The sequence below is a fragment of the Oryza glaberrima genome, chromosome 5, assembly GCF_000147395.1.
Source record: "Oryza glaberrima chromosome 5, OglaRS2, whole genome shotgun sequence".
NCBI lineage: Eukaryota > Viridiplantae > Streptophyta > Magnoliopsida > Poales > Poaceae > Oryza > Oryza glaberrima.
The window spans coordinates 19,034,981-19,173,391 of record NC_068330.1 but is presented as its reverse complement, the minus strand read 5'-3'; the positions used below and the strand labels follow the sequence as shown (position 1 = coordinate 19,173,391).

The 138,411-nt window shown below is 42.9% G+C and overlaps 10 protein-coding genes, 1 long non-coding RNA gene and 1 pseudogene across 22 annotated transcripts; 10 read left to right on the top strand and 2 right to left on the bottom strand.

Moving 5' to 3' along the window:
* Positions 1-8,755: 8,755 nt before the first annotated feature.
* On the top strand, positions 8,756-10,424 carry LOC127775037 (uncharacterized). The gene is made up of 3 exons (XM_052301346.1): positions 8,756-8,840; positions 8,941-9,324; positions 9,420-10,424. Exons 2-3 carry the CDS (start codon positions 8,973-8,975, stop codon positions 10,001-10,003), a joined length of 936 nt encoding a protein of 311 aa, XP_052157306.1. The 5' UTR covers positions 8,756-8,840; positions 8,941-8,972; the 3' UTR covers positions 10,004-10,424.
* An 8,736-nt stretch (positions 10,425-19,160) lies between these two features.
* Positions 19,161-21,342, top strand: LOC127774535 (uncharacterized). Its single transcript, XM_052300795.1, has 2 exons — positions 19,161-20,503; positions 20,616-21,342. The coding sequence occupies exons 1-2, from the start codon at positions 19,275-19,277 to the stop codon at positions 20,839-20,841; spliced, it is 1,455 nt and encodes a 484-aa protein (XP_052156755.1). The 5' UTR covers positions 19,161-19,274; the 3' UTR covers positions 20,842-21,342.
* Positions 21,343-25,956: 4,614 nt separating this feature from the next.
* Positions 25,957-42,106, top strand: LOC127772626 (mediator of RNA polymerase II transcription subunit 13). Of its 4 annotated transcripts, none has more exons than XM_052298576.1 (23): positions 25,957-26,096; positions 27,271-27,329; positions 28,655-28,728; positions 28,829-28,968; positions 29,064-29,150; positions 29,239-29,326; positions 29,416-29,499; positions 30,044-30,121; positions 30,206-30,285; positions 31,112-31,190; positions 31,334-31,642; positions 31,716-31,802; positions 32,552-32,783; positions 33,678-33,884; positions 35,039-36,346; positions 36,441-36,702; positions 36,793-36,877; positions 36,966-37,053; positions 37,292-37,370; positions 38,300-38,595; positions 39,147-40,203; positions 40,287-40,664; positions 41,193-42,106. In XM_052298576.1, the coding sequence occupies exons 2-23, from the start codon at positions 27,306-27,308 to the stop codon at positions 41,807-41,809; spliced, it is 5,739 nt and encodes a 1,912-aa protein (XP_052154536.1). In that variant the 5' UTR covers positions 25,957-26,096; positions 27,271-27,305; the 3' UTR covers positions 41,810-42,106. The 4 variants fall into 4 exon arrangements, with proteins under 4 accessions (XP_052154536.1, XP_052154534.1, XP_052154535.1 ...); XM_052298574.1 differs by having other exon boundaries at positions 27,223-27,329; XM_052298575.1 differs by having other exon boundaries at positions 25,957-26,302.
* Positions 42,107-56,616: 14,510 nt separating this feature from the next.
* LOC127774129 (auxin transporter-like protein 2) lies at positions 56,617-61,776 on the top strand. 2 transcript variants are annotated; one of them, XM_052300412.1, is made up of 8 exons: positions 56,618-57,054; positions 57,147-57,360; positions 57,424-57,609; positions 57,977-58,089; positions 58,187-58,370; positions 58,556-58,653; positions 60,048-60,513; positions 61,222-61,776. In XM_052300412.1, exons 2-8 carry the CDS (start codon positions 57,187-57,189, stop codon positions 61,447-61,449), a joined length of 1,449 nt encoding a protein of 482 aa, XP_052156372.1. In that variant the 5' UTR covers positions 56,618-57,054; positions 57,147-57,186; the 3' UTR covers positions 61,450-61,776. The 2 variants fall into 2 exon arrangements, with proteins under 2 accessions (XP_052156371.1, XP_052156372.1); XM_052300411.1 differs by having other exon boundaries at positions 56,617-57,054; positions 57,147-57,609.
* A 5,851-nt stretch (positions 61,777-67,627) lies between these two features.
* Positions 67,628-68,525, top strand: LOC127773058 (pleckstrin homology domain-containing protein 1-like). Its single transcript, XM_052299069.1, has one exon. The coding sequence runs from the start codon at positions 67,805-67,807 to the stop codon at positions 68,321-68,323; it is 519 nt and encodes a 172-aa protein (XP_052155029.1). The 5' UTR covers positions 67,628-67,804; the 3' UTR covers positions 68,324-68,525.
* Positions 68,526-71,162: 2,637 nt separating this feature from the next.
* LOC127772815 (uncharacterized) lies at positions 71,163-73,715 on the top strand. 3 transcript variants are annotated; one of them, XM_052298795.1, is made up of 5 exons: positions 71,163-71,728; positions 71,803-71,908; positions 71,976-72,136; positions 72,212-72,625; positions 73,221-73,494. In XM_052298795.1, the coding sequence occupies exons 1-5, from the start codon at positions 71,510-71,512 to the stop codon at positions 73,341-73,343; spliced, it is 1,023 nt and encodes a 340-aa protein (XP_052154755.1). In that variant the 5' UTR covers positions 71,163-71,509; the 3' UTR covers positions 73,344-73,494. The 3 variants fall into 3 exon arrangements, with proteins under 3 accessions (XP_052154755.1, XP_052154753.1, XP_052154754.1); XM_052298793.1 differs by having other exon boundaries at positions 71,188-71,728; positions 73,211-73,715; XM_052298794.1 differs by having other exon boundaries at positions 71,192-71,728; positions 71,803-71,866; positions 73,211-73,715.
* A 7,448-nt stretch (positions 73,716-81,163) lies between these two features.
* Positions 81,164-89,272, top strand: LOC127773649 (arginyl-tRNA--protein transferase 2). Its single transcript, XM_052299785.1, has 6 exons — positions 81,164-81,499; positions 83,170-83,208; positions 85,984-86,134; positions 86,249-87,406; positions 88,165-88,480; positions 88,840-89,272. Exons 1-6 carry the CDS (start codon positions 81,352-81,354, stop codon positions 88,960-88,962), a joined length of 1,935 nt encoding a protein of 644 aa, XP_052155745.1. The 5' UTR covers positions 81,164-81,351; the 3' UTR covers positions 88,963-89,272.
* Positions 89,273-95,426: 6,154 nt separating this feature from the next.
* LOC127775200 (protein ROS1C-like) lies at positions 95,427-106,555 on the top strand. Of its 2 annotated transcripts, XM_052301526.1 has the most exons (20): positions 95,428-95,767; positions 95,897-96,320; positions 96,418-98,553; positions 99,255-99,345; positions 99,453-100,357; positions 100,446-100,843; positions 101,188-101,267; positions 101,605-101,689; positions 101,763-101,854; positions 101,956-102,024; positions 102,214-102,250; positions 102,353-102,435; positions 102,976-103,410; positions 103,558-103,594; positions 103,672-103,735; positions 103,815-103,954; positions 104,885-104,950; positions 105,055-105,169; positions 105,248-105,286; positions 105,903-106,555. In XM_052301526.1, exons 2-20 carry the CDS (start codon positions 95,915-95,917, stop codon positions 106,028-106,030), a joined length of 5,406 nt encoding a protein of 1,801 aa, XP_052157486.1. In that variant the 5' UTR covers positions 95,428-95,767; positions 95,897-95,914; the 3' UTR covers positions 106,031-106,555. The 2 variants fall into 2 exon arrangements, with proteins under 2 accessions (XP_052157487.1, XP_052157486.1); XM_052301527.1 differs by lacking the exons at positions 103,815-103,954; positions 105,248-105,286; positions 105,903-106,555 and having other exon boundaries at positions 95,427-95,767.
* Positions 106,556-106,852: 297 nt separating this feature from the next.
* On the bottom strand, positions 106,853-110,494 carry LOC127775201 (uncharacterized; annotated as a pseudogene).
* A 3,372-nt stretch (positions 110,495-113,866) lies between these two features.
* On the bottom strand, positions 113,867-116,383 carry LOC127775202 (protein BUD31 homolog 2). Of its 2 annotated transcripts, none has more exons than XM_052301529.1 (4): positions 116,209-116,383; positions 115,939-116,067; positions 115,612-115,799; positions 113,867-114,374 (listed from the first exon to the last, which is right to left on the bottom strand). In XM_052301529.1, exons 2-4 carry the CDS (start codon positions 116,030-116,032, stop codon positions 114,219-114,221), a joined length of 438 nt encoding a protein of 145 aa, XP_052157489.1. In that variant the 5' UTR covers positions 116,033-116,067; positions 116,209-116,383; the 3' UTR covers positions 113,867-114,218. The 2 variants fall into 2 exon arrangements, with proteins under 2 accessions (XP_052157489.1, XP_052157488.1); XM_052301528.1 differs by having other exon boundaries at positions 115,939-116,059.
* A 1,636-nt stretch (positions 116,384-118,019) lies between these two features.
* Positions 118,020-119,259, top strand: LOC127775204 (uncharacterized). The gene is made up of 3 exons (XR_008017899.1): positions 118,020-118,361; positions 118,471-118,713; positions 118,806-119,259. It is a non-coding gene; the product is annotated as an uncharacterized LOC127775204 (long non-coding RNA).
* A 5,776-nt stretch (positions 119,260-125,035) lies between these two features.
* Positions 125,036-138,156, top strand: LOC127775199 (protein ROS1C). Of its 4 annotated transcripts, none has more exons than XM_052301523.1 (20): positions 125,044-125,402; positions 125,528-125,966; positions 126,068-128,206; positions 128,908-128,998; positions 129,106-130,007; positions 131,582-131,979; positions 132,300-132,379; positions 132,714-132,798; positions 132,872-132,963; positions 133,067-133,135; positions 133,352-133,388; positions 133,490-133,572; positions 134,285-134,722; positions 134,870-134,906; positions 134,984-135,047; positions 135,127-135,266; positions 136,338-136,403; positions 136,508-136,622; positions 136,703-136,741; positions 137,573-138,156. In XM_052301523.1, the coding sequence occupies exons 2-20, from the start codon at positions 125,546-125,548 to the stop codon at positions 137,698-137,700; spliced, it is 5,424 nt and encodes a 1,807-aa protein (XP_052157483.1). In that variant the 5' UTR covers positions 125,044-125,402; positions 125,528-125,545; the 3' UTR covers positions 137,701-138,156. The 4 variants fall into 4 exon arrangements, with proteins under 4 accessions (XP_052157485.1, XP_052157484.1, XP_052157483.1 ...); XM_052301522.1 differs by having other exon boundaries at positions 126,065-128,206; XM_052301525.1 differs by lacking the exons at positions 135,127-135,266; positions 136,703-136,741; positions 137,573-138,156 and having other exon boundaries at positions 125,036-125,402; positions 126,065-128,206.
* Positions 138,157-138,411: the final 255 nt, after the last annotated feature.

Here is a 138,411-nt window from a genome sequence, read left to right as displayed (position 1 = left end):
CATACTTTTGGTGGATGAGAAATGGGTCCCATATTTTTTTATTTCTAATGCCTCCTGAGCGCCACGTCAACGCCACGTGGAAAGAAGACCGAGTCAATACCGTCACGTAGACGCCACGTCAGCAAAACTGCCATCCAAAACCGTCCAGGGAGTCAAATTGCTCCGGTTTTAAGAGTTAGGGGTCGAGATATCCGGTCTTGTGGTTTAGGGTCACGGATTAGATTTTAATCACTTTTGAGGGTTCACGAAGTAAACTTATTCTTTGTGGATTTGAAAGATTAGTGGGCCATCGCGCTCGGCTGCATGCCTGCATCTCTTCATCTCTTGGTGCAACGGTGCAATCACGATTCACGCGGCAAGGGTCTCATCGAGACTGTGATCAGAGAGAAACTTTAATCAATTCCCCGCCCGCCCGTCTCACTTTGCTCTGTATCCAACCCACAAACCTTAGCGTCGATGTGTCGGAATCCAAAATTCTCATCGAATCGAACAAATTTGATGGTTTTGTACCGCGGTTGTTCTAACCTTTCATGGTAGATTGATGGCAAGGACGTCACGAAACTAGAGTACCTAGTGCTTCATAGCTTCAAGAAAAGGTGGGGAAAGCTTAGCGGTGCTCACTCCACGTAGGGATATACACTATCCAAATATTTCAATCGAGCTTGACATAGCGAAAAGGAAGAGAGCACCCTATAAAGACAAGATAGGGCACGAACTTTCTTCGGAAGTTCGGTTGCTCTGCCTTGCATATACATCGACCTCTTGGATCTTTTGCAATGACGATGACATCCCAAATTTGAGAAGATATGAATACGTATGTTGTCCTGCTTGGGCGACTTGCCACTGCCAGTGCCACACAAGCAGGATTGACATGCTAACGCTGACACGGCAGGCCGATCAGGAACGTGGAACAGCCAAACAACAGCTGAGGTGGAAAAGGAACGCACAGTGCTACGAGCAGCTCGCTATCTATCTGTTCGCTTCTCTCCTGATCCGTTGCGTAGAGTAGCTCTGGATAACGCGGCGCACGCGCGACACACGTATAAGAACATGTGCTCGACAACTTGTACGCCCTCCTCCTTGACTCCCCTTCTCCCATCACGTCATGCAACAGGCACGCCAAGGAAAAAAGAAGCGAGTTCATCCGAGCGCGCATGAGCTGCGATCCTTGTAGTGCGTTTCGTAAGCAAGCTAGCACACTAATTAATGGCCTGTTTGGTTGATACCCTGAGTACCGTGCCTGAGAAAATTGCATGCCTGTTAGGCATAGAAGAAGTTAATGAAGATGGCCTGGTCAGACAGCCTGACATTTTACTTGTTTGGTTGTGTACCTTTGCCTGAGAGGAAGAAACATGATTAGGATCTGGATGAGAACCACTAAGTCAGGTACTAATTATAATTAGAAAAAAAACACAAGGAAAAAAACCCCTAAATCCACGCATCTAGCAAAATCTGCAACAATTTCTTTCAGCTGGTTGCCAATTGATTCAATCAAACAAACCATGAAAGCCTTCACGGTATCAGATCTGGAATGGCTGCAGTACCTGTTTCCTTCCCGTGCTTCACGCGAACGGCGGATACAAGTACAACAAAGCGAAGCAGCAGGATGCAGAGGGATCCGGCGAGTCAGCCTCTTCCTCGGTGAATCCAGCAAGGGTGGAGGTGGCTGATTCACATGACGGCGATGGAGAAAACAACTGCAGCAGCTCCGCGTGACGATGGCGACGGCGGCGGCGGCGGGGGCACGCGTGTGGCTGTTGAAATCTTATCGTTCTCTCCAGACAGAAGAAGATTACGGTGGTAAGTGGACTCGCCTGGAGCTCAGGCGACCTATTTTGGTCGCCTGGCTCAGGCTAACGACGTGCAGGAGGACATCAGGCCAGACGTGGAATCTTGAGTCTCAGGGAGACAACCAAACAGTCTCACGTTATACTCAGGCAAGCAATTTCTTCTCAGGGCAGCAACCAAACATGCCCAAGCTACTCCAGTTAGCTTCAAGATTCAAAAGACTAAAAGAACAAGGCAGAATTACACGCGCGATGTCAGATGTATATTGGCATATGGTACGGGCGTGTCAATGTTAAAGGCGAATATGTACGCAGCCGCGAGCATGGGCCGGATCAGCCCGGGAGGACGCGAAAGCTGCGCGCTGATGCGCCACACCTCTCGCGGCTCGCTCGTGTGATGGGCAGCGGCCGGCCCGATCGCCCGCGCGCGCGGAACGGATAGCGGCGAGATGTTACGGCTACGGTGAGGCGCGCGTTACGTTGCGTACGCGGACGGTAAGAAATGTGCGGGGAGGATAAGGCGGGGGTGGAAAACCGGGGCGCGGCGCAGCAGGTGGAAGCTGGCGACGGAGTTCTCTCGACGGATCGGGGAGCAGAGCAGAGCAGGGGATAAGGACGGGTGTCGTCGGATCGTTGGCGCCTCGACTCTCGCCTGGTCCCCCTGGAGATGCCAAGGCCAACACGAGGAGACGAGGGGCTGGTTTGATTTGAGGCCTAAATTAGACTTACTAATATTTAGCAATTTAAATAGTGCTTAGTGTTTATTTGGTTTGAAGCCAAATTTTGATATGCCTAAGAAAATAGGTCATTTCAATAGTAAACTTAGGCTATTTTGGCTTTAATCTAAACACAGCTTTGCCTTACCAAAATTAGTCATGCTAAAACTTACCAAAATTTAGCATTGATAAAATTTGGTAAGGCCTATTTAGACCACAAACTAAACCAACCCGATGAGAGAGGGGGATTTCATAGGCAAGATTTTACTGTGTTCTGCACGGGGGCCCTAGCATCCTCCATTTGATACTGCAGACAAGATTGTGAGAGATTTGATCCACAGATGAATGAATGAAGTGCCAGGGTTGAGGGAAAAGTTTGCCTTACTACTATGGTATCAGTAAATCTGCACATGCTCCTGCTGCACCATCGGTTGCACCGTCGCTCTCTGTCCCTTTGTAGTACGTAGTACCTGGGAGGATGAGCTGACACTGAGCGCGTCATTTTGGATATTCCCATATAAACACAAACAACTGACGGTTTACGTTTAAGCGTACAATCTGAACAACCCTCTCCACAATGGTCCACCATCACTTCATGTGTCTCTTCTTTTGGGGAACTCACTCCATGAGTCTTGACTTGTTTTCTAAAATGAACTAATTGCACATGCAATTGCAATTTACTGCGAGTAAATTACATATGGTATCGTGACACGCGATTTAAAGATAGTCGAGGCAGAACTTATCGCTGGCCGCTGGAGTCTGAAATACTCCTAGTATATTGTCCATTCAAATCGCCGAGAAATGAGAATCTCGAACCATTCGGGGTCTGTTTAGTGTGGTTTTTGCACCATTTTAGCTGTCCCGTTGATCAATTCAGTTCTGCCCAATTAAATTTACGCTGCACCATTTGGTGTGGTTTTTAAGTTAGTACTCCCTCCATTTCATATTATAAGACTTTCTAGTATTATCCACATTCAAATAGATGTTAATGAATCTAGATACATATATGAATATGAATATGTATATATATGTATATATACAGTGGCGCTACCCAGCGCCACACACAGGCACTGGCGCCACGGAACAAAATGGTGCCACACACAACGAGGCGATGTCAGCCCACCAAATCTATCCAAGGTACTGGGTAGTTAAAATTTAATTGGCAGAAATTGTGGCGCAAACAAAAAGACTGCCCACTAAACCAAACCAACGGACTGTGGACTGTGGAGTTAAAAAGTAACTTACGAAAAACATGGCGCAACGTGAAGCAATGAACCCTCTCCCGCTGGACCAAACAAAACCAAATGTGAAGTTAAATTTTAACTAATACTATGTTGGGTGATGCGCTGCGGTGATTTCGTTGTTGAGTTAAAATTTTACCTATGTTCTAGCTGTATGAATGAGCCGTCATTAACTTAAAATTACAGTTGGTGGTAGTTAAAAATTTACTGGTAGATTCTTTTTTTATGGATGTGTGTTGTTTCTGATGACAAGGAATATGAGTTAAATTTTAACTTATTGTAAACTGGTATGAGAAGATGAAAAACTTTGAGACATTAGGCGGTGATGGCGATGTGTGACGTAATTCACACTTTATTATTAGAATTTTATTGTTTTGATGCACATCTCCCCGGAAATTACGTCGATGGAAATTAACTAATGATTAATTCACCGGATAGAACTCAACTCCATGTCGCCGGATCCGCCGGTCCAGAAACTGCGAAATCATAGCGTGCATTGATTTGGCGTTAATTCCATAAGCTGCGAAATCATTTCATGCGATACATCCTGTTGTGGTGGTCCTGGTGGATAATGAACAGAGTCCTTGATCCGAAAATAATGCTTGTACACCTAAATTTAGTTTTCTCTCCACAGGAACGGAATTTCTGTTTCTTTTAGGTATGGTCAGATTCAACTATCGTAGATCATTTAGTTACTTTTACCGACAAATTACAAATAGTAAATATTTTACTCCAAACATTACATATAGTACTTTTTTAATTGTCAATATACTGATATGTAGATTGCAATTTTTTTGCAAGATGTCCGGATGCATCTAATCATATAGGAATCACATGTATTAGAAACTAATTACACACAAATAATGCAATAACACATCAGTGAGATCAAATAACAAGACAACGTCCAACCAAAATCAGGAAACATAATTGATTGATTGTGTTGTTGATCCTGGCAGCTTTCTTCTCCTTCTGGATCTGTCGAATGGAAATAAAGGTGGCTCTCGGTGGTTTCCAGATTGAGAACGGAAACAACAGGCGGTGCCCGCTCCTTCCGCCGGTGAAGAAGATGAAAATGGAAAACTCGGAGAGAGGCATGCTTGGTGCCGCCATCTCCATGGATGCCCGCCGCTGCTCCATGGATGCCGGAGGACAAGCTCACCACCGCGAAAGTTGCCGCCATCTTGCCTCATGCCCATAGTCTTCACCCGTGCAGGATCCACGCGGGAGGAAGGGGGCGCCGGATCCGCAGACGCGCCGCCCGCAACCGCGCTGGATCCGCGCCACTGTAGCCGGATCCGCGTGCATGGGGTGCAGAGCGGCAGCCGGATCCACCGCCGCATCACCTCCCGCCCACAGTCACCCGTCGATACCGCACCACTATCGCGCACGTCCACGCACCTCAACGCCACCGGATCCGCCGCTCTTCCTTGACGCCGGTCCTCCTCATCCTCAAACTGCCACCGGTCCTCCTCGTCGCCAAGCCATCATCGGAACTGCCTCGCCGCCACTCCTCATCCCCTAATCGCCATCGCCGTTCCTCCTCTCTGCACAAGGAACCACAAGTCGTTGCTGATCCGTAAAATGTGGAGAGGAAGAGGAAAGAGTGGGTAGACGATTTCTAAGATGGGAATCCGTAATATATATACAAGATAGAGTCAGTATGTCGAGTTAAAATTTAACTGTGTGGTATGCACTAGATCGAGTATGCGTGGGTTGTGGGTAGCTGAGTTAAAATTTAACTGTGTGGTATGCACTAGATCGAGTGCGTGTGGGGGAAGGGTTGGGTTGTGGGTCGCTGAGTTAAAATTTAACTTGCGCGTGGGGGTGGGTGGTTGAGTTAACAGTTAATTGTGTAGCTTGCACCAAATCGAGTTCACGTGGGGGTGGCGGGGTGGTAGGTCGCTAAGTTAAAAATTAACTACGGCCGGTGATGAGGACGTGACGTGACGTGATCGGGTATTGCTGATTCAGCCACCGATTGGGACGTGGGACCGCGCGTGAGGGTGAAAACGGAGATCTTTGGCGTGATATAGGCGCGTCAGTGTCACCATTAGCAATCATTGAATGTGCGGGGGGGGGGGGGGTGGGGCAGGGGTGTTAATTATGTCAGGCGCCATCTAATACGTGGCGCCTGTAGCGCCGTATAGTAGTTATATATATATATATATATATATATATATATATATATATATATATATATATATGTATATATATATATATTAAATTTGTTTGGTGCTCCATGGTGCCCGGGCACCATTGTTGAAATTGAGTATATACCCAATTCAAATGAGTATGAAACTTTTTCAATTACTTAGGTATTAACATTAACTACTTTACTAACTAGTTCAAAGCAAGTTTGAACTGAATTTGAACTTATTTTTGTTAGATTTTGATTCTAGGTATATAGCATCCATATATATAATTAGTTAGATATGTAATCATGGATTGTGAAATAAAGTTAAATTTGAGTTGTTTTGTTGATAGGTATAGGTATGAATCGAATTATTATAACTAGGTATATACTCACAATTTGAAAATTTTGAAAAATTTGAGTGATTTTGTGCATTAGATACCATGGTGCCCGGGCACCATGGTGCCACATATGAGTGTCTATATATATATATATATATATGAATATGGGCAATACTATATAATATGAAACGAATGAAGTACTACACAGCTTTTACATTGATTGTACGTAGACAAACTAAATTTGCTAATCGTACTCGTTGGCACGTCCAACTTTCTACTCGTAAAACATTCTCGCCGACAAACTAAGTAGTAAACTAAGGCCCTGTTTAGTTCCAAAAACATAAAATCTAATATGAGAGGTTTCTCATTTTAGTCGTATCAAGCGACGCGTCTCACACCCGTCCGATTGCGCCTATCGTCCATCCGCGTGGCTGCGCTCTCATGGCACAACGAGAAGTATCAACATACTGTGTGCCTTATTTCTCGATATACATGCATGTATTTTTCCTCTTCAAATAAAGTTTTCTTTTAAATTACTTATCCGATCTTTAATTCGATTACACCATTGCGTTCGTTACAATTAAATCTTCACAACAAGATCTTACATGAGTATATTACGATGAAAAAATATTTATATTTATAAATTACTTTTATTATATACGTAAGTTACTTTTATCATATATATATAAGTTACTTTTAGATATGACTAAATTACTTCTTAGACATATAAAAGTAAATTTAATAAAATCTAAAAGTAATTTACATATATTATAAAAGTAACTTAAAACAAAACGGAAGTAACTTTGTCATGACATTAGAAGTAATATGTGATTTAAAAGATATAAGTTTTTTTTGAAATGAATACTACCAGGCATTTGCCCAGTAGTGTATCTTTTTTTAAAGATATAAGCTATTAAAAAGATTAAAAAAAGATACATACTATTGCATTTTTCAAGTTGAAAGGAGACATTAGATGGAGTCCAAACCAGCTACCACTAGTTGTGTAGTCACATCCAGTGAAAAATGGCATGCATTAAAATTACTCTCTTTTTGTTATAAGTTACTTCTATAATATATAAATTACTTTTAGGCTTTATTGAATTTACTTTTATATGTCTAAGAAGTAATTTAGTGAAATCTAAAAGTAATTTAGATATATCATAAAAGTAATTTATATTTTTTCATCAAAATATAATCATGTGAGATCTTGTTATAAAGATTTAATTGTTACGAACACAACGGTGTAATCGGATCGTAGATCGGATAAGTAGTTTAAGAGAAATTTTTATTTGAAGCATATAATAGGTGGGTAGGGTCTCTCATAAATAGAGTGGTAGCTGGTTTAGACAATACAGCTACCACTAGCTTTGTAGTCGTGTCCTTCCAAAAACTAAGTAGTAGTAGTGATATTTTGAAACGGTTGTCATGCATGGAATGCTAGCCGTAAATCGCACCAGTAAGGTTGATATGCAACATGCATGGAGTACCACCCAAAACTTTATTGATTACTGTAGTCACGAATCTAATACTGTATTGGTTACATATACGTCAAATGAAATTTTGCTAATTAGTCGTCAACATCATGACTGATCAATTGCTCTCGTTCGTCCATCCAGACTTCCTTCACATCATTGATCATTGTGTGGGGCACTGACAAAAATATTGGACGGCGGAGAGAGGCCGCCGAACACTACAAATCCTCCACAGTTAGGGCTCCTTTGATTCAAAGGATTGGCATAGGATTTTTGTAGGATTTACAATCCTATGGATTTTTTCCTATGTATATCTTTGATTCATAGGAAATGAAAGGAAACATTCCTAAGGATTGCATTTCTTTAGTTCATTTTCACAGGAAAATAAGAAAGAGGACTGACCTCTTTGGAAACTTTCCTGGCGCGAAAGAAGGGCGCGCCCACGCGTGCGCACGTCGTCGTTGGCGCCACTTTTGTGTGTTTGGCGGTAAACCGTGGCCCTTCGCGCTTCTTCCAGAAAAAAAGAGAGAGAGAAAGATGGGAACGAGAACACCGAGGACCACATATTAGCAGCCAAGAAAGCCAACTGTGATAGAGATAGATAGCAGCTTGAGCCGGCCGCTGGGGGTGCAAGGCGGAGGCGAGGCTCGCCGGCTCAGTCGCGTATGCGGCTTCTGCTGGGGACGCCGGCCCAACAACTAGCAGCACGCAGCAACCAAGCACAGCATCCATCTGGCGCGCAGGTTGGGCTCCGCTAGGCGGAGGCGTGCGGCAGGTCCGCCATCGAGGGCAGCAGCCAGGGCCATCGATTTGGTATTTGTCTGCACTTTTGTGCTTTCATACTTGACTTATTATTGACTTATTAGTGCTTCTGTACTTTGGATCTATGGATTAGTGAATTTTTAAGCTGACTACTTGGAACTAGTTTGTTTCATTGGCACTGTAGGTGTAAATCCCTCTGTGATAAGGATTGTGTATTTCTTTTTTCTTTCCTTTTTTTTGGGGTTAGGAAAGCAATGCCATCGAAAGGCTCTTCTCAGATGACCATGACAAATCAACGCAATTTGTCCGATCGACGAGGCCAGCAACCTCTATCACAGGTTTATGTTGATGTTGACAGTGAGCATGGGACTGCAGAGCGTCAAGAAATAGGTAATATTTGCAAATTCAGTTTCACTTATTGTTTGCATCAAACCTTTTTTGTTTCATATTGCTGCTGAAACTGAAATTGTTAAATGTTTGTCAAATTTAGGGACGGCAAAGAGAGCCAGATGGAGTCACCAGATGAAGATGTTCCTTATTGAGCTCCTAACAGATCATGACGTGCCAGGTTTTCGAACACAAAATGCTTGGAGTAAGGAAGCATGGACAAATATTGTTTGCCGCCTGAATACAAAATTCGGTACATCATTTACGACCAACCAAGTCAAGCAAAAGGAGCAGGATTTGAAGAAAGATTATCGCAGTGTTAAAGATTTGTTGGATCAAAGTGGTTTTGGGTGGGATAGTGACAGAATGATGGTGAGTGCACCACAAAGTGTTTGGGACACTTTTGCTGATCGCAAGAACAAAGATGCAATTCATTGGCGAGATAAGTCGTTCCCATATTTTGATGATTTAGCTCCACTTTATGATGGTGAGCTTTATATTTTTTTTTATCAGTGGTTTGTTTGTTTTGTTGAAATGTTTTAGGCAAGTTATGCTGATCGTGAGGAGAATATAATTGTGCAGGTCGTTATGCTGAAGGGAGAACTCGCCATGGTATGGACCATTATGCAAGGAAGACAAAGAATGCACCAGCTCATTCAACACAAGAAGCAAATGCGGTTGATACATATCAGTCACCATCTCCTAATTCAAATGCTCCAGGTGAATCAGGTTTGCAATTTCCTTTTGGTGAAGAGGTTGAGACAGCCAATTTGGACTTTTCACAGCATTCACCTACCCCTGTCCATCTCACAAAAGTCCCACCTAGCTCGGCACAAACACCTTCAGAGGTTCCTGAATCTCGACCTGGGAAGAAACAAAAGATCAAATCTGTTAGTCCCGATGATGGATTTCATGAGAGATACCTAAAACTTAAAAAAGAAGAAATAGATCGATTTGCTGCAATTGAGGAGAAGAAATTGGAGGATCCTTACAACATCAACAAGTGTATCACAGTGCTTGAAGGTTTACATGGTCTACAAATAGGAGATATATTGGTGGCAGCTGATATCTTCAAAGGTAAGGATAATAGGGAAGTTTTCTTGTCCTTTTCAAGTGATGCATTACGCTTGGCTTGGATTAGAAAGGAAATCGCAGCATTAGAGTGAGTACTTTTGTGAAACATATGGCATGCAAGTAGTAGGATAGTACTTTTGTGAAACAGATGGCATGCAAATAGAAGGATAGTACTTTTGTGAAACAAAGGGGGTACTTTTGTGAAGCAGATAGTAGTAGGATATACTTTTGCTTAGAGGGAGTGCATGCAAGTAGTTACTTCATTAAGTAGAATGTGACAAACTTGGAGTACAAGACTAGTAATTGACCTTGAATGCCATGGTGGTCAAATGCAATATATTATTTCCTTCGTGCTACGTAATGGTTCCACATCCGTTGTGCCATGTCATCTCGTTTTCTATTCCCAGCTTCTCTAGAGTTGTTAAATTCTTGTACATCACCATTATAGTTCTCGTCTCCATTTGGCACATCAACAATATGATCTGGATCAATCTCCAAACGACAATTACTTGGCCACACCATATCTCCATTATGCAGGCGTATGAAGTTGTGTAGAACACAACAAGCAACCGAAATATCAACTTGTTTACGAGCTGGGTGGTGTGAGCCGGTCTTTAGTATAGGAAATCTCATTTTTAATACACCAATTGCTCTCTCTATATGGTTTCTGAGTTGTGCATGCCGAAGATTGAATAACTCCTTATAATTTTGTGGCTTCTGATTAGCTCTGCCCTGTTCCTTTAAATGATATCTTGTCCCACGATACGGTGCTAGAAACTGTGTTGTATTTGCATAACCAGCATCTACAAGAAAAAATTTACCAGGAGGTACTTCAAAACCATGGTTTAGTGCATCTTGAAGAACTCTTGCGTCTGAAGCTGATCCCTCCCAGCCGGCATGTACATGTACAAATTTCAGATCGAAGTCGCAAGCTACCATAACATTCTGAGAAATTGTTTGCTTTCTATTCCGGTATGGTTCTTGCTGGTCTAGTGGAAGTATCATTGGTACATGTGTCCCGTCAATAGAGCCAACACAATTCTATACAAATACAAATATAACCTTGATTAAGTCTTTTTATGTACAATGATTGGTTTAACTCAAAGTAAAAAAAAAAATCAAAACATGAATTTGTTCATACCTCAAAAAAGGGGTGAAATTTTGGTCTTCTCAAGATATGATGGGGGTGTAGGAAAGGTGGCCGTATATATACACATGTAAGTTGTGTAACTGCATCAAGCACAACCCCAAAATACTTGCTTATTGTTTGCCCGCTGTGTTGAAACTGATCTTGCAAGGTCTCATTACTTGCATTTTTTGCTAGTGCATACAAGAATATAGCAACTTGTTCTTCTACTGAGACATCTCTTGCATCAGCAAGTAGTTGTTTCTTACGCAACTTATTGACTAAAGCTCGAAAAACATTAACTTCCATGCGAAAATTCCTTTTGCTTAGGCTCTGATGACCTGTTAAGATTTCATTAACATGACAAGCCCCTGAAAGTTTTGATGTGTGCATCAGTTTCCTACTAGATGATGGTTGTGACGAATCTCCTTCGATGGTAGGGAGAACAAAAAGCATGAACTCATCTTTATTCTGTGACCGTCGTCGATAACTTGGATCCATGACAATCACAGGGGAAATCAACAACAAATAATAAATCTGATGGTTTAGTCTACCAATATCTATAGGAGAGCAGAAGCAAGCAAATAAGTTGCTAATCCTTACATACATACCAAAAAGAAAAAAAAAATCATTTATGACTTACCAAATGAATTGCCACGTTTGAGCTCTTGTCATGCTTGGCCGATACAATCGAAGGTGAGGTGAGCTAGTTTTGTTGATGTCCAGTTGCAGCTACAGCAATATATATAAGGACATGCAACGGCTAGTACTTGCTTTGAACGCCAACGGCTATCTGTTCAAATTCAAACCGGAAGAGAAATCCTGTATTTTTCCTATAGCACTATCAAAGGGCACCTTTCATTTTTTTCCTATGTTTTTGATTCCTGCGGGATTGAAGAATCATACTACTTCAATTCTTGTGTTTTTCCTATCCTGCGAATCAAAGGGGCCCTTATCTTTTTGGATTGCAGGCTTGCAGCTACCTTGAACGGTTGAACCGTTACTGCGCCTACATGTTTAGATACTACTCCAGCTGCTAGTAGATGTCATCTCCCAACTCTTTAACTAATTTAGCTTCATATATATCTAGATTTAAGAAAATCAGTAACTACAGAATATAGAGAATAAATTAGAAATAAAAATTAAGAATTCTATTTTGTTAAATTGTTATCGGCAGCTAATTCACAAGGTGATTCAGGCCATATTTGAGAAAAAGCTTAATATTCTAAGAAATAATTGATTGATGATCAGTTTATGAGAATCTTTATAAAAAAAACTGAGTTTTTCAGTTTATTTCTGACTTCTATTTTATTCTATAGATTTTATAACTATAAATTCTTAGAATCTAAATAAAAATCTATACTATTTAGAGAAGCTGAAGATTTTTAAGGAAAACACGGCTACTAAAAATGCTTCAAACAAACCTTATAACTTCAAGCTCCACCTACGGGACCTCAGTCGACAAGTACATCAACGTCCCATGTCGTTTCACCGTACAATACTGTAAGTAGGGTCGCCAGCATGGAAAAAAACCACACCGTTAATTGGCGATTCGTTCTAGCACAATATGGACAAAAAAAAAATAATGTATCCCAACTCTCAAGTTGCGCATAAATTAGGTATCCGTTGTATTTGAAAAGAACTTGTGGAGACATTTAGAGTTTCAATCATGTACCAAGTTTTCCTATTTGGCCACTTGAAACAAATAATTAGAGCTTTCTAAATCATACAAAATTCTTTTGGAATGGCTTGATACATATACATTTTGGAGCAAGGTTAGCGAGAGTTCCACCTCTTGAAAAAATTATTTCTCTATTTTTCTCATCTAACTCATGTGTAATTTTTGTGATCTAACCAAATAGACATTTTCTATGGTTTTCTTATCATTTATAATACTTTGCTTTGAAATGTGCTTTTTAGCAAAATTGTATATTTTTCCTATTTGTGTTCCAAAGGTACATGATCGAAGGTGTATTTTGAAAACCGTGACCAAAACATCAAGACTCATGAAACCGAATTAAATTTGAAAATATATTGTTCATTCTATTTTATTCACAAATATTCGGAACAAAACTTTGCTAGCAAAAATATACGTTGATCTCGCACAACCAACATGCGAGACCAGCAGGGTGAATTCTTAGCAATTAATTAGTGATTATTTATTTATTAGTGAATTATATAATAACTAATTAACCACTAATCAGATTAGCTAATTACTATTTAATTGCTAATCAGGATCATTATCCGATAATGATTGGCGCTGGTGCGGCGGTATTCCTCGTTGGCCGCGCGAGACAGCTCGGTCTCGCGACTTTGCCGCGAGACCGCACACGTATTCGCCCCGCGAGATCGGGGCTATCATCGTGCCACTTCGTTTTCACGTACCGTTACGCGAGAACGATAGTATATTCCTGCTAAACAAATTACATCTCGAATATTTATAAAACAAAATTAAATGAATAGTATATTTTGAAATTTAATTCTCACGAAACCAAAGAGAATAAGTCGTTCTGATTCCATGTTTCAAAATAAATGCAGTCCTCTAATTTTGAAATAGAGACTACATTTATTTTGAACAGTTCTCTGATTAACTCTTTACACTTATTTTGAGACCAAGGAAGTAGTACTCATTTATTCCTTGTTTGAGGATTATTTGGGATGCACACTTGCAGTTGCACAAATAACTTTGAGTGAAGTACATGAGCGGTCCTTAAACTTGTCTAGTTTTATCATCTAGATCTCCAAACCTTCAAAACGCATTTTTAGGTCCTTCAACTTGTTTCGTGTGTCATCACTAGTCTAAACGGGTCTTAACCCGCCCCCACACGCCAACGTGGCATGCCATGGTGGATTATCGGTGGTCCTACATGAGGGTAGGGACCAACTGATAGGTGGGGCCCACTAAAAAATCCTTTTATTTTTCTTCTCCTTCCTTCTCGCTGCCAAAGAGATATCCCATGGCCGCTAGTGAGCTGGCCGCCGTAGCTCGTCCCTGGTTATCCCTGGCGAGCTGCCCTTGCTCACAAGCCCTCGGCCTCTCGCCGCCACCGGCGCCGGGCACAAGTCCAACGAGGTGGCCATCGGGAGCTCGACAAAGCAGGCAACCACGGCTGCGGTCTAGCACCGGACAACCGCCCGGTGGAGGAGAAATCCTGGAAGACGGCGGCGGCGACGCTTCACGAGTCGGGCGAGGGAGAGGGGCGAGGTGGAGGATGGCGCCACCGAGGGACAGGGGTGGCAAAGGCCGCCCCCATCTCTTCAGCTCGACGACGCCCGACGATTTGGCGGCGCAAAGGCTACTCCTGTTAAGGCCTTCCGCATTCCCTAATATCCGCCATGCCGGCTAGCTCCACCCGGGCCACCGCCATCGAGGCCCTCCCCTTCCCCTGTCAGTCGTGGCAAGCCCGCTGTCGAGGCCCTCCGCTTTCCCCCTATCTCCTCCACCGCGCAGGCGAGCTCTGCCTCGACGGCATCTGCCCCAGTGAGGTCGGGTTCCATCCGGATGGCCTGTCGATAAGCATGATGTCCCAGACGACGTCGTAGAGCTCGTTGGGGAGGTCGTTGATGGCCCGCGCGTGCTCCTCCCTCGTCTGCCTTGGTCTTCGTCCAACCAGGTAACCACCGCGATCCAGGCCGCCGTCGTCTCCACTTCCATCCAGGCCGCCGCCGCTCCTCCTCTGCTTCTTCCCACTGTCGGCATCGCCCCACGGCAGCACCCTTCCCGCGCCACCGCTCCTCCTCTGCTCCATCTCCCCAACCGTCTCCGCCGCGTGCGGCCACGCTGGCCCCGCGTGTGCGCCGCTGCTCAACCATCGCCTCGGCCGTGCTGCCGCGCCACTATAGCCTCGGCCGCACCGACGTCGCCCGGTCACCGTGCCTCCCATTCCATCACCACCGCCGCCACTCCCACGCCGTTGTGCGCCAGCCGTCTCCCGCTCGGGTGCGCGCAAATGTGAGAGGGGAACAAGATAGCACAGCAAAGGAGAGGAGGAATCGAGAAGGGAGAGGAAAGAATAAGGAGGAGAGAGAGATACAGACATGTGGGACCCACATGACCCCACCAACACGTAGACGCCACTTTTTAGTGGGCCTCACCTATCAGTTGGTCCCTACCCTCGTGTAGGACCACCGATAATCCACCATGGCATGCCACGTTGGCGCATGGGGCGGGTTAAGACCTGTTTGAACTAGTGATGACACCCGAAACAAGTTAAAGGACCAAAAATGCGTTTTGAGAGTTTGATGACCTAGATAATATACCTAGATAAGTTTAAAGACCGCCCATACACTTCAGCCCATGCACTTCACTCAGTAACTTCGGAAGATTCCATTCCTCGTGAGAAGATATTTCTGCTCTTTCTTGCAGTAAGTACGAAATTGTGTTCTCAGCGTCAAATATACACCGTATTCAGCCAAGACGAAACAGAAGGAGAAAACGAAGAACAAAACTCCAATTTTTACTCCTCCCAGCGAACGGGATCCAGCTTGGCCTACCGGCTACCACCCACCACCCCCTTTAACTCTCCCGCGTCCCGAGGCGGCACACGACACGCCTGACAGGCACGGCTCCACCGCGCTAGCTAGCTTACACACTGTAGAGGCTACAGTTGCGGGTGCGCGTGCGCATTTTACGCATGTGCCGCGCGTGGAACGGAACCCTCCAGGACCCATCGTTCCAACGCTGCCCGCCGTCCGATCAGCGCGCTCTGTCCGCTCCCTGCCGTCCGATCAACGAGCGGAGAGAGGTCGACCTCCTCCTCCCCGGCGCGAGTTGTCCGGGCCGATCCGTACAAAGCCCCCAGGTTGGAGCCTGGTGGTCATCTGCTGGTGTATCTCGCTCTCCGTCTCCGGCGGCCGTCCGTTCGCCGGAGATATTTTGATATTTTTCCCCCTCGCTTTCTTACCGCTTCGGCGTGTAGCGAGACCCCCGCGAAACGACGGCACTAGTACGTCAGGTTGGCTCGGTTTATTTTAGTTTTCGCGTTCAGCTTGAGCGTGAAGGCTCGCAGCGGTCGCTCTCCGAAGGGGTGCGATGCACCTGACGGCCGCCTTTCTGGCTTTGGGGTCGGTAAGCCACTATTAGCTGTTATCAAGTTCTTAACGGCCTATCACGTTCACATAATCATATGATTAGGTTAGTGGATTCATGGCTCTAGGACTTGCTAGTGGTGCATTTGTATACTTGTACACTAGGAGCGGTGCTTTTTTTTATACTACTCCCTCTGTTTCAAAATGTTTGACGCTATTGACTTTTTAGTACATGTTTGACTGTTCGTCTTATTCAAAAAATTTAAGTAATTATTAATTCTTTGCCTATCATTTGATTCATTGTTAAATATATTTTGATGTAGGCATATAATTTTACATATTTCACAAAAGTTTTTGAATAAGACGAATGGTCAAACATGTGCTAAAAAGTCAACGGTATCAAACATTTCGAAACGGAGTGAGTACTATATAGCAGGTGGAGTCCTCCCAAAAAAAAATAAGGCCTGTTCACTTTGATCTATTTTCAACCATACTTTTTTTTAAAAAAAAGTTATAAAAAATGGCTACGTTTAGTTTGTTGCCAAATTTAGTCAATACATAAGAAATCCTGCTAAAATTTTAGCAATATTGTCATCTTGCTAAAATTTTAGTATTGCTAAAATTTAGTAAGGTTTATTTTCCTACAATCTGAACAGGCTCGTAGCAGTAGTATTTTTGTTTCTCGCTTTTCACCCACTTACCCCACTTGCTCAAGCATGTAATCGAAATATGGGAGCAGTTGAATTTCGAGTTTTTTTTCGGTTGGTTTACCAATTGGTGTAATAAATTTCTGGATGATACATTCTGTAAAGGTGTGGAGTGAATTTGTTTAGAGAAGCATTGGATTTGTTTTTAACAAGCTTAGATCTCAGGCAATAGATTCTTCACGTTCGGGTTGCATTTTATAAATTTTGGTGCTTATTTTATCTTGTGCAGTTTGGACTTATAGTAAGCTTGATTTAATATTTGTGGGTTATTATTTTATCGCTTTGGCCCAAAGCACATCAAAAACATGTGGCAAGAGGCAAACTGTGGTTGTGTTCTTCCCCCACTTTTCTCAACTCACATCTCTCGTTTTCTGCGTGTACGTTTCCTAAACTATTAAACGGCGTGTATTTTGCAAAAAAAGTTATATAGAAAAGTTATTGTTAAAAATCATATTAATCTATTTTTTAAGTTTATTTGAGCTAATGCTTAATAAATCATTAACTAACTGTCGCTCCATTTCCCGAACTCAACCATATATTCTCTCATGTTTTTTTTTCTTAAAAAAAAAGACCATATAGCTATTATTTTGAAAACTATAATCTATGCCTCACGGTACCAAGTTACACATGAGGGATCCAACTATTTGCCACTCTCCAAATGCCACTTTTAATAATTGCTCCTATGCTTTTTTTTCCGCTGGATAAAAATTTATTTAGATTTTCATCACCCCCATATTCACACTAAAATTGAAAGTTTGATTGAAATTGGAACGATATGACGGAAAAGTTGAAAGATTGTGTGTGTAAAAAAATTTTGATGTGATGAAAAACTTGAAAGTTTAAAGAAAAAGTTTATAACTAAACTCGGCCTATATAACATGGCAAGTGGGACTGCCAACATGGGGTGAAATATCAAGTTTGACCTTGACGCACTAGTGTACTACTACTGTAGTCCTACAAACTACTGCTTTTGACGTATATAAAAATTATATATGTATATAAACTTTATATACGTGTATACGAACTTTGTATATATATACAAAATTTGTATACAAATGTATTAAAAAAAGTATAGAAAAATATATATATGAACATAAACTTTGTATACGTGTGTACATACTTTGTATATATGTATGCAAGTATACAAAGTTTGTATACGTATATAAAGTTTCTATATATACGAATATAAAGTTGTATAAAGAACTGAAACAGAAAAACCAAAATAATTTAAAAAAAACATAGAAAAGCTGAACGGAAACAACAAAAAAACCGGAAACAACCACAGAAAAAAAAAATCGTGCGCGTGTTCCTCCCTCCCACGCATCGTTCCACACCCCCCACCATCCGCGCGCACCACGTGGCGCATCGTGCGGGGGAAGAGACGCGTGTTTAGTCGCTTATTAGCGATTTCGCCCTGTGAACCCCACGAGTCAGAGAAAGCCTGCTAGATGGAAGAAGACGATGACGAGTGTAGGCCATGGTGCCAAAGGCATGTCCGTTCTACCTGGTAGTCGAGCGACATTGATCGGGCACAAGATGGATGGGACGATGATGAGGAAGAGGATCCACCCTCATGGTCAAAAGTCGACACGCCGTTGAGGACAGCAACATCACCACTCCGTCCCTCCCCGCGCCGGCGAGCATATGCCGACCGCCGCCTCAATCTCTCCTTGTAACTTTTATATGTTTAAATATATTGTTCAACCTTTTACAAGATAAAAGGGTGAAGCAATAAAAATTGTTGGATTGCCATCAAAGGATGGGAAAAGTGACTGAATTTTAAGTCATCGGAAATTTACACACTCCCTAAAAAGATATGTCCACAGTTAAGTAGGAAAGATATATGCACAATTAAGTGGGAATTCGTATAGATTGTTTTGATGTAAAATTCCTGATTTGAACCTTGTTTAGATTCAAAAATTTTTAGCCAAAAACATCACATCAAATGTTTAGACATATGCATGGAGTATTAAATGTGGACGAAAAAAATCAATTGTACAATTTGCATAAAAAATGCGAGACGAATCTTTTGAGTCTAATTATGCTATAATTTGACAATGTAATGCTACAGAAAACATTTGCTAATGATAAATTAATTAGGCTTAATAAATTCATTTTGCAGTTTACAGCGAAATCTATAATTTATTTTGTTATTAGTCTACGTTTAATACTTTAAATATGGAACAAACCCTTCATATTGTAGCGGTAAGTAAGAAAATGTATATACTTCTGCCCTGGTGAGTGATGGCCTTTCAATACGGTAAAGGTAGACAATCTTTTACATTACACAGTGGCACACCACTAGACCGCTCACGAGCCAGCGCCAGCGTGCGGAGGCTGACCGGGACGCGGGACGCCCCCCTTAATTAAAAGCCCCCCAACGCTTTTTCCTTTCCTTCGCCAGCGGCTTCCTCTCTTCTGCGGCCGCGCGCGATCTCCACACCTCCCCTGCGGAGGCAAGGAAGGAGAGGCGCCCCTCCACACGCGGAGCAGAAGAGAGCCATGGGCCTCCAGGTCGCGGCCGTCGCGCCATCCCCGTGCGCGCGCTCCTCCGCCTCGTCTTCGCCGCCCTCGACATCCTCCTCGCGTCCCGCCCTCGGCGGTGCGGGGCTCGCGAGATCCCGCGCCCCGGTTAATTGGGGCGCCGGTGTTATGGCGCGGCGCCGCGGGTTGCGGCAGCCGGCGAGGTGCGCCCTGAGCGCCAGTTTGGATGGCGTGGGGGGCGGGGACGCGGAGTTCTTGCGGCGGATCGAGGAGCTCGCGGCGGCGGTGGGTGTGCAGCCCACGGGTTGCGGGTGGCCGGCGAGCGTGGAGCGCAGCGCGAGCAGCGCCGGGATGCCTCTGTCGCTCCGGATGCTGAAGCGGAAGAAGCAGCAGCAGCAGCTGGTGGCGCGGCAGACGCGGTGGGACGAGCGGCTGCTGGGCTCCGCCGGCGACTCGGTGGGGCGCGCCTTCTCGTCGATGGTGCTCATCGTGCGGGAGCTGCAGAGCTTCGCGCTGCAGCAGATGCGGGAGGCAATGCTGGGCGACGACCTGCAGAGCGTCCTGGCGCGAGTCCATGGCGAGATGCACGCCTCCTTCGTCTGGCTCTTCCAGCACATCTTCGCCGGCACCCCGGCTCTCATGGTCTCCCTCATGCTCCTCCTCGCCAACTTCACCGTCCACTCCATGGGTCACAGTGTCGCCGCCGCCGCAGCCATCCCTCCCGCTCCGCCTACCTCCGCGGCTGTCGCGGTGGTCGACACCCAGCACGCCGACCCATCCCTCCCGCGGTTCGACGCGGCCTCGGTCAAGACGTTCTCTATTGGGCGTGCCGCCTCGGTCGGCGGGAGCAGCGGCGGTGGCGGGAAGGTTCGGCCCGTCGCGGGCGCCACTGGCGACGACCGGTGGGACGAATCCCTAGCTCGGCTGAGCGGTGTCGCGCCGCAGCAACCAGCGCCGCCGGCGGGAACGGGAGCTGGTATGGCCGAGGACGAGCAGGCCATCTGGGAAAGGATGGTGGCGGAGGCCTCGAACATGCAGGAGAACGCGCGTGCAGAGGAGCTGAGCGACCCGGACGTGCTCGGCAACCTCGTCGCACCGGTGGAGGCGGAGATCGAGACGGAGGGCCACGCTGAGTACACGCGGACGGAGCAGCGGTACGAGCTCGCCGTGTCCGAGGAGCCCAATAACCCGCTCATCCTGGCCAACTTCGCGCAGTTCCTCTACCTCGTGCAGAACGACCACGACCGGTAGGCCCCCTCACCCTACGCCCACCACCTGTTCGACGAATTGACCGTCGTGCTCATCTCATCCGAGCCGCGCCACGGTGATCCATTTTGTCTAACCTCCCGTTAATCGCAGGGCGGAGCAGTACTTCGAGAGGGCGGTGCGCGCGGAGCCGGCGGACGCGGAGGCGCTGAGCCGGTACGCGACGTTCCTGTGGAAGGCGAGGAACGACCTCGCGGCGGCGGAGGACACCTACCAGGAGGCCATCGCGGCCGACCCCGGCAACGCGCACCATGCCGCCGCCTACGCGCATTTCCTCTGGAACACCGGAGGTGAGGACACATGTTTCCCCCTCGATTGACGCGGCCACCGGCACAACAATGGCCACTCGAAATCAGACAGAAAATTAGGAAGCGGAAAAAAAAAAGAATCTCTATTCAAAGAAGTCCAGTTCGTGCAGCATGCGCGGGGGCGGCCACGCGGCGAGACGCCTAGAGCACACGACGACATGGGCGGCGGAGTGGAGCTGACGCATGATGCCTTCCGTTTACTTAGGTAGGTTGAGTAGAGGTGTGCGTGGGCAGTGGAGTGAGTTGTGAGCTTGTGAGTTGTGTGATATGGGAGAGCGCGCGGTGCCGCTTCTCCCGTTCCACAAATCCGGCGACGGGAGCATTTCGCCGGGAATGAGGAAGAGGACGGATACGGGGATGCAAGCTCATTTCCCGACGATCTTGTCGGCAGGGGTACGGTGGCGTGGATGGATGGATGGTGTATAGCAACTTGCGTCCTGTAATTATGTAGATTGAGCAAAAAGAATAATAGTACTAAGTGAATAAAGAGGTCATGTTAATCTCGGTGTAATCCTCCTCGGATCTAATGCATTTCTGCTTCCAGTTGGTACTTCCACTTGGCATGGAAAATTTGCAATCGTTCGCCTCTGTTTTTGAGATCGAGAGAGTTCGAGACCAACAGGGTCATCCAGTGTCAAGTGGGAATGTCGTCTGTGCACCAATCTCAAGCTCTAAATTAGCCGGTCTTTGCGCATCGAGCATATACATACACTGATACACACGATACACATATGTTCATGTGATCCAGCCACAAGCGGTATTTCATACAGTGGACTAGTAAAGTTGCAAAATGGGCTGTGCAAGCCACTCTACCTTGCAGGAGTGCTCCTTTTGGCCTTGTCTACCAGACCAGTGACAAATGGTTGGTTTGGTTTATGGTCTAAATAAGCCTTACCAAATTTAATAAGTGCTAAATTTTGGCAAGTTTTGGTATGACTAATTTTGATAAGATAAAGTTGTGTTTAGATTAAAGCTAAAATAGCCTAAATTCACTGTTGAAATGGCCTATTTTCTTAGGCATGCTAAAATTTAGCTTCAAACCAAATAGACACTAAACGCTATTAAAATTGTCAAATATTGGTAAGCCTAATTTAGGCCTAAAACCAAACCAGCCCAAAGTTTTCCACTTATTACACCATTTACCCAGTGACAAAATCCCCATTGGTCATTTTAGCACTCATAGTACTTGGACACATGCTGGGCTATGGTACAACGCGCCCATATGCAGTGTGAGCCAGTGAGCAGAGTAGGACCATTGGATATTCTCTCGCACAAACCAGAATCATGTGCTGGTTTCTCTTCCTCTCGTGCCAAGATGCGAGTTGGCCTGCCCATTTCCCATGTGACCAATCCGATACATCATAACGTCTGGGACTGGTATACGAAATTTGTACGAATTTCAGACGAAAGACACCGGCAAAAGTCCTTGGAGCGGTGCAACCATTTCATCTTAAAAAGGGGACCACTGAAGTTCCATCGTCCTATTATCGGCGGAAAATCGAAAACCAGTGTTTCCCTGAGATGATATTTACCAGATTTTCACGGGCGCTGCGTGTGTCACGGTCGGTATCACAGGAAACGCCCTTTCTTTTGACCGTATGTGCCACAGCAGCCTACAAAGAGGAAGCACAGCGGCCAGCGTTGACAAGGAAACCTTACGTTACATAGCTAGCTATCGCACTCCTCTACCGACCTGATCACTGGAAGGTATTCCCTTTCCTGGCGTCGGATCACGGAAAAGAGTACAAAATCCACAGTGCATTGTATGATAGGTTATAATGTCCCGGCTAATGCACCAAGAGGGAGCGTCCAAAATCGGCATGGGGGGTAACCAAGCAGGCAAGCTGCTTACGATCTCTGATATGTGTTGTAGCAAACTCTCCTATAATGACCTGTTCGTTCGAAAGATGAAGCGTTTGGAATGACCTGTTCGTTCGAGAGATGAAGCGTTTGGACGGCTGCGATGATCAGGACGGCGTACGTGGCGATGCGACCTAGGCTATATAGCAAGCTAATATAGTAATCACCATATCATGCAAGTCGGCGCGAGCTCTGCTGCAGCGGCCGGCACATGCTCGCGCCCTGTGCTGATGGACCAAGGTTGTACGTTCTTTTGCGCTTGAACCTATCGCGGGGAACGCTGTTCTTGATCACGTCGGGATTGGAGCCGTGATGTGATCGGCCGTTCCGCGCCAGCTGATTGATCAGGTGCGTGCTCCCTTGCCGAACGAGGGTTCGCAACTTCGTGGCCTGTCCAAGAGGAAAATTCCACGGTGTGAGTTTTGATTAGTAGATAGGATCATGTAGTGGCAAGAGGAAGGTGACAATGGCATGAATGGGTTGATGGGAATGGAAGGGGGTACAGTCCATGGTTCCTTCGTTCCCTCATGGTTTAGAGAGAGGTTGGTCGCCTAAGAGCATCTCTAACAGCCTCTCCAAATAACTCTCTAAGCTAAATTTTAGTCATTTCAGCGAAAAAACGTCCTCCAACAGTGTCTCCACCAGCCAAAAATCCCTGGCCAACTGTGGGCCCCACACACATTCTCCTCCCATCTCCTTGCCGGTTGTTCTCTCTCGCATAGCCCCTAGCGCCGACGTCATCGCCTGCCGCGACCCCCGCCGCCGTCCGCGCCGTTGCCGGCCGCCGCGCCGCCGCCGTCCGCGCCGTTGCCGGCCGCCACGCCGCCGCCTCCCTTTCCCCACAGCGGCTCCTTCTCCTCCTGATCTGCCCGCCCACGCCGTCGTCCTCGATCTGCCCACCCAGCGCCGCCGTCGTCGCGCTCCTAGTGCGGCAAGGGAGGGAGGGAGCGGCGGTGGGGCGGCTCGACGCCTTCACCACCATCTCTGCAACGTCGTCGCCGTCGACCCCGCTGGCACGAGCAGGAGCACGAGCAAAGGATTGGAGAGAGGGGGAGGAAGAAGGAGGAGGAGGAGGAGAATGATATGTGGGGTCTGTTTGATTAATAGAGAGTGGAATATGGAGAGTCTGTTGGAATAGAAGTCAAATTTGACTCTCTAAATTTTTATTAGGCTGGCTAAATAGGTATTTAGAGAGTAAAAAATGGCCACTATGTTAGAGATGCTCTAAGGCTGTGTTCTTAGGTGAGGGTTGGGAACCCTCATCTCCGACATGAAAAATGGAGCAATGGATTAGTACGTCATTAATTAACTATTAGTTTAAAAAAACTTCAAAAATATATTAATATGATTTTTAAGCAACTTTTCTATAGAAATTTTGCAAAACATGCAGTGTTTAGCAGTTTGGGAAGCGTGCGTGTGGTAAACGAGGGAGTGAGGTTGGGAACCTGAACTTAAGTTGTGTTCGAAAAGCATACACACCGTTTAGTAGTTTGAAAAACGTGCATGTGGAAAACGAGATATGTGAGTTGGAAAAAAGGGGAAGAACAAGTGGAGGAGCAAGCATTTTAGATACAATGGATTAGGAGGTGGCGACAAGTGAGCACCGTCGTCCGTTGGATGGTTGGGTCGATATATAGTCCAAATATAAAAAGTTATCATCGATCATCAGATCTAAAATATACGGAGAAGATTAAGCAATAACTCACCACATCGCACTCGGTACATTTTATAGTCCCCATTCCCCTACCCCTCATGCGCATGCTAGGTATGTATATTTTGCATGTACATGCATTATCATCGTCACATATTCTTCAATCTTCATTAACCAAACCTTTCTAAACTCATTGGGAAGGTATCACCTTAAATTGCATTATTTTCTTATCTTACTGTTGGATTGTGAATAGTGAGGTACTGACCACCAAGGAAGCATATTGTGGCAGTTGAATGAAGTGGTTAAAAGGGGTTATCTTTCTAAGAGGTGGCGTGTGGAACCACAGCCGGTCATTTTCCCAATAGAGAGGTTTTAACATTTTAGCCACAACACAGGACATCCTCAACTTATGCAACTGGTTTTTTTATATGGTTAGCCAAAAATAGAGATAATTTGCCACCTATGTTCCTAGTGTGGTAAACATGTCTATAACGATCGACGATACTATTATTTCAGTTCAGTAATATAACTGATCAATGGATGCTGTTGGGAACAAGGGTGATTGCTGATGCCAAATTGCCAAACCATCTCACATTCTCACCATTTCAGGTAAAAAGGATCTCATCTCTTGCACTTGCATGGCAATACTAGAGGTGAGAAATAATCATACATAACTTTTTGAGCTGCATGCCTAAGGAAATCAATTTCAACAACTGTATATGCTCCTAGTTTTGCTAGAATATAAGTACAAACCAAAACAATTAATTGCTTGCTGTGTACTGCTCTAATCTGTAGTTTACTATACATATATACAATAGGTAGTATACCTGGACTACTATTATATAGTATTGTACTAGTACAAATGTACAATAAAACCAAAAAGATGCACACACCGTGCAGTTTTCAACTCACTCAGGGTCCTCTTGCACTTACTTGACCTTGAGTGCAACTTTGTCACCTTCAATGTAGAGCTTCAAGGCGGTGATCACCTACCCCGGCAAGTCGGCGGGGCTCTCATCACCTCCGTTGTGTCGACATACCTCGCCATGCTCTGCACCGGGAGAGGCACCGGCAGGCCTTTGGGGAAGATGCCGGAGTTCCCCTCACCTTCTTCCCCCGCCGGCGGCGGTCGGCGCCGCACGCTGAACAACGCCGACAACAAGCCGGATTTGCATGGCACGATGAACGACCCATACTATTACGATTGCCGGATCTTGGTGGATGCCACGCCGGAGAAGTCCAGCCGCAAGAAGAGCACATTCGTGAGGCACTTCTCCTGCACCTCCAGCCACGCCCTCGTCAAGATTGCTGCCGCAATCGTCGATCCGCGTGCCGTTGTACTGCACGGGCGCGGTGCGCACGTGCGACAACAACGTCAACTCGCCTAGCCGGCTTGTTCTTCTTGCCTTCTGGGAAGAGCCGAATGAGCGGGCCTGTTTGGATTAATTGGGCTGGATGTTGATTTGGATCGTTGTGGTTGTCTTTTGTTGGATCGGACTGGGTTGGGCTTACAAAAATGCGGTTTGGTTTGGGCTGGATGCAGGCTGACTAGAAAGTTGATCCATGGGTTGTTTTTCTTTTATTTTTTATCAGAACCGCACGGTGAGCAAGGAGGTGGTGGGGCCACGGGGGAGCGGGGGCACTCCAGGTCGAGGGCGGAGCGAACTGACCCGACCACCACCGCCCCCTTCTTCTCCGGTTCAAACCGGCGGCAAGTCGCCGACCTCTTCCGCCGCCCACCGAGCAGCTTCTCCGGTGAGCCCCTCTAAGCCCTCCCGACTCCGCCGATTTAGACCGGGCTACACTAGAAAGGGTACCCACGCCGGCGTAGTTGGGTCTCCGACTCGTTGCTGCCCTAGTCGTCGATCTCCCCGTCCCCTCGCGGCGCGAGCTTGCCCGCCGCCTGGGCCGGAGCAGCGGCGTCCGTCGTCCTGCTGCTTCCGCCGCATCCTCGCTCGCCGGTGAGCACCCGCGCGCGCATCCTCTTTCTCATAGCTCTCTCTACCCACGCCTTTTCTGCTCGCTTTAACCTTAGCTTCACTTCTAGATCCGGGAACTTCTCTCTTTGCATTAAAACCATAGTACTAGTAACAGCTTGCTTCAAAAAAATTGGGGGTTCAACTGAATCCCCGTGCCCCACCCTGCTGTTTGCACCCGGTTCTCTGCAGCTTGGTTGGGGAGGAAGACTGTGGCTGTGTTGCAATGCGAATTTGGCTTGTTCGCAGATGTTATTAGGATGGTGGACTTCAGTAGATTATGTGAGTAGGCTAAAGCCTAAAGGGAAGGTCGTTCTATCATTGTGATGTGTTTGGAGGGGCTTGACTTAAATAGGTAGCTTCCAGATCAAGTAGTTTCTATATGCAGTAGGTCATGGAAGCTTAAATCATGCATGAAAGTTACACCTCACACGAGGCAGAGGTAGGGAGTTTGGAAATATATACCTTGTTCCATGTGTTAGTAATTGCTCATGTGGAGCAAAGATATTGAGGCTCTGCCATTTGTCACACCTTCCATTGAAAGCAATTGCTTATTTCAATGACACCTAAGCATGAAAACTGAAGATCTTATCCCCTTTGCAATTTGTGCATTGGGAATAAACAATTCTCAGCCACTGCATGACCATTAAGAACATTTGCATTTCTCGTTGAACCATTTTGTGTTTACTGTTTACCATTTGCCCCATCTCATGCTTCTTAAGCGGATGATATTGCAATATGACTTGTTCCAGCTCATTAGATCTGGAGTGCAAAATTTAGAGTAATAGGCCCCCTCTATCTGCATGTCACACACATCTGATATTACTCTTTCTTGTATGTATGTAGAACCTTAGTTCCATTTGTTATACAGATGGAATCCAAACTTATTATATCTCATTTCACAGATAGAGGTACATGTTGCATGCCTCATCTTATAGGCTTGTACTTTCCAGGCTGAAACTCCGGTAATCGCATAAACCAACAGAATATGTGGACAAACATCTTCAAGCTTGTAAGTCAGATATCTCACTCCTGTTTCCCCTTATGTTCTATTCAGTTTATGTTGGGCCTCTATTTACAACATGGGAATCCGGTATCTTCCTCTATTTGATTCACATCACGAATGCAATCTTTCCAGTCTTGCTTATAATGTCATTGGGAATTTTGTTCTATATTGGTCTTGGCAGTAGATAAAATTGTTTTGATTTCATTTCTTTGGTACATATTATTTTTTCAGATGTTTTTGGGATGCTAATTAGAGACCCTCGGTGCTATGTTTACTCTTGCATAGGATATTTGAAGGTTGACATATTTGATCGTAGTCACTTTTGCCTATTTCTGATAGAAAAAGGTTGAACTATTTTGTTGTTTGATCCATTTTTTGAGGGGACAGCATCAAGGAAAGCCCTAATAAAGCAATAAACCTTTTAAATGAAAACAACTTGAGAAAGTTAAAAAAGAACAGGACAAGCTGCTCAACCTGTCAACCAACAACATCCACTCAATTTCGACAGCTGATTTCATGAGTTTCACAGTGACTCCAACTTGCTCTAGATTGTAGGAGCATCTTTCTCCATCTGAAGCAATTAGAAGTATCTCCTTGGAAGGTTTATCTTATCCTGTCCAGCCAACAATGTAACTGCCAAGTGTAACAACTCTCTAAAGAAATCTCTAATAGTCCATGCCATCGGTCTGGCATGTGTCAAAAAGGTCCAAATTCCATTGACCCATTCATACTGTTTCAGTCCCCCCAGACACAGAATCTTGTTGCCTGGCTAGTGTGAGGGTAGCCACTTTCTATAATAATGTATGGGATTTGTGACATGAGTACTATATGCTTGCATAAATATGATACCTCAACTTTCGCAATTATACAGTGACAAAAGTAATGGCAAAAAAGGATCATGGAGATCTTTAAGAATAATGGCCAGATAAATTTACAGCTTAGGCCTCGAGATCCTTCACAAATTGTTTTCCCTGGCACCTTGTGTCCTATCAAACTTTCTGTTTGTTGCACTGGTATACCTTAAATAAATTCTTTTGCAATAAAAAGCTCATAAAAGGAAATAAAATAACGGAACCCCTGGCTAGAGATTTTAGATAGTACATCTGCCAAATGTCAGAACTGAAAGCAGGTGAGAGTTGTTACCGACTAGGATGCCACAGTTTGATTTTTGGGTAGGTCTGCCAGAGCCAGGTAGGGCTAACTTTGCAATTTTTCAGATAGGATTTGTGTGTTTCATTTTCTTTTTGTTTATTGTGTAGAAAATTTGATTGTCCACAATCATGAATCATATATAGTCTTTTAATCTTAATTTATATGTTTGGCCTTTATAGGGGGAGCTCCAAAATGTATCGTGGTTTCAGTTTCTTCCTGTTGAACCAGATCCAAGTACAGCTTCTGAGAGAAGGTGTTCTTGGCCTTTTGTGATGTCTTCTAGTTGCCTTTGTCACTCTTTACTTATGTTCTGATGCATTGATTCTTTGTTTGGATTGCTGTTCTTCTTTCAGTTCAAAAGCTGAGCAGAAAGATGCTCTTAACAACATTGTGCTGTCAGCACATCTTCACTTACAGAGTGAAGGTTTCCTAAGTACTTGGACAAATTCCTTTGTTGGTCCATGGGATCCATCCCAAGGAGAGCATAACCCTGGTAATAGTTTGTGTGTGCTGTCTTCATGCACCTATATGTTGTTCCACCTAAGTTTCGCATAAGCTGACTGCATATCAAAATGGTCATAATGACAGATGAGAAGATCAAGCTCTGGTTGTTTCTTCCTGGCCGTCACTCATCTGTACCTGAAATAGCTCAGCATGCTGTAGCCAAATTAAGAGGTTGATTGTGGTTGGATTTTTTATTACATAAAATATTAGTCCAGTGCTTATTTATTTGCTGGTTTCTGTTGCTTATGCCTTTTTGCAGTTGTTTCAAATGGTTTATGGGTAGCCCCAGGCAACTTGGAAGAGGTTGCAGCTGCACTCTGTCAGGCCCTAAGAAATTCTTTAGAAAGGTTCCCTTTTTTTTTTTCTTATAGTATGGAAATTGCAATCTGTCTTGTTGATATATGATTATCCAGTTTGATGTTTTTTTTTTGTCCAGAACACTACGAGGACTTTCCTATGCAAGATTTGGTGATGTCTTTACAAAATATTACCCCCCTACAAGAAATCAGAACAGCTTTAGGTTTGTTAACTAAGATAGCCATGTTTTCATGTTTTTCTTTCATTCCTCATTAGTTAGTTCTATATGATGTTTGCCAATTACTTGACGATAAATAGTATGCCCAAATTCCATGCATTGTTTTTTGGCACTTGGGAGATATGGTTCATCATTATTGTTAGTGTCGTAATCAGAAAGTTGTGCAGTACAATAGGTAGTGTATAAGATGCAATGGAGTCTTGCCATTGTTTATTTGCTTCGACAAACTCCTGCTTACCTAGTAACAAAACAGCTATAGTTCAGTTCAATGGGGCTTTGGCTTAATTGAATAGGTAATATTTTTTTCATTGTAGTGGTTTCAATAATATCTCATTTCCGTTGCTACCTCTATATGATAATGGGATTGTAATGACACTCTTAGGTATATTATGTGGTTATATATCTTGTGTAAGAGCATTTGAATTACTAGCCAGCAGTACAGTCTCATAGCTTTCCTTTTTCTTTTCTGCCAACGGCAATTTTACCAAGTTTTTCTTGATTTCTTGTATTCTCATTGCCACTGTGATAGGCGAGCACAGCCTACAATAGAATTTGTCTTTGCTGCCACTGAGGAAGCAATCTTTGTGCATGTGATAATATCTGCAAGGTAAGCCATCAATGTTAATGGCGACCCGTTATTATTCCATTCTTCTTCATTTTATTTATATATGCCAATGGTCTATTCTATCAGGTACATGAGGAATCTTTGCAGTGATGATATAGAGAAAGTTCTCACACATTCTCCTCGCTCTGTTGGCGAAGGTCTTCCAGGTGCTCTTCGATTTCCAAAATTCTATGTCTACAAATTTATTTATGGATAAATTGCAGTGCTTGTAAAACATATATATTTTTCCATCTAATACGGTAAGGAACATTCTAAAAGTGCAATCGATCAAAATCCTATCAGTAATTTCTGGTTTAAAAAGTGCAGATATGGTAAATTTGCCACTTGTATGTGTTTTGTTTTCAAAATTTCCCTTTTCCTATCTGTATTGGATAGTAGTATATGATAGTAAGACTTGTTAGTGCTTGATGGTGGAAGTTCTATATACATATATGGTAGTCTTTTCTATGCTCCTTTAAAGTACTCAAGTGGTGGTGGTGAATGGTGAATCTTCCTTAACCTACCACTATCTCCAGACACGTGGGACTATCAAACAGTGATATGAACGACTGATCTACTGTGTTATGTTAAAACTTCTATACAAAGTATTTAAGGGGAAGATATCAAATTCCCACATCAATATGAATTCTTGGATTAATATTTGAAACGGTGATATGAATTTTTCTTTTAATTCTGTTGCAACGCAAGGGCATTCAGCTAGTAAAAGAAAAACATATATGGTCCATGAAGTTTACGAAAATGTTAGCTTCAGTGTGTGTAGGTAGAAGTACAGGCTTATGATCATTATGTTCTTGGTGTTGTCTTGAATCAGGCCACTGGGATATGAGGATTTCTTGAGATAGTTTAACTGAATTCAATGAACAGTCTACATTTAGACCAAGCACACGAGATTTAACTTTACTTTTGTCAGCTGTTTCATGTGTAAATTATGCTCTGCCGTTATATCATGGTTTGTTATATCAAATATTGCAGTAATAGTTGCTCCTAGTGGAATGCTGGGTAGGCTTGTTGGTTGTTGTCCAAGTGATCTTGTGAGACAAGTATATTCAAGGTATTTCATAAACCACATGTCGAATCAATACGTTAAGATGATATTTGTTCTTTTGGTGAACATTTGACATGAATAAATATTCATACACAAAGAAGCAGACTTTGATCCTGACTGTTCATGTTAAATTTCTGTAACAATGTCAGCAAATTATCGGCAGCTACTTTACCTGGTTTTACTCAACCTACCATGTGCCAATTGAGAGGGCAAAGCTACTATGTTGAAGTTGCCCTTGGTTTTCCAGCTGCCACAACTGACAAAGTTCCTGAATCGGAAAATAATCAAATAAAAAAAGAATTAGATTCAGCGAAGGACCCTCAGTTAAGTGCTGATGAACATCAAAAGCTAGAATCTGCTGATAGTGTTCCAGTTCTCGAAAGGACATTTATATACCCCCCCGAGGCTGTTATGGTACCCATGGTCCATCAGGCATTTGTTCGCTTTTCTAGTAAAAGGTACTACCGCTGATCTTCTCTCATAATCTTGTTATATTTGGATAGAGCATGCTTCATATTATGTTACTTGCAGAATGTGTTCACAGGCCTGTGTGGGAAATTCATCATGGGAGGGATGGCCATTCTGGAACTTTTCTCCATCTTCTTACTTTCGGAACAGGTGAGTCTTGAATACTTCCTGATTGTCTTGATTGCCAACATTAGTTTTAGATTTCTAGGGTGAACGTATCTCAGGGATTTTTCATTTAGCCAATCACATTTTGCATGCTCGCTTAGCATGCATACTTAGTGTTGAACGACCAGTCTGAAGTCAGCATCATGCATCAGCATGCAATTTTATGAACACTTGGGCAGACAAGAAGCTTGCGTTGGCTCTTGGCTAACTATGTTTACCTGATTATTAAAGTTATATTCTGCTTTGTCCTAATGTTTGTAGCCAAAACTAGAGCTGATCAAGTGAATCAGTATTCAGACTCTTTACCATTCATTTTTCTTAAGTTGAGTTTGCAGCTGGAGCAGGAACATGACTTATGTGAACCAACATCCGATGTTTTTGGCCAGAGCTTGGTGCTTATTTCAGCATACCAAATGAAAATAAATATCCAATGAACTGCAAATATGAACTTATATTATATTTAGAGTAGTTCCATTGTGCAATGCAAAGATCACTGTCTATCAAGCACATATGAAAGCTATATACAGCGTAATATATTTTTACTACCCATGGTTCATTATACTAAAAAAAATGTCATGAAAATATAATGGCACTCATTGACCATGCTATTGTGTTGTAACTAGAAGATAAGTTGCACTTATTAATGCCTATCCTTTATGTTCTTAATATATCCTGATTGCTAATTTTGTTTTGTCCATGATTTTTTTCCATCTTGTGTTGTGATTCGGTATCAGCTCTTGCCTTGGATCATCTCGTGGACTTGGAGTGAACTCTAATTTTCTAAGACTAAGGAGACAGAAGAACAGCAATTACAGCAGCATGGCCAGTAGTATCAGTAGTGTTAGTAGCACTTCCAATGGAAGTGAACATGCAGTTGCTGCTGAAGGTGGTGACCTTTCAGCTGATGCAGACTCTATGGCATGCCATCAGTCTGATCTGCCATCCAACATTGCTGGTAGCAAGATGGTACTTTGTTACAATCCTTCTTAATTTACCTCCCCCCAAAAAGTGAACCTTAATTCACACATAGCCTTATAGCCTTTTTATACTTTGCTATTAAAATACTGTTTCTTTTTTAATCACTAGTTAAGCTATTATTAACACAATAATATGTATACTCTTCCATCCTTCTTACGATCTTATTGGTGATTCATCTTTAATGAGGCACAGATGCAAATATAGGGTATGCTTAAATAACATATTTATTTTGGAAACGCATAAGACATGTCAACCATGTGTTGCTACATCCTTCTTATGGTCTACAGAAATGGTGTATGCTATTAGTGATGCCCAAACATTTTTTTGTGCCATCTCCCAATAGGCTTTAATCTAATGTAATATGTTAATTAGAGGACTGACATACTTAATATATTCTTTTCTTTCCTGTAAATGGTATCACTATAATTAACAAATGGTTTGGTATTGTGGATAAATGAAATGAAAATCTGGATAGAAATAGATAAACCAAATGCCAGTAGACCTTTAGTACATGACACGACACATTATGAAGTTCATAGAAGCTTATAGATGTACCTTCTTACGTGTAAAAGTGTTTGTCTCTAATTTGTGAGTAAATACGATCCACTCAGACCTATGTTCACTTAAAACACGGATGTCCATGTATTTGCCCATTGATGCTAAACCTATCAGATCAAATATTTTCTTCCCACATGCAAGCCAAGTGTGGATGAAGACTCTGGTGAATGAATTTTCTGCATCTGGCACCTTTTATATTCTTAACTTTTGTGCAACAATATGAAAATGGTATTACACGATCATGCTATTGTTGTGCCGTGTGCCCGTGTTACATGAACATAATGGCATTGCTGTAACCTTGATGTTCTGTACCTGTGAAACCAGGTATCCAAGCGGCCTCGTTCTGAAATACCAGAAGTTTCTTCTCGTGCTGGTAAAGAATCCGTGGATAACAATCAAGGGGTAAATGGTCAAGGTAGATGTTCTTGGGGCTGGGATGAGGAGGGGGTTGCGATGGACATCAATTTACTAATATCAGAGTTTGGAGATTTTAGTGACTTCTTTCAAGAAGAGGAGTTAGACTTTGGTGAGGTATGCTGTCATGTCCCATGATCTTTCTGTAGTTTACCAATCAACCAAGGATTTACTCGGACTAATGATAATACTGTGAATCTATGCTACTTTGAGATATTCTGTCAAGTATAGAAGTAGTCAAATTCTGTTAACTAAGATTATATTTTTGTAATTCCTACTGTTGCATTTTGTGCTGCTGCGTAACCTTTTTTTTTTAATACAAAAATGGGCAATTTTCACAAAACCATGCATAACGAAGTATTATAATTTGTTTCAAGGAACCCATGTTTTGGGGCAAAATGTTTTGAGGAACTCAGATTTATATAAAATACTCATTTTCATGATTATATATGGTATTTTTAATATATATTCACATATAAGTAGGCTCAAAATGCACTTCCTCATGTCTAATTTATCTTCATCACTCTCGCACTCAATGATTGCACATACTCAACACAGTCCTCACTGTTGATGACAGATTAACCGGTTACATAAACACAAAATGGTTTATACTTTTGATAATTAACACATGTTGAAAATGCGGATAATACATATATACTTAATTAACAAAATATCACATACTATTTTTTGCAATTATTATGCATAAATATATTAGCCAAATAGACAATATAAGTTTAAATGTAGTGTTTCTTGAAACATTTTGCCTCCAAACATGGGGTTCCTTGAAACAAATCGCAATATAAGGGGTTTTCCGTTACACATGCTCCCAAACCCGGGATTTTGTGAAATTTACTCAAAAAACCACTACTGCTTGTTTTAAGAGTCTAGATTATAACTGCCTCTACTGCTTGTTTTAAGAGTCTAGATTATAACAGGTGGCTTCATTACTGCCCTTTTAAGTGTATAAATTGCAAAGAACGACCATTTATAGAATTCCTCACAGCTTACATGCCTTGAAACATGTTGCTTGCGATTTCACCTAAAGCCTGTGGAGGAATTTTCTTCTACTGCACAACCTCATGTTGTTTGCCTTCTAATTTAGACAGTTGTCAAACTATTCATGAACAGAAAATATTAGGAAATTCTGCTCGGCAGATCTAAACAATTTCGAGCACAATAATTGCATTTTCCTTGAACAGAAATAGAACATGATTGTTGCATCCATTGTGGCTCAGAATTGCAATGTTCTAACCTACCTACAATTTATATAGCCTCCAGGTACTGCTGAATCACATTCTCTGGTGATCCCCGGTCCTGACTGTGGGGATGCCACATTCACAGATAGTCCGTCGACAGCTATGGATATACCTGAACAAAGATTTTCTCCAGTTGGTCTCTCATCTTTGGAGGTATTTAACCACCAAACTGTAGCACCTATTCATGATGTTGTTTCTAAGGTTCAAGAGCCTCAGAAAGATATTGCGTCGCCTACAAGCTCCCAATCAGTTGTGTTATCGTCTGGTAGATCTAGTCATCTGACCAGAGCTGAAGCATTGCTCACTTATGCACCCGAGTATGCAGCTATTGAAATTTCCACCGGTGAGACACCAACATCGTTGTTTACAAATCCTTACCAGCCCAGATCCATAAAACCAGGGAGTTCTAGTTTTAACTCAAGAGTTTATTCATATGATGCTGCACAAAGTTCTCAAATGGAGTCTGGAGAAGACAAGCCTGAGAAGTCTGTTAGACTAGCATCTGGTAATCTTTCACGTGATATTGGTTCATCAAACTTATACACAGTTGTCCAAGTTGGGAAAAAAGAAAGTGACAAAGGATTAAAAAACACTGACATACAATCAGGCAAGGAGGAAGCATCAAGACCTATTTCTGGTGAGACTTCACTTGATTCTTCTGTGGTTTCTCAAAGGAAGAGTGACAGCATGTTTAATGCTGGATACTTCCTACTATCTATGAAGACTGCTCTTGCAACTGAAATGGAATGTATCAAGTTCCAGGCTGCCATGTGTAGAATAAGGCATACACTATTGTCTTTGAGTAGCAAAGCATCTGCTGAGCTAAAAAGTGCATTATCCAGTCTTGTGCATACAGATGTCAGCAACAAGTTAGATCTTGTCCCCAAATATGACATAAAAAGGAAAGAAAATATACCAGCTAGGCTATCTATTGATGTTGATCATGAAGTATATGACAGATCATTAGAAAATGTTGGAGTTTGGAAGCCTGTGGGGACACCTAAAGGGCCAACACATCTAGAGTCTTTTTCTGCTAAAACGTATACTGGTACAAGCCAAGGTCTGCCTGTAAAAAGACAGCCTATTGTGGATCTTCTCAGCGCCATGGCTCTGATAGTGCAACAATCTACTTCGTTTGTTGATATCGCACTTGATATGGATGATGGAGATGGCTCTTTTTTCTGGCTTTCCTTGGATGAACAAAAGAGACGTGGATTCTCTTGTGATCCTTCAATGGTTCATGCTGGCTGTGGCGGAATATTAGGAATGTGCCATTCAAAGGATTGTGCTGGTGTTGATTTAGTTGACCCACTTTCTGCAGAGGTAAAACATGGTTCTGTTCATGTTCCTATCATTATATCGTTCACATTTTCTCCTAATGCCAAAGTTTATGCCCAATCTCTTCTTTTGGATACAGGTTTCAGACTCATCTGTGATTAGCTTGTTACAGTCTGATATAAAAGCGGCTCTTAAAACTGCCTTTGCCAACATGGACGGTCCATTATTAGTGACTGATTGGTGCAGGGGTCGAAGTAATGCAGCTGAGTATGCATCTATGGGAGATGCATACTCTTTTCAGCACCCAACTGGTGATATCCGGGAGTCCTCAAGCAGTATATCCATAGGTGGAGATTCAATGAGCCCACCCCAATCAAGTCATGTTATATCTAATGACCGAGGTATTCCCACTTGATACTTCTTTCACAAAAGTAATATTTCAGAGCAAGCAAGAAATTATGATTCATCCGAGAGATCAAATGTCTATGCAGGCACTTCGGAGCTGGAGCACCATAGGGGATATCACCGTGTTAGACCAACCGTTGCTGTCCTCCCTTTGCCTTCTCTGCTTGTCGGGTAGCCTAATTTCTTTCCCTGGATTATTGTTGGCCTTAACTAAACATATTGTCTGTGTGAGTTACTGATTCAAGTATTGTAACCGCAGTTACCAGGATGATTGGTTAAAGACCTCTGCTAATTGTCTTAGCTTGTGGGAGAAGGCTCCTCTGGAACCTTATGCTTCACCAAAGCCTGTAAGTATTATTGGATTTTGTGGCTTATAATCCATAAGTTTGATACTTTTGGATCTATTGATTGTTTAAAGTATCGCCTCTCATCCATAATTACTTTACATCAGTGCATAGTAACTATAATCCATATAGTTTTTGTAGCCATAACAGCGAAATGTTGCTAGAATTGATAAAGGTTTCATTATATTTAATTAATTAATCATTATCGACTTATATATCTCTCATGTGTGTGCTCTTTTAGGTTACTTATTATGCTCTGTGCCCTGATATTGAAATGCTTACTTCTGCGGCCACTGATTTTTTCCTGCAGCTTGGAACAAGTAAGTTCTTCCTCTTCCTCTTGCTTTTGTTACCACCTATGAATGTACAATTGTTATTGGAACACGCATTCAGGATTACGGACCATGGTCAGCTAATTGCAGTTTCCACTGGCTTCTGAAAAATGAAAATCTATTTATTTTGGACAGTTTGATATAATATAGTTACACATTTGGTTGTGCTGAATGCTTAGAATATACTTGTATATTTACAAACCAAAAGAAGAACGAAAGAAAACCAGCTAATTTTGGCAAATGGGATTCCCAATTTCGTGAAGCTCTTGAACAAGTGTGACACACAGTCCAAATGTGATTGAGCTTGTCATAGTAATAATGGTGGGAGGCAGTCTGACATTGCTTGGTTAGGGAATGAAAACTCAACACTTTAGGTTGAATTACCATTCAACATATTCAACTAATGGGATGGTACGTATTCTGTGATAACAGATGAAGAACGGAGGGAGAAGCTAACCAAATTGACACCTTTAGGCAGTAATGCTAACTGCTGTAATGCTGTTAACTGTTTCTAATTTACCATTTCTCCCTCAATATTTTCTTTGACCGAAGAACAGTATATTTCTTCCTCAATATTGACTACCGAGTGCCAAATAATATCCTGGGTGCTTCATATGAAATTAAGAGACAAAATTGCTAATTAACCATAAGCTTAGATGATACGTAAATTTAACATGACATTTTTACAGTTGATCTTTTCTGTGCTTCTAAGATGACATATTTGACATCAAAATCATGTCTGTGACTTTGAACATTTTAATCTAGTCATTGTTGGTGACAGTATATAGGTTTAATGTTACCATGATCTTTTGGTACTGAAGTTGCTTGCCATATTTTGTTAATCTTGTAATCAATCCATTGTGCTGGAAGTGTTTTCGTTATTGTTTATTGCACTTATTGATCGTTCTTTCCTACAGTTTATGAAGTTTGCAAACTGGGAACTCACTCTCCACAAAACAGTGGAGGGCAAATGGAACTATCCCCTGGAAAATATTTGTCTTCAGGGCTCGTTCTCACCGAGTGTCCTGATCAAGTGAAGATTGGAAACGGCCACTCAAGTTCCATCAGTTCAACAAGCGAATATCTTCAAGCTCTTTCAAGAAACTGGACTGTGAAAAGCTTTGTGACATCTCTGACAAGGGTGATAAAGGACATAAAACTAAATTCAAGCATCTTGGCAAATCAGAAAGAAAGCACTAGTGGACCTTGCACTGTAAGGCCTTTTTTTTGCATTTTGTCCCTTTCACATCTGTTCGATTGAAATAATTTAACAAAACAAAAGCAGCATCTCTCTCCTGTAATGTCTTTGCACTTTGCACAGATAACCTCACTGTTTATTCTTATTTGTTTTCTCTTTAGTCCATCTGCCCTAAGCATTGAATTTCAGAAGATTCACTTGCTTCCTTTCCTTCAATTTTTTTCATGAGAACAGTAGGGGATACGTAGAAAGCCCCAACATTAAAACTGTACAGAAGAATTTTCAAATGAAAAGCATAGATAACTGTTTGACATGTAGTTATTCAATTGTAATATAACAATTTAGTACCACCTTTATTTCGTATATAATTTGTTCTTCTAGGCTATTTTCTAGACATTGTACTTGTACTATTTTCATTCTTTGTTCTTTTCAAATTGTGCTGGAAAACACTGTTTCAACACACCATTATATAGAACACATTATTTTAACACATTGTTTGTTCTTTGTAAATTGTGCTGGAAAACAGGCCAACAGTAGCAATATGATAACACTTATTATCCATGCAGGTAATTTATGTAGTCTGTCCATTTCCCGAACCTTCTGCTGTCCTAGAGACACTGGTAGAATGTTCTGTTGCTCTTGGGTCGGTAATGTTATCCCCAGAGAGAGAAAGGAAATCATTCCTATATTCTCAGGTTGCCAAAGCCCTAAACTGCAATGCTTCTGTTGATGAATCATCAGCATCTAATGTTGTGATGCTCTCTGGTTTCAGTATACCTAAGCTTGTCTTGCAGATTGTTACTGTTGAAACTTTATTGAGACTCCATAAGCCAAACAATGAGCTTGCTGTTTTGAAGGACATGGCATTCACTGTGTACAACAAGGCTCGCCGAATTCCAAAGGCCATTAGCACAAGTGACATGTTTCAGTCACCTGCGTACATGGGCAGGTCTCAGTCCACCATGATGCATGCTACATCTCCTGGTCCTACCCTTTGGAAAGAATGTTTAGTTCCTCGAATGTCTGGATCAACTCTCTCTAGAGAAACAGAGTTTGATGCATCCATGAGGTCATCAGTAACATGGGACAACTCATGGCCTGGTCGTGCTGGAGGATTCATGGACCCAAATAAGATCCCAGATGTATGTGTTCAAGATGACAGGAAGTATGCCTTTGAGCCACTTTTCATACTAGCAGAGCCTGGATCTGTCGATTACAGTAGTGGAATGGAATCTTCAAAATCTGGTGTTGATGCTAGTGGCAGTGGAATTTACAGCTCAATTTCAGGTGGTGGCTCTGATAGTGGAGCAAGTGCAAGTGCTTTACTGGAAGGATCTGATAACGACAATGCTGCAAGTCTTCATTGCTGTTATGGCTGGACTGAGGACTGGCGATGGTTAGTATGTATCTGGACAGATTCTAAGGGAGAGTTGTTGGACAGTTTAATATTTCCTTTTGGTGGTATTAGTAGTCGCCAAGACACGAAAGTTCTCCAAAGCCTTTTCATCCAAATTCTGCAGCACGGTTGCCAAATAATGTCATCTGCACCTGAGTCTAGCAATACAAGACCGAGAGATGTAATAATAACCCGTATTGGAGGTTTCCTTGAACTTGAAATCCAGGGTACTTAACACTTCTACCATAAATTCTGTAGTTTTTATTTCTTGACTATATCGTGTCATTATGGTATATATTTTTTTATGCAGAATGGCAAAAAGCAATTTACTCATTTGGTGGTAATGAAGTCAAGAAGTGGCCTGTGCAATTACGCCGATCTATACCTGAGGGTATTCCATCTAATTCTAATGGGCCAGCACTCCAGCAACAAGATATGGGCTTAATGCAAGACAGAAATATGCCATCCTCACCTAGCCCTTTGTACAGCCCTCATGCAAAATCTAGCTTCATGAAAGGTGCACTTGGGCAATCAGGCAACAAAAAGCAGATCCTAGTGGAACAAGCTGGAATGGACAGTTCAAAGGGTTCATTGCATTTGGTTCGCAGCATCAGTTTGGTTGCAATTTCCCAAGATCATTCGCTGCATCTCACATGCCAAGCGGATCTGTTGACCAGACCTACTCCTGGTAAGTAGTGCTTGTAACATCCTTATATATTCATCTACAAGTTTGTGGCTGTTTAATGTAGTGCTTATTTAATGCTGCTTCTTACAACAGTAGTAGTTACTTACGTCATGACCTTATCATCTATGACTTATGATCATAGTGCTACCTCCGTTCTCAAGAGAATGACGTCCTAGAATGCATACCGTGAAACCTTGAACTCTTAAATCATCAATAGATTAAAAATGTTAAGAATTGATATGTGAAAATGATATTAGTAGATTTCTCATGAAAAACTTTCATATGGTTATATTTTTTATAAGTTATATAAATATATATTAGAAAGCAATGATAACATATGTAAATTGGAGACTGTGTCGATGTCCAAAACATGAAACAAAAGAGAAACTGGGGTAGTACCTTTTCTTTTGGTTCCTCCTACTAAAAACACATATATGAGCAAAAACAACCTGAATCAAATTAGCAGCTATTTTTTGAGTTTTGTTTCCTATCAATCCCTTTCATGTTCGGTTAAAATGCTCTTTTTTACAGGTGAAGGGAATCAAACAAGCAGTGGTCCTTCTAGTTACTTGGAAGGGTTTACTCCAGTGAAGTCTATTGGGTCAATGTCAGCATCATATCTCCTAGTTCCCTCACCAAGCATGCGATACCTTTCGCCAGCAACATTACAGCTTCCAACATGCCTTACATCAGAGTCTCCACCTCTTGCACACTTACTGCACAGCAAAGGGACAGCGATTCCCCTAGCAATGGGCTATGTAGTCTCCAAAGCCGTCCCACCGGTAAGAAAGGACTCCGCACGCCTTGCCAATGAGGACAGACCCTCCGTCCTCTCGGTTAGCATCATTGATCACTATGGAGGCAGCATTGCTGCTGTTCAAGAGAAGATGAGCCGAGGTTCTGGCAAGCAGACGAGGAACTTTACTCAGGAAGCAGCAGGTCGTGATCATGAGACGGAGATGCACAACGTGTTGGAAGCAGTGGCTGCCGAGCTCCACTCCCTTTCATGGATGACAGTGAGCCCGGTGTACATGGAGAGACGAAGCGCCCTGCCGTCCCACTGTGATATGGTCCTTCGCTTGAGGAGACTTCTGCATTACGCTGATCGGCATCTCTCCCAATCGACAGAGAAAGGAGATGTAGCTTAGAGACTACTAGAGAGGACAACTAATTCTCATGTAGCTTTCACCACAGGAAAAATAAGGGCTTAGATGATGCTGAAACCGTTGTCTGTATGTATATTAGGCAGGTAGATGAGGGTCACATTGACGAGCTCTCTAGCCCGATTTTGCCTTGTTAGTGGATTGAAGAGAATGCTAATTTCTTGGGCTGAGGATGTAATTACGTGCGCATCGACACCTCTCCCAGGGCCAGGACCAAGTTGTAATATTGTAGAGCTAACTGGTTTATAATTTGGTGGTATTTGTTATTGATGGGTTGGCTTATCCATTGGTTCCAAGAAAATCAATTGGTACAAATCGATGACGCTGTATTTAAACCCTCCATATCTAATTGTAAGTTGTCTTATGCTTCTCAACCTTTTTCTAAAATGTAAGTTATTAGAGCACTTATTTTTCTCAAATGAATGCTATTTGTGATTGTGAACCATCTTTTGCAGTATAGTATAAATGAAAGATAACAAAATTGTTTGCAATATTACTTTATTAGTCCTCATGCATAAATTTAAAGTGGCTATTTAGATTTTAGAATCAGAGGGAGTAAGCAAGAAGCTTACGCTAGAGCTGGGATAGGGCTTAGTTTGGACCAACCTTTTTTCCCCCCGATTTAATGGAAGCAGCATACACACGGACACGATGCCACGTATACATACAAATGCAAAGAAAAACAGGACACCTCTGGCTGAACCTACTATAATTTCTTCGAACAAAGGAAGAAATCGCCTCCAAGCCGCTGCTGAAAGAACAGAAGAACCGACAGCAGTATTGCTCCACATGGTATGGCAATGTCCCATGCGAGGCTGAAGAGATCATCGCGAGGGTTTGCATACCTGGAAGATGGTCTCAAGCTGGGTACAAAATGTAAAATCATGTATGGCTCTTCCAATGTAAAATCCCGGGTAAAGTACCTTCACTTTGGAATTGGAGCCTGCGCCTGCGTTTAAAATAACCTGAGGGAGCAATTAAGAACCCGTCGAGTATTAATCCCCCATGTGACACCATGATCCCGGCTAATGCACCAAGAAGGGAGCGTCCAAAAGCGGCACGGGGGCACCCAGGCAAGCTGCCTATGATACCTGTACAGCAAACTCTTCTATATATGATCTGTTCGTTCGACAGATAAACCGTTTGGACGGCTGCGATGATCAGGACGGCGTATACGTGACGATGTGACCTAACCTATAGCGAGCTATGTATGTATTTCGGCGCGAGCTTTGCTGTAGCAGCGGCCGGCATACATTACCAAAAACATTTTCCCAGGCAGCCAAAATGACTCTATGCAGGCGATCAAACACGCTGATTGCAACTGAAGGCATGCAAAAATATGATAAAAACAGACGGACATCCGATAAATAGGTTTTCGCAGGCGGGTCAATTAAGACACCCACCTTTGAAAATGTTAGCGTCAAATTTAAAATTCCACATCAAATTTGATATTAGGTTTTTCAATTAAAATATTACAATTAATTATTGAGATAATATATATATATATATATATATATATATATATATATATATATATATATATATATATATAGATAGATACACACACACTATACTATACTACACCTGGGGTGTAGTACAGCTAAAACACACCCACACCCCCTCCCCCACAGCGCTCCACCCCCCCCCCCCCAACACCCTCCCTCCTGCACGTCTGTCTATCTATTTTTTTACCCCCACTATCCTCTCTCTTTTCAATTTTCCGTTTTTTATGGATCTCGAGATCAACAATGCATGGAGGAGAGCAGTATCCACGCCGCCGCCTCCTCCATAGCAGTTCTACGCCGTCGTCATCTCTTCCACCGTGCAGCCCCTTGTCCCAATCCTCCACGGCGGCCTGCAGTCCGGGACTGGAGTGCTGACATCTAGTTTGCAGCGGCGGCGAGGAGGAGAGGCGACGGTCATGGCGCTCGGTGGAGCAGTTGAATGGTGCATGTTTGTTCGATCGCTTGGCTTTTTACTCACTCTAATCTAATCTTGATACTATCGTTGAATTGATCTGAATCCACCCGTCTGCACGTACACATACGTGCCCTCGATCGAGTGTTAGATTGCGCAATTAGTTGGTGTTTTATTTTGCTACATGATCTGTCTGCTCGATTGATCTCTATAGGCTATAGCTTCTGCCTTTTTTTGGAGGAAGCACAGCTGCTGTGTTTGGTCAACTAATTGCAGCTTATTTGTCGGCGCCAGATATGTGTTGATTGCTTGTGTTCCTTCGTGAGTTTGTATAATGTACATGCATGTCCCATTGATCCATCGTGGATCAATTTGTTCTTGTTTGGCTAGTTGCATCTTCCTTGCTGCGCTTTAATTTGCACTAGGTTAAATTAAGCTCTACACTTCAATTAACCCAAAGTTCAACCCAGTGATGTTTTAGCACCTGTGCAGTGATGTTTTAGCATCTGGAAACACCTTTTCCTATTTTTATTGTGTGACTGAGCTGAACATAATAATTTCACAAATTTGTTGAGTCAGGCCTGTTGAAAACATATAGTTGCTGGCTGTTTTGGTTCCAGTTCCATAATCATTTTGTTTCCGTTCATATCCTTGTGCATTTTTAATACATAGCATCTGCAATTATTGAGGAAATCAAATGCAATTTTCAGTTTTGTTTCATTCTACCTGTAATTCTGGATCCGTTTTTGTTCAGATATTTAAGTGGGAAAAAAACTTACTGTGAGAAATTATACTCCTTTCTTTTACGTGCTCCCTCTAGCTGTTGATGTGCCATTCAGACTAATCTTTCTGTTTGTGTTGTCATGCTCTGTGATTTCAATTTCCTAGCAACAACATGATGAATTAGGAGCGTACCTGATATTTCAGTTTTATAACTACACATTATTCTTGAGCAAAAGCATAACATGATTAGGAGGCTCTCTGAATTTTTTTCCTCATCCGGAGAGGCAGAAAGTGGTGTCCTCCTGTCAACTGCGTTGGTGCATGTCAGGTCTAGGGAGGAGTGACGGTGAGGATGGCTTCACGGTGGTGACGACGATAATGAGGCGAAGCACAGATTCTGGAGAGACTTGGCACAGCAAGCCAAAGTTTGCGCATGTTTCAAACGGAATGTTGAGAAGCATCGATTTAATAGTAATTTAGTTACTAAGAGACAATATGTTGTTGAACTATCAGTGTAATAGTAACTTGGTTACTATGAGAAACTTTGTGGCAAGATCAATATGTTATGTTGAGAACCATCGGTGTAAGAGTAATTTATTTACTAAGAGAAATCTCTTCGTGATACCAATAAGTTAATTCTAAGTAATTTATTTACTAAGAGAAGGTATACGAACCAATTAGGAATACTACTATCGTAAGTAATTTATTTACTAAGTGAAGAGTTGAGAACGACATGAGACTCTGAGAGTGATTCATTTACTGAGAGGAGGAACCAAATTAGACTCTGAGAGTGATTCATTTACTGATAGGAGGAACCAAATTGAGAAGGGCCGAAAATAACCTCGGAGTAATCCATTTACTGAGGGAAGGAATCAATTTGGGAGCGTTGGAGTGTTAGTAACTCATTTTCTGAGTGGCTGATAAACTTAGTAATCTTGTTACTGATGGGATAATCACGAAAAAAGTGCGGGAGGAAATAAAAAAAAGAGGAAAGAAAAAAGGTGCGGCCTAGTTCTGCGGGATTGATGGTGTGGAGAACTTGATAGTAACTCGTTTACTTATCGAACTAAAACTACGGATAGTAACTGATTTACTTAACGAAAAAAAATTTTGTGTGGGCTGATGGGTGAGTGTTTGTGCGGGCTGCATGGGGTGGGGGTGGGGGTGGGTGGGGGTGTATGTGAGGGGAGCGTTTTAGTTATAGCGCACCCTGGGTGCGGTTTAGCGCATCCCTACATATATACACACACAGAGAGATATACACACATGTCCCTTCCGTTCCGGCCATTAATATTTACAACAATTAATATCAGGGACTATACATTAATCTCGAGAAGAAGGCTTCGCACCAGACATCTGCTTAGTGTGCTTTGTACTGGCAAAAGTCATGGTCAAACCTTGTGCCGACCCAAAAAAAAGTCCGAGGTTCGACCCTGGCCCTAGCCCGACGACGACATAAAAGGCCAGGCCTGAGCCTCAGTGGGCTTTCTTCGGCTTTTCTCATTTTCTTTCTTGGGCCAAACCATGTGACTGACTGGGCCGGAGGCCACCACCGCCTGACACTTCACCTGGACGTAGGGATGTAAGTGAGTACGCGGCTTATTTTAGTGGGTTTTGTGGGTTAGCCATTTATACCTCTAGCTAAACACCGTCCGTAACTTGTTCGTTTAACCAACAACGCACGGATCAATGACGATGGCCTTGAATTAAGCTGCCGTACCGTAATCATGGTTACCATGACGTTTTCAAGTAAAGCGAGAAAAGGGTAAGCATGCTATTCATGATTTGCCATCCACATCGGCAAGTTTGATAGCGGAGTCAACAATAATATTCCGATCTTATCATATACTAGTAGCTCCCATTCATGACACTATCTCAGTTTGGTTGATAATGATACAAGCCAGCTTAGGACAAATTATGGTCTGTTGCTATGCAGATCGAGAGGGAAAGCTGCCTAAAAATCTAGTAAGCTACTTTACTACTACCCATCTCAAAATAAGTGCAGCTATAGATATCTAACATTTGACCGTCCGTCTTATTTAAAAAAATTATATTTTTTTAAAAAAATAGTTACACATAAAATACTATTCATGTTTTATCATATAATAACAACAAAAATATTAATCATAATTTTTTTTAAATAAGACGAACGGTCAAGTGTTGAACATAAACAATGGCTGCACTTATTTTTGGACGGAGAGAGTATCTTAGTAGTAGTTTATACTCCCTCCATTCACTTTTGATATGCATATTTTCAAATCTGAAAAATTTACTTTTGATATGCATATTTCAATCCAACCATCTATCATAATGACTTTCTCGGATTTAATGCGTGACTCTCCATTCTTCCACACAATATTGGATACATGGGTATCGACAAATGTAAATATTAATGAATCGTTTGTTTACAAGGAATAATTAGTAAGAGTAGCATGTTTAAATGGATGATAAGTAGAATTACTTATTCTTGATTATTGTGCTAAGATAAAATATGACTATCATAAGTAGATGGAGGTTAGTGACGAACAATATTTGTGCAGCAGTGCAAGTGCCAACCAAATAAACCTCACAAAAAAAAGTACTACTAGCTAGCCGCTACTACCGCATTTGTTGTGATATACTAATCGGTGATTAGACTCACGCCCACAAGATGATATGATGTGAGGAAGGTGAGACACATTCTTCTTTGAGAGCCGCCGCTTAATCATTACACAGATCGTTCGATTGACCGCTGATAGACCGGTACTACTCCTAAGCACCCAAAATCTGGTTAGTAATTCAATGACGCGACTAAATTAACTTGATTAATCATTCAATGTACTGATCATGACGTGCAAGTCCAAAACACTGAATTGTCCCTAGTACGGTCGTACCAAAAGCTGAAATTTGCTCAGCTTCAATATATTCCCTCCGTTTCATAATAGCTGTGTTTAGATCCAAACTTTAAATCTAAACTTTCAACTTTTTTTTATCACATCAACCTGTCATATACACATAATTTTTTAGTCACATCGTATCAATTTTAACCCAAACTTTTAACTTTGAAAGGAACTAAACACAGCCAATATAACAAATTTTGGATAGATATAACATACTCCCTCCGTACTAAAAAAAGACAATCCATGTATCCCTGAGGCAAGCTTAGTATTAACGTAAAATTACCAAAGTGCCCTCCTTAACTGCATTCGTCGATAACACTGCCATTCTCTGCACACATCAGTACTACTACTAAAACTCCAGTACTTTGGAGGAAAGGCCAAAAAAAATTGAGTTGCATTTGCCTCAAGAAAAGCTCAAGAAAAGATTACATTCCGCCGGAAGAAAGGAAACAACCTGCAAGAACTATACCAAGAACAAAGAACAGATAAGAACCAAGAATAGAGGGAAAAAATTGAAATCAAGTTCCTAAATCAGATTTGCCACATATAGCCCTGCAAACTTTAGCCTTCACCTCCTGCATCACAACAGCATGGCCCTACCATCGCCACTGCATCCATCTCCCGCCGCTGTCGCCGCCGCATCCATCTCCTGTCGCCGTCGCATCCATCTCCGGACACCGTCGCCGTCGCTGCCGCATCCATCTCCTGCTGCTGCATCCATCTCCAGACGTTGTCGCCGCCGCATCCATCTCCGGACGCTGACCGCCGCATCCATCTCTGGGCGTTGTCTCCGCCGCCATCGCCACATCCATCTCCGGACGCTGTCGCCACCTCATCCATCTCCCACCGCCGTCTCAACGCCGCATCCATCTCCCACCGCCGTCTCAACGCCGCATCCATCTCTGGGCGCCGTCGCCGCCACCATCGCCGCATCCATCTCCGGACACCGGCGCCGCCGCATCCATCTCCCGCCACCATCTCCGCCGCATCCATCCACCGCCGCCGTAGCCATCCGCCGCCGCCGTTGCCGGGGCATCGATCCGCCACCGCCATCGTAGAGAGGAGCGAAAGGAAAGGAGGGGCAGATCTGGAGGGAGAGATTGCACTAAGGAGAACTGAGGAGGTAGAGGGAGAGAGAAACCAAATGAGAGGGAGGGGATAAGGTTGCCGTGTGAACCGGAGAAAAGAAAAGTTGAGGCGCTTTGACTCGGTGACTCCTCAAGAGGACCCATGCGTATTGAATGTGTGTCGAATTTTGGGCAAGAATCGGTTTTTTGTGGGACAAACACCCCACCCCAGGAATCGATTTTTTTGGACGGAGAGAGTATCCTAGTACAATAAATCTAAACATACATCCAACCAAAATCCTTTATATTATGGGATGGAGGGAGCAATAAGAATCCCATCCCTTCTAATACTTGATCATTAACAACCTCATCAAGCCTCAGTCATTTGTCCAAGGCTTTTATTTTGGAAGTGTTCAGAAATTGGATTCGTGCTCCAATTTGAGCGAAAAAAAAATACAAACAACTATCCGAATTTTGAGTTTTTACCCATTAACTCTTGCGGTCCTTTATAATATATAGACATATAATAGCCTATGCCTCCGATCGTGGAAGCTACATGGGTAGAGAACAACATAGCCATTAGTCCATTATACATGGTGCAGGTCGCTTTCCGTCAGGAGGGCTGAAGAAAGTGTTCCTATCTACTGCTACATATGCCTAACATTTAGGAACCAATTCCAGCAACAAAGCTGTGAGAAGCTGAGTGGAATTTAGGCAGAATCTCACCCATATGCCATATCAAAATAATTAGGAGGAAAATACTTCATTTGATTAGGTGTGTCAGATGCATCCTTGGTATACCGAGATATTTAAGTATAGGGACCCACATGTTATAGACTGCGAGTAACGAATACTTAATTATTACATCTTAAAAGTAGTGAATAGTTAAATGCCCCCTACAAGAGAGATCTGCGTTGCGGATTCATCTGCACTTCCGTTTGGATTCGCCGCTGCTTCAGGAGAGAATACCGATTCAAAAGTTGTCCACTACTGCAATTAAGAAAAATATCTCAACCATGTGTGTGTGTGAATACCTCGCATTTACATACATACCATTGTCCCGATTCCAAAAAAAAAAAACAATTTTACGGTCCTTAAGAAGGTACACTTTTTCTATTTTAAATTTGGTGTCTCTTGATGTACCAAATTTTACACTAAATTTTTTATATCTCTCAAGAACCGTAAAATTGCTCAAGAAAAATAGTAAATCTGTCATTTTTGATAGCAACATTATGTACCATGTCGCTGCAAAGTTTTCATTTGATATTGTACCAGCCACATACCAAAGGCATCTGAGATTTGGAATGTTTTCTTTTCCAAAAGATAAAGAAAAAGGCAAACAATATTTCAGTGCTTTCATGTCAAGAAATGCCTGAAAAAGGCAGGTTCCATAGTTTTTTTTTTCATGCGATCCAAATAGTTGGAAAAAATTGGAAAAGAAAAGCAATATAGATTATTGTAGTATAAGACATCACTCTGCAGATATTCATGATCCAAATTATAGCTCTAGAGATGAAGAAACAAAAATTTAAAAATTCCAACTTTGAATGTGACATTTGTTTTTAGTGTGATTTGCCTTTCGACATGTATAGATGGAATCCTGCATTTTATGCTTGTGTAATGATGGATGACATATTTAGCTGTGATGTTTGTTTGTTTAAGATTCTTTTATAAATATTTGGACTGCAACAAAAAATCAAGGTCACATGCTCTTGAAAACTTGAACAGAAATCAAGTACATTGCCTACTTTTGTTGATAAACTTTTAGAAAAATAAATTTTGTTGATCAACTTAAAGCTTTGGGTGGGTTGACTGAAGTGTGTGAGAACTCAAAACTGGATGTAGATCAAGACTCTTCATCATTTTCTTTGATATGGAAGGCTGACACATGTTTAAACATTTTCTCTATTATATACCAACTGTCGTTTTTGTGTAGGTTTTGGCTTGACTGTCACAAAAATTGTATTTTTTTTCTGTGAGTCCTTTGCGGGACCAACAGAAAATGTACACACCCTCAGGCTTGCTTCGAAGTGTGATAGTGACATGTTTAAACATTTTCTATACTAAAATAAAGAGGCAGTCCTCCACCTCCACGTAAGAACTTTTCTCTCTAAAAACCGTTCACCCTAAAAAGCCAGATTTCAAAAAAATCAACAATTATAAAAAATTCGAACAGCGCAATGGACCCAAATAATTCTACTAAACTGAATTAAAAAATGATTCTAAAAGAGCGAATTTGGTCACTCCCATCGCAAAGAATATTGAGTTGAAAAATGCCATTGCAAAAAGAGAGGGGCTGCAAAAAAAAAAACTAGTGATAAATGTAACAAGCTCTTGAAAATACTATTGTGGTTTCTTTCCAATCCTGCCATTAGTGCCTTTTTCATAGATAAATTTCCAAATATGTCAATGCTTTTTATTGGGGTCCACAAATATGCCAATGCTACGTACTCTGATCTTGCCATCACTTCTATTTTGCATTTCTGTTCTGCTATATATATATATATATATATATATATATATATATATATATATATATATATATATATATATATATATATATATATATATATATATATATATATATATATATATATATATATATATATATATCAGCATCTCTAGCCTAGGTTAATATGCAGTAAATATTGGGTTTAGTTGCAATTTTCCCTAATAAGAATTAGCGTGGTGTTGAAAATTAAAAAAAAAGGTATAGAATCATTAAAGAAACAATAAAGAAATTATCATCAAGTATATAGTACAGAAAATAAAAGTACATACAATTAATATAGATCGAATTAGCTGTAAATTATCAGGAGTCCCCACTAGAAAATTCATGATGGAGAAGTCATGGAAATGATTTTCCAACTCAAATATTCTTCTTGCTGACGTCGTTTAGCAGCCTAAATTTCCTAAAATTAATTTGGTCTGCTAGCGTATTATTACAGTTCACTTTTGTTCGCAACGGTCCCGGGCAAATCATCTCGATCATTCGATCTAAACCTATACCTTTGCTTGAAACCTGATATTCCGTAGGGTGGTGCTCCAGAAGTTGACATTGCAAGGGCAAGGTGCTTCCTTTCATTAACTAAAAACTAATTAAACATCAAGGATATCACAGGACAGATCTTAGCCATATGTCTTATCGGGCAAAATTATGATGATGTTCGCCGGTAACCTGCCCATCTAATCTATCCACATAGCCTTTCGGAAATTCGAATCTAAAGACACGCTCGAGCGTGCTTAGTGCTCTCCACCGGAGTAGGCTAGCTATTTTCCCAAGCAAAGGTTAGTTTGCATGCGCATACTTGAAGCATATCACATTCACGTGGGGAAGACTTGTAAGGTCTTATATATAGTCTTACAATATTTGCCATCGGAAACCACACGAGGAACCTGACAGATCACATAATAATATGACAAGATTAGGCTTGCAAAAGCAGAAATGCAATATTTGTGAGTTGTGATCCGTTTACTATCTTTTGCTGTTTTGCATGGTTTACACGTCTGCAGCTCCTTTCTGAGCTATATATATTTTTTAACGACTCACACCAAACAGCGTGAAGTTTATATTGACAGAGCAGGAAAAAAAGTTACAAGATTCACTGGTGGAGAAACCATCTTTGATCGGTCCGACAAAATCCATAATAGTCCCGGATCCAAAAAGAACTGGGAGTAAAGATTGTTTTTAGTCCCGGTTATAAAAATTTTGATCTTTAGTCCCTGTTGGTAACACCAACCGGGACTAAAGATGATCTTTACTCTCGGTTCATCCCCTGTCAGATATATGTCAGGGGCCGAGGATCTTTAGTTCCGGTTGGTACCAACTAGGACTAAAGATCACCATTTTAATCACAGTTGGTACTACCACCTGGGATCTTTAGTCCCGGTTGATAGTACCAACCGGGACTAAAATTAAACACGTAGTATATAATCCCTATCCCTTATCCTCTCCTCCACAGTTACAACTTAACAAATCGAATCTCACCCCCTCTCCTCAGATCTATGCTCTCTAACTCTCTTCTCCAACTCCTCCTCTTCCTCCTCTCCTCCCCTTCTCTCCCTTTCCTCCTCCCCTTCCCAGCCAGCCTCCCCTTCCCATCCGGCGGGCCGGCCGACGGCGGGGCCGTGCGCTGCGGTGGCGGGCGGCGGGGTCGCGCCCGGTGGAGGGCGGCGGACGGCGGCGCGGCGCATGACGGCGGGCGTGGCGGGCGGCGGGGCCACGGCCGCGGCGGGCGGCGGGGCCGCGCGCGGCAGCGGGCGCGGGGCCGCGGGCGCGGCGGGCGGCGGGCGGCGGGCGCGGCGGGCAGCGGGGCCACGCGCGGCAGCGGGCGCGGCGGGCGGTGCGGCAGCGGCGGCGGCGGGCGGCGGGGCCGCGCCCGTCGTTCGTGGCGACCGGCGGCGGTAGCGGCATTCTTTTTTTTTTAATTTGTGATGATTCACTGAGATGTATTTGACTGAGAAGTTATAAATTTGTGCTTCGTTATTTGGATCTGTGATGTATTTGAGTAATTTCTTAGGATATTGTGATGTATTTGATTTGTGATGTATTTATTTGTGTGTATAAGTAACTTTGATTTGTGATGTAGATTTGAGATGTTACTTCGATTTGTGGATTGGGGGTTTGATTTGGGATATGTATCCCACTTGATTTGGGAGAAAATAAAAAAGAAAAAAAAAGAAAAAGGGGATCATCTCACTGCCGCAACCCTCTCTTTAATCCCGGTTGGTGTTACTAACCAGGACTAAAGATCTATTTTTAGTCCCGGGTATTTGAACCGGGACTAAAGATAGCGATCTTTAGTCCCGGTTTGAAAACCGGGACTACAGGGGGGTTGCGAACCGTGACTAAAAAGCATTTCTCCACCAGTGATTACAATCCTGGGAGATCGTAACCAGGAAAAGAAGAAAAAATAGCTGCCACCCACACACCGACAGCTCCAGCAAACATCCTTGTGAGAAGGCTAGCACCAGACCGGCCGCCGCTAGGCCAACAAAGGAGTACAAGTGATCGAGGGAGAGAGGGTGAGAGAGAAGATGGAACCTCTCTACCCCCTAGGCCCTTCGATGTGGCCATCTTGTATAAGCTAGGGCACCAACACAGGATGACAAAGTCTAGAGCGAGCTTGCACCATATGTCTGGGAGGTTTCCGCAAGAGGGTTGCCAAGACGACATCTCCAGGGGAGAAGCAACGGAAGCACCGCCGCTGCCGTCTATCAAGGTCTCACAGAGAACCAAGACTAGATTTTCACCCGGCAGCCCTGCAAGAGGAGATGGAACAACACGACAACGCCCTCAAGAGGGGAAGTGACACCCGAAACGCCATTGTTGCCGCCATACAAAACCAGGATAGGTTTTCACCTGCCACCCGCCGCCTGTCTATCCACAACTAATACACCATTGCTCCACCATAGTCTAAACCTCTGTTGGCGCATGGATACCGCTGCACCGGCTCCCCAGCCGGTCCAGCCTCCGCGTGCCGCCACACGGCCACCCTCGTCGCGCGATCCACGCCGGCTTCCAGCACGCGTCCTCACGCCGCACCGACCTCCCGCCGCTGACCATGCATACTCGCACCACCACCACGGCCTCCAGCCAGCGCCGCCGAAGCCTTCCCTGCAAGCCAGTGGCGCCAGCCTTCCACTACCGTCGGTGCTGTCCACACAGCTACTGTCTCCGCTGCACCTCCATAGCTGGCTGTCGATGCCGACCTCCCGCTGCACCATCAACGGCCTCCCGCCGTCAACACCTTCGGCCGCACCGCCGAACTCCATCATCAACGACTCCAACCACACCGTGATGCGCCGTCCTCACGCTCCCGTCACGCCGCACGTGGTTTGCTGGGGGCGCTGGGGGGGGGGCGGTGCCAGATCCGCCAACCCACGCCGGGGAAGCAGTCGGCCGCCGCGTCCCACCCATCGTGCGCCATTACGCCAGACGTCGCCCCCTCTCCCAACGCGTTCCACTCCACCTCCCGCATCGAGGAGGAGCAACGCTGGCTCGGTTTCCCCGCCGCCGCCTTCCCAGCCCGCCGCGCGGTTTCCGGCAGCGGGCTTTAGCGGCGGCGAGGCGGCGAGAGAGGTGAGGAGGGTGGCGGCGCGGCTAGGGTTTCACAGGAGAGTCGCGGGGGACTTTGAGCTATATATGGGCACCGATGGATTTCATTAGTCGGAGCGCTGGCTGCTTTTTTTTTTTGTAAGTGCACGGGTAGTCCTTAAACTTATTCGGATGTGTCATCTAGGTCCCTAAATTCTCAAAATACATCTTTGGTCGCCGAACTTGTCATGAGTGTTATATAGATATATCTAAACGGGCTCCAACCCACTCAATGAGATGACGTGGCATGTCACAGTGATGCTTACGTGTCAATGAGATCTATATGTTAGTCACATAGAAAAATTAAAATTTTGAAAAGAGGAGAGAAGAGAAAGTGATGTTTTTAATTTTGAAAAAAATAAATGAAAAAAGAGAGGAGAAAATATATGTTCTTAATTTTTTTTTCTATATGTGATTGACATAAGGTTCTACTAACACGTAGGCGCCACCATGGCATGCCACATCCGCACACGGAGCGGGTTGGAGTCCGTTTGGACCTATATGACACGCCGGACAATTTGAGAGACCCAAAAATGCATTTTAAGAGTTGAGGGATTTAGGTGAGACACACACATAAGTTTACGGACCACCCGTGAACTTTACTTTTTTTTTTCAGGAGAAAAGGTATTGCGCTATGTAATCAATGATTTTTTATTTCCTTTTTATGTAATCAATGAATTTATTCTTGTACTGACCAATGCTGCTGACATATCTTCTTGATATACACTATACAGAATTTAGATAATCAAAAGATGTGAATATATCCAAATCATTCTGATTGATGACGCCTTATTAGTTTCTTTTCGCTTTTGCTATTCATCATGCCATAGGATAAATATTCGATTTTTCTAATAGTATAACCAAAATAGCAGCCTCTGAATGATGCACATAGCTGGTTAGCGTAAATATCTTGGGGGGGGGGGGGGGGGGGGTGGGTTAACATAGGGGTGTAAAGATTTGGCATGTCATATCAGATATTATATAGGGTGTTGTATGGGGTGTTCGGACACTAATAAAAAACTAATTACAGAATTTGTCAGTAAACCACGAGACGAATTTATTAAGCCTAATTAATCCATCATTATCAAATGTTTACTGTAGCACTACATTGTCAAATCATGAAGCAATTAGACTTAAAAGATTCGTCTCGCAAATTAGTCGCAATCTGTGCAATTAGTTATTTTTTAGCCTATATTTAATACTTCATGCAGGTGTTCAAACGTTCGATGTGACAGGGTGTAAAATTTTGATGTGGGATCTAAACAGACCGTTGATGACATGTCAAGCGCCTTCTACCTCGAGTTGAGTAGGAGGCGTGGCATATTGTGGCAGGGAGGAGTCACCAATGGCAGTCATATTAGGCCGTGTTTAGTTCCAAAATAATTCTTCAAACTTCCAACTTTTCCATCACATCAAAACTTTTCTACACACACAAACTTCTAACTTTTCCATCATATCTTTCTAATTTCAACCAAACTTTCAATTTTGGTGTGAACTAAACACACCCTTAAAACTTCTGTAAGTTCAGAAATTTCATGTCACGGCTATCGGATGTGGGAATATAGACCTATAGGAAACCCTGGAAGGGGTGCCAACAATGCGAGCGCAGTTCTCAATAAAATATCTTGGGTTACCTCTAGATCATAATACTAACGGTCTTATGCAATTTCATAAAATAAAAAGAAGTAATTTTACTCCCTATAACTATTTTATTGGATCAGTTAATCATCTAAATTGTTTTTCGTTCATTCATAGGATCAAGTGCTCCAATAATTAGTTTGAGATAGTACAGCCGTTCGATAAATAGAAAAATATTGTATTCTTATAGAATAATTAATACTCTATCCGTCTCAGAATATAGCAATATCAGATGAGACGTATCTTAGCACTACCAATCTAGAGATGGGTCATGTCCAAATTCGTAGTGTCCTATCTAGATTTATAGTAATAGGATACATAAAGCCTAAACCCTAAACCGATTCTAGCACAGTGCTATGAATCGCTTGCCTCATTTCGTGCAGTTGAGAAGCTCATCCAAACATCCATATCGAAGCGGAGCCTAAGCGTGTCAAGCGAAGCACTATAAAAGTGGCAGTGCTACTGCGACGTGCGTGTTCCCCCTCTAAATTCACACGTCAAATCAACGTGAAACACGGTGCATTCTCCCCTCCCACCGTCCCAACTCCCACGTCCGGCTCGGCTCGGGCCTCTCCGTGCCAGAGAGTTTCACTCCTCGCGGAGAAGGAAAAACCGGAGGCGCGCGCGCAGTCGTGGCCGGGGTTGGGAAGATCCGAGAGGCAAGGGGCAAGGGCGGCGTGCGGGTCTGCAGGATCAGGATCCCGAAAAGCTAGCCCGCGGCGAAGTAATAATAACTGCTCCTCTGAATCTCTCCGATCCTCTCGAACCACGAGAAGCTCAGCAGTTTCGGCTCCGCGCGCCGCCTGCCTCTCGGTCGACAGCACAGTAAATTCCGCCGGCGCGTGGTGCAGCTTTGCCGGCAGTGTGCCGCTCCCACGGCCATTTACTTCGCCTCCTCTCCTGAGGCAGGTCGGTGTCGGTATTTATGTATACTTGCACAGTTCCACTTCCCGGCCAGTCTCCTCACTCTCGACTACTCTTCTTTGGTTTTTGCTGTGAAGGCGCGCGGCTGGAGACGGGAAGACCGGGGAGGACAGGAGGATGGTGCCGGCCGGCGACCAGGCGGAGGAGGCCATCGTGGCGGACGCCGGGAAGGAGGAGGCGGAGGTGCGCGCGGCCATGGGCGTCGAGCAGGACGGCAAGTTCAGCATGACGAGCCTCCTGTGGCACGGCGGCTCCGTCTGGGACGCCTGGTTCAGCTGCGCCTCCAACCAGGTACGACCAACCACGAACGACCTCGTCATGCCTCTCGCTCACATTTCGTTTGGAATTTTGCAGGTGGCGCAGGTGCTCCTGACGCTGCCGTACTCCTTCTCGCAGCTCGGGATGCTCTCGGGCCTGCTGCTGCAGGTGTTCTACGGCCTCATGGGCAGCTGGACCGCCTACCTCATCAGCGTCCTCTACGTCGAGTACCGCGCCCGCAAGGAGAAGGAAGGCGTCAGCTTCAAGAACCACGTCATCCAGGTCGGCAGGGCTAGCTCCTCTCCTTGCACATCTTCGCGTCAGTTTCAGTTTCGTCAGTTTCCGGGTTTTCCTGCACACACTACTGCTTAATTATTTTCCCCGACGGAATTCGATCCCTCGTGATCGATCTCATGCCGGTATTTCGAGCAGCGCCTGCGTGCGAGCGAGCGTTGCTTGTCCAACGGAAAGCCGCTTTTGCATGCTCTCGCCTCCTGCAGGTTCCTTATCTGCAACGCGATCAGCATGCATATCTGCCTCCAGCCAGCCTAGTGCACGCATCAGATCAACTGGCATATGGCTTAGACTAAACTTAATATGGATTATCTAAAAATTTACTATTTTTGTGTTCTCTTATGCCACTGACCAGTGGTTCGAAGTTCTTGATGGGCTCTTGGGCCCGTACTGGAAGGCGGCCGGCCTCGCCTTCAACTGCACCTTCCTGCTCTTCGGCTCCGTCATCCAGCTGATCGCCTGTGCAAGGTTGACTCGCCGAGTTCTTGAGACAAACATACATACTCTTTTTTTTTTTTGTAATCTTTGTTCATTGAGATGTCACTGAAATTGTAATGCATTGCAGTAACATATACTACATCAACGACCGGCTGGACAAGAGGACATGGACGTACATATTCGGGGCGTGCTGCTCCACCACGGTGTTCATCCCCTCCTTCCACAACTACCGCATCTGGTCCTTCCTCGGCCTCGGCATGACCACCTACACCGCCTGGTACCTCGCCATCGCCGCCGCCGTCCACGGCCAGGTGAGTCCTCGATCATCGCCCGCCGTCGTCGGCCATAAATCAATAAATCATCAGCCGGCACATGCTTGACCACACTGTTTATAAGCATGGTTGCAATGATTATGTATGATTCGATTCGATGGGGGGCTAATAACGATGTGTATGATTCGGCGTGGCCGCTGATCGAATTCGACTCGATGTCGCAGGTCGACGGCGTGACGCACTCGGGCCCGAGCAAGATGGTGCTCTACTTCACTGGCGCCACCAACATCCTCTACACTTTCGGCGGACACGCCGTCACTGTGTAAGTGCACTAAAAGAACCTATGCTACTGTAAATTGTGACGCATAAACCATGCAATGCCTCTGCTAATTTTGTCATGAATGGTTATCGACAACTGGGTCCAGTGTCCAAGCCAGAATTCCGGAGAGCCATCTATGAAACAATGATGTTCGTTGTTACCTACCCTAGATTTAGTCTGGTTTCTGTTTTATCTTTAGTCTCTCCCTCCTTGGCAAACTTGTTTAATTTACGGAAACCAGAAGGGTTATCTTCTAGCCATTGGTTACAAAGAAATGGAGCATATAGCCACTAAGGTTGGCGATCACCCTACAGTCCTCTGCTCAAGTTCCTATGATGACCACCAAGCATTTCAATACTCCTAGTGAACATTCCTTTATTCCCGTTGTCCATTTCTTGTGCTTAATCTAAGATACCTGCTATGATGATCTTTGCATCGCGATTATTAGGAATAATTAGAACCAGTGAGATGTTCAGACGCCCTGGTATTAAATATTGAGTCCTTTGTCTTTAAAATTCAGCTACTTTTTTTGTAGTGGTAAAAATGTTCTTTCCAAAGGGTAGATGATATGGATTGGTTTCAGTCCAGCTAGTGCGGAGTTAACATCGAATAAACCAATCCCGCCCAACTTCAGTGATAGCCTGATAGGACATATATCGGATCGTGACAATTCATTAACTGATCGGTTATGGTTCACGATTCCATTTTATCTTTCCGTGATAACCTTTGATTAGTGCAGTGAAAGACTACTTTGAGAATTCCTTCCCTACTCCCAAGTGTCAGTTTGACATTACCCTTCTCGATCGATCACAGTTTCTTGCCCAAAGCAATTCAGGGCTTTTTGAGTGATGAGTGATGACAGTAATTGCCATTACCTGAGAGTGTTAGGTGCTTGTAATCGGCAAGTAGCTTCATTTGGTCGTATTTGTCGGTCCCCCTCTGCTTACCATCACCAGATGTGTGTCCGCGTCTGTGCAGCCGAATGATGTAGTGAAAGTTTGGGGATAATGGGAGATTCCTCATGTCCCAATCTTTATAAATATCCTGACTAGGATAAGCACTACCTTGCCCCCCTGCTTGATCTCTTATCATTCAATCAACTTAAAGTAAAGTTCTTATATATCACTTGGCATGTGTATGAAAAATGTCCGTTTAGTACGTTTTGTTCCAAGCGGGGCTAATTCTGATAGCTTCATATATGTTAATAGTACTGATATTATTATTATTTAAGATAAGATGAACAATTTCTTATTTTGCATAATCAAATAATCTGTACATGCATGCTGAATTAGAGATTGTGCTGTTGATCGGTTCACGATGAACGAAGCTGACAGTGAACAATCGTGCCTGAAGTTCTGAACAGTTGACGAAGTTTAATTAACTTTTTACGCGTGCAGAGAGATCATGCACGCGATGTGGAAGCCGCAGAAGTTCAAGTACATCTACCTGGTGGCGACGCTGTACGTGTTCACGCTGACGCTGCCGTCGGCGTCGGCCATGTACTGGGCGTTCGGCGACGCGCTGCTGACGCACTCGAACGCCTTCTCGCTGCTGCCGCGGTCCGGGTGGCGCGACGCGGCGGTGATCCTGATGCTGATCCACCAGTTCATCACGTTCGGGTTCGCGTGCACCCCGCTCTACTTCGTGTGGGAGAAGGCGATCGGCATGCACGGCACCCGCAGCGTCCTCGCCCGCGCGCTCGCCCGCCTCCCCATCGTCGTGCCCATCTGGTTCCTCGCCATCATCTTCCCCTTCTTCGGCCCCATCAACTCCGCCGTCGGCGCGCTCCTCGTCAGCTTCACCGTCTACATCATCCCCTCCCTCTCCCACATCCTCACGTACCGCTCCGCCTCCGCCAGATTGGTAAGTGTGTGCAGCTACCTTTGCCTTTTCTTTACTTACCATTAAATTGCCCGAGTAGATTCCTCATATATCAATATGAAACATGCACTGTTTGTCTAAAAAAATTTAAAAATATCCGAGTAGAAATCGGGCTGTCAGTCGGTCACCAGTGCCAAAGTGACACAACCACACATTACACTACACCAAGGCACTCTTATGCTAGCTAGGATGCTACACGCATGAGCAGAACGGCTGGGTATTGCATATTGGCACGGATTATTGGTAAGCACTGTGCAGATATGGAATGGCCCCCACAAGTACTGTGATCAAAGTAAGTGTAGCCTTCCACTATGGCACCAAAGCACTAGTGCCACACGCACGAACAGCGCCGTGACGCCGAGAGCGCTCTCCCTGTGCTGCTCCGGCCAAACACCGACAGGCTCTCGGTCTCTGGTGCCCCCCAACAACGACGGCGCGGCCACGCGGATCGGCGCCGGTTTATTTGGTCGGGTACGCCTGCTCGATCGGTCGGCGGCGACAGGGATGGCCGGGGCTGACGGGTCGCTGTCGCTGTTCCGCCTTTCTCCGGCTGTGCCGGCCCCCGGCACGTACGCCTGGACCGTATACCTTATCACGCAGCTCGCCGGCAGGCGGCAGCACGGCGTGAAGGTCATATCTGCGCAACATCAACTGACGTACAGCGTGTTTGATTTTTTTTTATGCAAACAGAATGCGGCGGAGAAGCCGCCGCCGTTCCTGCCGAGCTGGAGCGGGATGTTCGTGGTGAACGTGTTCGTGGTGGCGTGGGTGCTGGTGGTCGGGTTCGGCCTCGGCGGCTGGGCCAGCGTCACCAACTTCATCAAGCAGATCGACACGTTCGGGCTCTTCGCCAAGTGCTACCAGTGCCCACCCAGGGCGCACGCCGGGGCGCCCCTGCCGGCTCCGCCGCGCCACTAGCCAAAAAAACCGAGTGCCACGCCGCGACGGCGCGACGCCGCGCGCGGGCCGGTGACAAAAGGAGCTAGCTTCCCCGCGGGCGTCTTGCCTTTGTGTAGTAGGACAGCAGGTCAGCAGCATACATGGTAGGACAGCGCGTGGGTCACTGACTAGATTTACCGCCCTGCAGGGGCTTCCCTATGCTGCGGAGTCTTCAGTTCATGTGTGTTGTTGGCAACTTTGCGTCGTCCTCTTTTGTTTGGGAGTTGGATGTGAACTTGGTCGTAATTTGTAGGTTCTTCTGTTCATGTTACATGCCAATATAAAACGCCATATTTGTTCATGTTACATGCGGGTATAAAACACCATATGAATATGATTGGATCATGAAAGTAAATGAGTTATTATGCTAACTAGGAAGGTGGCCCGCGCATGCGCGCGGGCACTTATATTATTGAAAGGTAAGATTACTGTTTTTTAAAAAATTTTGTTTCATAGATTAAGGGTAAATTAAAGTTCAGATAATGTTATTTTATAATAATTTAAGGGTTATATTTTTCTTAAGGTATCTTAAAAAACCATTCACAAACGTTTGAGTAGGAGATGGATTAAATACTTACTACTTTTGAATCATGTGTTTTTCTCTCTCGAGTAAATAAGAAAGGAGAAACTATTGCTAATTGATTATTATACAGTCCATCTATATCATACAGTGTAGTATGGCTACAAATGAAAAATACGAGACTAAGATACTCAAAATTCTTGTGATTAAATCATCTCGTGAAGGCGCATGATATAGTAAGAAAGGGAGGGAAGACTACGCATGGAGAAAAAAGAAGAAAGGGAAAAATGAAAAAAAAAAAGGGAGGGGAAGCGTAGTACCCACGTACGTAGGTGTATACCTGTGCCGTGGGAGGAGAGGTGGGACCTTGTAGTATTTAGTTTGTTCTAAGATTAATTTAATCTAACAAATTATGATATTGGACGTACAGATTATAATATTTAGATACCTTGCTTTTTTTTTTCTTAGAACTTCTAATATTTGCTCTAATTTATTAGAGCACCATGTGGCAGCTTGAGAGCATTTTAAGGAATTTTAAAAGACTTAACACATGTAATTAGAATATTAACCACGTAATATGTATGTATGGGGTATATGGTAATATTTGTTCCAGCTTTGTCCATGGTTATATACATGTAGGGAGAAATTAATTATGTGGCTAGCAAGCCACTAGATGTCTAATTAATAGCAAATAATTTTGCCGCATATCTACAGTTATTCATAATAGCTCTTACATATTCATCTTATGACTTTGATTATCCGTTGATCTCCAATTTACTGATCACCATGACTCGCATGAAAAAAATGTACTACTTAGGGTTTAGGACAGGTGAAATTGATGAATTATCTGTTTTATGCGATAGTTATTTGAGGGTATAAACAAATGAATTGACTTCTAAAAAGTTAAAATGTTGTTTAAAAAAGACACCATTTAGAAACTTGGAAAGGTGCAAACAAAAATCCAAACTATGGAATCGGAAAAAAAAGATGGCATTAAACTCCCTTATAACACCCTTGTCTTAGTAAGAGTTATATTGATATTAGTTAGTATTGTGCTCGTATTTATAATATAATGATTTCTTTCACCGGTACAAACAAATTGTACAAAATCCAAATACGACATAACAAAATACATTATAATTATTCTGTAATCAACTCTCAGTTTCAGCTTAAACACTCAGTTTCAGCTTAAACAGAGCTAAATGTTGGAAAAAAAAAACCAAACCCTTGGTGCCTAATTCTTCTCTCGCTGCATCACACCTTTAATTTTCTTTTTATGTTATTAGCAAAATTAATCATATACATATATGATTTGATATATGGCAAAGCTGTAGCGCTGCAACGGTCATGATCACCTTAGATGCCTCAGACATGATGCTTTGTCATGCGTGCGAAAGGCAAAGGTGCAGACGTGCATTATGCAGCGGGCCAAAAAAAACTTTGGACATTTTATTTATTAGCAAACAATAGATCTGATGATTTAAGTAATGGGTCCACCAGTCCTAGTGTAAGTTTAAATTAGTTAATATAGATTTTAAATTGTTAATTAAATGGGTACACATTATACTTTATTTTAAAACAAACCAAATACTATGGAGTCCCACCTCTCCACGAAACAGTGCATTATTTGAGAATAATAATCCGCTGTAACAAAAAATAGATCCGATGATTTAAATAATGGGTCCATCAGTTTAAGTGCACATATAAATTAGTTAATATAGATCTTAAATTGTTTATTTGATAGGTACACAATATAATTGTGTAAACTTTATTTTAAAATAGTGCATTATTTGAAAATAATAGTACAAGTAATGAGTACACCGGTTTAAGTGGAAATTATTTTACATTATTAGTTTAATGGGTAACATATAATATGTAAATTTTATTTTCAATAATTGTAGAGCTGTATGACGGTAGACTCTTTGGTTGTAAAATTATGATTATTTAAAAGAAATATATCCATTATATAATGAAAAAAAGAAGAAAAAAAGGAAACAAAAAAAGGAAGGAAGCATACGTACCATACATGGTACAGTTTGCATACATATGTGCATTTGGTTTGTTTTAAGATCAATTTCATCTAACGGTGTATAATTTTGGACCCACCAATTTAAGTGAAAAATCATGGATAGATGCTTTGCTTTTTTCTTAGAATTTTTAGGATTTTCTCTAATTTATTAGAGCGCCACGTGGTGGCTTGAGAGCGTTTGTAAGAAGTTTAATGGACTTTTAGTATATAATTGATGGTGTTCCATGTTCGCGTCGTGTTCATTTGTACTATTGTACACAAGACGCGTTGTGAATTTGTGATAGTTGAAAGGAAATGTATGATGTAGGCAAAATTTTGTTAGAGGACAATCAAATGTGTAATTTGCTGGAAGACATCGTAAAACGTGTCATGGCTAAAAGACACTCTAAAAACCTGGTAATTTGCTTGAGAACACTTTTAGCTCAATTGAAGAGAGAAATTATTAAAAAAAGATGAAAATGCCTCTATGGTCAAAAGATTTTGAGCTGATACTAGAGTGAAGATGAAATATAATGTATACTAGTGTGCTATAATTGTTTCATAATTGGAAAATGTACGAATTACCCCCCCCCCCCCCCCCGAACTATCACGGTCATCCGAATTACCCCCCTGAACCACAAAACCGGACATTCTTCACCCCCAACTATGCAAACTGGACGAATTACCCCCCCTCGACCTAATCCGCGGTGGTTTTGGTCTACGTGGCAGTCCAGTCAGCAATTTATTTATTAAAAAAATAGGTGGGCCCCACCAGTCAGTTTCTATCTCTCCTATCTCTTCTATCTCACTGTCTCACTCTCTCTCTCTCTGCCTCTTCTCCCTCGGACAACGACGGCCGAGCCAGCAAGCGCGGCGGAGGAGGCAGCGGCGAGGCGAGGCTAGGCGAGGCGGCGGCGGCGGTGGAGAGCAGCGGGGGCGGAGGAGAGGCGAGTGCGGTGGGGTGGCGGAGAGGTGAGCGGTGGGGGCGGAGGCGAGGCGGCGGCGGCGGCGAGGCAGGGCGGCGCAGGGGCGGCAGAGGAGGCGAGCGGCGGCGGGGTGCGGCGGAGGAGGCGAGGCGGTTGGCGGGGGGACGACGGCGTGGGGATTCGCCGTGAACGCCTACCTCCTCCCGCCGCTGCCGCCGCCGGCGACCGGCCCGTTGACCCGCGTCCACGAATGGAAGGACGTCGCACCCCGCCGCCGCTCGCCTCCTCCGCCGCCCCTGCGCCGCCCTGTCCCGCCGCCGCCGCCTCTCGCCTCGCCGCCACGCTCGCCTCTCCGCCGCCTCGCCTCCTCCGCCCCCGCCTCTCGCCTCACCGCCGCCCCACCGCGCCCGCCCTGCCTCGCCGCCTCTCGCCTCACCGCCGCCCCCACCGCGCCCGCCCTGCCTCGCCGCCGCCGCCTCGCCTTCTCTGCCCCCGCCGCGTTTGCCTCTCTGCCGCCCCCACCGCGCTCGCCTGTCCTCCGCCCCCGCCGCTCTCCACCGCCGCTACCGCCTCGCCTCGCCTCGCCCCTGCCTCGGCCATCGCCGTCCTCCGCTTGCTGGCTCGGCCGTCGCCGTCCGAAGGAGAAAAGGGAGAGAGAGTGAGACAGTGAGAGATAGGAGAGAGAGATAGAAACTGACAGGTGGGGTCCACCTATTTTTTTAATAAATAAATTGCTGACTGGACCGCCACGTAGACCAAAACCACCGCGGATTAGGTCGAGGGGGGTAATTTGTCCGGTTTGCATAGTTGGGGGTGAAGAATGTCCGGTTTTGTGGTTCGGGGGGTAATTCGGACGACCGCGATAGCTCGGAGGGGGGGTGTAATTCGTACTTTTTCCTTCATAATTTATAAAGAGAGAATCCATTATATGCCACTGAGACAAAAACTTTCGAAATTCGGATACAAATTCTAAAATATCATATTTTAAATTTTTGGCCAAATTTTGGATGTTTACAATCTTATATTTATAATATGATATTTTGTTAATTTTATCCAATTTTTGGAAGTTTTTGTCCTAGGGGTATTTTGGTCATTTGGACAAAATTGTACAGTGCTAACGGAGGCTAACCGGACGGTGATGGTAAATCGTAGAAGTTAAGCAAAAGTCGATGGCATATTATAGTGGTAAATCGTAGAGGTGTGACAAAGTCAGTGGCATATAATGGATTCTCTCATTTATAAATTATTACTCTTACGTTGCGTTTGAATCATGTGATTTCAGGGGCATTCTTGTCTTCTTCAAGAACTAGCATGGTGGCCCGCGCAAATCGCGCGGCTAGCATCATTATATTTTCTCTCATTTAATAATATATATGTTTTCTCAATGTATTATTCAATTATATTAAAATGACAACATAATTTTAAAATTTTGTATTACCTTTACGAAACTACTAATGTATAATATTCATATTGTATTTTATATACGTGTTAGTTATTAATTATTTTTAATATCAAATTTTAGTTATTTGTAAATTATATTCCTATATGGACTCTAGACTCGTCTTTCAATATTTATTTGTTTTTAATTTCGAATTTTCGTTATCTATAAATTGTATTTCTATATAGACTCTAGGCACTTCTTCTAATATTATTTATTTTTAATTCTGACTTTTTCTTTTTTCTAATTGTATTTCTATGTGGACTCTAAACTCATCTTTCAATATTCTTTAATTTTTAATTTCGAATTTCAGTTACTTCTAAATTGTATTCTTATATTTACTTTAGGTTCTTCTTCCAATAATTTTTTAATTTCTAATTTTAGTTATTTGTAAATTGTATTTTTATACGAACTCTAAACTCTACTTTTAATTTTATTATGTTTATTCCGAATTTTAGTTAGTTTTAAATTCTTATATGGACTCTATACTCTACATCGAATATTCCTTATTTTTAATTCTGAATTTCTATTATTTCTTAATTGTATTTCTATATAAACTATATACTCTACTTCTAATATTCCTTATTTTTAATTCCGAATTTCTATTATTTCTTAATTGTATTTCTATATGGACTCTATACTCTACTTCTAATATTTCTTATTTTTAATTCCAAATTTCTATTGTTTCTCAATTGTATTTCTATATGGACTCTAGTGTCCTCTTCCAATATTCCTTATTTTTTAATTCCGAATTTTCTATTTTTTTTCTCAATTGTATTTCTATATGGACTATAGTGTCATCTTCCAATATTCCTTATTTTTTAATTCTGAATTTCAACTATTTCTAAATTGTATTTCTATATAGACTCACTTTTTCTTTTTCTCCAATTAATATGAGAATTTCTAGGCTATGAGAGCGAACGTGGAGGCTCTTTTTTCTATTTCTTTAATAAGTTAATAGATTTATCTCTAATTAAGTTAAAAGTGTCATCTAGCAAATTCCCAATTTTTTAGAGTATCTTTTAGTTGTGACATGTTTTTTCTATGCTTATCAGCAAATTACACAAGTTTTGAGTGTGCTGTAGCAAAATTTACCGATGATCTATGGTGGGCTGTGGCCGCCCAAATTTATTTTCACGTTTGTAAGCCCATACTGTCACGCCGGAAATAACAATTCGTTTAATCCTAAATTGGGCTTTTAGCCCATGTAGAACAGGAGTACTAGTACACCACAAAGAGTCCTTTATGGTAACGATTTCGTAGAATTTTGTGATTTAGGCGACCAGAAATCAGTTAATACTCGGTTTGAGATGGCGATGAGGCGATGAGATCATTGCCTTTTCGGTCGAATCTAGCAGAGCGGCGAGCAACCCCCACCCACTTTGACTCCGATCCTCCCCGCCCCCGGCGCGATAGCCCATCCGATCCCAAATTCCGGCGAGATGGCGGTCAGCCTGTGGCGCGCGGTGATGGGCGCGGCCGGCGGCGGCGGCTCCTCGTCGTCGTCCGCGGCCGGCGGCGACGCGGGGGGCGGCGTGGAGTTCTGGCACGGCGGGGAGCGCACGGGGTGGCTGAACAAGCAGGGGGAGTACATCAAGACGTGGCGGCGGCGGTGGTTCGTGCTCAAGCAGGGGCGGCTGTTCTGGTTCAAGGACGCCGCCGTGACGCGCGGCTCGGTGCCCCGCGGCGTCATCCCCGTCGCCACCTGCCTCACCGTCAAGGGCGCCGAGGACGTCATCAACCGCCAGTTCGCCTTCGAGCTCTCCACCCCGACCGACACCATGTACTTCATCGCCGACTCCGAAAAAGAGAAGGAAGAGTGGATCAATTCCATCGGCCGATCCATTGTTCAGCACTCCCGCTCCGTCACCGACGCCGAGGTCGTCGACTACGACAGCCGCCCCAACTCCAAGCCCCCACCGCAGCCGAAGACGAGCGAAGAGAGTGAACCGTCAGCGTAAGATAGCGGTGATCTCTGGCTCTCAATATGCATATCTATTGTATGATTTTATCTACTCAAGTAGTAGTAATTGTGAATTTTTAGTTTTTGTTTTCTTCTCTTGGTTAATTATATGTATATTATTGACTGCTACCTGAGAATAAGTTCAAGGTTTTGCCGTGTGGCTAGTTCTTTTACATTATGGATTAGTTGCAACAGCATAATTCGGTTGGTGTTTACTTGTTTCATCCTGTATGAAGTTACTGGCTTGGATCATCGGTGCTGCGAAAAATTTTAAGCACTCAGTTCTTTAATTTTCATTATGGGGATTTTCGTTTGTCACCAATGGGAGCCTGAAATGTGGTTCAGAACATCAGATGCAATCCTCTGTATTGTATAGTAGTACTGAAGTTTGGGCTGTATTCAGCTGCATGTTTAGCTTTGATCTTAATCTTGTCATTTGGAGTGGATGCCCCAGCTTTGTGCTGACCTCTTCAATATTTGTTTGTCATGACCTGATTGTACCTGAAATCTGAAGTCTTAATGGTTACTATACTTTGCGGTATGTCACCTTCTTTTTAAAACTGTTTGAGTAGAATTCTAGTCAGAAGTCAGAACTAATTAGTATATATTCAGGGCTTCATGACTTCATGCATTGGATATGCTAACAAGCAGGCTGTTTCATAATGTTTTAAACCTATTGAAGCCTCAAATTTTCTGATAACAATACTACTTGTTGAAGGTAGAAATAAATTTTACTCTTGTTAGTCCTAAAGATAGCAGTGATATTTTGTCATCTGATATTTGTTTTCTTAATCTGAATAGCTTTGATTAGTTTACAGCCTACAACAGAGCTTGTTGACAGGTTTGTCATGCTGAAAACTGTTCATTGATATGTCTGCCTGTTTTGATGTTAAAAGTGAGAGAAGTATTATGCATGGTAGTTCGTTGGAAGTCCACCGACTTGGTATTATGTCTTCCGTCTTCTGCTTGTTTTGATGTTCAAAGTGAGAAGTATTATGCATGATATACTCCGTATGTAGTTTGTTGGAAGTCTGCTAACTTGTGATGTTGAGCAAGATTCATACATAGGGTTTGATATTTTTTTTTTGGGACGGAGGGAGTAGTTCGAAGCAAGGTTGATTTAGGCCCTGTTTAGCTTCCAAAATTTTTTTCCCAAAAACATCACATCGAATCTTTGGATATGCATAGAGCATTAAATATAGATAAAAACAAAAACTAATTGCACAGTTATGGGAGAAATCGCGAGACAAAGCTTTTGAGCCTAATTAATCCATGATTAGCCATAAGTGCTACAGTAACTCACATGTGTTAATGATGGTTTAATTAGGCTCAAAATATTCGTCTCTCGGTTTCCTGGCGAGTTATGAAATTAGTTTTTTTATTCGTGTTCGAAAACCTATTCCGATATCCGGTCAAACGTTCGATGTGACACCTAAAAATTTTCATTTCGCGAACTAAACAGGGCCTTAAACAGATTGAACCCACACCAAAAGTCCTAAACAGATGTCCCCAAAACTGAACTGCAATGATCCTTCGTTCGTATTGATAGCAGTGGAATATTGGGTGGTTCAAGTTTGGCTATCCATGTCTCCATCACTCCATCAAGTCCTTTAAAATTTGAATTTCTGGATCTTGCCTTCTTCAACTTTGTCCCTTACCACTCACTATGGTCCTCGATGGGCATGTAATGATCTTTTTAATGAAAATGACCCGATCAGCGAGTAAATAAATTCTGAGTGAAAATGAAGCGAAGTACCTTACTCCACATTTTATCGCTGGTTTTCTCCCATGTACATGTAGTCTATTCTAGGCCAAGCGGACTATTTGCACTTGCATGGTTACGTCCTCCTGCTGTCCTGCCTAATATACCTCCCTACCTGTCATTTTGAGGTCGATTATTGCCTAAATGAACCGTACCAATATTTGGTACTGCTTAATTTTAGTATAGTTTAGCACTATCAAATTTTGGTAGAATTTGATGCATTTGGTTTAATGCCTTATTAAGTTTTACTAGTGTTTTAAGAGTAGAAGTTTCCAAAATTACCAAACTTTAGTAAACATAATATTTGCAAGAGTAGAGCTGAGTCGGGGTATTTCAATTAGGCACAATATATTTTCAAAACTTTTATATAGGACTCAAAGAGGATTTTGGAGCCAAACCTGGGCTCAAGCCCTACCTTCCCTAGGGTGGCCTGCTTCTCCGTCCAGGAAAGCATGTCGTTTTAAGGTTAATTGAACAAATTAACAAGTAAAAATGACTATATTACCATCATTTAATCATTGCATTTGTCACTTCAAATTATGCTGCAGATAATTAATTAATCACTTATAGTAGACCATCTATTGCATTGCACACACATGTGTAGTACTAGTAATGGCACTGTTGTATAGGGAAATAGTAGGTTCAAATGAATCGATGGAATATACTAGGCTCAGCAAGCTGGTCAAGATGCTCGAACAATAAATTTTGTGGGATATTTTTTTAACAGCAGCGGAACGACTAGCTTTCTGGATGGAGGAAGTAGAAATTATACTCTGAGTATAAATGACACGTTCTTTGACAGAAAGACTGTTTTTTCAATGGAAAACCTTCCGCAATGGAAAACCCGGAAGCTTGGGCCTCTGCGCCTAAAATTCCATTACGTAAAGGCTGGGAAACACCCGGAAAAGGTCGAGCTGACCTGCCTTGCTAATGCTAGGTCCACCTCCCGGTTGGCGCCCGCGGGAACCGTGTGAGGTGGCCGCGTGTAACGGCGGAACTCTCTCGAACACCGAGACGCTCTCCTCTCCTCCTGAGTCCTGACCTACGCGCGAGATCCAACGGGAAGCCGAAGCCGAGGAGACGAAACGAGGGCCCCCGCCCCGTCCCCGCGCCCGCTCGTCCTCGTCCTCTCGCTGCGCCGCACCTGTCCTCTACTGTCATCTACTCCCTCGTCGGCTTGTCGCCGTCCCCCCTGCCAACCTGCCAGTGCCAGGGGATCTCAGTACCTTCACTTCCTCCCCACCGCAAAAAACCCCCACGAAACCCTCGTGCTCCCTTCCGTGCCCCACCACCCCTGCACTGACGCGCCTCTTCGCCACCCGATCGATCGATCGCCTCGTGAAGCGCCCCGCGCGCGGCCCCTCTCTCGGCCGAAATCGGAAATCCCCACCCTTTCTCCAATCTTCACCTCTCCCGTACGACATGGAAGCCGCCGCGCTTGGCGTGCCGTTGGTGCAGGTCCGGGCTGCGGTCGCCGCCTATGGCCGCGGCGCCGGCAAGGGCAAGGGCAAGCGGCGCGTCGTAGGCGCTTTCCACGCGCCGCCCGGCCGCCGCCGGACGGCGCTCGTCGCCGCGCTCCCGGAACCCCTTCAGCCGCTCTCGCCAGCGCAGGACGGCGCCGTGGCACCCGCGTCGACTGAGGTACGTCGCCTCGAATTTGAAACCATTGTACGTTGCGATTTTGAGATAAACACTGGTTACCTCCGTTGCTGCAGGCTGATGGTGGGGAGGAGGTCCATGGGGATGTGGCTTCCGCAGAAATCTCGTCTCCCTCTGGTGGTGAGCCTCCTCTGCTTGGACAATGGCGTGACAGTAGAAATGGTGAAAACTGAAAACCTCTGGTGGCGATGGATATTGTGATTTATTGTCTATCAACCTGTTATTTCAGTTCTTGGGAAGACGGTGCGTGTTAGATTTGTGCTGAAGAGGGAATGCACGTTCGGCCAGAGCTTCCACCTTGTCGGCGACGACCCGGCGCTCGGCCTCTGGGATCCGTCGAAGGCAGTGCCTTTGGATTGGTCAGAAGGACACGACTGGACTGTGGAGAAAGTGAGCCTTGCATCGTGCGCATTGTTTGATGTACTCTCCTTTTGAGGTAATCATCACCCCTTTTCTTCTGTACAGGACTTGCCAGCCAACAAGTTGATTGAGTACAAGTTCGTGCTGCAAGATTTGTCGGGCAAGTTGCATTGGCAGAATGGTCGTAATAGAAGCGTACAGACAGGTGAAACTGCAAACATTCTAGTCATATATGAAGATTGGGGTAATGCAAATAGTCAGACAGTAGAAGAGGAGGGTAAAGTGTCCATTGGGATGGAAGAGGGTAAATTGTCCGTTGGGATGGAGGAGGCTGTAGTTCCAGATGATAGTGAAAGCAGAGATGATATTATTGTAGCAGATGAGCTACAGGTGGATGACAATCTAGCGGTCATGCAAAATGAATCTAGTGTTCGAGAGGATGACAAGAAATCAACAGTTGGGACAGTTACTTCTGTTCAAGCTGAATTAATGAAGCTACATGAAGCTAACCAACCAGAGGTAATGGCTTAATGAGATATCCATTGCAGATACCTTCATGTGTTTAAGTCTATTTTCTACCGAAACCCCAGAGACATTCTATATATTCTCAACTGTCGGCTGAAAATAATTAGTTCAGTGTCCCCTATATGCTCGCTGATTGAAATGTGATCCTTTTTTTATCTCATTAGTTACTCTGCTTTCTCATCTCAATTAGCTTAGAGGAGTCATGATGCAAAGTAGTGACTGGTTGGATTTCATATGAGAGTTTTTAAAACTATTTACTGTTTACTGGAACACCATATTGTTTCTGTTTCCTATTTCCTGATAATGTATTTAGTGTGCAAAGAAACTGAATTATCAAGTGTCAGATCATCCATTCATTAGAAGATGTGACATAGGTGTAAACATGGATAAAATCAGGGGCTCTGAAAAAATATAGGTGGTTTTAAGTGTACAATGTGAGCTTTTTAGTGCCTAAATCTCATCAAAATGTCCCATGACTTTGGCTGTTGTCTAGACATATCATCCTATTTTTATAGTTAGCTGTTACTTGCTCACTCTATGCTGCTATCATACTTATATATAATGCAATTTCTGAATCAGTTAATTGTAGATGAACCACAAATTCAAGAGGCGCTTCCTGAAACAGCGGACACAGAACCAGAGAACGGCGGTGTGGCAACGTGCGCTGACGACCGTTATGCCGAAAGTACAGATGATGACGGTGTTCCAGTAGGAGGTACAGATGATGACGGTGTTCCAGTAGGAGGTACAGATGATGACGGTGTTCCAGTAGAAAATCGGTGGACCGGTGCTTTTGAACATGAGTTGCTTTGGGGTTGGAAGGCCCTGCAGCAGCTACTCATGAGCCTGGGCTTCAAGATGGATACATCATGAACGAGTCATAAGGTACTGCAATACATAGGTGGCAATCTTGATGTATTCTGTTCCTTCCATCGATTTAGTACTAGTAGTAAAGACTAGCAGCTGCTGTCTGTTGGTATTGTTTGAACGTTCAGTTCTGTACATATTATTTCCCAGAACCAAACATCAATAAGCTGTCAAGTTTGTTCTCAGCTAATGAGCAGCCACACTTCAACTCTAAGAAGATGTGTAAGGGATGTCCATCAGCAGTATATATACTTGTCGTGAGAATTACGACCATGACAAGAATCGCTCAAAAATCCTAGTATGATATTGTGCTGCACAGCTCTCCTCTAGTGCGTTGTAATCGACAATAAATCCGATTCTGGAACAGCCTGCCATTGAAAGGGCGGGCTTGAGTTAAGGCTGAGTTCATTTCATCGACTCCAGACGGTAACTTTCTCATTTTCTTAGTCTAGACTGCTAGTCGGTGTGTTGTGTAAAATAATTTATATAAAAGTTTTTCAAAATAAAATAAATTTATTTTTAAAAATTATAATAGTTGATGAAACCACTCGGAGTTCACGAAGTTCCAACAGGAGTTCACGAAGCCACTCGGCCTCAACTGTCGCAGTATCTAGTGCTATAAGTTCTGCTTCCATTGTTGACCTCGTTAAGATGGTCTGCTTGCAAGACTTCCAGGAAACAACGCCACCTCCAAGTGTGAACACATATCCAATTGTGGCTTTTATCTCATCAGCATCAGATATCCAGCTTGAGTCATTATACCCTTCTAGTACTTTTGGATACCCGGTATAGTGAATTCCATAGCTCATAGTGCCCTTTAGATAGCGCATTACTCTTTCTAGAGCCTGCCAATGATCATCTCCCGGATTTGAGACAAACCGGCTCAGCTTGCTTACAGCAAATGAGATGTCAGGCCTTGTTGCACTAGCCAAGTACATCAATGAACCAATGATTTGAGAGTATCTCAGTTGATCTCTTGCTATTCTTCGGTTTTTCCTTAATAGCACGCTGGGATCATAAGGAGTAGGAACTGGCTTGCAGTCACTATATCCAAAGCGACTCAAAACCTTGTCCACATAGTGGGATTGCACAAGTGTAATCCCACCCTCATCTCTTCTTTGTAGTTTGATGTTAAGAATAACATCAGCCTCTCCCAAATCCTTCATTTCAAAACTCTTAGACAGATAGTCCTTGACCTCCTCAATCACATTAAGGCTGGTCCCAAAGATCAATATGTCATCGACATATAGGCACAAGATCACTCCTTCTCTCCCACCATAGCGATAGTACACACATTTGTCAGCTTCGTTCACAACAAAGCCTGCAGATGTAAGCGTGGTGTCAAACTTCTCATGCCATTGCTTAGGTGCTTGCTTGAGGCCATACAAGGATTTCAACAATTTACACACCATTCCCTCCTGACCTTCTAGTACATACCCGTCTGGTTGATCCATATAGATCTCCTCCTCCAGCTCTTCGTTTAGGAAAGCTGTCTTAACGTCCATCTGATGGACGAGAAGACCATGAGAGGCTGTCAGAGCAAGTAGTACTCGAATCGTGGTCAAGCGAGCAACTGGTGAGTATGTGTCAAAGAAGTCCTCGCCTTCCTTTTGAGTATAACCCTTGGCCACAAGCCTTGCCTTGTACTTTTCAATTATACCATTAGGTCTAAGCTTTTTCTTTAAAACCCATTTGCATCCTACGGGCTTGCACCCATATGGACGCTCAACGACTTCCCAAGTACCATTAGACATAATCGAGTCCATTTCACTGCGTACTGCTTCCTTCCAGTAGTCAGCGTCAGGAGATGAATATGCCTCTTCTATGGTTCTTGGGGTGTCATCCACGAGGTATACAATATAGTCATCTCCAAAGGATTTTGCAACCCTTTGTCTCTTACTCTTGCGAGTATCTACAATGTTGTCCTCCTCAGGATTTTCCTCAGGCGTTTGATCATTGTGTTCTATCGGTGCAAAGTGCTCATGGGGCATGACAGTTTCTTTACTAGAAGTGCTAGGTGTATGTTTCATGGGAAATTCATTCTCAAAGAATGTAGCATCTCTGGACTCAAGAATTGTACCAACATGCATGTCGGGTACACCAGAGTTTACTATTAAGAATCTATAACCCACACTGTGAATAGCATAACCAAGGAACACACAATCAACAATATTTGATCCAAGTTTCCGCTTTTTGGCTATAGGTACATTTACCTTGGCCAAACAGCCCCATGTTCGTAGGTATGAGAGATTTAATTTCTTCCTTTCCCATTTCTCGAATGGTGTTTACTTCCTTACGCTTCATTGGAATTTTATTCAGGACATGACAGGCGGTCAAAACTGCCTCACCTCACCATTCCTTGGAAAGCCCCGCAGTGTCTAACATGGCATTCACCATCTCAGTTAGAGTACGGTTCTTTCTTTCAGCCACCCCATTTGATCGGGGTGAATAGGGAGGCGTCCTCTCATGAATAATTCCAAACTCTTCGCAAAAGGATGCAAACTCATTGGAAAAATACTCCCCACCTCTATCAGACCTCAACCGTTTGATTTTCCTTTCAAGTTGGTTTTCTACCTCAGCTTTATAGATTTTAAAGTAATGCAATGCCTCATCCTTTGTTTTCAATAGATACACATAGCAAAATCTAGTGCAATCATCTATCAGTGTCATGAAATATTTCTTTCCCCCTTTAGTCAACACGCGTTCATTTCGCACAAATCGGAATGAACAAGTTCTAGAGGTGCCAAATTCCTCGCCTCAGATGCCTTGTGAGGCTTGCGAGGTTGTTTCGATTGAACGCAAGTATGGCACTTGGAACCTTTGACCAAAGTGAATTTTGGAATTAAACTCATGTTAGCTAAGCGCGTCATACAACCGAAATTCACATAACAGAGTCGCGAATGCCACACATTAGACTCATCATTCTCGCTAATATGGTTCACAGCATTATGATTATTACACATGTCATTCAAAGAAAAGCGGAACAAGCCTCCGCTGTCATAACCTTTTCCAACAAAAGTCCCATATTTAGATACGACACATTTATTGGACTCAAACACAAGTCTAAAACCTTCTCTACACAATAGAGAGCCGCTAACAAGATTCTTCTTTATTGAAGGGACATGCTGCACGTTCTTCAGCTGCACGGTCTTTCCCGAAGTAAACTTCAGATCGACCGTACCAACACCATGAACAGCCGCAAGCGACCCGTTTTCCATCAACAAGGAGGAACCTCTCCCGACCTGATAAGAAGAAAACAGAGAAATGTCAGCACATACATGAATATTAGCACCAGTGTCCACCCACCAATCAGGTGAGTGAAGAACAGAGAGAACTGTAGGTAATATTTTACCGTACCCCGATGTTCCTCCGCCCTCGCTAATGACCATGTTGGCAGACTTCCTGTCTTTGCGCTCAGGACAGTCCTTGGCCCAATGCCCAGACTTGCCACACACAAAGCAGTCTCCCTTTGCCTTTCCCTTGCCTTTCTTCTTAAAGTTGGTTACAGCCTTGGGTTTGACATCAGGCTTGACTTTCTTGTTGTTGTGGGATGCATGAGGGTTCTTCTTCTGTACCATATTGGCACTAGAACCTCCCTCAACCTTTTTGCCCCGGACATCCTTTGCCCTCGCCTTCTCCTCAACACCCAAAGAGCCAATGAGATCAGAAACACTAAACTCTTGTCTCTTGTGCTTTAGAGAAGTGGCAAAGTCCGACCAAGAAGGTGGCAGTTTGGCAATAATGCCACCCGCCACAAACTTGTCCGGCAACTCACAGTTATTGTTCTCAAGTTCCTTAGCCAGCATCTGAATCTCATGAGCTTGTTCTACTACAGAATGGTCATCGACCATCTTGTAGTCATAGAACTGCTCCATGACATACAGCTCACTGCCGGCGTTAGAAACTCCAAACTTGGCCTCAAGTGCATCCCACATGTCCTTCCCGGAAGGCATGTGCATGTACACGTCCACTATGTTGTCAGTGAGTACACTGATCAATGGTCCACGGAACAGGCAATCCGAAGCCTCGAACTTAGCCTCTTCCTCAGGAGAAAGAGGTGGTTCACTTCGTTTGCCCCGTGAAACATAGAAGCACTGCATCGCTGTCAACCACAATAGTGCACGTGCTTTCCATCTCTTATAGTTAGAACCATCAAAAGCATGTGGTTTCAGTGCAGCAGCAAAGCCAACTACCGAAAATGACCTATCAGGTTTTTGGATTGTTGGAAATATAGTCATGAATCGGCATATTTAATCCAAAATGTTAAAGCAATAATCATGGCATAAGCAGTGTAGGGTGATCTTAACATAACCAGTAGCATACTATGCGCATCATGAATGTCAGGAACAGGAACATAGCACACATAACAGTAAAGCGATAGCGCTAACAAAGGGAACAGGAACAGGAGAAGGACATACCCCGAGAATGGCCCTCCGCTGGATTGTGAGGCAGAATTGCCTCCATTGATGTTGTCGTTCGCGGCACCGGCTCCAGCTCCTGGCGCACCACCTCCGGCTCCAGCTCCTGGCGGCACACCACCTCCGCCATCTCCTCCAGCAGCGGCGGCGGCAACTCCAGACATGGCGAGCAGTCGTGCGAGAGACACTCCCCAAAAACCTGATCACCCGCCTACCCAGTGCAGATCTTAGGCGAAGATGTGGTTTCGGAGGCACTGCTCCTTCCAATCTCTCGTGCGCGCAAGAGATCAGAAGCGAGGAAGCGAGAACAGCACTGGCGCGGAGGAGGAGGAACTAACACCGGGAAAGAAGCAAGCATTCGGAACCGATCGGACTCGCGGTCTCCTTATCTATCTGAGAGAGAGGCAGTCGTGGGAACGTGGACGCGCTGTTGCGGAGAAAGTCGTGGGAACGTGGTTAGTGGCTGCAAAAGAATAGCGACGTGACGCACGCACGCCGCCGCCAGCCAGCCTCGCCCACGCCCACGCCCTCGGCCCGGCCCGGCGCGCGCGTGCGCGTGTGGCATTCTGACCCCCACCTCAACCAGTCAACAGGGGGCCTCCAATAACTCACTATTTAGGTTGAGATATTCCTCGCTTAAATCCTGAGGTGGTATTATTATCCTTAACACTTATTATGGGCCTTTGAGATTTAATAGGATAAGTTGGGCCTAGCCCAATTATTCTAACATAATAATGATGTCACGCTTGGAAGAAGATGGCATATACTACCTCTGTACCTAAATATAAGGGTTATAAGGGTTTTTGGTTGGATGTGACACATCCTAGTACAACGAATCTGGACAGACCGTAGGACGGAGGGAGTAAGAATTTGATGAGTGGAAGAAAGAGAAAAAGGGGGAAGATATCGTAATAGATGGCTTAATACACACTCATATAGTTGAATAAATAATTATACAAATATATTGTAACAACTAAATAGACAACATATTATATGAGTTATCAATTCATAATATTTGGCATTCTAACTACCAACAAGATTTTACATTTATATTTATTGTGTAACATACTTTAATAATATAACATGTTTTTTAATCTTTACTAGTTTATTTAGGAAATATAAGTGGCTAAACTAAAACAATACAATGGGGTTGTTTAGATCGTAGCCAAATAAACCTTATCAAATTTTGGCAATATTACCAAAAATTTGGCAGGATTTCTTACGTATTTACCAAAGATTGGCAAAAAAAAAAAACTAAATGTAGGCACATTTTTAGCAACTTTGCTAAAAATGGTGTAGTTTGAAATGGCATTAATTTGAATAGCCGCAATGTTAAAATTGCCAAGTATTAAGAAATCGGGGAGTAACATAGCATCCACCCCATATCCCCAAATATGACCTTATTATTTCTTTCTCATTTAGTACTCTTATCAGTGCTAATACTGGTCTTCTTTTGCTCCTCCTTTCTAAAAGCGAGGCTACTAAGGAAAGTCACTCCATAACTTTTTGCCCCCTCTATCGATCATCTATATGTAAACAACTGTGTAGATTAATTGCTTGATTTCACTTTCACATATCTCATCTTTCTTCTATCTCTATCTTCTTGCCTCAAAAAGACCAATTGTGGTCGATGTAAGATTCAATCTAAGATGATTGAGCACCAAGTGTGCAAGCAAGCAATGAATGCACATTTTTATCATCTAGACCAACAAGCATAATACTCCTCTCCATCTAGTTTTGATCGACGCATTTGGTTCCAGCATGGTGGCAAAGGAGGACACAAGTTCCTCCATATTCCATTAACTTTGCAATCCGCATGCCACTTCAATTACGTACATGTATGTATGTGATAGGTTGTTGCAAGCATGCATGCGACTACGCATTAATTATCTGAGACATTGTTATGCTAAAAGCATCGTCCGCAGCCAAATCATAGATCAATCCTACGAGTTTTTTTTTCTTAGGAAACTATCAAAACTATATGGAGGGAGTATTATATATTCTTGGATTAGAGTATGTTTTATGTGGTTTCTTGTGGAAAGTTATTACAAAATAACTAACAACGATAATGTAACTAGGGAGGCGGAGTCTTGTGCAAAACCATAGAGTTCGTTATCTATCGTCATGGACATGCATCAGGAGATAGAAATTAATCATTTTGTAAAGGAAGAAGACAAACAAGAAAAAAAAAAGGTTTATCCATTATAACTGGATGATCGATATCAAAAGAAAGTCATGACGTAACTTACATTCACCATATTAGAGGATCTGCATCTCAGCGAGACATGTGTTAGCTGAGTAGTTGAGCCATGATAAAATTATATAATGAATAGCATTGTAAGCCATTGATCCATTGTAGATACCGACAACACAGGAGGTCGGTGCTTATTGGGGCAATGGAAGACCTTACAAGTGGGACGAAGGAAGGACGCACAATAGAGACTATGAGGAGGAGACTCTGAGAAGGGGATTGCATTAGGAAATAGGATAGGGGATAAAAGTACAAATGACATTTAGTATTAGTGTGTTATTTTTTCTGAAAAAAATTAATTTGTCATATATATCGAGTTTTGCCAAACATTCAGTCAATCCAAAAGCATGTCTTCTCTTCCATAATTAGTTTTTTTATAAGAGATACCTTGAATCTAAACACCTTTCAATTAAGGGGCAATTACAAATTTACCAATGTTTTGAATCGTTATTGCAAGACTGCCACTAAAAAATTGCAAAAATTCCACTAAAATAGTTATTCGAGTGGCATCCTTACAAAATTGAAAAAACCAATGGCAAATTTGCAAATGCCCCTTCAATTAAAGAATTTCATGTACTCCCTTCCTTGATTTTTAATAGTTGTCATTCTAACTTCTTTGATCATTAATTTTTAATTTTTATAGATCGTAGTTTAATAACATGTGAATTATGTTATGAAAGTATTTCTCACGATAAATCCCAATACATAAATGCTAGTATGATATTAAAACATTATGAATTTTTAAAAAACTGATGGTTAAAGATACATTAGCACAAAGCTAAAATGAAAGTAATTTGAAAGGGGCGATAAATTGTACATTAACTTTGCGGCAGCCGTGCTTGCTAGAACAAATTATAAGTAACAAACTTTTGTGACGTATAGTAGCCTATTCTCTAGAAATAAAAAAGAAAGAAAGAATAGACGGGAGAGGAAAAAACTATGGATGCTTTTTGGACTTCTCCGCTACTCTAGACCGCAAGGGACGCGACTTGTTCAATGGCCATTCTTCTCTGAAACACTAGACTAGAGAACCCCGCATCCCACTTCTTCCAGGCTCCAGCTCTTCTTCACCCTAACCCAGATCCGCGGGGACCCAGCCGATTCGCCCAGCCACGCCACCGAGCGCTCGTCTCGTCTCGTCTCTCGACCCAATCCCGTCCCCCGGCGCGACGCCCCGCCGCGCGATGGCCGACGGCGCCAGCAGCAGCGGGGCCGCCTCGGCCTCCGGCCCCGGTGGCGGGGGCGGCGGGGAGTCGGTGGTGATCGACTACGGCCGGCGCCGCACGGCCTGCGGCTACTGCCGATCCACCGGCCAGACGAGCATCTCGCACGGTACGATCCCGGAAAACCCCCTTTTGGTGAAAGGGAGGAAAAGGAAAAAAAAAGAAGAGATAAAATAGAGGACTAGTGGACTGGGGTTCTGTCTGCGTGCGGAGTTGTTCTGTCTTCGGTTCGAGTCGATGTGTATGATTGCTAGATGACCCCGAAACAATCGAATTTCAGGTGTAGATATTGCCGCCGATGAAATTGGCTAAGTACCATGTATTTAGTAGCACATTACGACACCATGTCTCATAATTTGGGTTGTGGAGAATCGATTCGTTGTTTATGCCAGCTTATGCTCAGGAATTTTGTTAGAGCCTATGCGAATACATGTGTGGATGGTAATATGCATCGTTGGACGCTAGTAACGCAGGCCACCTATAATCTTGTGGCCTGGGTCTGCCCATGCTCTCAAGGAAGTAACATTTGGCCACCAAACTACAGGATGTGAAGTACTGCTGATAGCCTATCAACGCTGATCTTGACCCCCTTTATTTTACTAGCGTATGCTACTGATCTTGTCTTTATTAGATATGGCCTTAGAGCGTTTCAGATGCCTCCGTTTTGCGCTTCACCTTGTTTACATCAATGGACATCCAATTCTGTCTCTGAAATGGGATGAAAATCATGCTGCCGACGTGCTTATTGTCTACTCTCAGTCATAGGATTAGTATAGAACACATAATGTTATCAACAGCTAGTAGAGTCGCCTGTTGCAATTTCATGGTTATTCAAAGTTGTATCTGTGACGTGTCCCTTATGGTTATGACTACAAATATGTTATACGATGGTGATAGTTGTAATATGTTGATGCAATTATTCTGTTGTTAATGTCCCTACCTAAATTGGTGTTATAGATTCTTTATGTTTCTTTTGGTTAGTGATGGTATTTTTCCTTTTATAATTTTCAAGGTCTCTAAGGAACGGGCCTTCAATATCATAGGTTGTTTATATAAGAATAAATTTCACAAAACCCCAGGTTTTGAAACATAATTACCACAAACCCCAGGTTTCAGGGTCTACCTTAAGAAACCCCATAATTTGAGGTATTCCATTTCACAGAACCCCACTTCCGTCAATAACACGTTGTTCCCTGTCATCTCACATGAAGGGCCTGCTGGTTAGTCACCATTCAGCTAGCCTGTCATCTCACGTTGTTCCCCGCATTCATCTTCCTCTACTGCTCTAGATCTGAGCCCAATCTTAAAAAAAAAAGATCTGAGCCCATACTTGCACCACCGAGTAGCAGAACGGGGAATGTAGGATCTCCATGTTGGCTCATCACCCGGAGAAATTTCCCTCACCGCTCTCCTACTCCTCACCATTGGGATCCTTAACCACGCCTTCGGCTTCTCTTTTGATCTTCTCAATGGAAGGCAGGGAAGGGGAAGGAGAAGGAGAAAATTGTGGTTGACATGCAGGACCCACCTGTCATTTGCCGGAAGTTATAGCAGAACCGGTGTTATGTGGTACATATGTCTCAAAAAGCCAGGGTTTTATGATAAAAACGTAATATCTGGGCTTTTGTAATACATGTGCCTCAAAACCTGGCATTTTGTGAAATTGTTCATATTTATATAGATAGTTCATCCTTGTTTTTCTCCATTTTTTTGTTATTCTTTTGAAGCCTATTTTAAAACCTTTTACTAGGATCCTTACTTATTCTACTTATCTTGCAGGTCTATGGGCTAACAGCCTGAGAGCTGATGACTATCAAGGTACTACTTTTATTTAATTGCATATTTTCCTTCTGTATGCAACCTGGAACTGTGCTTCTTTTAAAATAGAGACCACTAAAATTGAAGTGGTACCAAGTAACACCACCAAAATTTTTCATCTCTATTCTATACCACCAAGTGGGAACAAATCTACCGAAAATACCACCACCATCAGTTCATGGGGTAGCAGTTTTAAGAAGGACCAGAATGTGTGCTGTCGCCGATGATTCTACATCACTTCCGCTAGTACTTGCTGGAGATCCCTCCATTGCCTGTCCACTACGTCCTCAGTCCCATCCCCATGGACGGCATCAACTCGTTCCCGGTGCCCCTGTTCTAGGTTTTGGCCTTGTATGGCCAGTGTGGCCACCTATCTTTATCGCCAACCAACTCCTCGACAATCTCGTGGTGCCATGGGTGGCGTCTCAACCGTCATTGTCTCATTGCGCGGGCTGGTGGCGGTGTGGCTATGTGCTGACCAGAGGTGAGGGAGGAGCTCTCTGCACACAGTTAGCAGCCGCAACGGTGGACGGTAACACCTATGCTACTCCTTGCCCAAGCTTGATGCAAGCATAAAATCTGGGTGTGCTTCGTGCAGTCAAGGCAGGGGGCTTCTCATGGAGTAATGGTGATCTGGGGTGATGGAAGTTCATGCTGAGAGAAATGGAACCATGGAGGAGCAGAGACAATGAAGAAGAAGATTAGGGGTATTTATGTCATTTGTCATCAAAATTGAGTTGAGACAGCTTGGCTGACGGTAGTACAGTTTATCTTTTAGAGTGGTATTTTTTAGATAATGACGGTAGTACAGTGGTACGAGTATTTTTTTAGAGGTTTTAGCCTATCTGGTGGTTTTTCTTGGAGGTGTACAGTTTTTATGGTATTACCTGCTACCGCTTAAATTTTGGTGGTATTGATGTATCCCTCTTATCTTATTTTCAGTAAAATTGAGAAATTTGCATATGTGCCATCACAAAAAACTGGTTTCGCTAGAATGCTGTTGCTCAAATGGGCTACGATAAAATGCCACGGCTAAATAGGGGGTGTTCGCTAGAATGCCATCGTGGACGGTATTTCCCTTGGATCTTCTTCTTCCTCCAACACCGGCCAATTCCCTCCATGTCATGTCGTCGTCCCATGGCAGAGCGCTCCAACCTGGCGCATCCGATGAAGTAGCCGTCGCTGCATACGCATTGGTTACAGCAGCACCAGCACTACAGGATGCCATCGCCGCCGAGCACGAATGTGAAGCAGAGCTCCTTGTCTTGGCAGTCAGGCACTGGTGGTGGGCATCATGAGCTGCTGCTGGAGCCAACTATGGCATGACATGGAGGGGAATGACCAGCACCCAACGTTGAGGGAGGAAGAGAAGATCCAAGGGCAATATCGTCCACGATGGCATTCTAGCGAACACCCCTCGTTCGACCGTGGCATTTTATAGAAGCCCATTTGAGCGATGGCATTCTAATGAGGCCAGTTTTTACAGATGGTACAGGGACAGATTTTGGAGGTCAAATGTTTCTTCTGTTTGTACACATACTTTGTAGTTTGTAATATGAATATACCATGTATGCCTTTCAGTTCTCATCCTTAAAAGGCTCAGAAAAATTAACACTCCATATATGGCCAAAGAATACATTTATAATTACTGTAAGGATTTGGAATTTTGGATGACTAGGTAGCTAGAATCAAGTGGAATTTAATTGGTCTTTTCTTTATTAATTATTTTGTCCAAGCATTGAATTGCATTACAGAGTGTGATGTAAATAGTGGCAGGTAATGATTCTGTTAACCAAAGACTTGGGGTATCCCAGATGATTATGGACACATGTTCTTTGTACAGCCTCCTGGCTTCTGAAGTTGGCTGAAGAGCTATGCATCTGGTTGGGGGAGGGGTCTGTTTATGGTATTTGAATGTATATTTGTACAAAGCTAGCTGTTTTTTCTTGAACAGAGCTAAAGGAAATTCATGATAACTCTATAGAAAAACTACACTGGGTTATTTTGGGTGCCTTTTAGTTGAGATTTCATAATCTTTGAGTGTCCATGGGCATGATGACACGGTTTTATTTCATCAGGATGCTTAGGATGTGAACATTTAGCAACACTAAGTTCCACCATGTCTTTTTTTGTCCATCTTTTTTTTTTAATGTCCGACCGTTCGTTGCAGGCGTGTGCTTCAAAAGGCACCATAGCAACCCTAAAAAAAGGCATCATAGCAGGTTCAAGATCCATTTAATGCATAACAAAGTTATTTAGATGAAATTCTTGGATGAGGCAGGATGAATACATGTGTTGTGATGAGCATGCTGATAGTTGTTTTTTCTATATTATACATGATTCAGAAATATAACAGCTTGTACGCTATACTCACCACGTAAAAAGCAATCATATTGCATTATTTTTTATTGCCATTTCACCTACGGAGAAAGAAATTATATCATAACCATAATATGTAAAAGCAACAGCTTGTGACTTCAAATCAGATCTATAAAACAAAGATGTTTTCTAAAAGTTACTTTGAAGCAATTTGCAACAGAAAAAAAATGCATACCATGAAACAAGTGTATTGAGAACACAGATGCATGTGTGGAAGTTGTGAGTTTAGCTAGAGATTTGATAGAAATTAGAGCAAAGGTGAGGTGGGATAAGCTGACTTATTGGTGAAGTAATAGAATTTTATAATTGAGATATTGGATATTCATAGTTTTTTAAAAAGTAGTTCTTCTGCTGGCATAATTTATCATGATTGAAAATTATGGCTACTGTTTACAGCTCTTCTTGACCGTGGGTGGAGGAGATCTGGTTGTTTTCTTTACAAACCTGAGATGGAACGTACTTGCTGTCCTCAATATACAATACGCTTGAAGGCAAATGATTTCATTTGTTCGAAGGAGCAAGGTCGTGTACTTAAAAAGATGCAAAGGTACACACCTTTTGTTTTATATTTTGCATATGCACCTGTGGAATTGTTAACATATGTCGTTTAGCTTTAGTCACTAAATTGTCCTGTGTCATGTCTTCACGCTTCATTTCACAGGTTCCTTGATGGTGAGCTTGATCCACAGGTTGGAAGTCCACAGAATAAAACTAGCCCTACAAAACATTCACTCGCTGAACCTATGAATTTGCCGGTCTCAAAAATATCCAAGACATTAACAAATGATTTTCAAGCAGCCAAATGTCCAAATTTATTTGAAGAAGATGAGTTCATCAGTTGCCTGTCTAGCAAAATTAATGAGGCAGTGGGTATGTCCTTCCAAGTTGGTACATTAGGTTCTGATGTTCAACTCCCTAAAGCTGTTGTAAAGACTGTTAAACCACAACTAAAAAAGAAAGTAGGAGGAGCATCACAAGACAAGAAAGTAGGAGAAGCAGTACAAGATTTATTGTACACATGTAATATAAGCTTTCAAATAGTGGCAGAAATCAGACGTGCATTGCCTAAGGAGAAGGATGCTAATCACAATGAAGTAGTAGCAGATATTTCTCCAAACTCTATTGCAGAAAAGCTGGCCATGACAATGGAGTGCCATGGAGATATTGCTGGTTTAGCAGTAAAAGCCTGCAATGGCCATCTGAACTTCTATTCAGTCACCAATCAGACAAAGCAGAACAAAACCAGTATCATTGTGTCTACACATGCTCCAGATAAATCTAGTAGCTCAAAGCAAAGCTCTGTGAACAAAAATACTGTAAGAGTTCCCCAGAAAAGAAGAAAGCTTGAAATTAAAATGAGAAGGTCACATTTTGATCCTGAGGAGTTTGCTTTATATCAAAGATATCAGACAAAAGTGCACAAGGAGAAGAAAGTTTCAGAAAGCTCATACAAGAGATTTCTAGTGGATACACCAATCGTGTTTCTTCCCCCGCGGAGTGGTGATAATACAGTTCCACCTTGTGGATTTGGTTCATTTCACCAGCAGTACAGAATTGATGGAAAACTTGTGGCAGTTGGTGTAGTTGATATCCTTCCTAAGTGCCTGTCAAGCAAGTATTTGTTCTGGGATCCTGACTTTGCTTTCCTATCTCTTGGAAAGTATACAGCTCTGAAGGAGATAGATTGGGTCAAGACAACACAGGAGCACTGCCCCAACCTTCAATATTATTATCTTGGTTATTACATACATTCCTGCAATAAGATGAGATACAAAGCTGCGTATCGACCATCAGAACTTCTCTGTCCAGTCCGTTTCGAGTAAGATGCTTCTCTTAATTTTTGACACATCCATGTATTATTTTATGATGCAAATGCAACAGCACAGGCTCTATAGAGAAGCAACACGGTTGTGTTCTGTGTATTAGTCTTAGTTGAAAAATAATACTACCTCTGACCCAAAATATAAGGAGTTTTAGGATTGGACACAGGTGTTAAGAAAATTGGTGGAATTAAATAGGGGGAGGTTGTAATTGTTTGAGGAGGTGGGTAGTGAATTTGAATGGTGGAAGGTTGTTATTGATTGAGAAGAGAATGTAGGTGGAGAAGTTATTATATTTTGGGACTAGTTTTGAAGGCTAGAAGTTGTTATATTTTAGGACGGAGGGAGTAGCTAGGATGTATCTCCTAACTGCATCTTTGAGGATTCTGATTCAAATTCGAAGGATTTTGTTCAAGTCTGAACTGAGGTTCCCAAAAAGAGTCCATCCCATCCTAACAGGCAGTCTTAAGGGTATAATTAATTTGCACGAGTTTTCTGTAAATCACGGTTTACAATTCAACTACATGCTATGAAAAAATACAGTAATTTCTCCTGCTCAAAAAGATTATCACGAACATAGCTAATTTTATGTTTCCAACCCAAATATTCAAACCGCAGGCTTTCAAATTCTAGGCGATAGTTTGTTTTGCTTATTGAAACAAAGCGTTTATGATAAAGTTTTGGAAGGATGACTATTTTGTCTTTCTTTGGCTGCTAAACTATCCATACATCTCTGATATTCATGTCCTTTGTGCAGGTGGGTGTGCTATGACAGTGCCAAACGTTTACTAGATAAGAGCCTGTATTCTGTCCTATCTGATTTTGCCCAAATACAAGATGAGATGCCTCAGCCACAGAATTCTCATCTTGATACTGAGTTATCAAAAAATGACAATTGTGAGTCTCCCATCGATGAGGATGATGAAGATTTGTCCTATGATGACTCGGACATGATGGTTGATGAAGAGATGGTTCGATCAGAATCCAACACTGATGTAATGGAGGATTGTTCCAGCATAATTGATTTTGAAAATGTCATGATGGATCTGAATGGTTCTCGAGTTAAATATAAGGTACTACAAACTGCATATACATAAAATTTGACCTACAACCCAAAAGAATTGCAACGGAGGCGTGTAATCAGGCAGTCTGCAATTTTCCTTTTTAATCTTGTCATGCTGTTATTAAATTGCCCATCCTTTTGCAAGTCCTTTGTACAGAACATGCTAACAACTATATATGCTGCATATATTGAAACTGCATAATAATTGTGTAGGAATTATATTTCTTTGCTCTCATTGTGTTACTTTACCTATCCGACAATATGTTCAAGGCTGTTGATTTATGCAGAATGCATTAATTGATGCTTTTTAATACTGCTATTTAGTTTGCTCATGTACTGCAACATTGGTTTTTTTACTTTCGCTTTCAGGATCTTCTGGGAGTCGTTGGACGAATCGAGAGGAGGCACCTCGAACAGCTAGAAAGGCAATTGAGCAAATACGTGAAAGTTGTAGGGAAGGAGCTATCTGATCGCATGGTTTATTCCCTGTAGTTGGCCTGCAATTCTGTCCCAAGGGAGCAATGCGACCATTTAGAGGTACAATAACATGTTTATGCTCATCGCTTCGCAGTCGAATTCTGGTGGGTTCAGGTTGGAGGCTGGAATGACACATTTTTCCGGCCGATTCGTTATCTGTCATTGAAGTCCGTATTCCATAAACTGTTGGCCGAAGGGTATAGCACAAGTCGTTTGGTTTCTGCACATGATTCTACATAAAAATAGCACATCTGTTTCTTGATGAAAAAACTCGAGGACCGCAGGCGTTGAAATGAGAAGAATATGTGATTTACAGAGTGTCCAACTGTTAAACAGCATTTCACTGTGGCTTCATCCCGCATGCTGTTCCTGGTTACGGGAAGCAGCAACACCGCTTGTTCCAAAATTTGCTTGTACTGTGTCAACTCACAAGCACAAAGTTTCAGGTACATCGTACTGGGAGCAGGAAGCTGGAAGCCCCTCGTTGCACAGCTCCAAACTAGACGGTAGGTGGGGAGCACCACCGGCGCGTTGCAAAAGCCAAACGGCATGCGTTGGCCGTGCTGACACCACGACTCGCCACCAGATGCCGTCACGACACCTCCGTCACCATGCCAGCGGCACGGCACGGCCCGGCTCGTCTAACGCGGGGAGATTCCCGGTTTCCCCCGTGATTTCCTCCACATTCACCACCGGTGTTCGCTTGGCTCCGTCGGCCCGGCTCGTCTCATGCGGGGAGATTCCCGCTTTCCTCTGCCATTTCCTCCACATTCACCACCGGTGTTCGCTCGGCTCCGCGCCCGAGGCACACGAAGGCCACGAAACCTATCAACCTCACCGCAGCTGCCATATGCCACACCTTGCCACTACTGTGCCTGGCATGACAACCAGACGGACGAACACACTGACACGTAAGAGCCAGGACTGCAGAGCGGTGCTACTGGCTGCTGTGGCCATCAATAGACAGATTCACAGAGCTGAAAAAAGACGATACCGTTCTATTCCGAGTAGGGCCGATTTTAGTTCCAATTTTTTTTCAAACTTTCAATCTTTCCATCATATCAAAACTTTTATACACACGCTAAAATTTAAAGTTTGGTTAAAATTGAAACGATGTGATGAAAAGGTTAGAAATTTGTGTGTAGGAAAGTTTTGATGTGATGGAAAAGTTAAAAGTTTAAAGAAAAAGTTTAGAATTTTCTAACTTTTTCATCACATTATTTCAATTTTAACCAAACTTCTAATTTTGTCGTGAATTAAAAAAACCCTGAACTCGGCCTAAACACATCCTAGGGGAAAAAAGTGCCGGGACAAAAAATGCAAGCACACATTCCGAGTCATGATGGACCCGGGGGACGCTCGGGAAGGGGAGATGGAGACGGTGGTCGCCTTTGGCGTGACCCGCTTTGGGAGCGGCGACCTGCGTGCCGGCGACGGAGAGGCCAGCGCGACGGTGTGACAGACGCGTGGGATCCATCCACGCTCGGGCACGGGGATTGGTCCCACGCTCTGCTGCAGTGGGTAAGCGAGACCCCGTCGCAATCGGAAGGCAGTTTTTATTTGATCGCGCGGGACGGCAACTGCCAACACACATGGGGCCCCCGAGGTCCTTGGGGATGCACTTGGGGCTTCTCATCGTGTGTCCCACCGTGTTGCCGTGATAAGTTCAGAAATTATGTTGCATTCATTGTCTTGTCACTGGTGTTTTTCATTGTCTTGTCACTGGTATTTCTGGATGATTTCGGCAGCGAATGAATTCAATCGACAGTTCGACACTACTGTGGAGCAATAAAGCTTTGTTGAGCCAAAGAGGAATGGACAACCCTGCAGAGCGCTAACTTCTTCCCGATTTCTAGGCGTGACCCTCTTTTATCACATTAGATGCCCAATTCATTTCTTTCACTAACCTTCTTGTAGGTTTTCCTGTGAGTTGCGTCCTATCGCTGGTTGTGAGCATAGTGGATTGCTATTTGTCTAGGGGGTGGGTTCTGCCAATGTTGGGTGGAAAGACCAATCGTACGAGAAGACATGGTGCAGCGGCGGCGGCGGCGACACGACTGAACTTTGTATAAAAATTCAACGGTAAGACCATATAAGTTTGTGTTTAGTTTCACGTTAAAATTGGAAGTTTGAAGAAATTGGAACGATGTGACGGAAAAGTTAGAAGTTTGTGTGTGTAGAAAAGTTCGATGTGACGGAAAAGTTGGAAGTTTGAAGAAAAAAGTTGGAATCTAAACAAGGCCTAAATATCTAGTGTTCCAATCTGTCAGAAAACTCTCGTCCATTTATGATAGATTTGATGAGTTCAGTGGCAATCGTGGTTGAAGATAAGATTGAGGTGCACAGAGAAAATACGAAAATGTTGCGTGTCGGATGACCGGCGTGGGGGGAGCCGGATCAGGCGCTCCCCCCTCCCCCCCTCCTGACTCGCACGTGACTCCTCCTGTTCCCACCACGTGTCTCCACTATATACTCCATTACAACAAATCACCCACATATTTTGGAAACCCTCTATTTAGGGAATTTGGTTTTTTTTGTTCCACCAAAAATGTTTCATCTAGTGCACTCACAATGTTTCACTATGTATAGATCTAATGTTGCAGTGAACTGATCCATTGCAACAAATCACCCACATATTTTGGAAACCATCTATTAAGGGAATTCATTTCATTTTTTGTTCCACTAAAAATGTTTCACCTAGTGTACTTATAATGTTTCACTATGTATGGATTAAATGTTGCAGTTAACTGAAACATTCTTTCGCTATTTGCTGAAACATTGTTTTTATATAATGTAAAACAACGCTCAATTTAAATGATTGAAACATTTTCGATCTACTTAGTAAAGCAATTCCGATATACCTGGTGGAACATCGTGTAACATTTAAAAAATTCAATAATAAGCTTTTTTTTCGTCGGAATATATCCATGTGTGGTCTTATTTTGAAGATTTAATTGCAATGAATTTAATGGTGCAATCGAATCATGATTTGGATAAATAATTTTTAAAAAAAATTATTTTAAAGTGGTTTTGCACATATGGGTGGCACTGACGTCAGCGCCCGATTTTTGGAGATTTGGATTGGGCGACCGATCCCTAGTCACCTCTGAGAAAATGTGCTTGTAAGAGCAGTTATAGTGCTCCTACATGGTATTCAACTTTGAGGTGCCACATATGATATTCTCCTTCTCATCCGCAGCATGCGCCCCCATTATGTCTCTCGTATCTCTAACAACATGCCCCGCTGACACCCGCTACATAGCTCAATTTTCTTTGCATTGTGGAGCTCCATTTTTCATTTTTCCCCGTTGACGCTTGCATTGTTTTTCTCAGACATTAGGCTTTTCTGGACTCTTTGCACTGATGGTGGAGTGTCTTATGAATTGGGCTGAGATGGCACGTGAGGCAAAACAAACGAGTGACCCGCTACTATTGGCCTAAGGCCATTTGTGCAAGACATGGCTAACCATTTCTCTACAGGAGAGAGAACATGCCACATAGCCTGAGACCACCCTCCTTTTTTACAGTGCAAATAGTTCAAGTGGTGTCTTTGATTTGGCATGTCAGTCCCTATTATTTTTTTATTTTAGTCCTTATGTTTTGATAATTTATAGGAAACTCCAATATTTTGCACCGAACGCTTCAAAAATCAGAGCATAATATAAAATTATCCTTACCCACTCCCTTACTGCGTGGATGACACTACTCTCCCTCCGCCCCCCGCCGGTCGGCACCACAGTCGCTACTCTCTCACCATCCACCACTGGCGCCACTCTCCCCTTCCACTTTCTCTACTCGAAGGTAGCTTGGGGCCGACGACACTTGAAGGTGGTGGTTCTTGGTGACGACAACCCCAAGGATGGAGTGGAAGTGTGCGCTCCGCGACCTCGAGAAGGTGACTTTGCTGGTGTATATCGAGGTGAACTCCGAGGATCTAGTGGAGAAAGCCAAGATATACAGCGATCGAGGATATCTAGCAACGGTTGCAGAGACCTCAACGGAGTTGAGCAAGTCAAGGTGAACGGAGCTGTCAGTCGCTACTCATTCTCATCATTTTCTCGTCGCGGCAGGTTGATAAGTCGTCTTGGAAGGGAAAAGGTAATAGTGGAAACCAAGCTGCATCTTGGTGGACGCTTGGTAGAGCAAGCTTCATCGGAGGGGAGTTGCGGGGCATCCGAGCTTGGAATCAAGTGGGTCACTTGGAATACAAACTTGTCCTTGGTGGATGCTTGAAGAGACCAAGACACTATCAGAGGTAGTAGCTTGAAGAGGAAAAGGCTTAATCGAAACCCGGCTCTTCAGACCTCCTTGTGGTTTCATGATTGGTTGGATTCGAATTCTGTAAACAAATCGGTGTGTTTCTCTACTTTGCACTTATGGTTTCATGATTGAGATTTTTGGCGATCATACTATGCATGCTTAAATCTTTTGATCACCACTTAGTTATAGTTTAAAATTAGTGTGTGTTGACGGCTATGAAGTACCAAATTAACGCCGTCAAAACCTGCATAAATCATAAAAGTAAAACATCCAACATAGTGGTAAGGTTTATTTCTAACAATTTTCACGAGTGTTAGTGTATATTCGTTTGCAGGTGACAAACTACCTAAGTTGAGAAGAAATATACATGAAGGAGGAGGAGAATCAAACGTGTATCCGAACATATGGAGTTTTGGACCCAGAAACCCAATTAAACACCTCCAAATGGGCTTTCCATCCATACCAATAGAATGAGGGGGGCCAAAATGAGTGTCCAGGCCGAAATTCGGAGCAAACGGTGCCGTCCCAGGTTCGGCTGAACCCTGAGTTCGGCTGAACCACTGTGGAGGCTGCTGGCCCAGAACCAGGTTGCGTTCGGTGGATAACGCTCTCCCTATGACGGTTATGGCGTTAATACCGGTAGAAACCGTCATCAGAAGGGACACTTGGCATGAGAAGAGAGAAGATGCTCTTTGGATGCTTGGAGCATCTCCACACTCCCAAGACACTTCTCCCCCTATAAATACCCCTCTCATCCTCACTTGTAAACACACACTTGAAGCATGAGTTGAATTACAAGAGGCTCTATTGTACTTTATTGTATACTATATTGTACTTTATTGTATACTAGATTAGGGAAAGAGTAGAGGAGAAGAAGTGGGAGGAATTCTGGAGTTGTTGGTAATCCTCTTCCTATTTCATTCTGCTCTGTTTATTACTCTTATTATAATTGAAATATCTTTTGAGTAGTTTAGTTTTGCTCGGTGAGAATTATTTCTTAGTTAGTTCCTATTCAGACGGGATCATCGTTCACTATAATCAACTAAACTATAGTGATTGCTTTAGTGAGTTATAAACACTAAAATAGTTATTAACTGCGTAGACGCGGTGTCTAGGTAGTTGATTTCCGGTGTTTGCTTCGCATCCCACAGTAGGTGTGAGGTGGGTGTAGAGGTGGTGACAGTCCTCAATATCACTGAAGTCCTCCCTGTCCGGGTGCGCAGTAGAGCGATATTTGGGAGCAGCGAGCTGGCCAGTGTCCGAAGTACCTTATTAGGATTAAAGTTAAGCTTTTCGTAGACACTGTTATTCACCGGTGAAACCTCTCTATCCTTTGCCTATCTATAGCTTCGTGTCCTTGGATGAACCTAAACTGGAGTTAGCACACACGTTCCCTGTGAAAATCGATGCATGAGAATAATCCCGAGTGAAGTGCTACATCGGTATATTCCGTATACTTGCGGATTTATCTGTGATCGTAAGAAATACCAACAGTGTGCAAAGTGTCATACCTCATATAGGTTTCATATTCTCTGTATAAAACCGGATTGTCCCTTATGGTCAGATTGTGTGACGCTTGGTATTGTCGAACTGTTCAGATCTATACATGTAATAGGTGAGTTCCTGTTTTCTCTATGTTTGATTAGATTGTCCAACAGCATGTGTTATCGGACTATCTGCAGTGGCACATGATTTATCGGATCAATTCTACTTGCCACTGTAAGTTTTGTTGCTAGAAACATCTATTTACCATCCCTCTAGGCATGACAAACTATGATAAAGTATGGTTAACAACCAAACAACTCTACGAGCGATGCTAGCATCTTTTTTATCCGTATTTGATATTTAAGTCTTCCTAAGTGGGCTTTTAATCTCTAAGGATGAGGTGCCAACGAACGTCCTCAGACCCGTTTCACTTGATTAGGGTAGCTGCATCTCTTAGAAAGATAAATTAACCCTATTTGTAGGCCTCTAATAGAGTTTTCCCTACCGAGATCAAACGCCCATAATAGTTTTTAATTCGGATAATCCGAATCCAATATATTTTTAAAATATTATATTTGTATTGTTGATTGGTTTCGTGCTGCTAAAGTTTTAAAAATTATAACGGTTTTATTGATATATATATATCCGATCCGTTTTCATCCCAACTTAACGACTGCATGGCGCGGTTCGCATGTAACATCTTCTAGCTAGAAAATGGCGAAAGACGAGAACCCGTCTTACCTCCATCTGATATTTCTCTCTTCACCCATCCGTGTCTTCATCCTTGATCCTCCACACTCTCTTTCCCTTTCCAATGGTCAGTGCGAGCTGCAGGTAGGCGTCGCCTCGGCGAGAAGGCGCAGGCGGCGGTGTGTACGGCGTCCTCCTCTTCCCGATTCCGCCCGTAGCCTCCTCCTCCGTGGCCAGTGTGGCCTGGCGCCGGCGTGCGCACAGCCGGAGAGGAGGTTTGGTGGGGGATCGATCGACGCGGCCAACCTCCTTCCATCTGCCTCCGTTTCGGTTCGAATCGAAAAAAAATTTAGGGGTTCAGTTGAACCCCGGCAATCCACGTTAGGTTCGCTCCTTGGCTATATTTTTCCCCTTCTTTTTCTGGGTTTTGGGGAGGTTTTTCTCGTTCCATTTTCATTGGTTGCTGTCGTTTGTATTTCGCTTTGTGTGCAATTTCATCTTAGTGTTCGTGTAGGTTGTGGAAGAAGCAGCCATGGATCCCTCAGGGCTCAACCTGCAGGGGAATCCTGCTGAGAACCAGGAGAGCTGGACCTCCGGCGTGTCAGTTGGGAGGGGCACCCCAAATTTGGGTGTTGGGACGGCCGTGGCAGGCCGGAGCTGCCCGCCATCGACATTGTTCCCGGGATCCTCCCTGTCGTCGACGGCGTTGCTGAACGCCATGCACGAGGGCTCCTTTCCACAGGCAGCCCTGGTGGCGGGTTCCGGGAGCAGCGCCGATGAGCAGCATGGTGGGCCCCCCGTACGGCCATCCTACAACCTTCCTGCAGGATGCACGCAGGTGCCGATAAGTATCCTGGTGTTCCACAGGAGGCTGACGGGGAGGGGATCCAGGCGTCGGAGCTTTATGCCGGCTCCTGCACTGTCCGGTGTTTCAGAGGGTGAGCATTTCTTGATGTTTCTTCTTTTAAGGTTGTTAGATGGTGTTATGGATGAATTCACGTCACGATCGACTGACTGCCGTTTCCGATTCTTCAGCAGATGGAGCTTCTGGGCCGATTCCTCAAAGTGATTTCTTGTCGCTTCGAGGTCCATCTGAAGTTTTTGCAGGTGATTTGGCAATGAATCATTCAGAACCGGCCACTTCATATGGGTACAATTCAGAGCATGCACCTATGCTTCTTCAGCCAAATGGTTTATACACTGAAGCTTCCAACACTGAAAGTGAAAGAGAAGCTAGCCAACTGCAACAATCAGCGGAAGCTGTTATCTGTGACAGCCACAGTAAGTTGGAATCGGTTATGGAGAAAATTCAGGGTCAAAATCCTCAAGAATCAATTGGCTTGGTTGCAGAGGGTTCCACTGATGATAACATTCACAAGTACCATCAGAAAGCTAAAAGGGCCAGGACACAAATCACTCACAGTGACAAAATGGACTTACCAACACAAGCTGTATCTGCATGCAAGGAAAAAACACTAACTCAGATAGAGATGCAGATTGCAGATGCTGAGAGAACTGAAGCATTCAAGAGTGAGGATGCCCCAGCACAAAAGCTGAAGACTCGAAGGAGAAAGCACAGGCCCAAGGTAATCCGTGAGGACAGGCCAGCCAAAAAGCAAATATCCACGACATCAAAAGAAAAACCTCTCAATCAGAAACCCAAAAGAAAATATGTGTGGAAGAATAGAAACCCCAGTTCTTTGGAGAAGTGCGCAGAGCCTTTTAGTGACCATTCAATTTCTAGAGAATCCAGAACTACTGTTAGAAGCAGCATTGCATCAGTTCGAAGAAGGCTGCAATTTGAGTTCGGGGAGCATGGGGTGCAGAGGGACCAATCATCAAGGACCAATTCATGGTACCGAAACCAGGAGAAACCTGTAAATGCTGAGAGTTCTTTGTGCTCAGTGACTAAATCGTCCGTGCAGGTTGAACATGGGCAGGAATTACACATGGAAAATTCACCAGAAGGGTTGTTTTTTGGCATCAACTCCAAACTGAACAAAATTTTAGATGAGTACATACATTTGCCAGAGGCCGCACCAAAACCTTCAGAGGAAATCCCACTGGCTACTTCTGGTCATGTTAGCGAGGAACTAGCAAGGAAACAAGATGATGTGAGACACATTCATGATCACAACGAAAGGAGTGGTCTGATCACAACGAAACGGAACAAAAAGGACTTAGACCTGAACTATTCTAACACAAATGGTTTTCAGATGTATTGCTCGGCTAGTTTGTTACCAGAAATGGACTCCACAAAGGGCCGTATGACTAAGGTATCAAAAATGGACAAGAACCATAAACGACATTATGGAGGTGAGTCCTCCCTAGCTGGCACACAGAGCTCCATTATCATGAGAACTGCAGCTGAGATGCTAGCAGTTTACCAAGCTTGTGGTATTAAAAAGAAGCGATCGGCCCGAGTCCGCAGGAATTCCTTTCTTTCTGTTATGGATCTTCAGAAGAATACTTCACAAGAATCAACAAGATTGCCGCGGTCATGCATGGAAGCCCTGTACGAGAGTTCCTACATAAAATTTATGACCAAGAAACGTTCACAGAAGGCACGGCTCAACTCTCCCAATTCCATTCAACCAAATATAGATCAGAAAAACAGGTTTTCATCTGAAACCATTTTTTCTGGTGGGTTCAATGGATTGAAAAGATCAGAGGAAACTTTCCAGAAAACTTTACCTCAGATTCCAGATGATAAGAGGATCAACCTTGACATTCATTGCGAAGTACCAGTAGAAAGCTCACCAAATACATCAACGCCACCATATATGGATTACCTTCAAGGAGTTACATCAAAGTTTAGATACTTTGATTTGAACACTGAGCAGGTGCATAAAACTGAGATGCATTTGTATCAAACCATGCCCTCTCTTTCTTCTTTAGGAGCAACAAATTATTTGCCAAATGCTCTAGTCCCATATGTTGGTGGGGCGGTGGTTCCATATCAGACACAATTTCATTTAGTCAAGAAGCAACGCCCTCGAGCTAAGGTTGACTTGGATTTTGAAACAACAAGAGTTTGGAACCTTCTGATGGGTAAAGCAGCTGACCCTGTAGATGGAACTGATGTTGATAAAGAGAGATGGTGGAAACAAGAAAGAGAAGTTTTTCAAGGTCGTGCTAATTCATTCATAGCACGTATGCGCCTAGTTCAAGGTACTTTTAGTGCTGGAGTAAATCCTTTTTTGAAGCCCATAGTATGCTGAGCTCGTTTTCCGCGAGCCTACTTTTTACCCTGTCTATTACTGTGTAGACTATCTCAGGAGCTTGTCAGCCATATAGAATTTTCTTTAGAAACAAAGAGCAAAGCTCCCGCCAGCCATATAGAAGAACTTGAAATGTTGTCAGGTTATTTGATCCATTATTAAACAACCTAATTCAAAGAATTTGTTTAAATGCGCTGTATATGATCTTACAACTTGGTGGAGGAGGAATTACAAAAGCATCTCTTATGCGGAAGTAACTCCGCTGCTCAACATGGGGAAATTAGCATGCAAAGGAACTTTCGAGATAATCGTATGTATGTGATTAGATAATCAAACATATATACTTTCTTTTATAATCTTATAGATAGCATTCAAACTTCACAGTTTGCAATTTGACGAGCTAACCTCTTGTTTACAAACCTGAGTTCAGGCCTTCATCTCCAAAGGTTGGAAGGAAATCTTCCATGTTCATTAACAGTGTTGAACAATGTGATCACGGCCATTTAGACTTTGTAATATAATCTTCGTTTGACCATTACAGTATACAGGAAAAAATAGAAAAGCAACCGTGCATTGTTTGCTATATAAAATTCCATGTTTTATATCCAGGATTAACGTTCTTAGCTAACCTTGCATTTGCCTGTTTATCAGGTGACAGGCGCTTTTCTCCTTGGAAAGGATCAGTAGTGGACTCTGTAGTAGGAGTTTTCCTCACGCAGAATGTAGCGGATCATCTTTCCAGGTATGATATTCACAATCAGAGTGCTTCTAATAAATTCTTGATTCTTTTGCAATAAGGAAGTGAATGTACCAGCACCTCGTCGTGACGACTATTTTTGCTATATACAGCTCTGCATACATGGCCCTTGCCGCAAGTTTTCCTCCAGGGTTAGATGGCAATTGTAATGATGGCATTGCTGGTCAGGACAATGAAGAAATCATTAGCACGAGTGCAGTAAGAGACAGAGGCACATTTGAATTCTTTTATAATGGGTCAAGACCAGATATAGGATTAAATTTTGAGGAGCTCTCAATGGCCTGTGAGAAGATCCACATGGAACCAAAGGGCAATGCTACTGTTAATGAGTTAACTAAAGGCGAAAATTATTCTCTTCATTGTAAAGAACCAGCTGGAAGTCTTTGTGACCACGAGACAAGAATAGATCATAAAGCAAAATCAATTTCAGATATCTCCTTAGTAGAATTAACAGCACGTATGAAAAATCTACATGCGACACAGTTCCAGACGGAGATATCATTATCCCAAAGTGTTGTAACTTCAGAGTCAATTCTTCAACCAGGATTACCTTTGAGTTCTGGGATGGATCATGCTCCTAGAAATTTTGTTGGTGGCATTAGTGACACAGCTTCTCAGCAGGTGGGAAGCAATTTTGATGATGGAAAATCATTAACAGGAAATGATGTCACAGCCAATGAAACTGAGTACCACGGAATCAAAGCAGCAGCAACAAATAATTATGTTGTAGATGAACCTGGGATTCCTTCTGGTTCCAACATGTATCCATTTTTCTCAGCTACTGATTGTCATCAACTAGATGAGAGGAACGACATACATGTTTCTTCTACCTCTCCTAATAGTTCTATAGGTTCTGCATCATCAAACTTTAAAATTGGCACAATTGAGGAGAACAGTTCTTTTTTCATGCCATTTGATGCTCATCTAGCGCAGATGAATGGAAATATGATTGCTGGCACAAATGTTAGCTCGGCACTGGCAAGCACAGAGCTTCCAGGTCAGCAAGCATCTCTTATCTCTACCACTTAATTTAACACTTATTGTTTATATGTTAGTTGCTTGACAAAAACTGGATGCCCATGCAGTCAAATTATTACATTGTTGCAAAAGGAGTTGTTATGAAGCATCAGAGTTTCAGGACCATGAATCGCTATATGCCACTGGTGGAGCGATACCCGAAACAGCCACCAAAGCTGATGATTCAACCTTAAAATCTGGTTTTGCTTCCTTCAATGGATTGCCAGATACAGCAGCACAAGCATCAAAACCAAAGAAACCAAGAACCACAAGTAAAAAGAACAGTGAGAATTTTGACTGGGATAAATTGCGAAGACAGGCTTGTGGTAATTATCAGATGAAAGAAAGAATTTTTGACCGAAGAGATTCTGTTGATTGGGAAGCAGTAAGGTGTGCAGATGTACAAAGAATTTCTCATGCCATTCGAGAACGAGGAATGAATAATGTCTTAGCAGAGCGTATCCAGGTACTAGTTCTTGATAGGTTACCAATTAAACACTGCTCATGGTTTTCTAGGTTTGCACTACTTGATATTTTATTGGAAATAAACTTTTCCTTTCTCATTAAGTTTTATGCCAGTATTAACCTTAGTTTAGAAAAAATGCTAGGATTTAATAGGCATGCATGGACCACTTGAAATTTTTCTTGAAAGTCTTACATTTGTCTCTCTCTGTTAAGGCTGTATTATAGAGTTGGCAGATATTCCTTATTTCCTTAACCCTTAGGGAAATATATTCTGTAGCACTAGGAAATCTCATAGGCTCATGGCCTCTAGTATAGTTTTTGCTCACGTCAATTGATTATTCACAGAAATTCCTGAATCGTTTGGTCACCGATCATGGGAGCATTGATCTTGAGTGGTTAAGAGATGTTCCCCCAGACTCAGCAAAGTAAGATATTACGCCTGTATTTAATATTTACAAATCCCTTTACCCTGCTGGTGAGATTTTTCTAGTTCTGGAAATGATAAATCAAGTATCAAAGAAGTTTTTGAACCAATTAAATGGAGCAAGCTGATCGAAGAACTTGCCAGTTAATATCTAGAATTAAACACTATGAGCAAAGAAATTCTATGAAATGGGCAAGCGGAACAGAAAAGGCTGTATAATGTATGACACACATGATCGAAGCAGTCAAGGATTTTTTTTAGGAAAGAAAATTCTGTCAATCCTATTTATTACACAGGTGAGAAGTATGTCGATTACAATGTGTTCGAATTATTTTCAGGGATTATCTGCTTAGTATACGCGGATTGGGGCTCAAAAGTGTTGAGTGCGTCCGCCTTTTGACATTACATCATCTTGCATTCCCAGTAAGTTTCTGTTGGATTAATTCCATTTCACCTGCAGCCAATTTGAAATTTACACTACATTGTTGCCACTTAGGTTGATACTAATGTTGGTCGTATATGTGTACGATTGGGATGGGTGCCAATTCAACCCCTCCCTGAATCTCTTCAGTTACACCTTCTGGAGCTGTAAGAATGTTGCATTGTCTACTACATTTGTATGAATACTCTGCAATTTTATATGATTATGTTTCAATTTAAATATATTGATTTTGTTTGTTCCTTGAAAGATACCCTGTCTTGGAGACTATACAAAAGTACCTCTGGCCTCGTCTGTGTAAACTTGATCAACAAACACTGTGAGTTATAACCAATTAACCATACCCACTCATAGTTGCCCTTTTTTTATTAGTTTGTGTAATTTCTAGGTTATTTCTTTTCCAGGCAAATTACAGTATTTGGAATCATGAATAATTAAGGCAATAAGGAGTAAATAACATAATTTATAACTATAAGGAATTATTAACAGAGTTTCATGGTTTTCACAGGTATGAGTTACATTATCAGATGATTACTTTTGGAAAGGTACTTCATTAGCATCTAAGGAGTTTGTTTTCTTCATTAGCATCTACCGACACATTTGTTCTCTTTTGTTTGAGTAAAGATAAATTATCATAACAAATGCAGGTGTTCTGTACCAAAAGCAAGCCGAATTGCAATGCATGTCCAATGAGGAGTGAATGCAAGCATTTTGCAAGTGCCTTTGCAAGGTATTATGACATTTGTCATGCTCATTCAGAATACTAACATATTTATGACGAGCAGAAAATGGGAGCCTTCTGGCTGCAAGGAGACTTCTAAAAAAAACACTATTTGCTCCAGTAGTCACTTAATTAGTGCACAGCAAAAATCACGAGAGGGATGCCCTTTCGTTGATGGAGAGACTGAATTAGCTCCATTAGCATAATATGACCACTAAGAGTGCAAAATAGTGCTTTTGAAGAATAAAAGGGAAAATATTCTAGGAGAAAAATCAGTACATGATTCTAGTACACCACCATGGCACTTTATGTACGTTTCTGTCTGCAACAAAATATTTTTGCCGCTTTCACTTATCTTACCTGGGAATTTTGTGTTCACGTATTTCCTCTTTCCACTATCTTTCTTGTTTTGTTTGTGTGTGCGCGCATGCCTGATATATCTTGCGCTTCCAGTTGACCTTATCTGGGAGCCTTCATTTTGCATATTTCTTTATTTGTTATTTTGTTCCTTATTAATTCTTATATTTTGTTTGACTTTTTTAAATGAAGTGCAAGACTTGCACTTCCTTCTCCTCAGGACAAAAGGTTGGTGAATATGAGCAATCAATTTGCTTTCCAGAATGGTACAATGCCCACACCACATTCAACTCCTCTGCTTCAGCTCGAGGGGAGTATCCATGCAAGGGATGTTCATGCTAACACAAATCCAATAATTGAGGAGCCAGCAAGTCCAAAAGAGGAAGAATGCCGAGAACTTTTAGAGAATGATATTGAAGATTTTGATGAAGATACTGATGAAATCCCAACAATAAAACTTAACATGGAAGCTTTTGCTCAAAACTTGGAAAATTGCATAAAAGAAAGCAATAAGGATTTCCAATCTGATGATATTACAAAAGCATTGGTTGCTATCAGCAATGAAGCAGCTTCAATTCCTGTACCTAAACTAAAGAATGTGCATAGACTTCGGACAGAACACTATGTGTAAGTGTTGAACTGATATTTTATTTAGCTTGAACATATACCTGTTTAAACTTACATTTATTATAGAGCCCACCATCTAAGTAATTCTATACATCCTGAACAAAATATTTTTTAATTTCTATTACTGACTTAAGGTTCTGCTCGCAGTTACGAACTTCCAGATTCACATCCCCTCATGCAACAGGTGAGACCATGAGAAATTGTGCCATCTTTCTTTAAAACACTTCAAGATATTATTTCTGATTGCAAATGATCTTACAGCTAGCACTCGACCAACGGGAGCCTGATGATCCAAGTCCTTACCTGTTGGCCATATGGACACCAGGCAAGTGCATTTTTCTTTAAATTTATAACTGTCCGTGTGTGTGTGTTGGTTTTCGTCGAGTCATGTGGCTACTGTGCAGATGAACTAAAGGACACAAGGGAGGCACCAAAACCGTGCTGCAATCCTCAAACTGAAGGTGGCTTATGCAGCAATGAGATGTGCCACAACTGTGTATCTGAACGAGAAAACCAATATAGATACGTCAGAGGCACGGTTCTGGTAAATCAACCAACATTATGTAGCAATCATCAACATTGAAGAGCTGAACCCTCTGCATTAGTCAGCTAGTAAACAAAATATTCATTATAATCCAAATATTGGAATGAATTCAGGAATTCAAGAAAATGTTAAAGATAACTTTTAATGAAAACTAGTGCTTATAAAGTGCCAAGCAAACCTGTTCTGTTGTCTGTGTAATCTCTTTTCTTGCATGAAATAGCCCACTGTCTTCACTTTAAAGAATAATAATAGCATAGATTTTGGGTTTTTGGCTATACACCACATCTTAATATGAACTTTTGTGAAAGTCTAAAAGAGAACATCTGAACCTTTAAACTGTACACTATTTAACCAACAATCAAAACCGATCACTTCTCAACGTCAGTCCGAATTAGCCTTTGGACGATGTTTCTTAACCTGGCGATGTGGTCCAAGATTGAAGTTTTTTTTCATCTCCTTTATATTAGTAGACGACTTAAAATTTTCTGGAATAATCTTACTTCGCTGTGAAGTATTTATAACCCAGATAAATCGGTAAGATTGAAGTGAAGTATTATTGTCCCACAAAATTTAGTGTGTGAAACTAGACAAAACATTTTTTATACTATCCGTTTAAATTTATTTAACTCTCCCTCATTTTATCTAGGCTATAAGTGGTGATTTAACTCTCCCTCATTTCTCCCTCATTTTATTTAACCTAGCGATGTCATCCAAAGCCACTCAAAATTTGGGACAAGGTTGAAAAGCGCATGGTTTTGATACTTCAGGTTCTGGGTTGAATTTTGTCCAGTTTTCTGCTTTGGGGTTGTTTCTGGAGTAACAGAAAAGTTCAGTATTGCAAAACGGACTGTTTCCTATGTAATCATGCATTGTTGGTTTGTGAAGTTGCAAGTATTGCTTGACTAATGACGGTTACTGGAACATGAACAGGTTCCTTGCCGAACAGCCATGAGAGGTAGTTTTCCACTTAATGGCACTTACTTTCAAGTTAATGAGGTATGCTGAGTTATATCTGTCAAAGTATGAGTAGGATAGTGGAGAGTTGCTATCCATGGGCCTTTATAGAGTTGACTTTACGATTTCTGGATTTGTTTTTGCAGGTTTTTGCTGATCACAGTTCTAGCCACAATCCCATAAATATCCCAAGGGAGCAGTTATGGAACTTGCATAGGCGTATGGTTTACTTTGGGACTTCAGTGCCAACCATATTCAAAGGTTACCACCATTCACCCATACAATGACTCAGAAATCTTATCTGTAACATTACCGACAACTGTTATTTTTATTCTTTAGGTCTAACAACAGAAGAAATACAGCACTGCTTCTGGAGAGGTATTAACAGTACTTTTTTTCACTTGCTGTTTCAGCGCATTTTCCTCTGGGACGTATCTTGTTTCCTCATATAATCAAACAATTTGCAGAATACAGATGCCATCATATAATCACAATATGTTTCTACAGTTATACAGCATTCGTGTGATTGCGTCAAGGTGTCCACACACTTTCCACAAAAACTTATATTAAGGGTCTAAAAGGAGCCTGAATATTTGGTTCAGTTAGAGTCTATATCTGAGTCCATTTTTAATTCCTAGTGCTACAGATAAAGGTGTCTTCCTTCAACAAATAAATAAAGGTGACTCCAGTTATTAGTCACCAGCATCCAATATTACTGACTGATAATATATTAATAAGTTATATGGTGCCAAAGAGGCAAAGATACTGCTACCATAACTAAACCCCTTTTTTCTGAGTTAATAATAAGGGTGTTAGCATACATATAGCTCCAAAAGAAAGGTTGCATTTTTTTTCTACACGAGTGCTTTGGCTGCTTCCAAATTGGTTTAGTTAGGTGGAAAAGGTCGTCATTTCAGGATGTAGATATATAAGTTAGGGCATATCCTCTTACTTTATATGGTGGTTCATTAACATGTACTAAAATGCAATGCAGGATTTGTCTGTGTGAGAGGATTCGACATGGAAACTAGGGCACCAAGGCCTCTATGCCCTCATTTCCACCTTGCAGCGAGCAAACTGCGAAGATCCTCTAAAACAGCAGCAACTGAGCAAACACACTGATTTCAACAAGGACATATCAAATTATATAAAATAATGTTGATGGTGATTACATCAGCTCTCGATCTGTGCATGGGTCATATTAGTTCCTGCAGGACGATAGCCATTCTTCTAGGAAATAAACAGTGGAGTTGGAAACAGTTAATTTTAAGATGTGGGAGCCAATTGGGCACGAGAAAGCACCAATATTTCATATGCACCTCTGGGGCAGGTCGGATGCGGATCATCATCTATCAGTTAACATGGGCGTAGAATATCATTCCGTTTTTTTTTTCTGTGGCTTTGGTGTATCTTATTCACTTTTCATTTGCTTTATCCATTCAACTAGCTTGCCAAGAGACCTTGTCAATGTAACGGTATCTTCTTGTTGTGTATACCATCTGTTCTCATGACATGTTAGTTTTTCAGAACTTATAGCAGGTAGTACCTTCATATTGATGATATGACTTTGATTTTCATTATTTGCTGCTTCCCTGTGTACATATTACAGACCGTCATATCAACAGGATTTTCAGCAATAAGTGGGTCTAGGGAGTGATTTGAGATCAATGGCATAATGTTGTTTAATTGTTTTTCATGCTGGTTTACAAGATTCTATGTCTGGGATATACGAATGGCATTGGTCATTTTGGCATCTCAATTAGTCAGGGGGTTTATCCACTGGCATTTCGAGTACTGCTTACTAGGATGGTGATTAATTTATCTGGTCAGCCATCAGTTCTTCTGAGAGGTTTCCATTTTTACACAAGGGAACATAAGCGTATGATAGCTGTAACAAACTTGCCGTTTTCCAGTCGGCCAAAACCATGATGACAATGATCAACATTAGCGCGGTGTTGCAATGATAATGACCAACAACTTGTACGGTTGTGAAACAAAATGTCTCAACACTGTCATGAGTTGCTACACGAGCAAATTAAGATTGCTCAGGAAGCAAGCAAGCGGGTGCTGTATCATGAAACGGATCCCTTTGCCTTTAAAACTACATGATCTAAAGGACAAAAAAAAACCTATACATGCACATGAATGCAAGGGACAGAAAAAAAATACCTGCCATGATGGATTGGTATTTGGTGTTGCCAGACAGAGAGGAATGAGGAAACCAGAGACTCAAGATCTATCCGTTTCCCCCCTGTTCGATGCATGTACCCATCCACTGAAAAAGCTTCATTTGCGAGGAAAATGATGTCATGTTGAACTTTACTGATATCAGAGTACCTTGTCACGAGGGCATATCAGAGAGAATATCAGACAAAACTGCTGCTTATAAGCACCAATTATTCACAGATTGGAATACTAGATGTGATACATCATTATCAATCCGTAGGCAGAATTGATACTACAAAAAGCATCCTACTCAGACTATACTATGATTTCTAAGAATGCATAGCTATAACGTCCACTTATTCGAGCAGTAATCGCCAGCATAATGGAACAGCATCCCTTGATCTCCAGAAGGCATCCCTCTTCTATTGCTATAACTTGGACTTCAGAGAGGAAAGAAGCGTCGCCTACTCTGAAATCTGACACCGGGTTGCTACATCCGTCAGAGGTTGGTGTTGACAGCAACATAGAATTACGAGCGCTGTAACAAGGATCCGGTGAGAACTCAGAGCCATATCGTGAAAGTGACAGATTTGCCCTGAAATGATTTGAGAGGTTTTCCCGACTTGTTGCTGTCAAACTGAACCTTGAACGATGGCCATCAGCTGAACACAACTCATTTTGAGCAAAAGAGTCTGTTGGCAACCGGAACAAACCAGCAAGTCCCACCAGGCACTTTCACGTCATCCCGTGGTATGATCCTGCTACGATACTCTGCTGGTTCTGGTAGCGCCAATATTTCCTGGCTAGGAAACGTTGACATGCAAAGTGAAAGCTCTGTGTCTCTGACTGGCGAATCATCCGTTGCGTAGTGATACTCTGGTGCTGGAAGTGCCAACATTTCCAGGCTAGGTGGACTTGGTTTGCTCAGCTTTTCTCTAAGGGACATCTTGGCACGTTGAAGGGCCTCCAAAACACCTCCCACACCATCACTTGAAGGTTGATGCATCTGTGTGTCAATCTGGTTATCAGTGTGGTTGTGAAAGCATGATGAGCTCCATTCAGAGACTTTGCTTTTAGGGGTGTCACTTGATCGGCTAGCAACTGATGGTGTGTTGATGTAGTGCTCATAAGAGCAAGCATTTACATGGTAGCCTGGACCACCGTCTGAGCTTTCATCTACTCCATCTTCATTATGTCTTGCATTTTGGACACTTTCGTAGTTTCTTTGTAGTGAAGAGGACAACTTCTCTATATTATTCCCACTTCCTTCAATAATTTCAGTGAAACTTTTGTCTACCAACTCATCCTTCCTAATCTGTGGGCCACTATCAACAGAAACAACTGTTGAAGTAGCTTCCCCAAAATCATGATCACACTCAGTAACTTTGCAATGCTTAATAGCATTTTCTTCTGGTGCATTTTGGGGCACTCCGTAAACAGAATCAGTTGACAAACATTCAGAGGGACTGTCATTGGCAAAGAGATTTTTGTCACTTGGCCCTCCCACTTCAGAAACTTCTTTATCCTTGATCTGAGCAGCTTTGTCCCTCTGCTCACAAGCCTTTTCAATTTGATTTAGCTTATTGCATAGCTCAACATCACCCTGGAAATCAGAACACAAATGCACAAGTGAAAATAACAATAATTTTAGATACTTTAATTTTTATCAAGTCAACTGCAAGTTCAACAGCTTTGAGAAAAAACAAAGTTAAGGAAAATTGCTTGGTTTACTATATTGATAGCAAGTATACCATCAGATAAAAACATTGACAGTAAGTATCTCTAACAAAAGAAATTATATGGTTATCGGCATATTGGCATCCATCTAAGAAGCTAAAATAACCACTGAACCACCAAATACATGCAATTTTGTTAAACAGATCTTATGCCTATATGAAACAGCATTTTGTGATTAAGAAGGACAGCGCATACCGCAGTTGAATCTCGGGAATTGTTGAATTTCCTTTCCCATTCCCTCTGAGCATATTCTTCTTCCTCGTATTGCTCAATTAACTCTGCCTGCTTTTCAAGAACTCTCTCCATCTCCCCATCCTTCTCATACTCAACAGTATATGGATTGTCATCATCTCCATCTCTTCCATTGCCACAGGAACCCTGCCCATCTTGGCTCACCTCACCATCAATATCAGGCTGCTCATCAGTACAGACAGTACAATCTGATCTCTCGTGCCCCTCCTCAGTACTTTCCATGGCATTGTCCTTCCCCTCGTCTCCTTCAGTGTGAAGCCTGAAAATGCAGTACAGCTACATTTATGTCAGCTTAGCAATGCGCAGACAGGGATGAACAATTATCGCAAATTTGGGTAATTTCCCGGTGTATGGACCTCAGCTCCTTCCTCTTGACCTTCCGGCACGATTGCCCTGGGTGGTACTTGGGCGACGAATCCGCGGCCACCAAGTAAAAGTAGCCTCTCCTATGGCTATGCCTCGGCCTAAGATGCCTGCCTTTCAGTTGCTGCTGCTGCTGCTGCCGCCGCCTCTGCGACTCGTGGCTCGCCGCGCGGCCCTTCCACGACAGCCCCCCGGCCGCCGCCGCAGTAGCAGTGCCTCCAAACTCTGACCCCGACAGATCATCCTCTGCGTCCCCACGAGCCTTGCTGCCGCTCTCGGCGGACTTGAGGCCGTCCTCATCGTCGGAACCTGAACCGGAATCCGCCACATCGGAGAAGCGGGAGAGGCCCTGGGACTCAAGGATGGCGAGCACCTCCCCCGCGGCACGCTCCGCCTTCCGGCGCTGCGCCGTCAACGCCCGCACCTGCTCCTCCAGCTCCGCCACCTGCAGCAGCAGCAGCGACACCGTGAGCCGGAGAGAAAATGCGGTCGATAGGGAGAGTGGCTGCAGCTCACGCACCCGCTTGGTGAGCTGGTCGGCGCGCTCCTTGGCGGCGCGGGAGACGGAGCGCTCGGAGAGGAGGCGCGCGCGGAGGAAGTCGATTGTCATCGCCGTCGTCGCGTCCGCCGCCGCCGCCATCTCGAACCCCTCCTCTCCGCTGCCTTCTCGTCGCAGCTCAGGGTGCCGCTCGTGCCGCCCCGCCGGCGCCGGGAAGCCCCTACACAGCTCGACGCCGGACCGCGCCACCCCGACCTCACCGCAGCGGTCGGAGGACGAGGAGGAGAGGCATGGCGGCCGGAGGAGGGGAGAGGAGCGGCGGAGGTCCCGGGAGGCCACGCCGGCGCCCCCCCCGGGGGGGGGGGGGGGGGGGGGGGAGGGGGAGGGCCGCGTCACGCCAGATCCGCCCTGTCGGGCTCCCGCTAGCCGCCGGTCGGAGGAGGAGGATGGGTGGAGCCCCGCTCGTCGCCGGCGCCGCGCGGCTACCGCTCCGCTCGGTGCCGGCGCACACCTCGCTTCCTCCACCGGGGAGAGAAAAAGGAACGATGCGACTATGCGAGGCGAGAGAGATGGAGTTGGAAGAGAAAATTGATATTTAGCCATTTTCAAAAAGCTTTTTTCGCTGAAATGCCATGCTGAAAACATTTTTCGTTAAAATGCCAATATAAAACGCGCACTCACCGTCACTTTACCATTTTAGCCATTTTGTGCATTTTCGTTGAAATGCGGCTTAATGAGACCAAATTGCCCTTGCTCACCAGCTGAAAGAGGATCGATCCAGTTCATAGGAGAAAGAGGACGAGCGCGGCGAGGTGGTCCGCGTGGCCGAAACAGAGGAGGCGGCAAGCGAAAGCAAAGCGGCGGTGGCGACGATGGCGACGCCGCAGCGAAGGGAGACGCACGGCCTCCATGCCAACGACAACGATGCCTTGTCCTCCGGCGTCTCCACCGCTCGATGCCGGACTCGTGCAGCCGCGACCTGTTGGCGGGGACCTCCACACCCCACTTCCTCGTCGACACGACGAGCATCTTCACGATCCTCGTCAGCGGGCTATCACCGGGGCGCTAGTGCCTGCACAGCAGCGTGCCGACGAAGAAGCTGACGACGGCGACGGCCATGATGTCGCCGAACCCCCGACAAAGAAGTTGACGATGGCTACCGTCGGCGGCTGCCCCTCGACGCCCTCCTGTGCTAGCGCCGCTCCAGGGTCCCCGGTCTCCATCGCCACCGGGGGGAGGGCTGCCGCCGCCATCCTCCTCCGCTCCCTTCTCCGCCACCCGGATGCCACGCCGCCTTCATTCGCCATGCCGGACGCCGTTTCTCCGGAGACCGGGGGGACGAGCGCCCACCCTGGAGGGCCTCGCCGCCAGAGCCGGGTGCTTGTGGCCATCGCCGACCGGCGTGCCGGCCATCATCCGCGAGCCAGGACGGCTCGGGCTCTACCCCGCTTGATCCACGTCGCCTAGGTCACCGTGATGCCAAGGTGTTGTGTCCCCTGCTCGCCACGCTCACGACACACCTGAAGGACAATTTCGTCTCATCATCCGGTGGAGGAGCGAAAATGATTTTGAAAATGCATAAAATAGCCAAAATGGCGAAGTGGCGATGAGTGCGCGTTTCATATTGGTATTTTAGGGAAACACATTTTCAGAATGGCATTCCAGCGAAAACCGCTTTTTGAAAATGGCTAAATGTCCATTTTCTCGGAGTTGAAAAAGTAAAAGTAAAGGAGAGAGAGATGGTGGGACCCACCGCTACATGTAGCTTGTACTGTGGTGCTGTAAGAGCAAGTTTAATAGTATAGCCCACTACTAGCTCTAATTCATCTATAGCCAATCTAATAGCCAATTCATAAATAGTTGCCTATTATACTATTAATATATGGTCCCATCTGTTATCTGTGGAGCATGTGGTTTGTATCGTTATTGATCTATGTGGCACGGGAAGAACGGTAAAATTTGGTGACGCAGCGTGAATGGCCTTACAGTGCCCGCCTCTCCGGTCCGCGGCGACAACGCGATGCGGTGTGTGTGATTCTGTGCCAGACCGGCCGGTGTGCCTCCTTTTTTGTCGCGCAGTGTCACTCACCGGCCACCGCCCTGCCGTGCCGTGACGGGCGTGTGCGCGGTGTCGTTGGTTGTGTGCGCCCCCACGCGATCACGTGACGCTGGTGTGCTTTTCTCCCCCGTACGTCGCTTTACCCCTCGGCCCGCCCCGCCCCGCGCGACTCCTTCTCCGTGACGACTCGGCAAAATCGCGCGCCGTGCCGACTGGTGGTGGCGACCGTAACCGACGAAGGCTCACCGATGCCTCCACCGGCAGTGTGCCGCCGATCTGACCACATGAGCGCGTGCCTTGCAACTTGCAAGCCCCGCAACGTGCAGTACGGGTGCGCTGGTACACAGGCTCCACCCGTGTAGACGCACTTCGGCTACGGGCAAGTGGTACTAAACTCTACCCAACTCTGTTGTGTGTGTTTGTGACTTTGTTCTCACTGGGACGAGACGGGACGTGTGTTCGGTGGATCCGAGGAGGGGAGAATAGCTACGACTTCACACGTTCCACAGGGGGGCTTTGATTGGTTCGGATAGTCAAGGTCAACTCGCCTGCCGCGCACAAAACGAAAGCTAAACTCCATTGCGGCCGTAGTAGACTCGTTAAACATCTTTTGACGTCGTACAGGGCATCATTTATTTGCTGCTCTCTCCGCCCCAAAATATAAAAAGTTTTTAAATTGGACATGGTTATTAAAAATAGTAGATAGAATTAAATGGGGGATGTCATAATTGGTTGAGAAGTGAATGTAGGTGAAAAAAGTGAATGGTGAAAGGTTTGATTGGTTGGTAAGAGAATGTTGGTGATAAATTTTAAATGCTAGAAGGTTATATTTTAAGACGGAAGATAGGATTATTACGTTGTTTGCAAGTTACGTTCAACCGTCTGCACATCTCACGTCAGGTACCCAAGACTCCAAGACTATTGCAGCCCGCAGTTGACACCTTGACTATTGCAGTCTGATTTCTCCGTGGTTGTCAATTGAAACCTTGTTCTCAACCTTGACTATTGCAGTCCGATTTCTCCGTAGTTGCCAATTGAAACCAACCCTCTTCTCAACCATGACTATTGTAGTCTGATTTCTCCGTAGTTGCTAATTGAAACCTACTTCTCGAGAGGCATTTAACTACTTGTCTAGATTTTGGGACGGACGGCGTACAAGACTACTCCAGTAAACATCCTCGAGCAGGGAGATATTTAACTATTTGTTACTCTTATACCCCCGTCCCAAAAAAAAGCCCAATACTAGCTACTAATCTGGACATATAGTTTGTCTTTGTTTTGTCTTTTTTTGAGACGGAGTAGTAAGTGCCAATTAAGGATTTGTCACTACACTCGTATGTCATAGACACATGAGGGCCACATGTCATAGACTGCGAATGATAAATCCCTAATTGCCACATCTTAAACTTAAGTCTAGACAAGTAGAACCTAAAATCGGATGAGATATTTCTTAATATTTATACAAGTAGTCTATTCAGATTGTAGTACTATAAAATATTCTATTGGAAGGAGAGAGTACATAGAACGGCGAGCAATGACCTTTGGTATTAAGAGCAAGTTTAATAGTATACCCAACTACTGGCTCTAAATCATTTATAGCTAATCTAATAGCTCATTCATACAATAGTTAACTATAAAAATATACTACACCATCAATACCCGGTCCCACCTCTCATACACATATAACGTCTTGGAGTCAGTGTTACAGCTGGCTACAAATCTGTAGCCCGCTTTCTTCTCTCTCTTCTTTTTTCTTCTCAATATGTGGTTATAGCTGGCTTATAGCCTGCTATTATACCTGCTCTAAACCCAATTGTTATCCAGGCAGCCGGTGGACGGGTGGAGAGGATGTGATACTGTCAAGTCACAAACAACAAGAACCAAGAGTCCAAGAAGCGTGATACAGTATATTGCAGAAAACCTGATAACTCAACATCATCCTAATACCTCTGTAGCAAGGAAGTGTTCATACAGTAGTATTGTAGTAAGTAGGTCTAGCGGGGTACAGTAATCCATCAAACTTCCAGCTAGTTTCTACTGAACCATTTGCGAACACAACATGTTGAGAAATCGTCATTACTCACCAGACACATGCCATAGCCCAAGAGTTTACAGTACACCACACGAATCGCCTGATTATATGGTCATATGGTGCTTGTCTTAACAGAGATCAAACACAATGAAACATCTCGAGCGATTACTCTCAGATTATTTGTAGCCACAGGACAGCGACTTCAATCACCACTGGCACACCCTCTGCACCCACAATGGACACACTCTATAACCTTTTCTTCCCTGAGGTGCTTGGGGACCCTACAGACACAAGTGGTTGCAAAGTTGTGGTCTCGTGTCTGTATGCATCGGAGGCAGCAAAGACGCTCATAACCTGGCTGCAAATGTTTCAGAAAAAAAGATGGATAGCAGTGAGCAATCAGAATGCTGATTTGTAGATTCAAGGACTTCTGATATCTACGAAAGAACATAAAAATGAGCATAGCCCAAAGAGTACATACCACTCAATTGTCTCAACTTTAGCTTTATACTACCCTAAAAAATACTTAAGCTACATACCACCCAAATAGTTGAGCACACGAAAATCCCGTTAATGAAGTAGTCATGTCATTGTTAAAAACTTCAGATAAAGAGGGATTGCACAAATGAGAACTCAAGCCTAGCAGTCTCTCAGAGCAGCTGGGTTATTGCCCATCAGGATATTCATAAAACCACAACTGTTACAAGATTCTAGAGAGAATAGGTATGCACCTGTATTTCTCTGAAAATTTGTTTTTGGCCCAAACTTATTTCTTCATGCTAATCATGTCCAAATCAGTGACTTATATCTGTGATCCATTCAGTATGCAGACAGTGTTACGAGATTATTTCTTTAGTAGATGTGGGCGTTCTCAGTAAAGCATTATAGATGTGCTCTTGGTTGGTTAATTGAAATATATAGGCTCATTGTGAAGCCTACTAGTTCCTGAGTAAACTTTTGTAGAGGAAAGACTAAAAAGACGTAGCATATCCAGATGTTCTAAAAAATTTTATGGCTGTTTTGGTGAATCATATTTTGTTCTGTTTGTACGAGGAATTGGAACATCACATTGGCTGCAGTGTGCACAATCAAATAGTGTCTCAGCTGTTCAAATTTGTGTTGAATAGATTTAAGAGAAGATTGTGTATGTGAGAATCAAAATTTCAAGATTGTAGCATTTTAATTTTAGCAATGGTTTGAATCTTTTGGCTGTATATAGTGAAGCCAGATTCTTTTCATGATAGCAAAAGTTTGGGTTTTCAGGGCTATATACCCAATTTTCTCTTAAAGAGTGCACTTTGCCGTTATAAAATTCACACGAAATATTTTACATCTTAAGACAAATTCTACAATTACATAGGTTTCAGTGATCACATTGTTTTCTACAGTCTCATTTTTCAAATAGAAAGCCAAACCTTTTTTTTGTCAACATTACCGTGACACAGACATAGTGTTAAACATAGGTACATCTGGAATGGCATTAGCATCACTCTTGCTATTTTTTTCATGAGGATGACATAAGTTCAGATATTATAATATACAAGAATTGGAACATAAACTGCATACTCCAAAGTTTAAAGACCACGTATGCTTACCTTTTTCCACTTCGCGATCAGATTTTTATCAGCATGACCTTGGTCCAAACAAAATTCATACAGCTCTTTTGATATCTCCTTTCTTCGATAGTAAAGATCATATATGTAACGGCTTTTTTGATGAGAAATACGAAAGATTGGCCAGAGAGCTTCGCACTTCCTCTTCCCATCATGTGGATCATTCTCGGCTGCATCCGAAAATCACATTACCTTTTAGCAATCAGAAAATCACATCATTACCACCCTGTGGTAGGAAATAATAAATAACAATATATATACTGGGAAAAGAAATCGACGAACTGTTACATATTACAGATATGTGCATACCTTCCCTCATCTTGGCTTCCAAATCACGCAGAGTTGGTTCTATAAGCTCCCATCCTTCAGGATACTTGACACGGCTTGTCTTTATCTTAGGCATGTCGTCTCAACGAACAAACCTAATTACCTAAATACCTAACAGAAGTCAGAAGACCACGAACATGTGAAATACCTAAGGAAAAAGAGAAAAACCTAGCTTCCAGATCTCGAATATAAGATAAGGTTAATGCAAATTCGAAAGAAAGAGGATGTGCATGCGTAGGAACTGGTCCTCACCGGAGGCGGAAGCAGCAGGAGGACGGCACCCACCGCTGCTCCCCTCCGCAGGATGGACTGAAATCGACGCAGGCGGCGCGGCGGGCGAACTAGCGAGGAGACGGGAGTTGAGGCCGAGAAGACAGACGGGGAGATTGACTTGGGCGCAAAGAGTCAGAGGGGAGAGTATGCGTAGCGGGACGCCGGCACCAGGGCCGGCCCTGGCCCTATGCAGCCGACCGCCGGGGCCCATGATGGTGGAGGGGCCAACCCCTAATGCTAGTAGTCTAGTACCTCATCCGATGTTGAGATCAATGATTTTTATTCAGAATTAAAGGTGTGATTCTTTGATGTTCGTGCCTGAGATTCTGAAGTTCATTATGGATGCAGATTGCTATCCAAATGTTTTAGTTGCTTATCGAAATCTATTAACTGTACCTATGACGGTAGCTTCAGCTGAAAGAAGTTTCTCAAACTTGAAGTTTTGAAGAACTATTTGAGATCAACTATGTCACAAGAAAGGTTAAATGGCTTGGCTATGTGCTCAATTGAGAAGGATATCTTGAACACTATTGATTTTAATACCGTTATTGATGATTTTACATCAAGAAATGCCCGAAGAAATATCTTTTCATAGGAGCAACAGATATGATGGGGTTTTGTTCTTCATTAAATTAATGAATAATGATATTAGTTTCAAGTTAACAATATATTGTTATTTTATTTCTTCATAATTACCAGACATGTTAAATTTAATATATGGATGTATTTGTTATCGTTTTACAAGTAAAATTATTATCTATATATCATAAAATTTTATATATAGTTTAGAGGGCCCATCGCGATGAGTTCGCTTAGGGTCCTCAAAATCATAGGACCGGCCCTGGCCGGCACCGCTGCTCGCAGTGGCAGGCGATGGAGATAGGCGGCGACAGCGCAGAAAGGAGACAGATGGAGCCTGGTGGATGCTGTTTTTTTTTAAAAAAATATTTTTGGACCTTTTCTAAAACTTATTTCACATATACACCCTCCGAAAAACTAATCCGAAAAATAAATCCCTGTCTCGACGCCAATGTTTATCATAAATATTACACGTTACGTCACCATCACCTCTGGCACCGAGAATTTAGCAACTATGTGTTGATGAAAAATCCACGCTCGACCGATGGTACCGAATGTGTGTTGACGTGAACTAAGTCGATTAGGAGCCGCAACACCGCTTGTTCCAAAATTTGCTTGTATTGTGTCACAACTCGCAAGCACAAAATTTCAGGTACATCGTACTGGGGTCTGGGAGCAGGAAGCTGGAAGCCTCTCGTTGCATGGCTCCAAACTAGATGGTAGGTGGAGAGCACCAACGGTATATATGCACCAAGTTACAAAAGCCAAACGGCATGCGTTGGGCGTGCTAACACCACGCCTTGCCACCAGACGCCGCCACCTCTCTCACCATGCCAGCGGCACACGGCACGGCCCGGCCGTGGGCGGAGCTATAGTGATTCCTGTGTATTCCCAGGAATACCCAATATTTTTTACTAAAAAACAACTATATCTTAGTATATACACATGTACACGTATTAGGCTCTGTTCGTTCTGGGAAGATAGGGGAGATTGATTCTCGTTTTCATCGCGCACGCATTTCAAACTACTAAACGGTGCGTTTTTTTAAAAAAAATTCTATAGAAAAGTTGCTTTAAAAAATCATATTAATCCATTTTTAAAATTTAAAATAATTAATACTCAATTAATCATGAGCTAATGACTTAACTCGTTTTGCGTATCTCCTCAATGTCTTCGATCCCTTCTCCTCAAACACAACCAGTTGTCCCCACTCTTCCTTAGTCCCTGGCTCGGCTCGCGCTCACGCCTCACGCAGTCACGCGCTGCTCGCCCGCTCCCCAATTCCCCATTTCCAAACCCTAAGTGGTGGTGTTCGGCAGCGGCGAGGTGACCGGCGGGAGCGGCAACCGGCGTCCGGCGGGCGGCGACAGGATTGGCGACGGGAGCTAGACCAGCGGCGGCGCAGTGAGGCGTTCAGCGGCGGCGCGGCGAGGCCGCGAGGCGGCAACCGACGGGCGACCAGCGACGGCGGGAGCGAGGCCGCGAGGGGCAAGGCGCCGCGGCCAGCGGCTGCGGCTCAACGGGACAGCGCCCGGCGGCAAGCACAACTTCAGGTGAGCAATCAAGAGTTCAAGATTCAATCAGCCTAAATTCACTCATCATGTGTCCATGTCTTTTTACCTTAGTCTCTAAGTAGTTTTTTTTTTTTCTGTACTTCTGTAGTTCTATAGATTGAAGAGCTCTCAAAATGAAGAAGAAATCGATTGATTTGAAGACCTTGTGGGATAGACATTCAAAGTTTAGGAAGGTAGGGTCAGGTTCTGGTTCTGGATCAACAGCACAGCCCGTTAGAATTGACAGCGAAGTTGTTGTTCCTTCTGTTCAGCCGATTACATATGCAAATGTGAGTCCAGTTCAGATTCAGATTACTGCAGTTGAGGTTGTGCCTGAGGTAGAAAATTAGAGGTACCATGTAATAATTTATAGTTTTATTTCTTAGATTATTAGTATTGACATACTTTGAACCATTGATTTTTTTTACTATGAATTTTTTTTAGACGGGAATACCCAACTTCAAAATTGTGACTCCGCCGGAGGCTCGTCTCACGCAGGGAGATTTCCGCTTTCCTCCGCGATTTCCTCCACATTCACCACCGGTGTTCGCTCGGCTCCGCGCCTGGCACACGACGGCCACGAAACCTGTCAACCTCACCGCCGCTGCCATATGCCACGCCATGCCACTATTCCTGGCACGACAACCGGATGGACGAACACACTGACACGCCAGGGACAGAACTGCAGAGCGGTGCTATTGGCTGCTGCGGCCATCAATAGACAGAGTCACGTAGCTGAAAAAAGACGATATCGTTCTACTCCGAGTAGGTGAGAAAAAGTGTTGGAAAAAAAAAAGAAAAAATCGCAACGAGAAATGAAGGGAATGTTTAAAAAATAGGTTTGGGATATGATTTCCCACCCTCTAAAGATAAGTTTTAATCCTAGCCATCCATTCATATCACTCCATTTTATTCTATTCCTCCATTCATTTCCATTTCCCAATCCCACCTCTCCTAACCCATTTTCCAAACACACCCGAAGAGATAATGCAAGACACACATTCGAGTCATGGTGGATCCTGGGGGACGCTATGGAAGGGGAGAGATGGTGGTCGCCTTTGGCATGACCTGCTTTGGGAGGTGAAGCTGGTGGTCGACTCCGTGCCAGTGGTCGATGCGGACAAGCAGGTGAAACTGCTGACGCCTCCGACGACGAGATGGACGACGACGCGTACTTGTTGCACGAGAAAATCGAACACACCGACCTGGGAGATCTGCTTAGCTCCTGTGCAGGTCCAAATCTTGATTAGATGCGAGCGTGTCAGTCAGTTTGATCCTGCAACTGACAAGATATGCAAATAGTAGATCAAAACAGCCGATCGGCTGATAAGCCGATGGAGTAGTTCCAGCCGATAGCCGATAATAGCCGATGCCGATACCAACCGATAGCGATAGGGTTTAAGCAATCGGCTATATGTCCAACGTAGATAATGATATGAAGGCAATCGGCTGATGAGGATGTAATAAAATAACAATAATATAATCCGATAGAAACCAATCGGCTAGAAACAATATATAATAAGCACTAATCTGAAGGTTAAAGCGTACATCGGCTGGAGGTCCGATGTCATTAAATCCACAAGATTAGATTAAACAGTGAAATCTATGTTGCGATCGGCTAAATCCAACTTATATGTATATGCAATCCTTATGAGCCGATGCAACGTCCAACTTATATGTATATGCAATCCTTATGAGCCGATGCAACGTCCATATAACTCATCGGCTGAAACCCCGATAAAACCCTTATTGGCAATAAAAAACAAGCTAGAGATTATGGTTCTAAGCACGACTTAGTAGATCAAACTTAACTGATGCAGCACTAAGTATGAAAAGAAACACAATATCTAGACAATCAAGCCGTTGACTGATTTTCAGGGTGGTAGATGTCTAGGCTAATCTAATCTAACAAGGCGATTTAGCCGATACCGGCAGAAACCCTAAAGCGAGAGACAACCGATAGAGCTAAATTGAGATGCTAGGACTAGATTAACATAGACATATGATAAATAGCCAGGCAAATATATTATCCAAACCAGAGTAATCCAAGAGGTCGAATGTACTGATGCAGACTTGAACGACGCCGACGTAGACGATACAATTGCCTGGACCGACGGAACATTGGACTTATCCCTTTGCCGGAGATCGAACACCGATGCAGCCCCACGTCAAGTGCCAAGTCTCGCCAGACGATAAAATAAAGTAGAAAAGGTAAAAGGTGGCGATGCGCCGAATTGTATTGATCGTGGAGATAGATTACATAGACCCCGGGTGTACATATTTATACCCATGGGTTGATACAAGTCCTTGTCGGACAAGAAAGAAACTAATCTAAAGATAAAAGGAAAACATAAATTCCTTATCGGACACTAAACACACCTTCCTAAAGATAAAAGGAAACTAACAAACTATTCCTAATTAAGAGATAAACTGCCATGCCGCATCCTCTTTAAACTCGGTCACTTAGGGATAAACTTCCTTTAGTAGATTGATTTCCTTAACCGAATATAGCAGGAATCCGACTATTGGCGACTTGATAACTCCCATCGACTGATTCCGAGATGCTGCAGCCGATAATGATTCTAAGCTGATGACGTCTTTGCCGATTACCAAATTTCACTGTTAACAGTACCCTGAGTGCTACGGGCGGGCCACTGCCACCAACTCACTGCTCTCGGCTGGCGGCGGGATTGACATTGATGAGATATCATCACCACCACCGTGCATTGGCAGTAATAAGGCCGTGTTTAGGGCCAATTTGGATTGCTACCCTACCAAAATTTGCCCTACCAAAATTTTGGTTGGGTTAAAACCAAACACCTCTACTAAAACTCTACCTATGTCATAAATTTGGCTTTGCCTATAAACTTATCTCTTATAGGCAAATTTTGGCTTCGATCCAAATAAACATTTTCAACTCTACCCTACCAAAATTTTGGTAGTACCCAAACTTTCCCAAGATTTAGCACTACCAAAGTTTTGGTAGGGCATCAATCCAAACATGCCCTTAGTTCACCCCAACTACCCCAAACTTTCAACTTTCCATCACATCCAAAACTTTCCTACACATATAAACTTCCAACTTTTTTTTTAAACTTTTAACTTTTCTCAAACTTCCAACTTTTTTTAACTAAATACGGCGTAAGCTGGGTGATTCATCAAATTTTCACCTCTGGCCGGAGGGAGGAGTAGGAGTACGCAATTAATGCAATGTGGGGTGATCAAGAAGTAAACAGTTTAAGCAAAGGCAAAATGGCTAAGAGCAAGTAATTCTCCTACATGCTTTTTTTACTATCTTCCACTATCACTGTATCACAGGAAGAACCGGGTTACATTTACTAGCGACATTACATTGCCTGATCAATCGGAGCAACAATGGAACACAACACCTCCGATCCAAGAATAGCAGAGAGATGCCGCTACAAGCCTGTAACTGCCGCTTCAGTGAACTTCATATATTCTAGTCGGAACTCAGTCCTGTACATTATACTGCAATTATATACTAGCAGTATATAGAAGGGTATATTTGGTATCTGTAAACAACTGGAAAAGGCTATTTAATCATTTGAAGTTCAGATTAATTTATTTCAATCGGGAGTACTCCCTCGGTAAAAAAAAAAAAAAGACAAACCTGATTTTCGTGTCCAACTTTTGACCGTCCGTCTTATTTAAAAAAATATATATAAAAAAAATAAAAAGATAAGTCACGCATAAAGTATTAATCATATTTTATCATCTAACAACAATAAAAATAATAATTATAAAAAAAATTCATATAAGACGGACAGTTAAACGTTGGCACAGGAAGCCATAGTTTGATTTTTTTTTTCTTTTACGGAAAGAGTACTTGTCATGGATCTTGTCGTCCGTGCATTTGGTAGCGTTTGTTCCGAAGACATCTCGTGTGGCGGCGGCTTGAACATGATCCTCATATGCACAGAAATGATGGTGCTTTCTGGTCATAATGCAAGGTTAATTCAGTCCTGAAAAATAACGAACGGTTGATCACTTGAATGTGAGAATATCATCTCATCATAATTACTGAGATAGTCAATTTTTTTTTGCTAGATACTCCCTCCGTCCTAAAAAAACAAACTCTGGGTTTCCGTGTCCAACTTTGACTGTCCGTCTTATATAAATTTTTTTTATAATTCGTATTTTCATTGTTGTTAGATGATAAAACATAATTAATATTTTATACGTGACTTGTCTTTTTAATTTTTTTCATAATTTTTTCAAATAAGACGGACGATCGAACGTTGAACACAGAAATCAGGGTTTGTCTTTTTTTGGACGGAGGAAGTATATCCAGTTAGTTCTCGGTATCACTACGTTAATTAGTTTACGATGGGATGATTTGCCAGTTCTATTCCTGCATGGAGAGGCGGCGAGTAGGGCTTGCCTCCTCCTACTGCCTGCCCCATCCCTGGCGGTGCGCCTTGCCCCAGGTCTGCTGCCGCTGCCCGGATGCCCTATACTGCTGCTGCTGCTTCTTAGGTGCGCGGGAATGACAGAAGAGGAGGAAAGGAGGACAGTAAGGTGGTGTTTGGATCTAGGGACTTAACTTTAGTTTCTTTATTTAGACATTAATTTAGAGTATTAAATAAAGACTACTTACAAAACTAATTACATAAATGAAAGCTAATTTGCGAAACAAATTTTTTAAGCCTAATTAATCCATAATTAGAGAATGTTTACTGTAGCATCACATAGGCTAATCATGGATTAATTAGACTCAATAGATTCATCTCGCGAATTAGTCCAAGATTATGGATGGGTTTTATTAATAGTCTACGTTTAATATTTATAATTAGTATCCAAACATTCAATGTGATAGGGACTTCAAAGTTTTAGTCCCATCTAAACAGGGCCTAAATCGAATCAATCCTGGTTTGCGGCGGCCCGGGGCGCGGCGTGCTCACGGTGGCTGGCGGCAGCGGCGGTAGCCCATGTGATGAAGGAAGGGGAATGGAGCGGATTTCTCTTGATTCGCCGTTTCTTTCGAACGACAAACCAACTGGATTTCTCTCGATCGGAATCTGACCGAGTAACAGAATGCGAAAATATAAAAATACCCCCACGCAGAAAGATGAAAAGACAAATATGCCCTTTTTAATTTATACTGCAAAGCTAACTGGGTGGAATATCAGATGAATCTTCACCGTTAGATCGTTTATACTGCTAGTATATACTTGCAGTATAGTGTACCGTAAAAGTCCTCTTGAAAGAAACGGTGCAAGATTGCACGAAAAGCTTATTTTCATCAAATCAATTCCAAGAAAATTATAGAAACTTAACATATATATAACGAGCTAATTTACATCCTTGCCTCCTTGGACCTCGCCGACTACCACCACCGCACCAACCCTGCCCCTGCCCGGCTGCCCCGGCAGCGCAGCTGATAGGCATTGATGAGATATCATCGCCATTGCCGTCTTCAAGCAACCCCGACGACACCACCTTGACCCTCGTCCAGCAGCAGCAGCAGGATGGCAAGCCCCAGTCCCAAGCAGCGGCAGCAGGGCTTATCATCGGCAGAGGGCAGATGCGGGCGTCGACGATGCTGATGAACCTCATCTCGTGGGGCGTCTCCCATTCCTCCATCCAGGAGCTGCAGGATGGGCAAGGCCAGCCACAACGCAACCGTCTACCGGCCTAGGGTGAGCAGCGCGACTACTTCCGCGGAAGCCTGGTGGACAAGAAGAGCAGCAAGAGAACCAGCGCCGGAATTGACGAGCACGCATGCCACCGTCGCCACCAATAAGGGTGCGTGGGCCACGGACGGAGAGCTTGGCGGCGACGAGGCTGCCGGGGCCGAGCTTGTGGAAACAGATGGCGTGGATGACGGCCTCCGTGGAGAGGATGGAGCTGCAGACCAACCGATTAGCAGGAGCATGTCCTCGCTGTTGATTTCATTGGTGCGACCCGAGACCACCGCCTAGCCGTGTGAGCAGTTTTATTGGTTACCTCGTTCCACACGCGGTCGGCTGACAAGTGAGCCCCACAAGTTGACTCAACAGTCAACAGGGTCAAATATGTCATGTAGGACAAAACTGTCCGGAAAGTTGATTTGTAACGGTTTTAAGAGTTGGGAGACAGATTATACCTGGTTTTGTGGTTTAGGGATACAATTACATTAGGGATATGAGTTAAGGGATACAAAATGAACTTATGGAGTAGGTATCATGGAGTCATGGAATCATGGGCCAACCAATAACCAAGGCCTACTAAGGACACTAGGACGTAGCTACCTCTCCACTGCTCTGCTCATTTGCTTGGCTTTTGGCTGGAAGTATACGAGTGAGCCACGTGCTCGGCTTTCCTTCTACTACCTCCTTTCTTAAATATAAGCATTTTTAGTTATGAATCTAAACAACTGTGTTTGTAGATTCATAGCCAAAAATTGATATATTTTAGGACAGAGAGAGTAGTAGAGTATTTTACACAGCACGCATGCCCAGACAAAGCACGGTCGGTGTGCGGATGACATGCTATACCGTTGCAACGGTATTTCGGTATATAGCAGTCTTTTTTTTAAAAAAAATATATTTGATTGGTTTGGTGGTCACTAAAATTTTAAAACTTAACGGTTCAATCGATGTATATATCCGATCCGTTTTCATCCCTAGACTGCATGGCGCGGTTCGCAGCTAACATCTTCTAGTTCTATCAGCTAGAAAATGGCGAAAGACGAGAGCCCGTGTTACCTCCATCTGATATTTCTCTCTTCTCGCATCCGTGTCTTCATCCTTGATCCTCCACTCTCTCTTCCCCTTTCCCATGGTCAGTGCGAGCTGCAGGTAGGCGTCGCCTCTGCGAGAAGGCGCAGGCGGCGGTGTGCACGGCGTCCTCCCCTTCCCGATTCCGCCCGTACCCTCCTCCTCCGTGGCCTGTGCGGCCTGGCGCCGGCGCGCGCACGGCCGGCGAGGAGGTTTGGTGGGGGATCGATCGACGCGGCCAACCTCCTTCCATCTGCCTCCGTCTCGGTTCGAATCGAAAAAAAATTTAGGGGTTCAGTTGAACCCCGGCAATCCACGTTAGGTTCGCGCCTGGCTATATTTTTCCTCTTATTTTCTGGGTTTTGGGGAGGTTTTTCTCGTTCCCTTTTCATTGGTTGCCTTGTCGTTTGTATTTCGATTTGTATGCAATTTCTCTTCTTCGTTTAGGTTGTGGAAGAAGCAGCCATGGATCCCTCAGGGCTCAACCTGCAGGGGAATCCTGCTGAGAACCAGGAGAGCTGGACCTCCGGCGTGTCAGTTGGGAGGGGCACCCCAAATTTGGGTGTTGGGACGGCCGTGGCAGGCCGGAGCTGCCCGTCATCAACATTGTTCCCGGGGTCCTCCCTGTCGTCGACGGCGTTGCTGAATACCATGCACGAGGGCTCCTTTCCACAGACAGCCTTGGTGGCGGGTTCCGTGAGCAGCGCCGATGAGCAGCATGGTGCGCCCCCCGTACGGCCATCCTACAACCTTCCTGCAGGATGCACGCAGGTGCCGATAAGTATCCTGGTGTTCCACAGGAGGCTGACGGGGAGGGGATCCAGGCGCCGGTCGCCGCAATCTCGTAGCTTTATGCCTGCTCCTGCACTGTCCGGTGTCTCAGAGGGTGAGCATTTCTTGATGTTTCTTCTTTTAAGGTTGTTATATGGTGTTATGGATGAATTTACTGTCACGATCGACTGACTGCCGTTTCCGATTCTTCAGCAGATGGAGCTTATGGGCCGATTCCTCAAAGTGATTTCTTGTCGCTTCAAGGTCCATCTGAAGTTTTTCCTGGTGATATGACAATGAATCATTCAGAACCGGCCACTTCATATGGGTACAATTCAGAGTATGCACCTATGCATCTTCAGCCAAATGGTTTATACACTGAAGCTTCCAACACTGAAAGTGAAAGAGAAGCTAGCCAACTGCAACAATCAGCGGAAGCTGTTATCTGTGACAGCCTCAGTAAGTTGGAATCGGCTATGGAGAAAATTCAGGGTCAAAATCCTCAAGAATCAAGTGTCTTAGTTGCAGAGGATAACATTCACAAGTACCATCAGAAAGCTAAAAGGGCCAGGACACAAATCACTCACAGTGACAAAATAGACTTACCAACACAAGCTGTATCTGCATGCAAGGAAAAAACAATAACTCAGATAGAGATGCAGATTGTAGATGCTGAGAGAACTGAAGCACTCAAGGGTGAGGATGCCCCAGCACAAAAGCTGAAGACTCGAAGGAGAAAGCACAGGCCCAAGGTAATCCGTGAGGACAGGCCAGCCAAAAAGCAAATGGCCACAACATCAGAAGAAAAACCTCTCAATCAGAAACCCAAAAGAAAATATGTGCGGAAGAATAGAAACCCCAGTTCTTTGGAGAAGTGCGCAGAACCTTTTAGTGACCATTCAATTTCTAGAGAATCCAGAACTACCGTTAGAAGCAGCATTGCATCAGTTCGAAGAAGGCTGCAATTTGAGTTCGGGGAGCACGGGGTGCAGAGGGACCAATCATCAATGACCAATTCATGGTACCAAAACCAGGAGAAACCTGTTAATGCTGAGAGTTCTTTGTGCTCAGTGACTAAATCGTCCGTGCAGGTTGAACATGGACAGGAATTACACATGGAAAATTCACCAGAAGGGTTGTTTTTTGGCATCAACTCCAAACTGAACAAAATTTTAGATGAGTACATACATTTGCCAGAAGCCGCACCAAAACCTTCAGAGCAAATCCCACTGGCTGCTTCTGGTCATGTTAGCGAGGAACTAGCAAGGAAACAATATGATGTGAGACACACTCATGATCCTGATTCTACAAGTTATAATATAGAAAGGAGTGGTCTGATCACAACGAAAGGGCACAAAAAGGACCTAGACTTGAACTATTCTAACACAAATGGTTTTCAGATGTATTGTTCGGCTAGTTTGTTACCAGAAATGGACTCCACAAAGGGCAGTATGACTAAGGTTTCAAAAATGGACAAGAACAAAAAACGACATTATGGAGGTGAGTCCTCCCTAGCTGGCACACAGAGCTCCATTATCATGAGAACTGCAGCTGAGATGCTAGCAGTTTACCAAGCTTGTGGTATTAAAAAGAAGCGATCGGCCCGAGTCCGCAGGAATTCCTTTCTTTCTGTTATGGATCTTGAGAAGAATACTTCACAAGAATCAACAAGATTGCCGTGGTCATGCATGGAGGCCCTGTATGAGAGTTCCTACATAAAATTTATGACCAAGAAACGTTCACAGAAGGCACGGCTCAACTCTCCCAATTCCATTCAACCAAATATAGATCAGAAAAACAGGTTTTCATCTGAAACAGTTTTTTCTGGAGGATTCAATGGATTGAAAAGATCAGAGGAAACTTTCCAGAAAACTTTACCTCAGATTCCAGATGATAAGAGGATCAACCTTGACATTCATTGCAAAGTACCAGTAGAAAGCTCACCAAATACATCAACGCCACCATATATGGATTACCTTCAAGGAGTTACATCAAAGTTTAGATACTTTGATTTGAACACTGAGCAGGTGCATAAAACTGAGATGCATTTGTCTCAAACCATGCCCTCTCTTTCTTCTTTAGGAGCAACAAATTATCTACCGAATGCTCTAGTCCCATATGTTGGTGGGGCGGTGGTTCCATATCAGACACAGTTTCATTTAGTCAAGAAGCAACGCCCTCGAGCTAAGGTTGACTTGGATTTTGAAACAACGAGAGTTTGGAACCTTCTGATGGGTAAAGCAGCTGACCCTGTAGATGGAACTGATGTTGATAAAGAGAGATGGTGGAAACAAGAAAGAGAAGTTTTTCAAGGTCGTGCTAATTCATTCATAGCACGTATGCGCCTAGTTCAAGGTACTTTTAGTGCTGGTGTAAATCCTTTTTTGAAGCCCATGGTATGCTGAGCTCGTTTTCCGTGAGCCTGCTTTTTACCCTGTATATTACTGTGTAGACTATCTCAGGTGCTTGTCAGCCATATAGAATTTACTTTAGAAACAAAGGGCAAAGCTCCCGCCAGCCATATAGAACTCCTTGAAATGTTGTCAGGTTATTTGATCCATTATTAAACCACCTAATTTAAAGAATTTGTTTAAATGCGCTGTATATGATCTTACAACTTGGTGGAGGAGGAATTACAAAAGCATCTCTTATGCTGAAGTAGCTCCACTGCTCAACATGGGGAAATTAGCATGCAAAGGAACTATTGAGATAATCGTATGTATGTGCTTAGATAATCAAACATATATACTTTCTTTTATAATCTTATAGGTAGCATTCAAACTTCATAGTTTGCAATTTGACGAGCTAACCTCTTGTTTACAAACCTGAGTTCAGGCCTTCATCTCCAAAGGGTGGAAGGAAATCTTCCATGTTCATTAACAGTGTTGAACAATGTGATCACGGCCATTTAGACTTTGTAATGTAATCTTTGTTTGGCCATTACAGTATACAGGAAAAAATAGAAAAGCGACCGTGTAACGTTTGTGATATAAAATTCCGTGTTTTATATCCAGGATTAACGTTCTTAGCTAACCTTGCATTTGCCTGTTTATCAGGTGACAGGCGCTTTTCTCCTTGGAAAGGATCAGTAGTGGACTCTGTAGTAGGAGTTTTCCTCACACAGAATGTAGCGGATCATCTTTCCAGGTATGATATTCACAATCAGAGTGCTTCTAATAAATTCTTGATTCTTTTGCAATAAGGAAGTGAATGTACCAGCACCTCGTCGTGACAACTATTTTGGCAATATACAGCTCTGCATACATGGCCCTTGCCGCAAATTTTCCTACAGGGTCACATGGCAATTGTAATGATGGCATTGCTGGTCAGGACAATGAAGAAATCATTAGCACGAGTGCAGTAGGAGACAGAGGCACATTTGAATTCTTTTATAATGGGTCAAGACCAGATATAGGATTAAATTTTGAGTTCTCAATGGCCTGTGAGAAGATCCACATGGAACCAAAGGACAATACTACAGTTAATGAGTTAACTAAAGGTGAAAATTATTCTCTTCATTGCAAAGAATCAGCTGGAAGTCTTTGTGACCACGAGACAGAAATAGATCATAAAGCAAAATCAATTTCAGATATCTCCGCAGTAGAATTAACAGCACGTATGAAAAATCTACATGCGACACAGTTCCAGACGGAGATATCATTATCCCAAAGTGTTGTAACTTCAGAGTCAATTCTTCAACCAGGATTACCTTTGAGTTCTGGGATGGATCATGCTCGTAGAAATTTTGTTGGTAGCATTAGTGACACAGCTTCTCAGCAGGTGGGAAGCAATTTTGATGATGGAAAATCATTAACAGGAAATGATGTCACAGCCAATGAAACTGAGTACCATGGAATCAAAGCAGCAGCAACAAATAATTATGTTGTAGATGAACCTGGGATTCCTTCTGGTTCCAGCCTGTATCCATTTTTCTCAGCTATTGATTGTCATCAACTAGATGGGAGGAACGACACACATGTTTCTTCTACCTCTCCTAACAGTTCTATATGTTCTGCATCATCAAACTTTAAAATTGGCACAATTGAGGAGAACAGTTATCTTTTCATGCCATTTGATGCTCATCTAGCGCAGAGGAATGGAAATATGATTGTTGACACAAATCTTAGCTCGGCACTGGAAAGCACAGAGCTTCCAGGTCAGCAAGGATCTCTTATCTCTACCACTTAATTTAACACTTATTATTTGAGAACTTTTATGGTGTTTGCATTCCAAAAAAAGTAAAGATCCAACGCTCCATAATGAAAGGTACCACATAAAAGGTATTTGAGTATTGGCATAGGTACTCAGGTACCAAGGGTAAAAAGATAAATTTGCTAGTAGAGAGAAAAGGAAAGAGTTGTCCGCAAATTCAGATCGGTACCGCGTTGGTTCCAGTTAAGTTGTTTGCGTGGTACTAGCATTAAATTTCTCATTTACGTGGTTTTCTCTAGATTTACATTTTTGTTCCCGAGAACATGGTAAAACTCTTCCCATTAATTATCCATTACGTTATTTGCATAGTTATTTTGAGATTTATATTTTGTTCCCAAGAACATTAAAATATCACTCAAGGGTTACGTCGATTTATGTTTTACATTTTATTCATGGAAAATATAAACTGTAGATAAAATATTCCTAATGATTGCATCCATCTGAACATGCCATGTTAGGTTAACCAACAAGATACGAGAGCTTCTCTCTTGACCCTGCTTCCTTGCACGTTCACCTATTCAAACGCTAAAAGAAGAACAGAGGAGGTTATCTCATTTTAGTCCCTTATACAAAGGAATTTATTAACTATGTAAATAACGAATCAGTTGCGTAAACAATTTTGCTATATATTTGTCGACAAATTTTATCCAAAAAATTTAACAGATGTAATTACAATACAATCGTAGTGTAATTACACTTTAGCTTGCATGTAATTACACTGTAACTATAGTGTAACTTGTATGTAACTTTTAAAAATATCTCCGTAACATATTATTTCGGTAAAATGGAGGTCGTGTGAACAAATCCTTTCACATATGTGTGTGCTATGATTTTTTTCTTCCTCACCAGAACAAAATCTTGTAATAGATCTAACGATTCAAAATTACGTGAAACTTAGATACAAGTTACACTACAGTTACATGCAAGTTACAGTGTAATTACATACAAGTTACAGTGTAATTACACTACGATTGTATTATAATTACATCTGTCGAATTTTTAGAAGAAAATTTATCGACAAATGTATAGGTGGTCCCTTGTGTAAATAGTATAGGAGCAGAGGAGATCTAACCCGATGCGCTTGCGCCTAGCCGGCCCATCTTGAACCCTCAACCGTGCCGATATTTCTCCCTTTGTCTCCTTCTAGTGGACCAATTCAAACCCTAGAACAAGAACAAAGCCAAGGGGTCGAACAAAGGAGGCATCAATCTCTTTTTTTCCGGTGCAGAACTGCAGATCGATCGATGCATTAAATTGTTCGAAAGATTTACTTTGTTTTCTACCTAACAATACTGGTGATTGGACCCAGGTATTCGATTCAATCAAAATGCTCATCTTTTAGTAGTTAATTACTCTATTACTATTAGTTATGATAATTTTATTCCATACTTGCCCCTCTTTCAATCAATGGTTCACATTGTTTCACTTCTCAATACCTCTAAGTACCTCGCAAACACTGTAAAAGGTCTCTTATTATTTATATGTTAGCTGCTTGACAAAAACTGGATGCCCATGCAGTCAAATTATTACATTGTGGCAAAAGGAGTTGTTATGAAGCATCAGAGTTTCAGGACCATGAATCACTGTATGCCACTGGTGGAGTGATACCAGAAACAGCAACCAAAGCAGATGATTCAACCTTAAAATCTGGTTTTGCTTCCTTCAATGGATTGCCAGATGCAGCAGCACAGGCATCAAAACCAAAGAAATCAAGAACCACAAGTAAAAAGAACAGTGAGAATTTTGACTGGGATAAATTGCGAAGACAGGCTTGTGGTAATTATCAGATGAAAGAAAGAATTTTTGACCGAAGAGATTCTGTTGATTGGGAAGCAGTAAGGTGTGCAGATGTACAAAGAATTTCTCATGCCATTCGAGAACGAGGAATGAATAATGTCTTAGCAGAGCGTATCCAGGTACTAGTTCTTGATAGGTTACCAATTGAACACTGCTCATGATTTTCTAGGTTTGCACTACTTGATATTTTATTGGAATAAACTTTTCCTTTCTCATTAAGTTGTATGCCTGTATTAACCTTAGGTTAGAAAAATTGCTAGGATTTAATAGAGTTGATATTTTTCTTGAAAGTTTTACATTTGTCTCTCTCTGTTCAGGCTGTATTTTAGAGTTGCAGATATTCCTTATTTCCTTAACCCTTAGGGAAAATATTCTGTAGCACTAGGAAATCTCATGGCCTCTAGTATAGTTTTTGCTCATGTAAGTTGATGATTCACAGAAATTCCTGAATCGTTTGGTCACCGATCATGGGAGCATTGATCTTGAGTGGTTAAGAGATGTTCCTCCAGACTCAGCAAAGTAAGATACTACACCTGTATTCAATATTTACAAATCCCATTGCCCTGCTGGTGAGATTTTTCTAGTTCTGGAAATGATAAATCAAGTATCAAAGAAGTTTGTGAACCAATTAAATGGAGCAAGCTGATCCAAGAACTTGCCAGTTAATATCTAGAATTAAATACTATGAGCAAAGTTCTATGAAATGGGCACGCGGAACAGAAAAGGCTGTATAATGTATGACACATGATCGAAGCAGTGAAGGAATTTTTTTTTAGGAAAGAAAATTCCATGAACCCTATTTATTTCACAGGCGAGAAGTATGTCAATTACAATGTGTTCGAATTATTTTCAGGGACTATCTGCTTAGTATACGTGGATTGGGGCTCAAAAGTGTTGAGTGTGTCCGCCTTTTGACATTACATCATCTTGCATTCCCAGTAAGTTTCTGTTGGATTAATTCTCCTTCACCTGCAGCCAATTTGAAATTTACACTACATTGTTGCAACTCAGGTTGATACTAATGTTGGTCGTATATGTGTACGATTGGGATGGGTGCCAATTCAACCCCTCCCTGAATCTCTTCAGTTACACCTTCTGGAGCTGTAAGAATGTTGCATTGTCTACTACAGTTGTATAAATACTCTCTGCAATTTTATACGATGATGTTTCAATTTGAATATATTGATTTTGTTTGTGCCTTCAAAGATACCCTGTCTTGGAGACTATACAAAAGTACCTCTGGCCTCGTCTGTGTAAACTTGATCAACAAACACTGTGAGTTATAACCAATTAACCATACCCACTCATAGTTGCCCTTCTTATTAGTTTTTTTTTACGCAAGCCCTTCTTATTAGTTTGTGTAACTTCTAGGTTATTTCTTTTTCATGCAAATTACAGTATTTGGAATCATGAATAATTAAGGCAATAAGGAGTAAATAACATAATTTATAACTATAAGGAATTATTAACAGAGTTTCATGGTTTTCACAGGTATGAGTTACATTATCAGATGATTACTTTTGGAAAGGTACTTCATTAGCATTAAGGAGTTTGGTCTCTTCATTAGCATCTACCGACGCATTTGTTCTCTTTTGTTTGAGTAAAGATAAATTATCATAACAAATGCAGGTGTTCTGTACCAAAAGCAAGCCGAATTGCAATGCATGTCCAATGAGGAGTGAATGCAGGCATTTTGCAAGTGCCTTTGCAAGGTATTATGGCAAGCAGAAAATGGGAGCCTTCTGGCTGCAAGGAGACTTACAAAATAAACACTATTTGCTTCAGTAGTCACTTTTTTCCGATAAAGGAAGCTTTATTAAAACTCAGTCAAATACACCAAGATGATACATTCTAACTGAGCCACTCCCGGCCTCTGCATGAAATGCACACCGCCACAAAACAGGATCTAACTAGACCCTCAACACAAAACAAATAAATTAGTGACTATCAAGCCGTAGACTATATCGCCACCCATGCTCCAGGGTAAAAAACTCCTGTGCCACCTGATAGTGCACAGCAAAAACCACGAGAAGGATGTGCTTTCGTTGGTGGAGAGACCGAATTAGCTCCATTAACATAATATGACCACTAAGAGCGCAAAATAGTGCTTTTGAAGAATAAAAGGGAAAATATGCTAGGAGAAAAATCAATATATGGTTCTAGTACACCGCCATGGCACTTTGTGTAGTCTCTGTCTGCAACAAAATATGTTTGCCGCTTTCACTTATCTTACCTGGGAATTTTGTGATCACGTATTTCCTCGTTCCACTATCTTTCTTGTTTTGTTTGTGTGCGCGCGCATGCCTGATATATCTTTCTCTTTCAGTTGACCTTACCTGGGAGCCTTCATTTTGCATATTTCTTCATTTTGTTATTTTTTCCTTATTAACTCTGTTATATTTTGTTTGAATTTTTTAAATGAAGTGCAAGACTTGCACTTCCTTCTCCTCAGGACAAAAGGTTGGTGAATCTGAGCAATCAATTTGCTTTCCAGAATGGCACAATGCCCACACCAAATTCAACTCCTCTGCCTCAGCTCGAGGGGAGTATCCATGCAAGGGATGTTCATGCTAACAACACAAATCCAATAATTGAGGAGCCAGCAAGTCCAAGAGAGGAAGAATGCCGAGAACTTTTAGAGAATGATATTGAAGATTTTGATGAAGATACTGATGAAATCCCAACAATAAAACTTAACATGGAAGCTTTTTCTCAAAACTTGGAAAATTGCATAAAAGAAAGCAATAAGGATTTCCAATCTGATGATATTACAAAAGCATTGGTTGCTATCAGCAATGAAGCAGCTTCAATTCCTGTACCTAAACTAAAGAATGTGCATAGACTTCGGACAGAACACTATGTGTAAGTGTTGGACTGATATTTTATTTAGCTTGAACATGTACCTGTTTAAACTTACATTTATTATAGAGCCCACCATCTAAGTAATTCTATACATCCTGAACAAAATATTTTTTAATTTCTATTACTGACTTAAGGTTCTGCTCGCAGTTACGAACTTCCAGATTCACATCCCCTCATGCAACAGGTGAGACCATGAGAAATTGTGCCATCTTTCTTTAAAACACTTCAAGATATTATTTCTGATTGCAAATGATCTTATAGCTAGCACTCGACCAACGGGAGCCTGATGATCCAAGTCCTTACCTGTTGGCCATATGGACACCAGGCAAGTGCATTTTTCTTTAAATTTATAACTGTCCGTGTGTGTGTGCTGGTTTTCGTCGAGTCATGTGGCTACTGTGCAGATGAACTAAAGGACACAAGGGAGGCACCAAAACCGTGCTGCAATCCTCAAACTGAAGGTGGCTTATGCAGCAATGAGATGTGCCACAACTGTGTATCTGAACGAGAAAACCAATATAGATACGTCAGAGGCACGGTTCTGGTAAATCAACCAACATTATGTAGCAATCATCAACATTGAAGAGCTGAACCTCTGCATTAGTCAGCTAGTAAACAAAATATTCATTATAATCCAAACATTGGAATGAATTCAGGAATTCAAGAAAATGTTGAAGATGACTTTTAATGAAAACTAGTGCTTACAAAGTGCCAAGCAAAGCTATTCTGTTGTCTGTGTAATCTCTTTTCTTGCATGAAATAGCCCACTGTCTTCACTTTAAACAATAAGAATAGCATAGATTTTGGGTTTCCGGCTATACAACACATCTTAATATGAACTTTTGTGGAAGTATAAAAGAGAACCTCTCTGAACCTTTAAACTGTACACTATTTAACCAACAATCAAAGCCGATCACTTCTCAACGTCATTCTGAATTAGCTTTGGGCGATGTTTCTTAACCAGGAGATGTGGTCTGAGATTTTAGATTTTTTTTTTCATCTCCTTTATATTAGTAGACGACTTAAAATTTTCTGGAATAATCTTACTTCGCTGTGAAGTATTTATAACCCAGATAAATCGGTAAGATTGAAGTAAAGTATTATTATCCCACGAAATTTAGTGGGTGAAAGTAGACAACATTTTTTTCTACTGTCCGATTAAACTTTATTTAACTCTGCCCCATTTTATCTAGGCTATAAATGGTGATTTCTTCTAGGCTATACGGTTTTTGAATCCAATTTTACCTTATTTTGCTTTACCAAATTTGTCAACATTATAATACTTTGTAGTGCAAGTGAGATTTTTTTTTTCAATTTTGTTATGTCATTTACTAATTTTAAAATTGAAAACCTGGTTCAGCCTTGGGCCATTTTGCCACATTAGGGACACGTAGTCCAAAGCCACTTTAAATTTGAGACAAGGTTGAAAAGCGCATGGTTTTGATACTTCAGGTTCTGGGTTGAATTGTGTCCAGTTTTCTGCTTTGGGGTTGTTTCTGGACTAACAGAAAAGTTCAGTATTGCAAAACAGACTGTTTCCTATACAATCATGCATTGTTGGTTTGTGAAGTTGCAAGTATTGTTTGACTAATGACGGTTACTGGAACATGAACAGGTTCCTTGCCGAACAGCCATGAGAGGTAGTTTTCCACTTAATGGCACTTACTTTCAAGTTAATGAGGTATGCTGAGTTATATCTGTCAAAGTATGAGTAGGATAGTGGAGAGTTGCTATCCATGGGCCTTTATAGAGTTGACTTTACGATTTCTGGATTTGTTTTTGCAGGTTTTTGCTGATCACAGTTCTAGCCACAATCCCATAAATATCCCAAGGGAGCAGTTATGGAACTTGCATAGGCGCATGGTTTACTTTGGGACTTCAGTGCCAACCATATTCAAAGGTTACCACCATTCACCCATACAATGACTCAAAGAAATCTTATCTGCAACTTTACCGACAACTGTTATTTTCATTCTTTAGGTCTAACAACTGAAGAAATACAGCACTGCTTCTGGAGAGGTATTAACAGTATTTTTTTCACTTGCTGTTTCAGCGCATTCTCCTCTGGGGCATATCTTGTTTCCTCATATGATCAAACAATTTGCAGAATGCAGATGCCATCATATAATCACAATATGTTTCTACAGTTATATAGCATTCGTGTGATTGTGTCAAGGTGTCCACACACTTTTCACAAAAACTTACTCCCCCCGTCTCATAATATAAGGGATTTTGAGCTTTTGTTTGCACTGTTTGACCATTCGTCTTATTCAAAAAATTTTAGAATTATAATTTTTTTCTTTGTGACTTTATTATCCAAAATACTTTAAGCACAACTTTTCGTTTTTTATATTTGCACAAATTTTTTGAATAAGACGAGTGGTCAAACATTATAATCAAAAACTCAAAATCCCTTGTATTATGGGACGGAGGGAGTAGTATTAAGGGTCTAAAAGGAGCCTGAATATTTGGTTCAGTTAGAGTCTATATCTGAGTCCATTTTAATTCCTAGTGCTATGGATAAAGGTGTCCTCCTTCAATAAATAAATAAAGGTCTCTCCAGTTATTAGTCACCAGCATCCAATATAACTGACTGATAATATATTTGGTAAGTTATATGGTGCCAAAGAGGCAAAGATACTGCTACCATGACTAACCCCCTTTTTTTTTCTGAGTTAATAAGGGTGTTAGCATACATATAGCTTCCAATTTGGTTTAGTTAGGTGGAAAAAGTCGTCATTTCAGGATGCAGATATAAGTTAGGGCATATCCTCTTGTTGGGGTTTTCATTTCAGCTGTGTCTTATACTTTATATGGTGTCTCATTAACATGCACTAAAATGCAATGCAGGATTTGTCTGTGTGAGAGGATTCAACATGGAAACTAGGGCACCAAGGCCTCTATGCCCCCATTTCCACCTTGCAGCAAGCAAACTGCGAAGATCCTCTAAAAAAGCAGCAACTGAGCAAACACACTGATTTCAACAGGGACATATCAATTCTATAAAATAATGTTGATGGTGATTACATCAGCTCTCGATCTGTGCATGGGTCATATTAGTTCCTGCAGGACGATAGCCATTCTTCTAGGAAATAAACAGTGGAGTTGGAAACAGTTAATTTTAAGATGTGGGAGCCAATTGGGCACGAGAAAGCACCAATATTTCATATGCACCTCTGGGGCAGGTCGGATGCGGATCATCATCTATCAGTTAACATGGGCGTAGAATATCATTCCGTTTTTTTTTCTGTGGCTTTGGTGTATCTTATTCACTTTTCATTTGCTTTATCCATTCAACTAGCTTGCCAAGAGACCTTGTCAATGTAACGGTATCTTCTTGTTGTGTATACCATCTGTTCTCATGACATGTTAGTTTTTCAGAACTTATAGCAGGTAGTACCTTCATATTGATGATATGACTTTGATTTTCATTATTTGCTGCTTCCCTGTGTACATACTACTATTACAGACCGTCATATCAACAGGATTTTCAGCACCTCGTTCGTTTGTGTGATATAGGGTGAGAAAGCACCTCGTTTTCTGTCACACCCTAAAAATCCTAAATATATAAATTGTTGTTTAATTGGAATTATTAGAAATGATTTTAAAAGCCTAGAAGAGAAGATCTAATTTTAAATAATAAATTCCAATATAAAATGGAGCCAGATAAAATTTCATTAAATACTTTG

Coding starts and splice junctions, on each gene's coding strand:
- LOC127773058 (XM_052299069.1), top strand. CDS start 67,805: ATGGCGGTCAGCCTGTGGCGCGCGGTGATGGGCGCGGCCGGCGGCGGC.
- LOC127775202 (XM_052301529.1), bottom strand. CDS start 116,032: ATGCCTAAGATAAAGACAAGCCGTGTCAAGTATCCTGAAGGATGGGAG. Junction 115,800..115,938: donor GGAAGCCAAGATGAGGGAAG/GTATGCACATAT, acceptor TTTCGGATGCAG/CCGAGAATGATCCACATGAT. Junction 114,375..115,611: donor TGATCGCGAAGTGGAAAAAG/GTAAGCATACGT, acceptor AAACATTTGCAG/CCAGGTTATGAGCGTCTTTG.
- LOC127775037 (XM_052301346.1), top strand. CDS start 8,973: ATGAAGATGTTCCTTATTGAGCTCCTAACAGATCATGACGTGCCAGGT. Junction 9,325..9,419: donor TTTAGCTCCACTTTATGATG/GTGAGCTTTATA, acceptor ATAATTGTGCAG/GTCGTTATGCTGAAGGGAGA.
- LOC127772626 (XM_052298576.1), top strand. CDS start 27,306: ATGTGGACAAACATCTTCAAGCTT. Junction 30,286..31,111: donor TGTTGGCGAAGGTCTTCCAG/GTGCTCTTCGAT, acceptor CAAATATTGCAG/TAATAGTTGCTCCTAGTGGA. Junction 40,665..41,192: donor GTTGACCAGACCTACTCCTG/GTAAGTAGTGCT, acceptor TCTTTTTTACAG/GTGAAGGGAATCAAACAAGC.
- LOC127775199 (XM_052301522.1), top strand. CDS start 125,546: ATGGATCCCTCAGGGCTCAACCTGCAGGGGAATCCTGCTGAGAACCAG. Junction 130,008..131,581: donor GGAAAGCACAGAGCTTCCAG/GTCAGCAAGGAT, acceptor ATGCCCATGCAG/TCAAATTATTACATTGTGGC. Junction 136,404..136,507: donor CTTACTTTCAAGTTAATGAG/GTATGCTGAGTT, acceptor TTGTTTTTGCAG/GTTTTTGCTGATCACAGTTC.
- LOC127774129 (XM_052300411.1), top strand. CDS start 57,187: ATGGTGCCGGCCGGCGACCAGGCGGAGGAGGCCATCGTGGCGGACGCC. Junction 57,610..57,976: donor TCAAGAACCACGTCATCCAG/GTCGGCAGGGCT, acceptor GCCACTGACCAG/TGGTTCGAAGTTCTTGATGG. Junction 60,514..61,221: donor GCTCCGCCTCCGCCAGATTG/GTAAGTGTGTGC, acceptor TTATGCAAACAG/AATGCGGCGGAGAAGCCGCC.
- LOC127774535 (XM_052300795.1), top strand. CDS start 19,275: ATGGGCCTCCAGGTCGCGGCCGTCGCGCCATCCCCGTGCGCGCGCTCC. Junction 20,504..20,615: donor GTGCAGAACGACCACGACCG/GTAGGCCCCCTC, acceptor CGTTAATCGCAG/GGCGGAGCAGTACTTCGAGA.
- LOC127773649 (XM_052299785.1), top strand. CDS start 81,352: ATGGCCGACGGCGCCAGCAGCAGCGGGGCCGCCTCGGCCTCCGGCCCC. Junction 81,500..83,169: donor CCAGACGAGCATCTCGCACG/GTACGATCCCGG, acceptor CTTATCTTGCAG/GTCTATGGGCTAACAGCCTG. Junction 87,407..88,164: donor CTCTGTCCAGTCCGTTTCGA/GTAAGATGCTTC, acceptor TCCTTTGTGCAG/GTGGGTGTGCTATGACAGTG.
- LOC127772815 (XM_052298793.1), top strand. CDS start 71,510: ATGGAAGCCGCCGCGCTTGGCGTGCCGTTGGTGCAGGTCCGGGCTGCG. Junction 71,729..71,802: donor TGGCACCCGCGTCGACTGAG/GTACGTCGCCTC, acceptor CCGTTGCTGCAG/GCTGATGGTGGGGAGGAGGT. Junction 71,909..71,975: donor ATGGCGTGACAGTAGAAATG/GTGAAAACTGAA, acceptor CTGTTATTTCAG/TTCTTGGGAAGACGGTGCGT.
- LOC127775200 (XM_052301526.1), top strand. CDS start 95,915: ATGGATCCCTCAGGGCTCAACCTGCAGGGGAATCCTGCTGAGAACCAG. Junction 103,411..103,557: donor CTTCGGACAGAACACTATGT/GTAAGTGTTGAA, acceptor TTCTGCTCGCAG/TTACGAACTTCCAGATTCAC. Junction 103,955..104,884: donor ACGTCAGAGGCACGGTTCTG/GTAAATCAACCA, acceptor GAACATGAACAG/GTTCCTTGCCGAACAGCCAT.